Source organism: Alligator mississippiensis, chromosome 3, assembly GCF_030867095.1.
Source record: "Alligator mississippiensis isolate rAllMis1 chromosome 3, rAllMis1, whole genome shotgun sequence".
In the NCBI taxonomy this organism is placed as follows: Eukaryota; Metazoa; Chordata; order Crocodylia; family Alligatoridae; genus Alligator; species Alligator mississippiensis.
This window is the reverse complement of record NC_081826.1, coordinates 282561547-282705725: the sequence shown is the minus strand read 5'-3', so window position 1 is coordinate 282705725 and position 144179 is coordinate 282561547. Positions and strand designations below refer to the sequence as shown.

Sequence of the window (144179 nt, the reverse complement as noted above, 5' to 3'; positions counted from 1 at the left end):
CATACAATTAATCATCATGTGTACCATGTCTGTTGCTCCTTCAACTTCTCTATAGAGCAGTGGGAGACTGTAGAGTAGAAAATCTTAAACAGGACAAAGAAACATGAGGTGACCAAGCTCAAGTTAAAGAAAGACTCACAAGACAAAAAAAGAGCTCAGGTTTTTGAAGGAATATGTCTTCGTAATAAAGGGCTCTACAGAACTGCAGGACCAGCCTTAAGTGAAAGGAAGCTGACTTGGAGGCCAAGAACAGACATTACGTGTAAATTGGCGTGTAAACCGCTTGCAGGGCGCCATGCTAGCTTTGGCCATACTTGTCTGCTCTGGCTGAACAGGCTCTTGCAGAGCCAGCTGTAGGCAGGGTTGGGAGCTGTGCCAGCTGCCAGCAGTGGCTGGGTAGTGGGGAAAGGGAGCCCTGGCCAGCTTCTCCCCTGCTGCCCAGCCCAGCTGAGACCGCTTCTGTGACAGCTGAAAATTATGTCTGTGTGATAAAGGTACTTGCTGAAGACTCTATGAAGATTAGAAGTGTTTTTCTGTCATTTGTTCAGATATTAAGCTATATGTTGCTGCTAAGAGCCTAATTAAAATCTAAGATGTAATGAGGCCTTGTATGTAGTATGAAGCCTAGTAAATTTAGCAAAGTCTTATAGAAGTAGTGATGGTGAGCCCTGTGGCATAGTTAAAATTAACCTTATCAGAAGAATGTAAGGCTTGTACTGCTATTGGTCAGTCTAAGGACAGTTGAAGTAAAAAGCATCTGAATGTCTGTAAGTTATCAGCACAGCTCAGAAGTTTTATAAATTGGCCAGCACATCCAGAAATCATTCAGAAGGATACAGCTCTGTGAAAGGAACTACTAATTAGCTGTTGACCTGGATCAGGGGACCCATGGATCTCAAGGAGGCCAAGGACTGAATACCAGGGTCCTTCCCGGTACCTCTCAGACCGTGCTGATCGGGGACGCCTGACTTCGCTGAGCTTTGTGGAAAGAGAAACTTGTTATACATCAGGCATCAGAGGGGACTGCCAATAAGTTGCCGACGCAAATTATTATTGTCTGTCATTATCTGTCTTAGTATACTACGTGTAGTCGTGTTTTTGTTGTCAATAAACCTTTCTTACCTTTCTATCCCCGACCATACTCTCAATCCCGAACCCTCTGCAGGCAGCTGAGACAGCTTCCACTTCAGGTTTTTTGAATGTCTGTACTTAGCCAAAGAGAGGCCATGATTCAGAGGAGAACCAGAAGCTACACTGCAAGCATCCTGGAGAATTCAGCTGGTTGACATAAACCAAGGCAGTGTCAGAGTGGTGAAGGGAATGGTGCAGAGGAATGTGTAGATGTGTGTTGCTTTTTGTCTAGAGCTGTGTACCTCTTGTGTTTCCAAGGCAAGAGTAACCGTGTTTAACAACCCTGATAAAGCCTGTCCACCAGCTTGCTTGTCACATATTGCATGCTCCTGGACAGTAGAATTACAAGGCCAGAATAACAAAGCTGGAGCTCAGAGAAAGGGTGTGGTAATGTTACTAAGAAGATGCAAAGATCAGGACTAGTCTAGGGCGTGGGACAGTTAGGCTGTGCGGTTTCCCTGCTGTGGAGGAGTAACAAACAACATAGCCTGTCCAGCAGCCTTGTCAGCCTTGAGGGCAGCTTAAGAGTATACAGATCTAGTGTGTGATACCCAGTCATAGCAGCCAGATGAGTATCTAGCAAGGGTTTTATATGTGACACACTCACAGGGCTTGGGGGGGGAGAAAGGGCTGAGATATGATTTTAAATAAACTGGATACCTTCTGTGAGCCTCTTCAACACAGGGTCTGGTATCCAGAAGAGCTGAGCTCTCAGTACCTCCCATTGAGTTCAAAGAACTTTCTTTAAGTCCAGCCAGTTATTTTAAATGTCTAAATATGGACTTGGAAACCTAACTTTAGATACCCACCCTGTTTAAGTGGCTTGAACCATGAAAACAAAAGAATCAATGTAATGGCCCATTGCTCCAGCTTTCCAGGAATACAGGAGTGGGTAGAGAAGAACTGGGATCTGTTCTTGGCCCTGACGTTAACTTGCTGCATGTATCTCAAGTAATACGTGATCCCTGCCAGTTGGCACAGCCCCACTGAAAAGCATGTGCAACATGAAAGGCAATTTGAGTCTTTCCAAACCTTTTTTCTGAAACTTGGGATTTTAAAACTTAAAACCTTTATGGGTTCCTGGTCTGTAGAAGAAACCTTTGCATAATAAATTTGCTTGGGGTTTTACTGACATTTTAATGCAAGTCTCTAGTGTAGAATAGGTGCAGTTGTACCACTGATTTTGAAAAGTCCATTTTGTTCAAGAAAAAGACATGCTGGCAAAAGCCACTGTCTTGCAGGCATAGAAGCCAGATCTGTGCTAGCCGTGACAAATCTCTCAGTGTAGACAAGGCCTAACTCTTTGAATATTGTTTCTCATACTGTGGTATTAAAATATCTGGCACCTAGTTTCACTCTGAAGAGTTTTGTAGGTTACAGTGTAGATAATAGGCAGAGGGCAGGGCAGGGTGGCACTTTTGAGACTGGTTCAGAGAAGCATGAGCTTTCATAGGCAACAACCTATTTTTTCCGATGCCATGAATGAACTGACAGAAAGAAAGGGTTTTATATAAAAGAGAGAGGATCAGGGAAGGGATGCTTTTGAGAGCGACTAAAAGTAGGCTGAATAAATCAGCTGAGATGGACAAAGCAGCTAACAGGGACATTAAAGTTAACAACTAGTCCAGTTAATGGGATACAAATCCATAGTCTCTGTCGAGACAATGATTAACACAGTCCAGTCTGGATAATTGTGTAGATCATGTGCAGATGAATGATGTTCCTCAGAGTAAAATGTTGATGTTGTATTTCCTGATTGTTTCACTAGAGTGCAGTGTGTTCACATACTTTGTACAGTTGGGCTGAGCATGTCTTTAAACACATATCAGTACCCTAACTGTAGCTATCCTACAAGATTTGCTGCATTTCTCTATGAAGTTTAAGCAGAGGCAAATAAACTCATGGGCCTACAGGGCCTGGACCCAGGGGCCCCTGCTAATCAGGGGCCCCCTGGGGTGCCAAGGGCAGCACAGCCCAGGTGGGCATCCTGGCCATGGGCATCTGGGCAGGCAGCGGGCAGCAGACTCCTCCTCCCCTTTGGCTGGGCCAGGGGCTAGGGGCAGGCATGGGGCAGATGACAATGGCTTCCTAGGGCTGTCTGCTGCCAGGAGGCCCCATAAACAGCCCTGCTCCTGCTCCCCACTCACTGCCATTTGCAGATGGCTGCTGGCACCAGCACCACTGGGACAGGACAGGACAGCCCTGCCCCACCCCACCTGGGCTGGCAGAGGGGCAGGCAGGCAGCTGGGGGCAGAGCTCGTGCCCACCCCCAAGCCAGCCTTGGCCCCAACCCCAGACCATCTTGTGGCAGCAGGGGCCCACAACTCCAGCTGCTCGACGCCCACCGGACTGGGGCTGGGGCTGCCTTCACCTCAGCAGCGCTCACGTACCCTGGCTGCCCATCACAGATGCAGTGAGGAGGCTGGGTGATCCCAGCCCCCTGGAAGGCACAGAGGGTACCTGCCTTTGCCTAGTGGGGGGCCTCCAATTTTCTGTTTGCCCAGGGCCCCAGTAAGTCTTAATCTACCTCTGTTTAAGGTTGCAGCTAGTGTTACATGTTGTTCAGCTTTCCTTGAAACATGGGCCAGGTACAGACGTACACTTTTACCTGTATAAATGATCGGAAATCAGTCTATACCCCTAACAGAACAGAAGTTTGGCACATAAAACCACTCTATGCCCAAAATAAAACAGAAGTTCAGCACACATAGACTGGTTTAAAAATAGTAGAACCCAGTCTATGATTTGCGCCCCTTCCTCACCCCCCATGTGTGTTCTGATTACTACCAATTCAGCCTCAGGCTTTTTGAATATCTGTACATAATGAATATCTAGCCATGATGAAGATGACTATCATTAACAAATTTCTGAGGAAAGAGGTTGGTTTCTACTAACACCTCACTTCTCAACTATCATTTGAAGGTGGAGACAGCTGTAAAATTATATCAGAATCAAACAATACTGGTATGAGCTTTCATCCCCTGCTTCCTCATGTTAAAGTTTCTGCATTTTAACTTGCTTGTATCTGCAGAAGACTGTAGGTGTCACACTTGCATTGTAGCAGCTGAGGAGTGCCCAGAGTAGCAACTTCCCCTCCTGCTTTCAAAAGCCAGAGGTTTTTTCTTGGAGAATGGTGACCCCAGAGAGCCAGTTGCAGCTCCCTAGTTTTCAGGCACCTGAACTAGTGGAAGGTAGTCTTGCTGCTCTAGCTTCTGCTACTGATGAAACTATTATATCCCCCCTCCTCCTCTGACTTAGGAAAAGGCATCTTAATATGAGCATCCCCAATGCCATAGAACCTGCACCAGCTGCATCTAAATGGTTCAAAATTGTCCCATTAATAAAAACTGGCTTGTTTCTCCCCTGCAAAGTGCATCCCAAATCTGATAAAACTGAGTGTGCCAGAGAGGGGCTTGTGTCAATCCAGATCCCAGTCTTCACCCAGTCCTACTTTCCTTGATTTTGGTGCCTGCTGCCTGCTCTGTGCTTTAATCCAAAACGTGTAAGGAGTCCATGAGAATTTCATGAGGTTCAACAAAGACAAGTGCAAAGTCCTGCACTTAGGACAGAACAATCCCATGCACCACTACAGGTTGGGGGCTGACTGTCTAAGCAGCAGCTCTGCAGAAAAGGACCTGGGGGTTACAGTGGACAATAAGACTAATATAAGCCAACAGTGTGTCCTTGTTGTCAAGAAGGCTAATGACATACTGGGCTCTATTGATAGGAGTGTTGCCAGCAGGTCAACAGAAGTGATTATTCTCCTCCATTCAGTACTAGTGAAGCTACATCTGGAGTACTGTGTTCAGTTTTGCCCCCCCCCAAAGGATGTCACCAAATTGGAGAGAGTCCAGCAGAGAGCAACAAACATGGTGAGGGAGCTGGGGCATACGACTTCTGGGTGATTGAAGTCCCCCATGGGAACCAGGGCCTGGGATCAGGAAATTTCTGTGGGCTGTTTGAAGAAAGCCTCATGCATCACTTCCTCATGGTCTGGTGGTCTATAGCAGACCCCCATGAAAGTTCTCTGTATCTTTTCTTCCTTTCTACATAGCTGCCCAATTTCAGTAGGATGGGTGGCTTGCCCTCATTCCAGCATAGCCCGCACCTTGATCCTAAGTGCACTCATCCTGGAGGTAGGAAATTTGTGCGAGACCTTTTCAGGTAGCAGAGGGCTTAGAACCTGGGGCTCCCACTTCTTGGGCAAGTGATTTTACCCCTGGGATATTATACAAAAGATGGGCGCTATCACTTTCTGTGCTTCTTAAAGGAAATGGCCCTGGGTTTGGTGCTCTGTGCTGAATGTAATGCTTCTGCAAGGAATAGGCATGGCCACTTGTTGGGGTTCCCAGTGACAGAATGTATATATTAATGATCCTGTATACATTTACTGTGTCTAATTTTTCGCACTGCTTGACAGTTCTGTTGACTTTACGAGGTCCATATTTTGTCATCTAGCAACAGGCATGCACACACTCCTTTGCTTTCTGACAATGTGATAATCTCTTCAGAAGGTGATGCTTTCCCAGGGTACTTTTCAAGCCCTGGAGGCACAGTTACTGAATAATAGAGCTTCATGCAGCCACTAGAGCCACATGGATATGTGTGCACATTAGCAGCTACTGTCTGCCACCAGAAACTCCAGTCAGTAAGTGTGGACATAGCCTAAGTTACTCTACTGGCAAAACTTTAGGCAGCCATGGCCTGTCAGGCATCTAGGCAGTGACGTGAGGTATTTGAGGATAGCACACCTGGACTTTTGTGTCTAATTTCCATCTAAATGTCATGCTCAGCACCTAAGTCCTTTTTTTGGATCTGGCCTTTTCTTTCTATTCTTCATTTCTCCATTTCCAGAATAGGGATAACGGCAGTCCCCTAATACATGTAGAAGGGTTATGAAGAGAAATACATTGTAAGCTTGTCAGACATCCCAATATTATCATGATGGAAGCCATAAACCTTCAGAGGATAAATGTCTACCTCAATAGATATACACAGTATTCTTCACTTTCTTGTCACTCAGGCTTCCTCCCTGCTTTCAGGTTATAAACAACCAACACTAGTTTTCCTAATGCTCTTTCTAGCATTTCAGTAACCACTGCCTTTGATAATCCTCCTACAAAGAGTCCTCCATTGAGTTGTTATATGTGATGTACCCCATTACTTTTTCTTGCCATCATCTCTCTTCTGGAAATGGGTGCATTCTCCCACTGAGGTAGTAGTTTGTGTGGAAAGCAACAAGGCTGGTTTTGAGAGATAAAAATACCTTTCTAATCAGAATGGCAGGTGAGTGCCCTGCAGCATTGGTAAATACCATCCAGCTAAGGCACGGGAAATGTCTTTGTGTTCGTTTAACCTCCCTTCTGCCCTACCTCCAGGACAGCTCTCTCTTGCATGGACTATGGCACTCACTTGATTATTTTCCCTAGTGCTAGTGATTTATCGGCCAATGTTTGCAGGAAATAAGCAGCCATTACTTCTGTTCAGTGACAGCCCTTGTCATTTGCTGTATGTGCCATTGCTCTACAATAGCTATGCAATATGCAACTCAGAGCTAGTCTCTGGTTGCTGATTCATTTTTGATACTTTTTAATCCACCCCTATTACTTCTCATATTGTTTGTTTCTTCTCAGGAAACAAATGACAGGCAAACACTTTTCAGTGAGCTTGACCACTTGTGCAGGAACATGACCTCTAAACTGACAGATTAAACCATTAACTTTTAAACCCCACTGTTCCAATCAGAAGTATGATACTTTTCCTTAAGTCTAGAAAAACAGGAGAATACAAGAGCCTGTTATATCAGGATTTATGAATCTGTCTACAACTTTCAATAATTACAAGGCATTTTTATCAGAGCCAGAAAACATATTGACATTAGTGGACACAATCTACACTTCTTATCTTGTTTTTTCAATGAATGACTTATCTTATCTATGTTTTTAAAAGTGTTTTGTATCTATATTTCAACACATGTCTAGATAAGAGAGAGGAATATGGGAGTTGCATGCAATGACTATTTGGAGGGTGTACTCACCAAGGGTGAATCTGAACTATTCAGGACCATTCATAATAAGGTGAAATAGGAAGGCATTCACAAAAGGGGTGCTAAGTATTCAAGTTGGATTACCCTCAGTTTCTAGTTTGTGGACAGATCAGTCCCAGAAACTGAGAGTAGGGTGGAAAAGATTCAGGCCTTGATCTGACTAGGATAGGAGGAAGCTGTCTGCTTGCCTGTGGAGTTCAACCTTCACATCCATAGACTGCAGCAGTTCCCCCACAGATTTCTAAAATATAACTTAACAAAGTTCAAGGAATAGTAAATGATGCTGTCAGGTGCAGCACTGAACAGCAAATAAAACTGCAGCTCATGAAGTGAGTATCCTTCCAACGATGGAGTGATCCGACATGCATGAGAGTGCTGTGTTGAGGCCACAAACCTGCACACCCTCATTCACAAGCAAGCCACAAAACCAGTTCCACTGAAATCAGTGGTTTAGCTGCACAAGCAAGGATGGGTTAGGAATGGTTGAAGACAGACAAATCCTCGGTGTTTACCTGCATGCTGATGATGACTTGATCCTTAGAAGAATATGAGGATCAGACAGGTGTGGGTTGGAGCACAAGAACTACAGTTTCACCTGTATCCTATGCAGCCCATAGTTACAATCTTGTTCGCTATTACAGGCTGAGTCTCTAACCCAATCTCTCACCAGACAGGCATGCGTGATGGGTCTGAGTGGACACATCTACACGTGCAATTAATGCACATGAATAAACTCTGGAGCTTATTGTTCTGGAGTCTTTTCATGTGCAACAACACTTGTATAGACACTGTAAATATATTTCAACACATGTACAGATAAGGGAGAAACCCTGTGTCAGGACTGCCTGCTAGCTAAACCCACACTGAGGCACCCTGTGCCCCAGCCAGCTGAGGCAGCATCTACACATGCACTGCTGCAGAAGAAAAAACTCTGAAGCAGAGAAGTGCTTGTATTTTACGAGACTACCCTGCTGTGGAGTTAATTAGTTTTGTGTGCCCTAATAGGGGTGCACGTATAGATATCAAGAATTTTACTACAAGTGTGCAGTAAATGTCTCATGTAGATGCACTCAGTAGGGCGTGGGACCTGAGAATGTGCAACTGCACATTTTTGATGACTAAAGCTGATGTGCTTGTCAGTTCCCCCTCTGCTATTTGTATGACTTTAGCAAGAACATCGATGTCACTTAACAGCTCCAGAGCCTGGGAAGCTTCTAATTCACCAGAAATTTTGAAAGATATTGGGTTTGATCCCATTTGGACTAAAAGGAAAATAATGCAGGAACCAAAAGGCCTGGATTTCTGACTGCTCTAGTTATAATCTGCAATAGCCGCTTGTTTAGACCTGGTCCGGTTGTAGGTCTTCCCTGGTTGAGGCCCACTGCTTGAGTTGTTCCTGCTACAGCCATTTGTCTTTTGTAAAATGCTATTCTCCGGGTTATAAACATGTTCTTGTTATTCACTGCTGACATCCCAGTTCTTTGTACCAACATGCTATCTCAGACAAATGTTCATGTCAAAAGCAGCCTCTGCTAATTGAGATGTTTCTTGGACTTCTTGCTGTTGGAGACCATCCATAGGTAGTGATCAGCATGGCCTCTCTGTGCCAGCAGGAAGGCACTTTGAGATTCAAGTTCCCCGCTGGATTCTACTTTCTCCTAGGTGGCCACGTGCTTGGAGGTCCCGTGGCTGAGCATGCTTGGGTGTGATTGTTGAGTTCTTCCTGTCCTCCCCATGAGCTCCCTATGTGCTACCCTCCAGCCCTGCTCTCTTTCTAGTTTTAACTCCTCAGGGCTCCAGTATTCCCCTTCCTCCTCTCCTCAATTCAAAAGACCCATGTACCTCTCCCCACTCCCACCCGGGGCTGTGTGAAACCTCCATAGTATTCCCTCAGGCCTGGATTGTCCATTCTCTGCAGCAGGGCCTCTGGGTGTCCTTCATCCCCTGCACGACTGAAAATCTGTGCACACCTCTTTTCCTCCCACCATTCTCCATTCTTCTTTCTTTTTCTCTTTTGATTGTTAACCTTGAATCAGACATGGACAGGGCTAAACTGAGGGATATTGTCATATTGAGACATACAATTTTTGCTATTAATTGGTTCTTTAAGTCACAGAGTTACAGAGGTGACTGAAATCCTGTAGCTCTGATTAACATATACTGGGAGTTCTTGGGTCTCCCATTTCCCCCATTTTGGTTTTCCAGTCTCATTAATATAGGTAGGATGCTCCCTGTTGAGGGAAATGTTGGGATTGAGTGAAGCCCTCAAAATTTATTGTCTTCCATTCAAACTGAGAAGTGCCACTGAGTTGAGAGTAAGGGCCTTGCAAGCATGGCCACCTAAAGTAAAATTATCGCTTCCTGAGCTTTCATCCTGTCTAAAGGGACACGATCCTGGCCCCATTGAAGTCAATGGGGGGTTTGCCTTTGATTGAAAGGCTTTTCCCTTAGTTCCATCAGTCTTTCTGTTTTAGTACCCAGTATTATATTTTAAGTGGATTTCAGTGCATTTTATGTTATTACACAGGTAGAATCACCTGCAATTTTACTGCACTGGTAAGTGTTCTAAATATAAGTGGTAATTAGTGCTAAGTGGAATTAAGTGCCATTTTTCCACTTAAACATTTTTCTTGACAACAAATGACTTCTGAATAAAATAACACATTTTCAAGGAGGTCCAATTTTTAGGGAAAAAAGACAAGAAGCCAAAAGCCATATATTTTGGTGAGAGACTTCAGATTTCCATTAAAAAAATTGTTTCCAAACACTGAAAAAAATCTTTGCTAAACCCCAAATATTTTTGGTTTTCACAAAAAAAAGTTTGGTAGGAATTTTTTTTTTAACTTCAAAATGTTTAATGAAAAAAAGTATTGCTACTATTCAAACAGTTCTAATTACAATAACTTTCTTTTTTAAAACTGAGGAGCAATTTTATATTACCTTCTTGATGTCACTATACAACATAATGGTTTTATTGACGGTGACATTTATTAGTATATAAAAGATACAGAGGCATCGATTACAGTTACTCTTCACATTAGCAGGTAGTGGCTTAATAAGAGTGTATGTTTTCATACCCTATCCCTCCATTTGTTCTCAGATTGAACAAAGTGAGCTATGGAATAGCATCTGTTGATACAATATTTCTTATCAAACCCCATCTGCCTGCTACATTTGAAAATATCTAAACTCTGGTATAGCTTATATAAGAAAAAGTATAATTGGAATTTGAAGGCAACACATATGGTTGTTGGTTTTAATTACTCAAGGCAACGTACTTTTTAGGCAGCTGAATATAAATGTGGTGAGTGGAAATACAATGCAGAATAATTATGAGGATGCACAATTACTTTTGTTACATACATTACTATTTGCCTGCAAGTGAGATATGAATGGTTGTAAAAGTTCCCCTTATCTGAAAGCAAGTTATTTCTTGTATTCTGTTTCTTTGCGATGATTTTTTATTGCTTGTTTTGTAAGGAAGAGCTGATTTAATATAAGGGTCAATCCAATTTTTCTGTCAGCAAAGGTTATGTTATGGTATTTGAACCTGCTATGTAGGGATGACCGTTAAACAAGATTTGGGTTAGTTCTCTGCATTTCACCATTGTATTGTTATAGCAATTGAATATCTTCCTAATTTAGCTCTCTTTAATAGGCAACATGCCAAAAATGTATTTTAAAAAATGCATTTTTTCTAATCTTAGACTCATGCTTTATAAATTTAATTGACTTTTTGTAGATGTTGGTTAACAAATGCTGTTCCTTACCAAACAAGACATTAATACCATAACTCTGTTGTTACTTGGGACCCATTCTGCCAGCTTCTTTGAGATTTTTCTTTACGCTGCTTTATACTGATTCACGACAAACTCTTAAATGTTATATGCCAATAAATAATTACATCTTTAGCAGAAAATAGTTATTCCTCTTATGCTACATATATTTTTTGTTCAAAGAACAAGCTAGTTACTTTAACATGTTTAATATGGTATTTTTGGCTTTATTTTTAAATCAAGAAAAGGAAATCTAACATTACTAAAACCAACAGAATTTTAAAAAGCAATTAAAGGTCCTCTCCTATCATTCACTTCTAGAGCTGCTCTATATCCACAGGTTAACTGCTTGTATCTTGGCTGGCAAAAGATATACAGGAAAGTGATAGACTGCAAGAGCTCAATGTCTCTTCAAAGGGTGTTTTAATGGGATTAGAATCTGTGAGACTTGGGCTCTGTTCTTGGCTTTGCCAGTGCCCATAGATTCATAGTTTCCTAGGTTCGAAAGGGACCTCAGTGGGCCATCTAGTCTGACCCCTCACCCCTAGCAGGCAAGAAAAGAAATGCCAACCCTGGAGTCATGTGATCCTAGCCAGGTGCCTGTCCAGTTTCTTCTTGAAGACCGCCAAGGATGGGGTGAGCACCACCTGCCTTGGGAGCCCATTCCAGATTCTGGCAACCCTGACCATGAAGAACTTTCGCCTAATGTCCAGCCTGAACCTTCTCTCTAGTAGCTTATGGCCATTGTTCCTTGTCATTCCAGGGGGTGCCCTGGTGAACAGATCGTCGCCTACTTCATGTTGCTCCCCCCTTATGAATTTGTACGCCGCCACAAGGTCCCCTCTTAGCCTTCTCTTGGAGAGGCTGATGAGGTTAAGGTCCCTTAGCCTTTCTTCGTAAGGCCCTCCCTGCAGGCCTCTAATCAGGCGAGTGGTCCTTCTTTGGACCCTCTTCAGGTTGTCCGCATCCCGCTTGAACTGCAGCGTCCAGAACTGGACACAGTACTCAAGCTGCAGTCTGACCAATGCCACATAGAGGGGGAGAATCAATTCCCTGGACCTGTTTGTGAAGTGCCTATGGATGCACGACAAGGTGTGATTGGCTCTGCCAACTGCTGCATCATATTTGGCAACTCATGTTCATCCTGGAGTCAACAGTGACTCCAAGAACTTTTTCTGCCTCAGTGGAGCTGAGGTAGGTATGTAGCCTGTAGGTATGATGGCAGTTCTTCCCTAGATGCAGTACCTTGTGCTTGTCCTTATTGAATTGCATCCTGTTGCTCTCTGCCCACTTCCCCAGCCTGTCTAGGTTGGCCTGGATCTGGTTCCTCCTCTCCAGGGTGTTAGCTGCACCCTATAATTTTGTGTCATCCGCGAATGTGGACAGGGTGCTTCCCACCCCCTCATCCAGATCACTGATGAGGATGTTGAACAGCACCGGCCCCAGAACTGTGCCCTGAGGGACTCCACTGCCCACATCTTTCCAGGCTGACACTGACCCATCCCGCTGTGTAGTTTTGCAAAGTCAATTCACCTCTGTACCTTTAAGTATATTCTTCTCCTTTATCCACCTTGCTGTCTCTTACCATGTATTTGTACAATCTCTAGTACATCAAGGTCTCAGTCTTCTTCTGGGTCTGTAGGTACTATTATAACCATGGCAGGGTGAAAATTTTCAGAAAAATAGGAAAACTTCCAAAATACCCAGTTTTAAAAAGCTAAAATTAAGACCTGAGTTCAGTGAATTGTTTTAGTGGAAAAAAATGGGGAAAGGAGTCTTGGAAAAGGCAAAAGATTTCAATTTTTCATTTAGAAATAACTTTTTTGTTGTGAAATTAACCTACTTTTTGGTTGTTTTTTTTTTTAAAAAAAAAGGTGTATATAACCCCAAGTGGAAATGAAATGGTTTAGGTTGATCCAAACTGATTATGATTTTCTCCTTTTCCCCAGATGAAAACATCCATTAGTCATGTAGCTCTAATAGTACATGAGTAGTATTTATGGACCTGATCTTCTTACATTGTATTAGTCATATGCTCTTTGATGGCATTCATCAGCATGCAGAGAAATGCACATGTGTGCACATGCACGCAGTTTATTTTTAACTGTAATTATTTTGTTCAAAAATTAAAGTTCTTCATAGGTCAAATCCTGCAATGCTCATTGAAGTAGTATCCAGTAGTATTTAAAGCAGTGGTTCTCAACCTTTTTTTTAGACTCAGGTTACTGTAGAAAAATGACAACTATTAGCTTTTACTTGTTTCTTGACTACGGAAAAATAATTGAGCAATTTTTTTCTGGTGCAAAGTACTCGACAGGGCAAAATGCTTTTGACACTGTGGATTCCTATTTGAAATTTCTGGGGTTTTTTCTTGTGATTCATGTGTTTGCACACCTAATATTTTGGGGCACCCTGAAAAGGGTCTCATAGCACCCCAGGGTAACTGGTTGAGAATCACTGATTTAGAGAAATCCCAAATCATCACGTGTACAAGGTATTAGCCACTAGATGGAACTATTCTTCTCTGAAGATAGGACTGCACAGGTTGTTTAAGATTGTTTGGATTAACTGAACTCATTTTCTTTCCTTCTGCTGCTTGGGTAGAAATGCACGTTCTTGGATATTTAGACAGTAAGAGCTGTACAAGTAAGCGCTTGTGTGGATTTCAGCTCCACTCAAAAGATATTGATTCTGCATCAATCAATGGAACAAAATCCTTGGAGAAGTATTTCTGCTTCATTGTTGTGTTGGGATGTAGAGAGAGAGATGGTGGCATTTGCCTGTCTGTTCACTTGTCACTGCTGCTGGCTAATCAGACAAAAACAGGCCATCCAGGGCAATCAGAGAGACAAAGTAAGTGAACAAAGCAACCTACCACCAGGAGGTACTTAGGGAAAGAAAAGGAGCTTCTGACAGATAGGTTCTAGCAGTAGGAAGGAGCAAGGACCCCAGATACGAGTTGTGGAGAACATGAGAGTAGTTACTAATGCAGAGCAAAAGGACAAGTGACTTCAATATGCTTATAATTTCCTAAATTATACTGACCAACCTAATCAGATACAAGGTTTGTTTTCTATAACTAAAAGGGGTATTGGGGGAGGGGGGGGGGTTGTTTGTTTGTTTATTTTTTTACCAGGGAATAATTACCGTTTGGTAGCTAGCTCACTATATGGAGCCAAGGCACTGTGAATTAAAGTAGGCCCTGTCACGCTTGGGTAGGGAGATACAAAGCTGACCTCCCTGATCTACCTCACAGTGACTGTTACAAGCCCTTTGTGCCTTGTTGGATTTTATAGTGCGAGAACAATCACATCATTGTTCACAAAGCCTTTTTTTTAAGGTGGTGGGAAAGCCCCAACAGAGGTCTGCCATTGTCTGGTTTGGGAGGAAAAGAACAGGAAGAAACATGTGATGCCTCTGGCAATCTCAAACTGTTGTGGGCTGAAGTCCCCCCTAGGCCTGAGTGCACGCACCATTTTGTTAACACTCCCAGCTCATTTCTCCTCAAATTCCTAACAGAGCTGGACTCTTATTAAAATAAAGACGAGAAAAGAGAACATGAAGATGGAGTTAGCAATCAGCATGCCATGATGAGATGGGCTACCTGGTCCTTGTGCAATGGAGGGTAGATGACTGGGTCTCAATGAGCCATTTACAGCAGTCACGTGAGACATTGTGTGCCTGCTAATAGGTTAATGATGCATCAGATCAATTTGGCATCCTCCTGGTGGCCACCTGATGGCATTAACTGCCCAACTCCTCACTTTCAAAGGCATTTGGGCACCTAACCTTCAAGCACATTTAAATCCCATCCTTAAAGTGCTTTGGAGGGAACATGGGAGCTATCTTCTGGAATCAACCCTGTGGTCCATATAGTCCAGGATTTTGTCACAGTGGCTAGCACCAGGTGGCTCAGCAGAAGATGTAAGAACATGCAGATTTGCAATAATCCCAACCCATGAGAGTTAAATTCTAAACCATGAGGTACTGTAGCTCTCCAAAGCTGGGGTTTTTTTTAAGCATTAACAATTGTAACTCCAGGACTTTGAGCACAGCTGTTGGAGTGCAGCAAATGTTGTGGAAAGTTACAGCTGTCTAATATCCAAGTGCAGCAGCAGGCTTTTCTCAAACTGACAGTAATGAGAATAGGAATGCAGGACCTAAATTGTGATCTGGGAAAAAAAATGCTCAACTGTTGCCTAACCCTGGAAGTGCCTGAACTCTCCAGGTGCTGCGTATTGTGACCTTAACGTTCTTGAGGTGCCTGAGGGGTCAATTCCCACGCACACGCAAAAGTACCTCTGTCTTGACAGAGCTGAGCAGCCTGGGAATTAACTCGCACCGTGCAGCCCAAGCAAATCCAGAAACCAGGCTCTCATCCACCTATGCCCTCTGAAAGACTTGGTTTGGCAGGTGATCTCAGAACACACCAGACACATGGGCAAGGTACTGTTCCTCACTCAGTGCAGCAGTAGCCTTTGCTCTTTTTTAAAGCAGTGGTAGCAGCTGAGATTTTAATGTGATCTTTGTGGTTAGTCCTAGGAGTGGGGGCTGGCACACAGGTCTCCACCCTCCAACATGCATGCCCTAAGCTAAGAAAGTCCTGCTCCTGTTCTTTTTCTGCCCATTATGTTGCTGGTGTTCATACAATTGTGGCTTGCACCCACCTGCTAGGACATGGATGTCAGCTATGTATGCTCCTTGTCTCTTGCATCACATGCTTGAAAGGTGTGGCAACATACCACAGATTGGTGCTATAATTATGCATCTACATGGGAAAATAAAGGACCCTAACTGTTCTAAAAATTATTTGGGAAATGTGGGCTTAATTTGCATGCAAATTAGGGCTGGCCTACATAGGGTGCGTCATAGTTATCAGTTTGACACGGTCAGTCAGCAGCTTGGCAAATGGTAGCTCCATTTGGAATACCATAATTTTGTTACATATTGTAGATACTGGTGAATTATTTTCAATAGTAAAATCACTATTGCCAACAACAGGAACTGGATAGAGATCTTGGTGTACAGATTTCTACTTATAACTCTGTGCTGTTGTTTGCTTTCAGGACCAAATCAGATGTTACAGCAATAGCAGTGTTTACCTTAATTCTGTTTTAAACCAATGTTTCCTATGAATGCAAGCTTTGAAGGCAGTTCAAATGTCAGTTACAATGCCACTAAGATCAAAGGGGGAAAAAAACAACACACAAATGAAGATAGCAATGTTTAGGATTTTTAAATGACATGTAAACATTGATTATTGGAATACTAGTGCCAGCCTTTCCTAGACAGGGAGATAGACATCAAGTTTTACACCCAGTACAGCATGAGGCAGATTTAATGGAGCCCTAGGTAGTCATTACAGCACTGCTGAAGCAATTTAGATATCTCTTAACCCATTTTTTAAATTACACATGATTTTTTATGAATGTTCACTAGGAAATACTTGATATTTCTGATATCAAGGCATGTAAAGTGTTTTCTATTGACTTATATAAATGTAATTTTATATCAGTATTTCAAATATTTTAGATTAATCCTATGTTTTAAAGAAATGTATATTGAGATATATGAAACCACAAATGCATTTAGTACTAAACCTTATCAAAGTTCTTTCTACATCTTTTTGGACTCAGAGAATGGTATAGGAAAGGCCTGTTATGCCCTTTGCCTCAGAAGTTTTAAATGTTTTCATAGTGTGGACTACATGCAAAGACACCATGGTAATAGACTCCATATATAAAATACTTGGTAAAGTTTTAATAGAGTGTCTCTGGTCCATCTTATCTTAAACTCATAATCTTATTATATGGTTTTTTGTTGTAAATCTAATAATGTCTTATTTAATGACACTGCAGGAAAAGAGTTTATTTGGGGACTGAAACTGTGACTACATATGCTTTTAAAATATTGAATTTTTGACTGAAAAAATGGCACAAATCTTACAGAAATTTTGCATGAAAAATATTCCAGAATTTTTGACAAGTGCTTTATCTGTCCTCTACAAATTTAAGGGTTTAATCTTCTACATTTGAGCTAAAGAGCCTGGGATGACACCTCATTCCTGCTCTGGCCTCCTGATACTAGATAAAAAATGCTTGACTTGTATATGGGGAGTCCAAATTCTCAAGATCTTGCTGATGAAAGGTTTCCTTTCCCACAAGAGCTAAAACAGACCACCCTAATCCTCCCTTCAGAGGGAGCCAGCACAAGTCCTTGTATAAGGAGAGTCTGAGGTGATTCTGGGAATTTGTGTGGCCCAATGGGTAGCTGGGGAAAGTCTGGCATAACTTAGGCCACATAAAAACATTTAGTTTCTCCTGGGGGAGTCGCTGTCTTTCCAGGAGAAACCACAAGTGTGCAGATATTCCGATTTTTTTCTTCCAGAGCAAAAATGGCTCCTCCAAGAGAAACAACCAGAGTTAAACCACTCCTGGTAGAGTTTCTTCTGAGAGACAAAATATCTGTACACTGTCTCTTCTGAGAGAAGATACAACACAGTCCTCCAGCATCCTAGGGTATTTTTCTCCCCCTTCTCCCAGGGAAATAGTGTCTCTCACTGGACTCTACTGCTGCAGCCAAGCAGAGGGCAGACCATGTCCCCTTCATAATCCCCAATTTGTGCAGCAGGGAGATGCAGGCTAACTCTGAGCAGTCTGGGTCAGTCAATCAGGGCTGCCTTGTACACTGCTACCATCTTCCTCCAGACAGACTGGGGGAGCCTGCAGAGCATGCTGAGATGTGTACGCAGGGCCTCTCTAATTCTGCAACATCAGCACTGTAAGCGCTCTGCTCTTCAGGGGATCAGTATTTTAATGTCTGTTCAGGCATCTCTGGGTAACTTTTTCTACCAGGAAAACAAATATGGGAGAATTCTCACAAATCACTTGAACTTGTGTATGCAGCCTTAGATAGAGCCCATAAATTATGCTGGGGATCAAGAACAGCCTCAGAATCAGGATAGTGCAAAGATTACTTAAAGAGGCCTTAACCACTTTAAGTGGTTGGACTGCAAGTTCTGTGCTCTCTCTTGAAATGGGGCAGCAAGGAATCTACCCTAGATGCCTTAGCCCAGATGTAGGAGCAGACTCAGTCTCTTTGGATATATCTGCACAGTGCAACACAGCACCTGGCAGAGATACCTGAATTGCTTACTATTCCTCAACAGAGCTAATTACCCCAGCAAACTACCAGGAAAGGATTGTTGCCTGCACCGATATGTCCCACCTAGTTTAAAATATTTGAAGAAAAGAAATGTCTGCTACTTCCTTTGTGAGGCTCTTCCTCATCATAATGGATCTCACCTGAAGTGCATCCTGACATTCAAACTACTTTTCCTTTCCTCAGTACTATCCACAAACTCCTAAAGAAATAAAATGAACTAACAAGTAAACTGAAGAAAACAATTACACTCTTTCCTTAGTAGTAAAACCCTCCAGATGCTTCAACAATTAACATATTCTCCCTGCCCCTTTTTAATGACATTTAGCCAAACTCCATCTTTAGGGTTTTGTTAAAGAGAAGGATGGGCGTCAAATACTTTTGATAACAGAAAAGGAAGTCTAAGTCCAGAAGCCGTGTTATTCTACAAGCCAAGGGAAATTTCTATAACACTGACTCATCCTTTATAAACTTTGGTGGTGATGAATCAGATGGCATTCATCTAGCAACAGACATGAAGAAATGTTGATTCAAAGGAAGTTTCTGGTTATTCTGGAAGTTCTGCAGACAGCTCTGGCTGTATATCAACAAATCCTTTTGTTTCCAAATCCACTTTGAATTTAGGAAGAATGTAATATACACTTTATAAGCCCTAAATTAGCAACCACAGGCAGTCAAGACAGCTAATGGCATCATCATCAGGGAGGAAAGTGTTCCCTGAGAAATCATGAAAGAAAAATAGTACTAAGAAAAGTTCCTCTTCGCAAAAGTTGTTGAGACTTTCATAGGGAAATCTAGCCCACCTGCAGGCTTAAGTGGAATAGAGGAGCAAAGTAAAAAAATGTGATTGAAACCCCCACTCAACTATCTCCTAAACTCCTGAGTGGGTCCCAGAGGGTGAGGTACCTAACCCAGAGCTGCCCATAGCTGGCCAAGCTCTGCAGAGGGCTAGTATTAAAGAGTGCCTGTACTTGAGTGTGGAGGCTGCTCTGACATGTGGTAATTACAGTGTGTCAGAGCAGACTCAATTAATTGAGTCTGCTGGAGTGTGATAATTACCATGCTCCAGCAGCCTCCTGCGTCTCATGTATCAGCATCCCCAGGCTTAAAAATGGCCACAGGGGAACTTGAGCTAAAGCTCATTTGATGAGCTTTAGTTCAAGCGTCCCCACTGTCATTTTTAAATGTGGGGACACTGATGCATGAGATGCTGCGGCACTTTAATTAGAGCTGCTCTTGGAGCTACTCTAATTAATATCATAGTAGTTAGGGTTGGAAGGGACCTAAACAGATCATCAGGTCCAATCCCCTGCCCCGGGCAGGAATGGGTGCCGGGATCATATCACCACAGCCAAATATCTGTCCAGCCTCCTCTTGAAGACCCCCAAGGTAGGAGAGAGTAAAGTGCTGCCCCTGTCCCCCGCCTCCAGGGCATGTGTAAAAGTGCCCAAAGACTTCATTCCATACTGGCAAGGCTAGCTGGAGGCAGCTCTCCTCTCAGCGTATGGACTTCTTGATCACTATTCTGAGATGCTCAACTCTCCCAACTCGTGTATTGTATGGAGTTCAGGTGCCTAACTCTGGATTGTAGACCGCACCAGAACCTTAAAGTTAGGCCCTCCAGTAGCCCAACCCCTTCTAACCCTACCTTCATACCTGTTCATTGCATCATGTGCTGTTCTTAGCTACACAGGTTGCTTTCTTACTGACAATGCTGCATGACACCTATTCTCATGCACAGTATTTTTTCTGTCCTGTGTCTTCATCATTTCTGCGCCAGGTATTCTTTCTGTGCCAGGCTCTTAAAGACACTGGAATGGCACCTTGCAAGCAGCCTAACAAGTGGTCTGACTGTACTGCATTCTTTAAGTTTTTTGGCATTATAGGTGTTAAAGTGAAAGAAAAGAGAGACTCCTTCAGAGGAAGGTATGGCACATACAGTACATGAGAATAGGGGTCATGCCCAAGATAAGATTAATTACTGTATTTGGGTATAAGTCCCATGTCTTCTGTGATCCTGTGGTAGACAATTATCTAGTAGAGTGCTTTTTCTTCCTTCCCTCTCCTTTCACCTTGGGTTAGAAACTAATGAAGTAATGAGCCGTGCATAATCAGTGCCCACTTTGGCCATGTCTACAGGATTCTGGCATTTGCTCATTCCACACTGATCAGCAAGCTTTAAGGAACAGTGGAAAACTATGAGTTGTGAATTACTTGCATCAGAGATCACACAAAAGATAAGGCAAGTGCAGCTGGGTCAAACAGCTAGCCATTTTCCATATTACTGCACTGGATTATTTCTGGGCTGTTGAGTTTTGTGTCATAAAAACATAAAAACACTTGGAACGTACAACAGCACTCCCTTCTTTTGGCTCATGTTACCAGGAACTGAACGCCAGTCATGCACACAGAGGATTAGACTGTGTGAACCACTGTGGGATGTGTGAGGATGAGAGAAACTTCCCTCTGCGCAACTATGTAAGACTCACTTCTCATCAGGAAGACAAGAAGGGGGAAGTGCTGAAAGTAGGCTACTTATTGCTCCAACCTTCATCTTTCCCATCCCATACAGGCAGGCAAATGGAGCAGGGTCACCACAGAGGGGAAAGCAATCTCTGTTCATCCTAAAAGCCCAGTACTGTTCCATATGAAAATCTGTAGCTTAAAGTCCCCAGGCCAGCCCTTGAATTTGCTGAATCCCCAGTTCACTGCATATTTGCTTGAAAGAGCATCCTAGGGAGGAAAAATCCTTTTGATTAAGAGCAGTTCTCCACATGGCCAGAGGATTTGGGTTTGCTTGGTTTCATTTCTAGGATTAATTTTCCTTTGACATGCTGTTCAGATGTTCCATTTCCTGCTCTGCCTTGGAGAAAGGTGTTCATCACCTTTACGCACTAAGCAGTAGTACGACAGGCTGGCTTGCAGGATGCGATAGATTAATTTGATAGTTTTTTGTCCATTGCACCAGTCTGCTAAAACTTGCTTTCAGATGAGATGCCTTGGTCATATGTGGCTATTTAGGAGCAGGAGGTTTTTAACCATATTCCAATTTTTTATCTAAATTACCCCTGCAGTTTCAATTAACTACAATGCATCGCTGCCTAGCTTAGGAAACTGCCAACCTGAGGTTTTTATCTTGTCTGCTCCTTTGCCCCTGTTCATAAGGATTTCTTTGTCATACAAAAAAATAGGATGAATACTTGTATTTTTTAAATTGGGAAAATAATGTATAATGTACTCTGATGCCAGGTAATAGAATGCTTCAAGAGCTCAAGCGCTGTCATCTATGCAGCTTGTTTCATCCCCCATCCTTCTTATGGGTGTTCGTGGTTCTGCAACTACAGAAGTGAATGTCCTGAGATGATGATGAAGGTAGGGCTGAGAACTGCAAAATCCTGAATTTTTGGCTAACACAAGGCAGGTAGAAGCATTCCCTGGTCCTGATCTTAAACTGGTCAGACCACAGTTGGAGTACTGCGTGCAATTCTGGGCGCCACACTTCAAGAAGGATGCGGATAACCTGGAGAGGGTACAGCGAAGGGCAACTCGTATGGTCAAGGGCCTGCAGACCAAGCCCTACGAGGAGAGACTAGAGAAACTGGACCTTTTCAGCCTCCGCAAGAGAAGGTTGAGAGGCGACCTTGTGGCTGCCTATAAGTTCATCACGGGGGCACAGAAGGGAATTGGTGAGGATTTATTCACCAAGGTGCCCCCGGGGGTTACAAGAAACAATGGCCACAAGCTAGCAGAGAGCAGATTTAGACTGGACATTAGGAAGAACTTCTTCACAGTTCGAGTGGCCAAGGTCTGGAACGGGCTCCCAAGGGAGGTGGTGCTCTCCCCTACCCTGGGGGTCTTCAAGAGGAGGTTAGACAAGTATCTAGCTGGGGTCATTTAGACCCAGCACTCTTTCCTGCTTATGCAGGGGGTCGGACTTGATGATCTATTGAGGTCCCTTCCGACCCTAACATCTATGAATCTATGAATCTATGGTATGGAGATTTTAGCACCTGCATCTCCTTTGAAATCCATAAAAGCTAAAGGTACTACATTTACTTGAATCCAAGATTATTTTAAATTTAAGACGACCCCCAATAATTAGATTGTTTTGATTATTAGACTACTTTGTTAAAATTTTCCATGTATCGAATCTAGTTACTGGAGAATCATCTTAGATTCATCCTCACTCTCCACCACTATGGGAGGGAAAGAAGCAACAGGGGGTAAGGGGCCAGAGTCCTACCCCTTGCCCCCCCCCATGCCTGTTCCTGTCCCCCTACCACTTGTTCCCTGCATGCTTCCAGCCCCTGTTACATGTCCCCCTCACACCTGCCCCCTGCCCCCCCAGCCCCTTGCTGCCTGGCCACTTTGTACTTGCTCCCCACCACATCCCCCTGCCCCCACCCCACTCCTTTCGCCTCATAACTGTGCCTTCCTCCTGCCCCCTACTCCCACCACCACCTACATTACCCCATGCCACCTACCTTCTGGATGGCTCTCCTCTGGCTGTAGGGCAGTCAGTGGCAGTGGCCCCAGTCTGGGAGTAGCAACAGTGGCAGCTCCAGGTCATGTTTGGGGCCAGAGCTGGAGCAGAAGATAAGTGCTGGGGGTGTGGAGCAGAGCTGATGGCAGGGCAGGCAGCTTAGTCTCCCCAACGTGCTGCCACACTCGTAGTTTCCCCCCCACTCCTCCTCCCTCCACCACTGCATGAGCCACCCTGGCTCTAGGAATGCAGCAGCTCAGTTCCAGCTTCAGCCCTGAGCCTGGGGCCAAAGCTGGTACTTAAATTTAAGACAAGGATTTTTAGGGAAAAGAAACTTTGGTTTGGAATCAAGTAAAAATGTTTTTTTTTGGTACATATTACATTATTTCTCTAGTGTACAGTGCTGTTAGCGCAGTGTTCCACAAACCTGTGATACCTGCAGAACTCATTTTTTTCTGCTTTAAAAGTAGTAGCACCCTTCACTCTTACACCCAGAAAGGTGTGTGGAGGAGTGTGTAACTATAGATATGGTTATCTTTCTATAATTTTTTTTCAAATAGATCTAAATTCAGCAAAGATATGGAGGGGGCCTCGAGGTTAGAAGAGAATCATTGATCTAGCTGCTGCCACTTTGGGACTACAACTTTGGGAATAGCAACAGTGGAATCATTATTGATGCCAAAATGAACATGGGCCGACAGTGTGGGGACGCGGTCAGGAAGGCCAACCACACCTTGTCACGCATCCACAGATGCATTTCAAGCAGGTCCAAGGAGGTGATCCTCCCCCTCTATGCGGCACTGGTCAGGCCACAGTTGGAGTACTGCATCCAGTTCTGGGCGCCGCACTTCAGGAGGGATGTGGACAGCATTGAGAGGGTCCAGAGGAGGGCCACCCACATGATCAGGGGGCAGCAGGGCAGGCCCTACGAGGAGAGGCTAAGGGACCTGAGGCTAAGAGACCTGAACAAGAGAAGGCTGAGGGGGGATCTAGTGGCCTCTTACAAACTAGTTGCAGGGACCAGCAGGCAATGGGGGAGTCCCTGTTCCCCCAAGCACTACCAGGAGTGACTAGAAATAACGGTCACAAGCTGGCAGAGGGTAGATCCAGACTAGACATCAGGAGGCGCTACTTCACTGTCAGGGTGGCTAGGACCTGGAACCAACTTCCAAGCGAAGTGGTGCTGGCTCCTACCCTGGGGGTCTTGAAGAGGAGGTTAGACGAACACCTTGCTGGGATCGTTTGACCCCAGTACTCTTTCCTGCCACAGCAGGGGGTCGGACTAGATGATCTGCTCAGGTCCCTTCCGACCCCACCAACTATGAAACTTACCCTGCTGTGCTGTGCTCTTTCCACTGTCTGCCCGCTTCTGCCCCCTGGCCAGTATCTTAGGGGGCAAGGGCAGCCCCCACTGCTCAGGCTGCTCCTGTAGGGTCTCAGATGCTGGCAGCCATCCCTGCAGCCCCTCCTGCTGGTCCTAGAAGTGTGGGAGGAGTGGAGGGGACAAGCCAGGCTGCAAAGTGTGGCTCCATCTGTGCATCTGTCTGGCACAGGGGCTGCTTAGGGGTGGAGAAGGACTGGGGGAGGCAGCAGCAGAAGTGGCAGTCCCCAGAGGAGCAGCTGCAGGCACTGCTAGAATAGCTGGGATAGGCACAACATAGAGAACACTGACTTCCTTAAACAAGAGGATCTCATAGCATACTTCTATCGCTCCCATGGCACGCTAGTGTACCATGGCACATCCTTTGGGAATCACTGTCTTAAGGGTACTAACAGGTGTGTTAGGGGTGGCTGACATTTTTCAGATGTGAAGGAACTGCTATAAATGGAAGGCTAGACTGGCCTTCTGCAGGCACAGAGGGAAGAGAGTACAATGACCCCACTCTCAGGTGCCTGAACAAGTGGTCTACTTGCAGTTCTTATACTTGACAGAGAGAACAGCACTGCCAGTGGCATTAAACACCCCAGAAGTTGCAGGAAGCTTCTCTCTTTTGTCACTGGCTTCCAGAAGTCAGATTGATTGTGTTCCTTCCTGACCTGCATCCAAGAGTTTTTCCTGACTCAGGAGGTGCACGAACCAACCAGAGGTAATGCTATTGTACACTTGGTCCTGGCCAAGGGGGATGTCCTGGTGACCAACTTAAAAATAGAAGGTAACCTGGATTAGTCACCACGAAATCAACATGTTCACTGTCTGTCACACGGCAGACAAATTAGATATCAGGACTGAAGTTTTGGACTTCAAAAATGAAAATTTCAACCAACTCAGGTCACTAGTAGAAATAGGGCTGAAGGACCAGGGGCTAAAGGTGAAAATAGTTCATGAAGAGTGGTTGGTCATTAAAGACACGATCCTCAAAGCACAAAGGAAGTCCATTCCCATGCGGAGGAAAGGTAACAAAAGGGCTGGAAAGCCCTTTTGGCTAAACAGGGATGCCATGGTCCTCTTAAGAAAGAGTCATACAAACAATGGAAGCTTGGAGCATGCCCTAAGGATGGCTCACACTTGTAGGGAACAGATTTGAAGGGCTAAAGTGGCAACCAAACTAAAATTAGCAACAGGAGTCAAGGACAACGAGAAGTCCTTCTTTAGGTATGTAGGGAACAGGAGGAAAACAAATAGGAGTGTGGGGCCACTGCTTAACAACTCAGGACAGCTGGTTACTGGCACTCAGAAGAAAACTGAACTCTTGAATAATTACTTTGCTTCAGTCTTTCACCAGGCCAAGGGCAAAATCATGCCAGAGTGGGTACAGAACGAGCAGGGTAGGAATGACTGCCTTCCTACTATTACCGTAGAATTGGTATGTGATCATTTGAAAACAATTAGACATATATAAATCAGCAGGACTGGATGAACTTCATCCAAGGGTGCTGAAGGAGCTGGCCAAAGTCATTGCGGGACCTCCTGCAAAACGTTTCCAAAACTCGTGGTGCTCCAAAGAGGTCCCTGAGGATTGGAAGAGGGTCCATGTTGTGCCCATCTTCAAGAAAGGGAGGCAGGAGGACCTCGGTAACTATAGGCCAATCAGCCTAACTTCTATCTCAGGGAAATCCTGGAAAAATTCATCAAGGAGTCTATATGCGATAGGCTTGCAGAAGATAGGATTCTGAACGACAGCCAGCATGGCTTTGTTGCAGGCAGGTCTTGTCTTACCAACCTCATCTCCTTTTATGATAGGGTAACTAGCCACCTGGATAAGGGAGAGGAGGTTGACATTGTATATCTTGACTTCCAAAGGGCCTTTGATCTAGTATCCCACAATGTTCTTGGAGGACTGCGGGTTCAACCGTGAGACAGTTAGGTGGGTACGAAGCTGGCTGCGGGGTAAGACCCAGAGAGTTCTCATGAACGGATCTGTGTTGTCTTGGTGAGAAGTGGCCAGTGGTGTCCCTCAGGGGTCGGTGCTTGGTCCAGTGCTTTTTAACATCTTTATCGATGACTTGGACGCAGGGGTGAAGAGCTCACTGGCCAAGTTCGTGGATGAGACAAAGTTATGGGGAAGCATGGTCACACTTGAAGATAGGCTGCAGATACAGGCGAACCTAGGCAAGCTAGCAAGTTGAGGACATTGGAATCAAAATAAGTTCAACATCAAGAAATGTAAAGTGCTCCATCTGGGGATAAAAAACTCCCTACATCCCTACAGGCTTGGCAATGTCAAACCGGCCAGCACCATGAATGAAAGGAACCTGGGGGTAATACTAAACCACAGTATGAATATGAGCCATCAGTGTGACACTGTAGCCAACAGGGCAAATAATACCCTGGCATGCATCAATTGATGTATCTCCGGCAAAACTAGGGAAGTGATTCTTCCACTCTACTCAGCATTGGTAAGACCACAGCTGGAGTTCTGCATCCAGTACTGGGTGCCACACTTCAACAAGGACATGGTAAAGCTCAAGAGAGTCCAGAGAAGAGCCACCTGTATGATCAGAGACTTGCATGGCAAGCCATACAAGGAAAGGCTGGGGGAGCTGAGACTCTTCAGCCTGAAAAAGAGAAGGCTGAGAGGTGACTTGATAGTGGCTTACTGCTACGTCAGGGGCATATACATCAAGAGCTCAGTGAACAACTGTTCACCAGGGTGCCCTTGGGAATAACCAGGCATAATGGCCATAAACTCCTGGAAGACCATTTCAGGCTCAACATTAGAAAAAACTTCTTCCCAGTCAGGGTGTCCGGACTGTGGTACAAGCTTCCTCCAGAGGTGATGCAATCATCTTCCATGGAAATCTTCAAGAGGAGAGTGGACAGTCACCTTGTGGAGGTCACCTGACCCCAGTTGTTTTTCCTGCCTGGTGCAGGGGGCTGGACCTGATGATCTTCCAAGGTCCCTTCCTGCCTCGCAGTCTATGAATCTATGAATAAACACATCTTTGTGAGGATGGAGAAGCAGACACCATTGTCCCAAAGCAGGCCAGGTTGCTTCCTAAGCACAGTCCCAGAGGTATTTTCCCTATCTCAGCACTGCAGCAGTCAGCGGTAATGAAATGAAGGGGTCCCGCTAGCCCCAGGGGCTCATCCTAGGATTGGGAGCCCAAAAGAGCAGCAGCTGCCATGCTGGCTTTTGACTTTTCCACTGCTCTGCTGGCAGCAGTGCTGCCACTGGTGCTGCCCCACGCATAGCTGCCACCCAAAGTGTCCAAGCACCCAGTTACACCTCTGGCAGCCAGAATCCTGATAGGATGTGCCATGGGTGTGGGCCTTCTATTTTGTCCCAGTAATACCACTGTGTGTTTGAAAACTATAACAGGGATCCCTGGGATGAAAGAGTCTATACCAAATATGTAAGTAACCATAAGCATTAGCATTTTTTTTTACTTATCTTGTTGCTTAAGGTGAAGTGCTGACTGGTTTGTACAATAGCATTGAACATGTTCTATTAAACAAGGTGATTTAGTTCAGTGTACAGGTACCAGGTACTATAGCTAACAGCACACATGTGCCATGACTATATGTTTCACTTTACTAGTAAATTGTGAGGGGAAAAGTTCAGACTACAAGGAAGAGAATTCAGATAAATCTCTCTTTTCATGTTTTTGGCCAGCAGAATCCCCACATCTATAATATAATAGGGGCTTGGTCATAGGGTCAATCACCAGAAGATTACAACAGTTGACATGAAAGGAAATAGTAACCAGTTAGTTAATCCTGCATGCAACGTCCAACTCCAGCCTTCTCGTTACACTCCTGTGTAAATGCAGGTGAACACGTTGCATATTCAAATGGTGGATGATAGCACCCTCTGCAAAATACTAATGGCTCATTCATTAAGCAATGGGAGTCATAATTACATCAGATATTGTATGATCAATAATTCAGAAATAATTTGTGTACCTTTGAATAAATATTAAGAGAAGCAAAAACATACATATGGTGCATTAGCAGAACAGAAAAGGCATTTTCCAATTTCCCAGGCTGACAAGCCTGTTTATATCAGACATTAATCATGTATGTGCCTGGAGAGGTTTGAGCCAAGGTACTTGTGACCCAACATTTGCAGGTATTATTAAGCAGCAAGAACTAAAACACTCATGAGATGACCATGAGCAATAGGCTTGGAGCTCTGCAATTTTCCTGTGGTACAACAGGAGGAAGGATGATGGAGTACAGAGGTTCTCAACCTTTTAAGACTCAAGGCATCATAGGCATTGACTTTCCTTTTTCCGGGGGTTGGGGGGGACCTAAGATGATGCCCCACCCCATGGTGGCATGGCTGAAGCAGAGCCTAGTACAGCCTGTTGGGGGACGGGGGTGGATGCATGCTGCCCAATTTGGGCTTGGGGCTCCCCACCTTGCTGCCCTCCCCCTGGGAGCCCCACGCCAGCTGCACTTCCATGGTGAGGTGCCCCATAACCACCCAGCAGCAGCGAGGGGCACAATTCCATGCCACTGCCACTGCTGCTGGGCGGGCAGCTGGTGCGAGGCTCTCGGGGGAGAGGGCAACTGGGTGGGGAGCCTGCATCCACCCCACCCCCCAACACAGGCTCCACTCAGCTCTGAGCCTGCGCTTCCTGAGCCTACAGCAGGCAGCCCACCTCCACCCCGTCCCTGTGCACAAATCTGAGGGGCACATGCCTCATCATACCCCACTCCCTGGGAGTGCACACAGCAGCAGGGAGCTGACCCTCCTCCCCGCCACAATCCCAGAACAAGCTGCCCATGGCTTTGTTCCGCTCCCTGCCGTAGCCCTGGGACCCATGCATTGCCCTGGCTGGACAGCGTCCCCGGGCCCAGCCCCTGCCCCACTCCCTCCCTCGCCACAGGGGCCTTAATCTGCCCCCTGCCAAGACTACCTCTGGCAGCAAGGGGAGCTGCTGTCCACCACTGTTCCTGGCGCACACATGCACATGGAGCCCTCTGCATCCCACTCCCTGCAGCCCCTTGAAGTCTGGAACTCTGCCAGCTTGCAAGGGGAAACCCGCTGTTTCCTGCATTTTTCCACAATGAATGGAAAATCTGGACCCCTGCAAGATACTGGAAATCCAGGACAAATGTTGTCCCAGTCATGCAGCCCAGGACCAAGACTTGATGTTCCCATTTTGGGACTGTCCTGCTCAATTAGGGATGGGTGGTCATCCTATCCTCTTCCCAAGGGGAGCCAAGGCCCTCAGGCCCCCGCATGCTCGGTGCCTATGGAAGGCATCTCTTGTTAAACTCAAGGCACCCCTCAGAAAATGCCAGCTTTTAGCTTTCACTTGTTTCTTGACCATGGAAAAATAATAGAGTATTTTTTCTATTACAAAGGACTCAGAAAACCGTAACAGGTCAAAATGGTTTTCACACTACAGATTCCTATTTGAAATCCCAAGGTTTATCTTATGAATCATATGTAGGTGTTGCACACCTATCAGTGATAATATTGTGCAGTATCCTGCAGCACCCTTAAAAGCATCTTGTACACCCTGGTCGAGAATTACTGATCAAGTACATAGGGCAGTAGTGTAGGATTTGGGAGACACAGCTTTGACTCCATGCACTACTACAGCCTGCTTCTGTAACCTTGGCCAAATCACTTAGGACTTGTCTTCACTGTGGCATTATATGAAGGTACAACTTGATTGTTATGCCTACCTAGCTCACCAAACTCAAAAACCTCAAGACTGATTACAGAGTGTTTTTAACTTCAGCTAGCAGGCCCAGTGGTAGGTGGGGTAAAGCTGACACACAGAGTAATGATTTACCAGGGCCTTATCTACCCTGTTACTTATACAGGTGCTCTGTGCAACTGCAGTGCTGCTTTGCAGCGTGGCGTTCTCACTTCAGCCAGGAGAGGATTTGACAGGAATTAACTTGAGTTAATGTTGTAATGAAGACAAACTGTGACCTCTTTGCCTCAGTTCCCCATCTGTAAAGAGAGCTTAATATCACTTCCCTGTTTCACAGAGGTGCTGTGAGGATAAACAGGGTTGAGACTGTAAGGTGTTCAGAATTACAGGAGAGAAGCTAGAACACAGACTGGATGCTCCTGTCCAATGGCCGATCCATCCATCCTGCTGGTCTTTCATGCTTTTGCTAATACATAATCTGAATATCATATTCAAGGTTGGATGAAATGCCTCTTTAACTTTAGATACATCTTAAAATGTATCAATTTTCCTCACCTTCTGTCCAGAAATGCCCGGGGCCTGTGGAGTGGTGTCCTCCTGGTCAGCATATGCTGAGTTGTGGTAATATTTCCAGCAGAACAGCATGGTGTTGGTATCAGACACGCACTGCTGATCTTCATGCACTTGTTATCACCTCAACTGTCTAAATTGCATGTATGGTCAGAGGACAGAGAGTGGGATGTGAACAGTAAGGTCAGGTCTTGTAATTAAGCACCTTCAGGCCAGATTTTCCCTCAGATGCCCCCAAACAAGCAGAATAACAGGGGCATTTGTTTGAAAGCAATGTTGGTAACCTCACTGCTTCCAATAGGTGGAAGAATGGTACAAATGCCTGCTCACTATAAAAGCTGTGCCTCTGAATCCCAGCCACAGAACAGAGAGTCCTCTTCTCCAAGTGCTTGGAACACAATTGCCACAGCTTTATCACCAGCATCTCTCCAATAGTAATGTCCAATGGACTGGCAGCTTGCGGTCCCCCTCCAGAAAGCCCTGGTAGGTTTCTGAGGAGTTAAGAGGACTCAAGCACTTTTCTGGATGGTCGAGAGTTATCCCACATGGAGTATTCTGTTGGGGTGATGGTGAACCTGGTAGGATGACTTCCGCACATGACCTTCTGCTGGATCCTTTCGACTGCAGCCTCCCAGGGAGACTCAGCCAGGATACGGCTACCATAATCGCAGCAAGGATTCTTTTGCCAAGGAGTTTGCAGTGGGAGTCTCTTCAATTAGCCCAGCTGGACTATTTCCCAGTGTATTCCCCATGGTGAGCATTTCTTGGCATGCTTAGAAATGAAGGCTATATTAAGCTTAATTCAAGAAGCCTGCCTATTTCATTTTGCTTTGCCTTCACTCTGATGGGAAGATGCATCAGAGGGGCTTTATGAGTCTGTTCATGACGAAAGGCTGAAATAGGACCTTTTTTAACATTGGTGGTGGTGGCTTCTCCATGAGAGATGAAGTCATTAATCCAACCATGCCCCTTTGGTCTATGCAGTTAGCCAACATCTGAGGCCTTGCAGGTGTTTCAACGAGCAGAAATTAATCAAGAGAGTCAGGTATTTCTTCAGTGTGATCCTGGTAATTTATAAATAATGTACACACAAGCTTGTTTGTTTTCTGCTATGTTCAGGCACACAGCAGGCAGCTACTCTGCTTGGAAGTCCCCTTCCTTTCCAGTCTGGAGCGTGGCAAAGCAGCTCTTGATTCCTTTGGCATCATTCAAATACTTTTCTTGCCACCTCCTAACTTTCTCCTTTTCTCCCTCTCTCTTTCACTCGCACGTATAGCTGAGAAACAGTCCTTTACCACTTCTGTGTGTTGTCAGGATGTTCGTCAGGCCATATAGTTTAGCTTCAGGTTGTCATGCATCCCACTAACTTGCAACAAATTCACTATGTGAAGGGGTTTAAATTGTTCTTTTCAATTATCCCCAAATCTTTGCATCAACATTGCATCAACTCTAACCAGGTCTGTGTCTACAGATCAAAGACCTGCTTGATGGCAGCTATTATCATCTTCCAGCATTACGGTATGTTAATATGTCTGTACGTATGTTGTGAAAAGCAGAGTTACTGCTTATGATTCCTTCACTTATAAAGCTGTTTAGTCCTCCATTTTTTCATTGCATAATCTTTTAGTGTAATGGCTGCTTTGCTCATTTTTGTTAACAACTAGAACGGAAATGTTATTAAGCTCTATTAAATCCCCCTTGTTTGTACTATACTTGAACTTTTCTACAAATGATTTTAAAACAACCACAGAACTGGTTTGTTGCTCGAGGCTTTTCCTAGTCCTGACTTTTCCAGTACTAGAATTCCTGATCATTATTTGTGTTTCTCAACAGTTCTATTTTTGTGTCACTTTTGATATTATAAATTCTCATTTAGTTGTTAGTAACTCTTCTGCAGATGGGTAATAAGAGAGGTTTATTGATTTTTTTCTTTAACTGCAAGCCTTTAGAGAACAAAGATTTTTGGAGTCTCTTTGTAAAAGGTCTTGGACCGACAGTGTTTCAGATTTAAGTCTAATGGCCAAAGGCAGTGGCTGGTTGTGGTTATACGTGCTTTGGCTGTGGCACTCCAAGCTACTCACCAGCGGTGCAATAACGTGACTTGAGGGAGCATTGTCTAGAGAAGGGAAGGTAGTTCGTAATGATCTAGTAGCTACAGTATCTAAGCACTAGATGACAAATTATAGAAGCAATGAATGTGTCCCACTGGCAATATTCTCATACCCTCTCTTGCCCCAGGCAAGACTGGTATAATATTAATTAATTCATTCATTCTGCTTTCTTCTTTCCCTCTATTTCCTTCCTTTCCATATCCTCAATAGGCAGGAAGTAGCTATTTCAGTCACAGACCCTGTCAAAGAGCAGTTCAACACCATTAAAGAAAAATGTGTGTGTGCATGCATGTGCGTGTTTGTATGTATATACATCTGCTGCAGCAAATGGATTTCAAAAGGTTTAGCACTGTCCCCGCAATATACTGTTTCACTGCAAACAAACCTCATTTAGCTGTTCCTCTCAGAAAACATGGTTCATTTTGGTCTGTGCAGGTTTTAACCACAGTTTGTCCTGGTTTAGAGGTACACTTAAACTGTGTAACCTTTGAATTATCCCAAGCCTGTTGCTGCTCCTAACAGTCCATGTTAAAGTGGTAGTGATATGAAGCTAGGCGTTATCTGGTATGAGAAGCATAAAGCTTCAAACCAAGGACATCTGCACTCATCAGTGGCCCTATAGCTCAAAACACATACTGACAGGGAAAGGTGGTAGACTGGGACCTGACATGGGAAGCATCAAAACAAACTTGTCTTTCTCAGAAAGAAGGGAATGAGGAAATGTGGAAATGTGAGCGACTCTGCCTTCCTTTGCTAATAATCACTAATGAAACAGCAGTTCTTCAGTTGGAGGCAACTGGCAGCTTGTTAATAAAAGAGAATCGACCCATACAATCAGTGCAGTTGCCATGTTGTAAACAAGCTTCAGATCTGATTTGCTGGGCTTCAAGAGACTATTAGTGACTCCAAATGCTTGGTGGCTTGACAGCATCAATGAAGAGGCAACTTCCATAGCAGCCTGCAGCTACCCTGGAGTTGAATGTATACCTGGCCCATTTTCAAGTAAGAAACGTTTCCCCTCTCCTCACTCTGTTTCTGAATTGAGCAGCTCGTTAGATATTTCTGTGAACATATAATCTGGTTTGTCAACCTCTAATGTTATTATTGTTATACTAGCAGTCCCCAATTCTGTTCTCTTGACATGGGAGCTATAAAGTTTCAGGCAGAGATTACAGGTGCTTTCTATGATTTTCTTTGGTTGATACCAGGTAATGGCTTGCTCTTTTGACACTTCAATAACTTTAATGCTGAAAACATGGACACCTTAATTCTTCAGCCTTCTTCCTGAGAAGGCAACAGCTGAGCAAAGGATTTAAGGATCTGTATTTTTGACTGTGTTCCCTACAACACTGACTACCAGATTGCCTTCTATGATGATAACTGGCACTGTGTATGCATATAAAGCAGTGGATATGTTATACCTTGACTTTAGCAAGGCTTTTGATATGGTCCCCCACAGCAGTCTTACAAACAAGCTGAGGAAGTATGGGCTGGATGAATGGACTGTAAGGTGGATAGACAGCTGGCTTGATCATCGGGCTCAATGGGTAGTGATCAATGGCTCAGGGTCTAGTTGGCTGCCGGTATCAAGTAGTGTGTCCCTGGGGCCAGTTTTGTTCAATATCATCATTAACGATCTGGAAGATGGGATAGTTTGCACCCTCAGCAAGTTCACGAATGACACTAAGCTGTGGGGTGTAGTAGACATGCTGGAGGGTAGGGCTAAGATTCAGAGTGACCTAGACAAATCGGAGGATTGGACCAAAAGAAATCTCATGAGGTTCAGCAAGGACACGTGCCAAGTCCTGCACTTAGGATGGAAGAATCCCATGCACTGCTAAAGACTTGGGATCAACTAGCTAAGCAGCAGTTCTGCAGAAAAGACCAGGGGGGTTACAGTGGACAATAAACTGAATATGAGTCAGCAGTGTGCCCTTGTTGCCAAGAAGGCTAACAGCATACTGGGCTGCATTGGTAGGTGTGTTGCCAGCAGGTCAAGGGAAGTGATTATTCCCCTCCATTCTGCAGTGATGAGCCCACATCTGGAGTATTGTGTCCAGTTTTGGGCCCCCCACTATAGCAAGGATATCAACAAATTGGAGAGAGTCCAGCAGAGGGCAATGAAAATGGTGAGGGGTCTGGGAAACATGACTTATGAGGAAAGGCTGAGGGAACTGAGATTATTTAGTCTAGAGAAGAGAAGACTGAGGGAGCATTTGATAGCAGCCTTTAAATACCTGAAGGGGGGTTTCGAAGAGGATAGAGATAGACTGTTCTTAGTGGTGACAGATGACAGAATAAGGAGCAATGGTTTCAAGTTGAAGCAAAGGAGGTTTAGGTTGGATATAAGGAAAAACTTTCTCACTAGGAGGGTGGTGAAGCACTGGGATGGATTACCTAGAGAGGTGGTGGACTCTCCATCCATGAAGGTTTTTAAGGCCTGGCTCAACAAAATCCTAGCTAGGATGATGTAGCTGCGGATGGTCCTGATTTGAGTAGGGGATTGGACTACATGACCTCCTGAGGTCCCTTCCAACCCTAATTTTCTATGATTCTGTGAAAATGCAGTAGTGAACAATTTCTTTTAAAACATGACTGGGGAGGCATTACAGAACAGTCTTATGGTTAGACTATTACCCCATGATGGGGTAGACCAATGGGTTCAAGTCTGTCTTGTGCTTAAGGAGATTCAAATTCAGAAGCGTTGTTTCAAAAGAGTGGATTCAAATTCAGAAGAGTGGGGGTGAGGGTTCAAACCCTGCAATTACAGACAACAGTCTATTTAGTGTCTAGCCCAATGTTGTCAGTATATGTTAAGCTCCAAAAATAGCTACTGTCCCCACTTAAACAGTCAATGCTCTAACCATTAGGTTAACATGGGCTACTCTAAAAGAAAAGCATGAGCCATGTTCAGTTCTTTAAAAAAAGACACAAGCACCAGCCTTCAGGAGAGGATTCCAGGTTGTGGAGTCCACATGGATGGAGGTGTCTCTCTGCACTCCTGAAGATGACTTTGGGGAAAGAGGACTTAAGATTCAGCCCTCTCTATTGTCGACTGCTAGGCAGCACCTACTTAGCATGCTGGTGCTTTTGAATCTCATTTTCAGGTAGCTCTCTCTTTCTCCAGGCACTCTAGGAGCGTAGGTGCCTCTCTCAGACTTTTGAAATATACTCTGGGGGCCAAACCTCTAAAGTTAGGCATTGCAATGCATAACTTCTTGGCTTCTATAGAGGCATCTACATGTCACCCTACATCATTGTAGTGATGCACTACATTGCTGTAAAATGTGCTATGATGATGTAGCAATTGCATGAGTCTACACGTGACCAGCAGCTACTTTGCTGCAGTGGCATGCTCCCCCCACCCCACATTTTAGAGCACCGCTACAGCAAAGTAGTGGCTAAAACTAACCATGCACCACATACACAGCGCAGTACAGGAGGTTATTGTGCTGTTCTTTAGTACTTCCAAAAAGAAGTAGTAAAGCACGGCACAGTAACAGTTTTGCTGTAGGACGATGTGTAGATGCACCCTATGACTTCTAAGGCACTTATCCCCTGGTTGGGACAACTAGCTGCGACTGATGCTTTCACCGTAAAGATACTCCGAAGCCAGTTGGGCTACTCATGGGAGTAAAATTAGGCACTGTCATAAGACTTTGCAGAATGGTGGCCAGTGCCATCAGGGCTATATTTTGCTCACCTCTGTTATACACTAACTCGGTGATTGCTGACTGCTGAGTGATTGCTGTCTGGGCCTGACAGAAGCCCTAATGAGGGGGCGGAGCCAGTCCAGGCCCAGCAGAGTATAAAAGGAGACTCCCCAGGTGACCAGGGAGCCAGCGAACAGGGGCTGCAAGTAGGGTAAGCAGTTTGCAGGCAGTTTGCAGACCAGTTCCTAGGCCAGTTCATGCTCCCCACCTCCTCTCCCCTGTTTGAGGGGAGAGTCTTTCAGCTTGGTGTGAAGAAGCAGAAAAAAAAAAGGAAACCTTTGGGCCAATGAGCAATAAAGAGTCCAGTGTCCAGGTGAGTTCACCAGGGAAGGGCTGCTTGGACGAAGAGCTGTAAAAGAGAGGAGGCACATTAAGTCTCTCAGGGAAATGGCTGGAGGATGTTGCAACACCAGAGCCACTGCCACTTCCTCTGCTTACACCTATGAGGTTTCTGTCTAGGCAAACTGCTCACCATCGAGGCTTCCACCCAGGTCCAGGTTTGGTGCTGTGGGGACTGGGACTGTGGAGGAAGAAATGCCAGATGCAGCGCTAGAGAAGAGAGGGTGAAAGCTGGAGGCTTGTGACTTCTGGCAGCAAGCAAAGATTTTTTCCTCCACCTGCAGTAGTTTGTCTGGAGAACAGATATGCAGCAGAGAGGGAAGAGCACGTTCTATTGATGAAGGAAGACAGGCCAGACCTCACCAAGGTGGGAAGGATTGAGACGACCACCACTAGGAAGAAGCAATGAGTGGTGGTGGTTGGGGACTCCCTTCTGCGGGAGAGGGAGGGAACCATCTGCCAGCCTGACCTGTTGTCTCGGGAGGTCTGCTGCCTGCCCAAAGCCCAGATCCGAGATGTCACAGAGGGAGTATTGAGGCTCATCGGGCCCTCTGACTACTATCCCATGCTGCTTATCCATGTTGGCATTAATGATACTGCCAGGGGAGACCCTGAGCATATCAAAAATAACTACAGGGCTCTGGGTGCAAAGGTGAGGGGGTCTGGGGCTCAGGTTGTGTTCTCATTCATCCTTCTGGTCAAGGGAAAGTGCCTGGGCAGGAGCAGGTGCATCCTGCAGATCAACACCTGGCTTCACAGGTGGTCACCAGCAGGGCTTTGGCTTCTTCAGCCATGGGATGTTGTTCCAAGAAGGACTGCTGTTGTTCCAAAAATAAGGTCCCAAAAATGGGATCCACCTGACAAAGAGGGAAGAGTGTCTTCACAGACAGGCTTGCTAACCTAGTGAGGAGGGCTTTAAACTAGGTTCACTGGGGGATGGAGACCAAAGCCCTGAGGTAAGTGGGAAAGCAGGAGACCTGGAGGAAGAGCAACCAGGAAGGGGTAACAGGGAAGGTGCTGTCATACTTCCTGAGAAATCAGGGCAATCGACTAGTTACTTCGATAGTCACAGCACTATGATATGGTTCAAATAACTGACATTTGGTGGGAGCTTGCATGACTAGAGCCATGGGCAACTGGTGACACCTTAGTCAGGGGAGGCATGTGCCTCCCCGGAGCCCAGCCCAGAAGTGGCCGCAGCTTTGGTGAGATTGGCCATGGGCTGCGACCACTTCTGGAAGCACTGCTCCCCGGCTGGTGCTCACAGGGGGGGCATCAGCACTCCCGCCTGCTCCCCCTGCCCAGCGCCCAAGCACTCCTGTGCACCCACTATGCATTGCCACTGACTGGAGCACTGTCATGGATGGGTATAAACTGCACAGGAAGGACAGGCAGGGCAGAAGAAGAGGTGGAGTTGCACTTTATGTTAAAGAGTTGTATGATAACTCAGAGTTCCTGTATGAAGCTGGATATAGGCTTGTTGAGAGTCTCTGAGTTAGGGTCAGAGGGGAAAGCAACAAGGGTGATGTCATGCTGGGGGTCTGCTATAGACCACCAGACCAGGAGGAAGTGGTGGATGAGGCTTTCTTCAAACAGCTAGCAGAAGTTTCTTGATCACAGGGGGACTTCAATCATTGACACCTGATAGGAGGGCAATACAGAAGTGTGCAGGCAATCCAGGAAGTTTTTGGAGAGTGTTGGGGACAACTTCGTGGTACAAGTGCTGGAGCGGCCGACTAGGTGCCATGCTCATGGGCGACTGGTGCCTTCTGAGTTTGGGAGGGCACCTGCAGAAGCTGCCTGTAGCATCAGTGGCGGGCCCAGAGCTGGCGAGCTCCCACAGATGTCGCTGGCAGTGTTGGTGGTGGGGGCAGAGCTGGCAAGCTCCTGCAGACACTGCCAGCAGTGGCAGTGGCAGGGACAGTGCTACTGGGGGGGCACATGCCCCCCCATGTGTCATCTATGGCCATACTGTTGACCTGCTGCTCACAAACAGAGAAGAATTGGTGGGGGATGTAGTAGTAGATGGCAACTTGGGCAGCAGTGACCACAAGATGATTGAGTTCAGGATCCTGAGGAAAGAAAGGGTGGAGAGAGTAGCACAGTAAGGATTCTGGATTTCAGAAAAGCAGACTTCAACTCACTCAGGGAACTGATGGGCAGGATCCCTTGGGAAGCCAGACTTAGGGGGAAAGGAGCCCAGGAGAGCTGGCTGTATTTTAAAGAAACCTTACTGAGAGAGCAGGAGCAAACCATCCTGATGCGTATGAAGACTAGCAAGTATGGCAGAAGACCAACTTGGCTTAGCATGGAACTCTTCAGTAAACTAAATCACAAAAAGGAAGCTTATAAGAAGTGGAAGCTTGAACAAATAACTAGGGAAGAATATAAGACCATTGATTGGGCATGCAGAGATGAAATCAGGAAGGCCAACGCACAACTGGAGTTGCAGGTAGCAAGGGATGGGAAGGGGAATAAGAAGCTTTTCTACAAGTATGTCGGTAGCAGGAGGAGGATCAGAGAAAGTGTGGGTCCGTTACTGAATGGTGGGTCTGTTACTGAGTCGGGGAGGCAACCTAGTGACAGAGAATGCAGAAAAGGCTGAAGTGCTCAATCCCTTTTTTGCCTCAGTTTCACAGGCAAGGTCAGTTCCCAGACTATTGCACCAGGTAACACAGTTTGGGAAGGAGGTCAGCTGCCCTCACTTGTGAAAGAACAGACCAGGGGCTACTTAGAAAAGCTGGATGTGTACAAGTCCATGGGGTCAGATGGGATGTCAGTGGTGGACCAACGGGGGCAGGGGTGGGAAGGGGCCATGGCCCCCAGCCTGGTGAGGCACCGGCTGGGCCCTTCAGAGTTCTTATCACACAATGTGACTTTAAGTATTGCTATGAGAAGGACAGGGGTACGGAGGGGGGAGGAGGGGGGTGCACAAATGCAAGCATTGGCCCCCAGGTGCCAGACACCCTTGGTACATCACTGCGGGATGCACCCAAGGGTGTTGTGGGAGTTGGCTGTTGTGACTGTGGAGCCATTGGCCATCATCTTTGAAAACTCATGGTGATCAGGAGAGGTCCCAGATGATTGGAAAGGGCCAAACATAGTGTACATATTTACCATAGTGACCAAGAAAGGTAAAAAGGAGGATCCAGGGAACTACAGATCAGTCAGCCTCACATCAGTCCCTGGAAAACTCATGGAGTAGATTGTAAAGGAATAGATTTCTAAGCACTTGAAGGTGAAGAAGGTGATTAGGAACAGTCGGCATGGATTCACCAAGGCAAGTCATGCCTGACCAACCTGATTGCCTTCTATGATGAGGTGACTGGTTCTGTGGATGTGGGGAGACCAGTGGATGTGGTGTACCTTAATTTTTAGTAAGGCTTTTGATATGGTCTCCCACAACATTCTTGCAGGCAAACTAAGGAAATGTGGGCTTGATGAATGGACTGTAAGATGGATAGAAAACTGGCTAGAGCATTGGGCTCAGACAGTAGTAATCAATGGCTCAGCGTGTAGTTGGCAGCTGGTATCAAGTAGAGTCTGTCCTGGGGCTGGTTTTGTTCAATATCTTCATCAATGACCTGGAAGATGGCATAAAGTGCACCCTCAGCAAGTCTGCAGATGACACCAAGCTGGGGGGAGCAGTAGATATACTGGAGGGTAGGGCTAGGATTCAGAGTGACCTAGGCAAAGTGGAGGATTGGGCCAAAAGGAATCTCATGACATTCAACAAGGACAAGTGCAAAATCCTGCACTTAGGACAGAACAATCCCAGGCACCAGCACAGACTGGGGGCTGACTGGTTGGGCAGCAGCTCTGCAGAAAAGGACCTGGGTGTTACAATGGACTATAAGCTGAATATGAGCCAGCAGTGTGCCCTTGTTGCCAAGAAGGCTAACGGCATCCTGGGCTGCATTGTTACAAGTGTTGCCAGTAAGTCAAGGGAAGTGATTTTTACCCTCTGTTCAGCACTGTTGAGGCCACATCTGGAGTACTGTGTCCAGTACTACAGAAAGGATGTGGACAAATTGAAGAGACTCTAGCAGCACAAAAGATGAGGGTGTTGAGGGACATGACTTTTGAGGAAAGACTGAGGGAACTGTGTGTATTTAGTCTAGAGAACAGGAGACAGAGAAGACTTAACAACAGCCTTCAACTACTTGAAAGCGGGGTTTAAAAGAGGATGGAGCTAGACTGATCTCATTCATGGCAGATGACAGAACAAGGAACAATGGTCTCAGGTTGCAGCAAGGGAAGTTTAGGTTAGATATTAGGAAGAATTTTCTCACTAGAAGAGTAGTAAAACACTGGAACAGGCTACCCAGAGAGGTGGTGGAAGCTCCATCCTTGGAGGTTTTCAGAACTTGACTAGACAGAGCTTTGGCTGGGATGATCTAGTTGGGCATGGTCCTGCTTTGAGCAGGGGTTGGACCTAGATGACCTCCTGAGGTCCCTTCCAAACCTAACTTTCTCTGATTCTCTGATTCAGGGAGACCTGGGCATTCATAAGCTATAGCTAACATCCGACAAGGTGAGATGTAACCATGGGTGACTGGTGCCGCCTTAGTCAGGGGGTCCCCCCTGTGACCAGTCCTGAAGACTGGGGGGTGGGTCCCCCATGGCTGATCTCACTGCCCGAGGGGGCCTCCGCAGCCAATTCCCACGATGGCAGATCGTTGCGGCCAGTCGCTGCAACCACTTCTGGGAGTGGCTGCAGCCGCTTCTGGGGGCGGCTGCAGCGATTGGCTGGCACTTGCGGTGGGGGGCAGGGAGGGGCCTGCCCATCACCTAAGTGGCAAGCATGGCTGGTCAAGCGATGCACCAGCACTCTCAGGGGGTGCATGTGCACCCCCATGCATCCCCTACGCATCGCCACTAGACGTAACCTATGAAAGCTCAGGTCTCTTTGAACAAATTAGCATATAAAGTACCACCCTGTCCTGTCTTCTGCATAAAACACAGTTGATACTTCAAAAATTTAAACATCTGCAGTTTTTAATGTCAAATTGCACTGAATTCTAGTAACATTTTATTCTGAATCTGAAGAATGTAGGAAAACCTTTCCTCAAAGGTCATGGTATGATTTCCCTTAGCACATGATTGATTTCTTTGAATAAATCTAAAGCTTATTTTTAGAACCACTTTTATAATTTATGGTCACAAAATCTAGTAGAAGATATGTTTTAATGCCTAAGAAGAAAGATGGTTATTTTGGCAAGAAATATCTAGAGAACAATACTTTGGGCATTTAAATGTCAACATTTGCCAGTTTGGTTTTAAATGGCCACTGGGAAAGGGATTTTTGTTTGGTTTGTTTTGTGGTTTTTTTGCAGGGGGGGTTTACAATTGTTACTAAAGTGCCAGAAACATTATATTTGCATTTTAAATGTGAATGCTTAGAAAACCATAATAAAAGTAGAGCTGCAAGTGCTATGGGATTGGAACTGAATAATCTAATAGTGTTTTTACGAATAACATGATTCAACAAACTTTAGGATTAAGACGAAGTAGCAAATAAGGTTGATGGAGCTGATCAAATTTTTACTGTGAGTTACAGACACTACTAGTAAAGAAAAAGGTTTAGTGACTGTATTTCTCATTCCTTGATTAAAATGTGGATCTTTAATTTACAGTGGAAAAAAGTGATGTATAAAGCAGCAGAGTATAGATAATTACTTTCTGTACTTTCTCATAAGGCTTGACTATCTCTTTGATATCGTTTATGCTACAATTCCAAAATTAAATGGGGAAAGTAATTTTGATTGTGTAAACATAATTTCCTCACCCCCAAGGGAAAAAAAAGCCTGGCTTCTCTCTTTTTGGTATTTAAAAGCAATTTGTTCCTAGCTATATTTAATACAATTAAAACTCTGACTCTGATACAAAAAGAAGTAAAATTGCCCAAAGCTTTCAACTCCTGTACCATAGATAAACCTTAAAAAAAATTGGAAAGTGTCATATGGCATTAATATGGTGTTTACTGCTACATCAAAGGAAGAATTCCTTGAGCTGTGATAGCACTTTGCTGGACAATAGTTTTGATCTAATGGCAGGCTGTGACTGGTGCCATCTGAAGAATGGTGTCTTGATTACGATGGGTTTAAAAGTGGGAGCAGAAGGATTAATCAAGGGGAATTAAGTATACACTATGATCTACTTGGGAAAGGCTTACCACTCCAGATATGGTCCTGGCTATTAGGGACAGAAAGTGGTCCCCATATTGCAGCTATTCAGACAGCATAAGTGAAATACTCCGCTGATTTCATTCCAGGTTATAGCAGATGTTCACATCCAACTTTTGTTTCTTGTCTCTGCAGAAAGGCCAATGGATGAAAGAGGAAAGAAATTAAGGCACTGTTCTACCACCAGTTTTATTCACCCTAGGTACCCTCAGTGGGTGTAAGGTTTGCTCTTCTGTAATACTAAGGATCCCTACTAGGCTCAGCATTGAGCTAGTATTTCTGCCTGCTGTCAACAATAACAGGGTTTTTTTGGCAGAATTCCTTTTCTGCTCTCCCAAAAGGGTCCCCTTCCGTGTTCTATAGTGTTTTTTCCACAACAATCCCAAGGCCCTGTAGGGTCAATCTGTGGCAGGGAATGGCAGATCATTTCAGGTTGAATGCAACATAGGAGTGCAGGGTTATCCAGCTGGTGGCCATCCGGCTTCCTGCAGGCCTCAAGATGTTAATATGCAGCCCCTGGGCTCCTACTCAGTCTCTGCTGCTCCATCGCTTTGGTTGCAGCAGCAGCTGGTGTCTAAAAAGTCTCCCTCTTTCCTCCACCTTCCACATCCTGCCCTCACTCTAAAGGGTAGGGCAGCATGGAAGAGCACAACCCACCGTGCTAGAGGAGCACGTGGTCTAGGGCATAGTTTCTCAACCTGTGGTACATGGGCACCCCAACTCTCTCTCACCCTCTTTTCCTCTCAAAACTATGGCAAAAAATTTGGTGCGCCACACATTGCATGGCGCTTTAGATTCCCCAGTAATAATTTGGTGTGCCATGCTTTGCGCAGCACTGGGTTCAGCCCTCCTACCTTTGGCCAACATCACCTCTAGCCCAGGTACATATTTGAGTTGTGCACCCCTCGTGTAAAAGGTTGCAACTCTACCCACACTAGATCAGACATCTGTCGTATCACAGCCTTATATACACAGACCTTCTTCCAACATACGGCACACATTAGTCTGTAAGTATAAAATCCCCTGGAAAATTAAGTGTCGGGGTACTTATTAAAATTTTCAGAAGTTAGGGGGTACTTGCTACTTAAAAGGTTGAGAAACACTGGCCTAGGGCACCTGCGTGGTATGGTGCAATGTGGGAGTCTGCAGCCAGGGAACTGAGGGTGGGGGCCAGGACACCCACATAGTGCAGGGGGGCTATGTATTGTGCTAATGCAGCCTGCACCACATTCAGCTCCCCTGGTGTGGCTCACACAGTATGCAGTCCCCAGCCCCTGAGAAGTTGGACAGCCCTGTAGTAAGGAACAGAGAGGAGAAGATTCACCAGTAGGCAGACTTATCAGCTCTGAAAGTGTTGACTGCATAGATCATGTGTCTCTGGATGCCATCAAGTGAGTCTGGACAAATTCAAGCTACTCTAATTCTTCCCTTTGTGATAATAAATTAGTAAATGGAGTAAATTACACCCACGGCTGTGTCCCCAATAATCAACTGAAACACATTTGTGTGTGGATGGTCATGTTGGAGTGATGTAGTAGCCATGGTGGTTCAGGAAATATGCTAGAGGCAAGGATTTTATGGGTGATACCTTTGTTTGGACTGACTGCATGGTTGGAATAGACTTAGATAGGCTTTTTTGAATGCAGCGCATTCTTCAGGTCATGTGTAGAAATAAGGTGTTCTGGAATTAATTATGGGGGGGTAACTATTGATAGTTCAGAAAGTGGTAGTTAGCCTGAAAGCAATCTGACAAACAAGTTGTTGCTTAAGAAAGCATATACTTCTCTGAATTAGTTTATAATGTGCCACTTTGATCTGCCTTCTGCCTGCCAATAGTAAAGGCAAGGTCAAAATCCCTATAAAACCTGTTAGGTCCTTCCAAATCAAAACTGAAAGGAATAGGCTGTGGAGAAGTTTGCATTGCCATTGCCTATTACAATCATGCTGTGGGGACAAGCAGAAAGATTTTTGTCCTAAGGGCTGGCACCATTCGTAAAATGTTGCTGGAAATGTTCTAACTAGTATTTGGCTGAGATTATGTCTGTTTAATTCCCCAGACCTAAGGAAGGGCATTTTGTGGAGTATGCTATTTAACATCTCTCTCTTATAAAAGGTATTAATGCACTTCATAAATCCAGCTTTTAGCATATTCCTTGGACTGCTGTGGCTACAACAACTTCCCTACTACTGTGAATGTTCAATATTTATACTGTAAAATAATATTAGGGAGGGTCAATTTTCTTTCCACAGAGATGTCAAGGACACTTGAGGGAAAGGAAAACAGTAAGCAAGTCTGAAATATGGCATGCTCAAAATACCTGTATGCCATGCATAGGGTGAATATATATTTAACAAGATATTATGGAATATCTAGCATTTCTAGGACAATTTTGGGTAGGTGCCATCTTCCTTATCTTAGGATACAAGCAGCATATGGGAGCCCAGGATAAGAGAAAGGAAATTTGTTTTAATTTTGGTTTAACCTGACAACGGCAGCAAAAAAACCCACACAGCCCCCCCCCCCCCCCCAACAAACAAACGAAAAACACGGTTTACTCTTTATCCAGGGAGATACTAGGATACAGTAAACAATAGGCCCTGAATCTACAAATGTCTTAGACAAAGCAGAGACCAGTGCCTGTGCAGTACTTCAGCCTTAGCTTAGATGAGCTTAGATATTATAACTAGTGCAGAATACATATTAGTTTATTCTTGCAAAGTATTCAGCAAATCCATTGAAAATAATTACTATAAAAAGAGTCAAAACCACTGTGTGACTAACGGATCCATTATTGTGCCAATAACTAATTTATTGTGATAATTATCTACTGTTTTGGTTAATATCAGAAGATATTTAAAGTTCTCATTCCACAAACTCATATGTATGGGTGGATTCTGGGCCCAAATACACCAGCTTGAAGAAATGAGGCTTTTAGAGGTCTCTTTCCTTAAGAAGATACATTAATACCAAGTTTGTAGCTCATAGTGTATCTGTTCTGGTTTCAGCCATGCTATGTGAAATGTTACTGTAGCATTCATTATTTTAAACAGTCTGCATGACTGTTCTATATATTCTAAGGGGGAGTGGAGGGGAAGAAGTAAAAGCCATGATTTCATGCCAAAATATAGAAAGTGAAAAACAGTAACATCTCAAACTTAGCTATTTCAATGCCATTATTGTGGTGCTATAATTAGTCATTCATATGTAAAGTTTCAAACAGCAGAAGTGATACAACACACTTGTACAATATGCTGTCCCATGATAGGAGGAAAAAAGGGTCAAGCCATGAAATTAATGGCAGGTTGCTTTACAATGAACAAAAGGCTATTCCTACACAGAGCCTGTAGTATTCATGCTACAAGATATCACAGTCAAATGATACAGGTGAATTTTTAAGAGTGCAGATCATTTTTGATTAATAATCTCTTTAGATAAGAGACAGTATGAGGCCAGAAACACCCCTCTGCCCCGAGGTTTTCAAGAGCTAAGATTAATTTTAAAAACTTCTTCAAGCCTTTAAAAATATAGATATACATAATGAAAAGAGTTTGAGTATTAGAAGCTTGAAGCCACCCCTGACCACTAAAGGCAGTGGTATTGTTTGCACATGAGCCAGAAACTGAAACTGCCAAGAAACAAAAGTGAAACTGATTATTCCTTGTCTACGCCTAGTGAAATGCAGATAATCAGCACTGGGAATAAAAGATGTTTCTGATATTTTAAATTCCTGCTGATGTTAAAATCCACAATGAAGAAATAATAATAATAAAAGCCCCAGATGTGCCATTTTAGTTTAAAAAATCTGATTCCCAACTGCATTTTCCCTTATTGGAAGCCAAATAAAGCTAAAGAAAGCCAGTGCATTAGGATGTAAATTTTCTAGTACAGGAGTCAGAAAAAAACCCAACACCTTATGGCAAAGCATGCCGCTTCCTTGTTACTCCATAGCACCCTGCACCCTTGAGTGTCTTGGTGCTTCCTAAGACTGAATGACTCAAGCTTGTACAACATCCCCAGGAGGTTAGGAAATATTGTTCCCATTTTACAGGTGGTGAAAGTGTGGCACGAAGACCGATTTGTTTGTGCTCCCAGCAGACAAGTATGAAAGCGCTAGGGCCAAAACCCAGATGTGTGGCTGTTTGCTGTCACAGCTGGCTGCCCCATCCACGACCCTGACAGAAAACAGGCAGAGGTGGTACTGAATAGAAACTCGGGGTCTCAGCCTCACTTGGCAGGGGAAGGGGGTGGGTTTGTCCCTGCTTCTGAACATGACAGCTGCCCTGCTACAGGTCCCTTGTGTTAAAAAAGGGCCAACAAAAAACCAAGCAAACCAAGCCAGTGGCTTAAGGTTAAAAAAAGTAGAGGGGAGGCTGCCGCTGCTGCTGCTTTGCTGGTTCCAAAATGCCTGGCCTGAGCCCTGCTCTTGCATTCAGCACCATTTTCAGCCTCAGCTTCTAAAATGCCCGGCTCGCAGCTGCTGGTGCAGAGCCGCAAGCCCCGGCGCCAGGGCCTGCTACAGAACAAAATGAAGGGGAAGGGAAAAAAAAAAAAGCCCTGCAGGAATTGCAGCTCTCCTGGTCCGCGATTCCAACATGTAGGGCTGGCTTTTAACTCCTTCGCCCTCTCGCCGGCTGCCTCCTTCCCCCACCCCTCGCCGGGCTCCCGGGTTTCTCGGGGAAAACGCTGCGCTCGCCCCTGGAAAAGCGCCCCCCGCCTTCCCCGCACTCGAGGGAGAAGTTTGCGGCGGGCTCGCCCGGGAGAGCTCTCCCCCCCTCTTTACCAGCCCGAGAAGCACCCCCCCACCCCCACCTTTTCCTCCAGTCCCAGCAAGAGCCTCTCTCTCTCTCTCTGCCATTATGTTCAACCATCTTTTAAACCAGGCCTCTCTGCAGGCTGCTGTGGCAGCGCCAGAGACCTTGGCCATGCCTGCCTGAAGCCCCCCCCGGCCGGAGCAGCCCCCGGCTGCGGGTCCGCAGCAGGTCTGTTTGCATGGGGGTGCGGGCGTGTGCATGCCGGGGGGCGCTGGCTCCCCCGCCGGCCTGGCTCGCAGCTAGGCCCTCGCGTGCGCCCGGCCTGGCTGGATGCAGCAGCCGCTGCTGCTCGCCGGGCCCGGCCTGGCGCTGCGCTGCGCTGCCGGCCGCGGGAAGGGGGTGCCGGGTGCCCGGCGCCGGGCGGGAGCAGCCGCGGGCAGCGAGCGGGGTCAGCCGGGCGCCGCGGCTGCTGCTGCTGCAGGGGCCGGCCTGGCCGCATCGCCCCGTCCTCCTCCTCCTCCTCCCTGCGCCCCGGGGCCCCCCAGCCCCCGCCCGGGGCTAGCAGCCTGCCCCAGCGGGGGAGGGGAGCAGAGATGCCCTAGCTGCGGGCCAAGGGCACAGAGGAGCTGCGGAGATGCCCCCAGGTGGGGGGTGGTTCAGGGCAGGGGGCTTGGTGCAGGCCAGGGAGGGCTCCTGGCCAGCACCCAGAGGCCGAGGGTGAGCGGGGGCCACATGGACGAAGAGCGGACCCCATGGGCGCAGAGAGGAGCTCGGCGAGGCGAGGCGAGGCGCTCCCCCAGGGCCGAGAGGGGTGGGTGCCCATGAGGCCTTGGTAGGAGCCACACCAGCCCTCCGGGGAGTAGCTCCCTCGCCTCCCAGGCCCCTCGCACATGTGGGGACCGTGAAGCAGGAGGACCTGGATGGGGGTCAAGTGGCGCAGCCAAGAGAAGAGCAGCCTGGCCTCCCTGCCCCCCACCCTGTGCTCCCTGCAGGGCCGGGGGGCAGAGCAGGCAGGGGCTGCCCAGCAGCGCCCATCCCGAGTGCCACGAGGCGGGTTGAGAGGCGAAGAATTGCTCCTGGCGCTGGGACGGGCGACGGGGCCAAGGATGGCCGTCGAGGTGGATCTGCTTTCGGGGGGAGGCGAGAAGCTCCCTGTAGCTGCGTGCAAGGGAGGAAGGGAAGCCGTGTTGTTAGAGCCACCCCAAGTCCGGCGAGGAGCTGGGAGGGTAGGAGACGTCTGTTAGCAGCTGCCTGGCTGCTGCGGGCACGAGGGGGCAGATCTGACGTGGCTCTGCAGCCACCCTTGTGCTATGGGGAGCAGAGGCAGAGGAGCCCATGGTTAGCAGTCTCCTCAGCGCTGCGGCCGAGTCTGCCTCGTGCAGCAAGAGAGATCCTATGAGGATTTTTATTGCGGTCTCTTTGTTAGCTACAGACACACGCACACACTCACAGCTTTCAGCCAGGTTGTGGGAGGTAAGTGGGGGAGGAGAGGAAGGGGACGTGGGTGGTGTGGAATTGGGGTGTCAGAAGGCGTTGGGGTGTGGTTGGGGTCGACTGAGATCGGGGGCCACGGTTGCAATTGCCCCTACACCCAGAGAAGAAAGAGCCCCTGCGATTTTCAGGGACTTGTTGGCAACTCAGCGAGGGTTGCCATAGCTTTTTATGTAGGGTGACCAGAACCGGCTGAAACTGGTTTGAGGCAGATCAGCTCCTGAACACAATGCAGTCACTGAGCTACTACAGTGGGATAGCTTCCTCCCTTCATGGCAGCCAAAAGCAGAGGAGCTTGCAGAAAGATACCATCCCAAAACAGTATGTGAATGCACACTTTAGACACACTGCACTGGTATGTGGCTAATGTAGTCATAAAGGATTCTGTATATAAATGTACATATTTGCAGTAACTGAGATTACTTTGGCTTTTCATGCCTTTTTATGCTTAAGGAATGGGCAAGAGCTGAGATTTATGACCCTTATTAAATATTTTTGTTTTGCAATGGAGGGACACTGGTTATGCAGTCTATTTTAAACTAAACTACATAAAATTGATTGAATGATTTGTAATTGTAGCTATGCTTGTGACTGAAGAATGCTGCTTTGCATGCTGTTTTATTTACAGGGTGCTGTCTTGTGGTTTTCTTCTTTAGAAGACGTTAAGGGGGGTGCTGTGTCTTTCTGAAAGGCCAAAAGGAAACAATATTGTTGTAGAATTGCGCATAAAAGCATTGCAAAGATGCTGTAAGGCATACTCTTTTTTTTTTCTTGTAGGCCTATTGATTGGGGCTGCCTTTAACCCTTTCATATTTGCAGAGGTAATGCATCTGTGACAGTAACTGAGCATTGGCTAAAAAATCTTTCAAAGGTCAAGGTTCACAAGGTGAGATATGGTATTTTGAATATGAATATAACAATAGCATGAAGGTCTGTGTATGCGAAAACTAAATCTGACTCCTGATTGTACACTTGGCACACTGGTGAAGGAACAATGGTTTAAGTGTAGGTGAAGAAATGCAGTTAACCTCATCCAGGCTTAATGGTATTAAAGCTATTGTTTGTGAAGACTTGGATATCTAAGCTAAATGCAGTATCTTCCTTTTTATATTTAATAGATGGACATTTTCACTATTCAGTCATGAAGAATAGGCCTCTGAGTGACAATCATAAATTGTGGACCACATGGCTGTGAAGTGTTCTGCATTGCACTACTATATTACACATTGAGAATTTTCCATCTAATTACCTAAAGGTTTGATTGCCTGGCCAGATCCAGGTAGCCTTGTGCTTATTTCCCACATTGAGACTTTATTGTTTAAACAGGCATTTAATGTATTTTATGAATAAAAATATATACAATATATTGAGTTGATGGTGTTTCTTAAACTGTATTACCCTGAGAGAATTTTGCAGTCAAGTGGAAGGATATATCTTAGAGGTTTGATGGAGCTCCAGTGGATTATTAGTGGCATAAATTACAATACTGTGCAGTAATGAAATAAGAATAGGAAACCGGATGGGCAGTGCATCAGCTGCTAAGGGGTGACTACTTTTAACTCAAAGCTTCACAGCAATGGATAATGGCTAGGATTTTTTTTGCCTCATACAAAAAATAAATGTATACTTAGATTTGAGCTGGCATTTGCATCTTATACTGAAAGCTGGAGGCTTCAGGGAGAGAGAGAGGGGGAGAGAGAAGAAAGCAGTAATGAATATAGCAAAGGGAAGAACAAAGGCTGTTAGAGCTTACACATTGGAACACTAAACATTTTGCCTTGGGGATTCTTTTGCTAGAACTGTTACTTCCTAAAACAGGAAATCAGCAACTCTAGAATCTTATCCACTATGATTTTAACAATTCTAACCAGCCCTGGCTGATAGTTGGTCTTGTAAGTCTCCAATCAAGAAAAATATGAAGGAAAGCATTGAAAATGAGTTTGATTCTAGCGTGATAATGAGGTTTTTTCCTCTTACGTTCAGCAGATTAAGTAGACAGTCTTAAATGCCTTGAGAATTTTTGGATTGGGTAAGTTTTATGGTGGCTGATGATAGGCAGGGTATCTGCATCAAAGAGTGACAAATATAAAGGAACCTTGCTCTTTCTGACTGCAGTAGATTACATAAGGTATTTAGAAGTGAATTGTAGTACAGTGAAAGTAGCATGCTAATGTTTAGCCTGAAAATACTTTGTATACTTTTTAATGTATTGTTTCTCAGATTAGGGTGGAAAATAGCTTGCATGCTAGAGCAAAATGCCTAATAAGTCACTATGCTATGATTTTTTCTCATGTTTTACATAATTTGAGTGCAGAAGTTCTATATTGACTATAGACATCTGTAGCAGAATTATGCTTGCAGACATGAATTCATGTTGCATGCTAGGAACAGTATTTATTGCTGCTGCTGATGCATACTCTTTTCCAAGTGTCAGCTAAAATTCATATGGTGACATGAGAGCACCTTTAGTTTCCCTTTTTTACTACCAGAACAATAAGCTGTTTTAAAGTTGTAAGTACTTGAACTGTCACAAAACTCAGTGTATTTGTTGCACCTGGATTTTGGAACTAGATCTGTATTATGCATTTTTTTTAGCAAAGGATGTTTTACATTTGTGAGGAATTGTATACTGTAACCTGAGAAACCTGAATAGATGATGATTTATATGGTACTTATGCTGTGGGATTTTCTTTTTCTTATAGTTTAATATATTCATAAATGCTGTTCACCCAGAAATTTTGATTTTGCACGTAGGCCAGCCTTTTCAGTGGAAAATGCTACTTCATGTTGGAGGGTTGGTCCCCTCTGTCTGTAATCATGAGCTCATCTTGCATTGAAGCTTGTCTCTGGTATTTGATCTTGAGCAGAGGGATAATGCTTTAGCAGGTTTCAAGTCTCCTTTGAATGAAACAATTGGGTTTGTTTTTCTTGGAAGCTTGACTATGTGGTAGAGCATGAATATGTATAACGTATTCTGATTCCTGGGAGTAGAAAATATTGACCTTAATATTTAAAAGGCCTGTTCTTTGCTGGTATTAGAGGCAGGCCCCGCCTGACTTGGAGCACTCTCTCTGAGATTGCCTATAGCTGCTTCATGCTGCTTTGGAGCAAGAATTGCCATTCCCTATGCAGAAGGTTGTGCTAGTCTGAGTGGAGGAAATAAACTGGAAAAAAGGGTCTTGTCAGAACATTAGCCTTGTTTCCATTACATTTGTGATCTCAAGAGCCTGTTGGTTACCATTAGAAATCCTTCTGTTGATATGTTCTAGCTAATTTTATGTACAAAAAATACCAGATTTGAAGAGTAATAAACAGAAAAAGAGAAGTTTGGGGATTATAGGTAGGGGGTTGCTTGTTTTGTTTTGTTTTTTGAGATTGGCTTCAATTTAAAGAGAAGAGACCTTAAACTTGGCATACATTATTTAAACGAATCTGTTGGCAAAATATGGGGAATTTTGTATCAGCCAGCTGTAAAGGTGATTTCAGCATCAGAGGTTATAGGAAAGGAAGCTTAGTGAGTCCACTTTGGAAAATATTCCTTCTGGATGCAAAGCCAGAACTAGTAATAATAAACTTTGAAAAGCCCTGCTTGGTTCTCTCTGACCTAAAAGAATGGGACAAGAAGGTCTTTGAGTGGGAGGGACAACCTGATAGAAGGGAAATGGGTGGATTTCAGAATACTACCCTCCTCTCTTTATCTTTCTCCTTCCTGTTTCTTCTTCCCAATGAAATTAGCTCTAAATTAGCCACACACTTTGCTGTCAGTAGTTAAAAATGCAAAAAGGAAACAGATTTCTGATTCAAGTGTCAAAAGAGTCGTCATAAACTGGGTGTGATTTTATTTAAATCATGGAAAATCTCAATGCATCTTGGTGCTTTTTTGTTTTTTAAATGTGAGGGATTTCTTATCTTAATAGTAATGACTGTGAAAACAAAGACTAACTTCTCAACAAATCAAACATTAAAAGGATCCAAGATAATAGCAGCCATCAACTGAAATCAAAACAAAATGGCAAATTACCAGCTGTTATTTCCAATTGTAAGTATAGGTTAGCCTGTGGTAACCTGTTGGCAACCAGCAAACTACTGAAGTTTCTTTTATAGATAAAAATCTATTACAATAAAAGAACATGGCTGATTTGAGTGTTCCATAATTTGTAAAAGCTAAACTACAAATACAATGTGGGTGTCTTTGCCATACCTTACAGTAAAGATATTCAAGCAGAGCTCTGTACCCAGGTCCTGTATTCCCAAGACTCAAAACATGATCCCAGGAGCAGACTTTGGTTATAGGAGTTTGGGCATAGGGTTTATAGGAAGGTGGGGAAATAGGATGCTGGTTTCCAGTTGTTTGCTCAGCCTGGCTGCAAATGCTATTGATCTGTGTGTGGAAGAATGAACGTGTTTCTCAATGTCTCCTGAGGACCCCAAATTCTCTTGTTTACCAGGGAAAAGGGCATTGCTCATAGACTTACATCCTCAGCCAACCTCCATGCCAAATTATAGAACTATACTATGGACCCAGAACTATACTATGAACTGCTTCTCTTAGGCACGCAGATCTTTATCTCTGTGGGGTTTCCCTGGCTTCATCCTGCACAATCCCAAACAGAGCACTTAAGAGTCTCACTTTCCTTAAGTAATTTCTTAAAATAGCACATTACTTGAGCTCAGAACCCCATTATTTTTACAAAACAAACAATATGAAGCATTGAAAGTAATAAAAACCAGACTACAGCCATCAAAATCACGTGCTCGTGTAGTCATGTGTTGTCTTCGTTCATTACTTGTTTCCTTTGAAGCATTTGCTAATTCACAAACCTTCAGTAATTAATATTCATAGATTCATAGATGCTAGGGTCAGAAGGGACCTCAGTAGATCGAGTCCGACCCCCTGCATAGGCAGGAAAGAGTGCTGGGTCTAGATGACCCCAGCTAGATGCTTATCTAACCTCCTCTTGAAGACCCCCAGGGTAGGGGAGAGCACCACCTCCCTTGGGAGCCCGTTCCAGACCTTGGCCACTCGAACTGTGAAGAAGTTCTTCCTAATGTCCAATCTAAATCTGCTCTCTGCTAGCTTGTGGCCATTATTTCTTGTAACCCCTGGGGGCACCTTGCTGAAGAAAACCTCACCAATTCCCTTCTGTGCCCCCGTGATGAACTTATAGGCAGCCACAAGGTCGCCTCTCAACCTTCTCTTGCGCAGGCTGAAGAGGTCCAGGTGCCCCAGTCTCTCCTCATAGGGCTTGGCCTGCAAGCCCTTAACCATACGAGTGGCCCTTCTTTGGACCCTCTCCAGGTTCTCCACATCCCTCTTGAAGTGCAGCGCCCAAAACTGCACGCAGTACTCCAACTGCGGTCTGACCAGCGCCCGATAGAGGGGAAGTATCACCTCCTTGGATCTGTTCGTCATGCATCTGCTGATGCACGATAAAGTGCCATTAGCTTTTCTGATGGCTTCATCACACTGCCGGTTCATGTTCATCTTGGAGTCCACTAGGACTCCAAGATCCCTTTCCACCTCTGTGCCACCCAGCAGGTCATTCCCTAGGCTGTAGGTGTGCTGGACATTTTTCCTCCCTAGGTGCAGCACTTTGCATTTCTCCTTGTTGAACTGCAAGGAGAAATTCAATCTCTCAGTCACTGATATGGATTAGCAAGGTCCTGTTTTGTTCTAAGAATGGGCAAATACAGGAACAATCAGTTGGAATATTATTTTAGTAAAGGAATTGTTATCCCTTCAGAAATATTTGTTTTTGGCATTGGCTTCATTACAATGCCAAACAATAATATGCTGTTTTAATAGGTGATAATGTTAGAAAGTATATTTTTCCCTCTATAGTCATTCTGATTTTCTTCCAGCACCTAACATAAAAACCGGTTTTATAAACAAAAATGAACCACTGCTGTCATGGAAGTGTGCTATTCAGAGAAGCAGGATCACAGAAACTCGTTCGTTCACTTCTCTTCCCTTTCATTCCAGAATCTTCTGTTAATGAAATGACTAAATATAAACCTGAAAAGTGCTCTATATGTAGATCTTCTATTTTTAAGCAGTCTGAAATGTACTCCTTTTAAGAAACAAAATGAGGCTAACTTGGGTTGGTTTGGATGAGCCTCCTTCTTGGGATGAGCCTCCTTCTTGGGTCCTTCAGACATGAGTTTCCTGGACCTTGCTTGAGCATAGACCTCCAACTGCACTCTGCTTTTGTGGATAGGAACAAACATGCTATGGAAGATCTCCAACGTCTTTTTCATCTGAGACCTAACTCAGTTTTAAACTGTTATCTCACAAGGTGAAAAACTACCCCGATTCATTCACACAAAAATATACCTTGTGCACAAAAATATACCTGTGTTTCTATACATCATCACTTTTTAAGGTGGAAATAACGTTTACTGTAAATTTATATTGTGTCTTATGCCATAAAGCTTAGTTCTGTTGTGGGCAAAGTTAATGTACATTTGAAAATACCAAGAAAGTAGATTTATATAGTGAGGGTTGCTGCATTTTAAAAGCACTAGGAAGTTTATTTTGAATGTATTTGGGTATCTTGATGCTTGGGTGGTAGAGCATATGAACTGAGATAAGGAAAATTAACATTCAAGCCCTAATGATTTCCTTAGTCTTTAGTGATTATGATACAGGAAATAAAGCTGAAATCCTTTGAAGTCCTTAGTAGACTATGGAGTAGAGCTTTAAACTGTTTCTTAGCCAATGGTCACGGGTAGGATCATTATTGTTCATAAACATAATTCATTACTTTTTTGCCATGGGTGTTCATTTGAAAGTTTTAATATTGAAAAAAAAATTGCTAGCAGTCTTCTTATGGCGATGTTTGCCTTCCTGAGAAAAATCAGTAGAACATTCTTTGCGAATATCTGAATTAAGTTGAAAATACTAGGGTCTGTTTTGGTACAAATTTGTCAGAAGCTCTGAGATACACCAGCACTTCAGCAAAAAATGATAAGGGAAACTAAAGGCATCTGTTTAACTTGGTGGCAGAATACCCTGGTGGGGTTTGATCTGAGCTTTGCCTGTGGGAGTAGATAGACAGGCTTCTCTTCATTCAAAAATAAATCAGTGAAGATGCTCTGAAGTTGTCCCCAGTGGCTGGTCTCAAACACATTGGAGACCATTGTCTAAGCTGCCTCCTAGAATTACTCTGGAGCCACTTTACAACTGTACTGCCAAGTTTGAGGTGTGCATGTGGGAGTGAATAGCCAGTTGGTGTTTGGGGCCATCCTGGCTGGTACATGCTGTGCTTTGACTTTATAATGCCATGGGTAAAAAAGTTTTGCTCTTAAAGAGCAAAGAGTCTTGTTACATTTCTGAAGTGGAGAGCTGTGGACTCTCCCACAGTAACAAATTGTGGAATCTTTGATAAGCCAGGAGGGGCATGTATGTCACACAAGGATGACGGGCATTACAGATTGTTGTTAAAGGGGCCTCATATATAGCCTACTGGGTGTTTCAAACCGTGCTGAATCATTATTTGAATTGTGTTTCTTATTTCTTGAAGAGGTGATGGTATTAGATATCTTATGCAACTAAGACACTGTTTTCGTTGCCTTGTAGTATTCAGCTTTATAATAAAATAATCACATACTGTTAAGGATCATTACAAATGTTCGTTATTATGGTGTGCAACATTTGGGGTTTGTCTATATGGGAAAATTTCCTGGCATAGCTGTACTGGGATATTGTTGTTGTTGTTGTGAGGTTGGCATAACTCATTGTGTGAATGTTCTATTCCAAAATTAAAGTGACTTGTTTGGGAGCAGACTGATTATCGCACGTTGAGGAATTTTTGTTCTAAAATAGAATGTCCAAGTAGGGACCGATATTGGTGTAGCTATAAACAGGTCATTTCTTTGTACAGATGAAAGAGACTTCACATTAGACACAAATAAGTCCAGTCTTAGCACTTACTATTTTTACATGCTCAAATATGTACTTAGTTTCTCAATAGACAAAAGATGTATGCTAAAGAATAAACAATTTAGTTCCGTCAGTAATATGAATTGGGGTAGCAAATGGTGTAGGGGTGAGAGAGGACGGAGGAGCTGGTTAAAAAACTTGGTGTTTTGCTCATTTTGGTTTGGAGGGGTTGATTTGGGCATATTCATATAGTGGCTGACTCCCCAGCCCCTTAAAATAATTATAGATGCACTTGTGGGAGTCCTTAAAGAAGTTCAGTTTAAAGAAACATTCAAAAAAAGGAGATGGGGTAGGACAATGGAGGGGTGGGGTGGGATAAGTAGAGGCAGAGTATAGGAAAGAAGGGGACCATAAGGCAATTTTAAGGAGTTCAGATTCATGGAAGAACCCCATGTAGTTTTAGCAGCTGTGGGAAGGAGTGAGAAAGGAGATGATGCAAATATGAGGCATACTGAAGGGCAGGAAGTTGAATTAGTAGAGATGGAAGCCAGCCAGGAAATGGAAGTGATGTTAGCACTTGGCATAGAGTGGAAAGATGAATGTGGTGACAGTGCTGGGAAATGGGGTAGGTTGGTGAAGATTTTGGAGGGAAGATGAGCTAATTTTTCATCATGCTAAGCATAAAGTTGGTAGGGAAATATCTTGAAATAGAAAACTGGTAAGGCAGCCTATAATGCGGCACTAGAAACAGGATGCAGAGAGAATAAATTTGCAATACATCCTCATAGAAGTGATAGTTGAAACTGGGCGAGTAAATAATGTTGCTCAACTATACAATTTACAGAGAGAAAGGGAAGAGGCCAGGACCTGTGCTAGGTCTTGCTACTTGGAAGGAGAGGACACTGGAGAATCAGCTGGAGTGAGTCAAAGAACTAAATAAATAACATTTTGCAAATGCTAAAGGAAGGATCTGGATGTCAAAACAGCAAATTGTTCATCAGCTGTACCACAAATAAGGGTGGAGGGGAAGGAAGAATAAAGATGGAGCATGTAAGGCCCAAGATGTGGTCCAGAAGCAGTTGTGAGGAGGCTCTAGGGTTTCTGAATATTAAAAAAGAACAGAAAACTATGCAAAGGACGGAGGATTATTTAGTATAGCCATGGCTATAGATCTTAAAGTGGAGCCCACATCTGCTTGTCTGAGGCAGCAGAACCATGCCTTTGAGCTCCTATTATACAGAGAGCTAAGCCCATCCACAAGGGAGGCTGCCAGGTTGTTAGTTTGGCCCACTGCAGACAGAGAAATATATGGGGTCAGGATGTTTTATATAGATTGCTTCACTTTCTCTTTGCCAATGAAGCAACAGAAACAAAAAACAAACAAAACAAAAACACCACCTAAACAAAAAAAAAAATCTAAATTTTAGCAGTAATTCACAGCAGCTTGATCTCATTTACCAATGCCCCCTACTCCGGTCTCTTGTTGCAGGCGCTGCAGCAGGCTAGCAGCCCCAGCGCTAAGACAAATCAAATGAAAAGGCCAAGACAAAGCAGGGCTTTACTTGTTCCTTTCCCTTGATGGAGGATATGAAAGGATAGTTTCAGACCAGTGCAGCCCCAGAGCTTGAGGGGGAGGGACAAAGAATCCCTGGAGTACAACCAAAATGCCTTCGTTAACTCTTTAAATGGTGCCTGGAGTACTGGAAGCAGCTACCAATACTAAGCCACTTAATGGTGTTTAAGTCACAGTCAATAGCAAAAATGAATTATCTGTACCTTCTGTGTTTCCAAGTGCATAGCTCCTGTGAGAGAGTTGCATTTAGTGAGGGCTTCTGGACACCAGAGCTGTAATGGCAAAGTCTTCTAGTCATGGTTTTCTTGCTGCAGCAGCTTTCTTCCCAGTTTGCCACAAGTCCACCTTTTCTCACATTGGAGCACATACTTTTTTCCTTTTCACCTTCAGCAGCCAGACTGTGGGATGTAAAGAACTGGACTGTTTTCAGTAGACAGAGCCATGAACACTAATCCCTGGTTGCCAGTTCCAGCTTTCCTAGGTAGCTCGTTAGGATTTGCCATCCTGTTTTGACAGTACATTTATCCAAAACAATAGCTTGACTGGAACTTGTGTGATGAACTGAAGTAGAATGATAAACAGGAAGAAGGTAAGAAGAGAATGAAACAACAAGGCTATATTTTTCCTTCAATTCAAAACTAGAGCCTCTGGAAGTAATTATTTTAGGGCAGCAATTTCCAGAGAAACAAAGATGTAAGCAGTTGGGAACATGTACTGTGAGCACAAAAGCAAAACAGACTTCATTTTTCTTCCAGAAGTTGATGCTGAAGGTTACATTTTGGTTAAAGGTATGGCTACTCATGGAGGGGACTTGCTTTCAACGAAAAAACTTCTAAAGACAATTGAGTAGAATTTTCTTGAAGAGGATTTATGAATTGTATCCTTAGGGCTTCATCATCTCTGGGCTTCTTTGCTTGTGATCTCTGGATGGACAAGCTTCCTGGCTGAGGTCCTATCATAATATCACAAAAGTGCAGGGCTTGGTGCAGCACCATGCAGCCATTTTCTAGCTAGTCTCATTTGGGGAAAGAGCTACTATAAACTGTTTTTTTTTTCTCCAGTCTCTTGAAAATGACTCCTTTATGCTTTGAAAAGCTTATGGGGAAAAGCTAGTTCAAAAAGAGACCTGGGACATGTCTACAGGTCTGTATCATACCCTCTGAAGTGAGAATTTCCTTGGTCTCACTTCATCACTTTGGACAGTGGGTTTCTAAACAGGGTGGTCTTTCACGGCCAGGTCTCAGTGCCGGCCAGCTGCCTGTTCTGGGCTAAACCCCTGCCTCGCTTTCCTGCCATGCCTTGATGCAAATAATATGAATGTTATTTCTAAGGTAGGAGGCTGCCCATTGTTCGACTTCTTAATAACAAGGGCCTAAGTACACACTCTGACCTCTCCTTGCACATGTCCCATGCCTCACAACTATTTCTTGGCCTAGCACTCGGCCTCCAACCTGGGGCATACACCAGGCCTTCATATATATGGTTTAGCACCTGGCCTCCAGTTGGGTGGCACACACCAGGCCTTCCATCCCTTATCCAGTATTCTATGTTGGCATATCCAGTACTTCCATATTGACACATCCAGTATTCCTATAGTCCCATTTCAGTATTTTGCTCTTCACTGGGGCCACTTACATTCCAGCCACCTCACTGGGCCACTACATAGCCCCTCACTGGGCCTTCTGCTCCCTCCTAGGGCCACAGTCAGCCCCACTGTGGGCCACTTCACTCACTCAACCCCTTTGGGCCACTTGGGATTTTGCACCCTGTGGGGCTCAGGTGGCTTGCGCTGTGCCTGGCCTCCTGCACTGGGGTCTCTCACCCGGTCATGCTCAGGTGGCTTACACCATTCCTGGCCCCACCACACTGGGCTCAGGTGTCCCCCTCTGGACTTGCCTGGCCCTGTCCCTTCCCTTGTTGGTAACCCTCCTGTAGAGGGGCTGGGGTTTTCAGGTACCCCTTCTTGCCTTTCATGGGGGGGGTGGGGGGGAAGGAGATAACTGGCCTAGAATTTCCTGAGGACTCCCCTGCCACAGGGAGTCCCACTAGGCCACCCTTCCCCGGCAGGGTGCAGTTTCAAGTCATGCCCAGGACCAGGAGCCTCCAAACCAGTCCCATAGCTCCTACCCTTACCTCCAAGATGTTCCAGGAGCAGCTCAGCCTGATGTTGCTTCCCAGCCTGCTCTGCTAAGACTGCTGCTTCAATCTCTGAGGGCCTGAGTTAAAATGGGGGCTGCTCCACCCCCTCAACCAATCCGAGGGTCCTCCTAGCATCATGTGCTAGCCTTGATGAGGCTAGCACCCACCTGCCAGCTGCTCCAATGCCAACTAAAAACCTTAAAGTGGCAGGCACTGCAGGTGCCCTGACACAGGGTTCTTCAAATAATTAGGAATGGATTCTATTTAGATTTATGTCACTACCCCAAATGCAGGGATTTTTACATACACTTGTACTGCACCCAAGAATGTCCTTCTCATGGTTTTACATTGTACCTTTGGGGACAATCATCCTCCATTCAGAGAGATTTCACTTTTGTGATAGAGTAGAAACAAGTAGTTTTGAACCTTCAATTTCTCAACAGATATCTAAGAAGATTCCTGTTGTAGACTTTCAACTTCACTCTAGAAACCATTTGTTTAAAGGATGTACTTTTCTATTAAACTGAGAGATGTATCTCTATTTGCACAGGTCACTGAATATTTCTAAGGCTAGAAATACATGTCATTTAATGAAGAAGATCAGCTGTGCTACAATGTGTCATGATGACATAGCTGATTGGCTTCACTGAAATGCACACTGCCCCTTGTCCTGCCCTGGGTGGTACAAGACCAAGGGGAGATGTGATCGTCCCACTTTCCCTGCTTAGCCAGGCCCAGGGCACAAGTCTTACTGAGCAGGGAAAGCACTACAGAGGTAACTGCAAGAAGGCAGCAAAGTCTATTGCCACCTTTTGTTGCATCGCTGATTTGACTTTTATGTGGCACAAGTGTATCAACGTCTATTTGCTTGGCATTTGTGCTGCCATAAAAATTTCCCCACCTTTACCCATCTGAAACAGGCACCCTTCATGGAAAAATCCTTGGTAGAGCCTTCCTTGCAAGACAAGTTCTTAAGTGGCTGGTAATGTACAGGACAAACCTAGCGGGCCTAAACAGCATGGCATCTCTTCTCTAGCCATGTACTGTGTGTAAATTTTCCATTAAAGGACTCTCATGTTTGGTAAATGCACGTAGCAGAAATGTCCTGTCTTAAGGATCCACTACAGATACTTCCTTAAATCATACAGTTGGAGAAGACTCAATGGTTAGCTAGTCCAGCCCCCTGCACTGACGAAAAATTTTCAGTTCTTAATCCTTACAGACAGATTCCTATGCATCTTCTTGAAAACATCCAATGAAGGACATTCCATAGTTTCCTAAGCAGCTTGTTCAGTTGATCTACAGGTTTTATCGTTAGGAATGATGAAGAATGTCTTGCATCGAAAGCTTGTCTAACTCTATCCCAACTACACATTTGGTCCAATAAAAATATCACCTTAAGAAATCCTTGCTGTAAATGTGCTTTGCTATATTTTAAAGCTGTTGCCACGTTTCCTCTGTGTGACAAGGCAGAATAATGTCACCTTTTCCTTATTTCACCTTTTAAAGTATTTGAAATCTTCTATTGCATCCCCTCTCCCCCGTCTTCTTTTCTATAAACTAAATATACCTAATTTCTACAACTAGGTACATTGGGTGCAGACAGAAATGACAATTTTTGCCTGATCTAGCCATTTAAAAAAGCAGCTTATAGCTGTGAGCAAACACAAGTGCATGGCTGAAGACAGCTTTAAAAATGGCTGATCGGGTGAAAATCTGACCCCTCATTGCATGGGGTATCAGCCGGGGTCCTGGTTTTTCTGTTTAAAAATTGCAAATTCTCTGATTAAACCCCCAAAATCCATGATTAAAATGAAATGCCACTATTTATGTATGTATGTATGTATATATAGGTATCAATTGAAAACAATGTTTTATTGATACATTTACGATTTTAAAGAAGCTTGGATGCCTACCAGTGCCTCAGTCACTATAATGAAATAAATTCTATGTACCGTTACACTTTGGTATTTGATTCTGGATTCTTTATCATGACAAATCAAAGCTCCCTCTGCCCTTTTCATGTACCAGGCCCCAGGTTCAGGCCTCTCCCAAGCCACAGCCCCTGCTGGTACCCCTCACTTCCCACGCACAGCCCCTGAATCCCTCCCAGCCCTGCTGAAGGAGGCCTCAGCTGCCAGGGCTACAGGGCCAGGGACTCGCATCCACAGCCCCCTTCCCCTCTAAGCAGTGCCCAAGCCCTGGCTGCCATCTGTGAGAGGCAGCGGCTGCTGAGGGGGATCAGAGCGCATAGCCTGGCTCCCTCTCCCCCACAGGTGGCATGGCCAGAGTGGAGCCCACGGTGGGGGAGGGGACAGCAGGGTGGAGCCAGGTGGGGAAGCTCCTTGCTGCTGCAAGCCCTGGACCACCCCGACAAGGTGCCCCTCCCTGCCCAGCAGCAGTGAGGGCCACCCTTACTGCTGCCGAGCAGGCAGGAGGTGCTTTGCCAGGATGGCACAGGGCTTACAGCCACGAGGAGCTTCCTCACCCAGCCCTGCTCAGCCCTGCTGCACTGTGTTCCATCCACTGGGTTGCAGGGGCCCAAAAAGAGGTCAGCAGGGCTGGGAGCCCGAGCCTGCAGCAGGCAGTCCATACCTGCCCCCACCTCCACCATGGGCTTCACTCCGGCTGTGCCACCCGTGGGTGAGGGGGAGCTGGGCTCTGTGCTCCACTTCACCACAGCAGCTGCTGCCTCCCGTGGGTAGCAGCAGGGGCTCGGGCACTGCTGAGAGGGGCAGGAGCCTGTGGACTCGAGTCCCTGGCCCTATACCCCGGCAGCTGGGGCCCCCCTCCGGGAGGCCGGGGGGTGCAGGTGTGTACCCCTTCCCAGCTGGGCAGCATCCCCAGTCTCAGCTTTGCCCAGGTGCTCCCTGCCTGATCGCCCTTCTCCCACTCCCCCCAGCCAGCCCCTTGCAGGCTGGAACTTCGCCAGCCAGCAGAGAGCTCTTTGCAAAGTGGAAAAGCTGAGTGTTTCTTCATTAAAATGAAAAATCCATGTTTTTCTTGGTTAAGAGAGAAAAATTGCAGTGTATCCAGTGAGAGCAGTGAGGAGGATAATGTGACTGTAAAGCCACTCAGCACACACATAATATCCAACGCTTACCCTTTTCTGGGTCTTAGGAGCGTTCCCTGTGAGGGAAATCCCTCTCTACTTTCCTGTCATGACTTGATTGAGTAAAGAAAACTAAAGAGAAGGATGCTCCAATATCGGGATGGTACCCTTTCCTCAGGGAGACTCCCCCCTAGATGTGTTTCATGGGGCTCCACCTCCCCTACACCCCATCTACAAGCCAACCAGGATGTTATCAAAATAGTGCTTTATGACCCAGCTGGGCATGGGCTTAGGTTAGTTTAGATATGAATAGCTCTTAAGCACAAAACTTGAAGTGTACTTTCAAAAGAAATATGAAATGGACCGTGGTCCTAAATTGTCACCTTGAATAGGCAAAGTCCATCACAATAACTTCTCAGTGAAGGTGCTAATATCAAATCAAAGTCCACTCTTTTTCCAGTCCCAGCTCAATTCCCCTCCCCCTGGAACCAGCACTGAACTTCTGTTTGGTCTGGGGGAAGGATGTAACTCAGAACACTTTGCAGAAATCATTCTCCGCTGCATTCTGAGTTACCTGGGAGCTGCACTTCTGTCCATACACTTGTTTCCAGCTTGCTTTCCAACCCCATTATCATCTTTGTTGCTCATCTTTGGGTTCTCTCCAGTTTCTCTACATCCTTCTTACAATATGTTGGCCCAAATGGGACATAGCACTGCAGCTGAAGCCAGACCAGTGCTAAGTAGAGCAGTATTATCATATCCTATGTCTTCCATGCCACACTTCTGTTAATGCAACCCAAACTTGCATTTCCTTCCTTTACAGTATTGCTATGACTCATGCTGAGCTCGTGATCCACCATAATCCCCAGATCTTATTCAACAGTGCTGTTACCAAGCCACTTATCCTTCATTCTGTATTTGTGCATATGTTTTTTCTTTACTATATGTAGCACCTTACGTTTTGTCTTTGTCAAATCCCGTTTTGCTGTTATAGGCCAGATCTCCAATTTTTTCAGAATTCCTTTGAATTGGAATCCTATTTTCCAAAGCGTTTGCAAGCTCTTCCAGTTTTGTTTCAGTATATTCTTTATCTTTTCATTTGTAAAAATGTGTTAGGGTGTGTCTACATTACAATGTGACTTAGAAACACCTGAAATAGCTTTTAAACTAACTAGCACAGGTAGCACTCATAGTCTACTTGCAGCAACATTGATTTCAGCTCAAGTTAATACATCTTGCTGGGACTGTGGTATAGAAGCATCCTTAGTAGCTTTTCTGTCTCCTTTGTAAATGATGGGGGCAGAAAAAAGCATTCTGCTTAGCCCTAAGTAAAAGCAGCAGATAGTCGGACTGTAGTTTCTTTCCTTTTCCTTTTTGCCTGAGTCCTTCCTCAGTAATGTGAAGTAAGTGACAATTCTTACAGTACTTTTCAGCTATGGATTTTATTTATAAAGGCCTTTGTGCTTCAAGTGTTAATTTGGATCTATTAGGCTGGCATAGATATCTTAATAGATTTTAATGACAGAAGGTGCCATAATACTCAATTAATCTTGTCTCCTGTGTGACAAGGCACCAAAGAACTTGGCCCAGTGGCATTTGTATCAAGTCTGTCACTTCTCTTTGAGAAATAACATGTTTCTTTAAAAGGTAGGGTGTGTTCCTTTCCTTTCCTGCCCTTCCCTTATTTCCTTATTTCTAATTTATCTAATCTACTGTCCACTCTTTAATAGCTTCCTTTGACTCAAAGGAGGAATTGCAGCACTGCAGATCCCCAGCACCCATCTCTCTCTCATTCTTAATGGTCAATAAAAGAGAAGCCGAATAAAAAATGGAAGTATCCTTTGTGATTTGGAGGAATTCTTTAAATTATTTTTATATCTTATAGTTCACTTGAGTCACCGTACACAAGTTAAAAATACATGGCACAATATATGAAATTGGAAACCTATAATTTACACATACAGGGTGTCTGCATTTTATATCTCAACCAACTGTCTATCCAGATCCCTGAGAGAGATGGATTTTTTAGCAGTTCTGGATGATCAACAGTTTGGGGTGTTGATCCCAACATGGAATCCCAAGATGAAGCAAATTCTATTGTCTAGATGCCTTAGACATAACTGACCTATCAGAATCCCTCCCTCCATTTTTTTAAACCAAGTGGCCTTGAGCAGTTCCGTTGGTCTAAAGTGCAATTATATCCTCAGGCTAGAATTAGTCTCAGACAGTTCTCAAATTATTTAAGACTTTAAAGAAAAAAAAAACACACCACGCTCCACTCAATCTAGTGGATACCCACAGTGCAGAAGGGGTGTCAGTGTTCTTGCTGAGAAATAGATCAATAAATGCATATTGTGCACCAGCTTCAGTTTCCAGATACTCGTGATGCTCATCCATGCCATTTGCTACCATAATCTGATCCTGAGATGGTGAAGACTCATATAGGTGTAACAAGATCCTGAACAGAAAGAAGTCAGTCATATTTTCATAATGATTGGAAACTTACGGCTACAGCTGCCATTTGAATAGCCTATGATCTAGCAAAGACTTCCAAAATGAAGACATGCTTTTACTCATCACCATTTTTTTCTCATTGGATTTCTCATTATTTTAGTATGGTCAGGATTAAACTCTAGTCAACTAGCCCTTATCTAAGCTAAAGTAATTTAATAATTTATTCTATTGAGCCAGTGGAGACAGATGAACAAGAAACTGAGACTTTAAAATAAGAGCATAACAGGTAGCATAAATTGGAGAGGGGAGAAATGAGAACCTGAAGGACCCTAAGTATATGAGTCCTCAAAACACAGTAGTTTTAGGAAATTATTTCTTTAGGGGAAACCCAATAAAGTAATGAATACTTTCAAGCAACACAGCCATTTCCTTTAAAAGAAACCAATTTTGGGGCCACAGTGTTGAACATCTTTTGGTGGAGGTAAACAGAGCACTACATACGATTATTTTATTAGCTATCGTATTCAAAGAAAGGGTAGCCTTAAAAACATCTAGCCTCTATCACTTTACAAAATACACTCAGACCTATGAAAGAAGGTATTGCACTCTTGTGTCCTGCCTAGATCCTAGAAATCCAAGTGGAAGGAAATGGTAAGCGTTCAATGTTTAAAGATGTGGGTAGCCACTTATCTATTTATTTTATATTTTATGTTGACAGTTCATATATAAATAATAAATACCTTGCATTTTTACAGAATTTTACAGCTGAGGGGTTTGAAGTACCCTACCAGTATTAATGGGTAAAGCATTACAACACCCTGGTGAACCTGCAAATAAATTGGCCTCAAAATGCCATTTGAGTTTGTAAATGGAGGATTTACAAAGCTAAAAAGTATGCATCTTTTTAAATTAAAACATTTCAAAGATGTGAGCCTCAAAATCACAAAGCTGAAAAAACAGCCAAAGTTTACATCATCTATTCCTGTGTAGGAAACTTGGAACATTTATCATATCCTCAAAGAGAACTGACAGACAAAGAATAGAAGTGACACAAAGATGACCATAGAAAATATATTTATAGTTTATTGATTGCTGGCCATCTTGCATTCCTCTCACTCTGCATTCTTGCCTGCAATTGCATTATGATTTTTGCAAAGCTTTTGTGCTTTCTGTCTGTCATCATTTTTGTTGCTCTGTGAACTTCCTCAGATATGGAAATTCTTTTTTCTTGTAATGCAGGTCCAAGAAATAAACTAATACTCCAAGTGTGACTATCAGACAGAGTCTGTACCGAATTGAAGCTAGTCACCTTCCTGCTTTTTGTATGAAATTGCTACAGTGTACATCCTAAAGTTGCATTGGTTGGTCCTATTGCTGCTATATCCTATGGAAAAATCCAAGATGATTTTGCTGTTCAAAAATCTAGGTTTTCTTGATCATTGGTTGGTTTCCACAATTTTTCTCCTATTATATAATTGCACTGTATTGTTTGGATTTTTTTTAAAATCAAGCTAATATACCTAAATTTAGTGTTGCTATATTGGTTTTCCATAGAGTCATAGATTGCAAGGGGCTGGAAGGGACCTCACAAGATCATCAGGTCCAGCCCCCCTGCACTAGGCAGGAAAGACAGCTGGGATCAGGTGACCCCAGCAAGGTGACCATCCAGTCTCCTCTTAAAGATTTCCAGGGTAGGTGATTGCACCACCTCTGGAGGGAGCTTGTTCCACAGTCTGGACACCCTGACTGGGAAGAAATTTTTCCTAGTGTTAAGCCTGAAACAGTCTTCCAGGAGGTTGTGACTGTAACCCCTGGTTTTCCCCAAGGGTGCCCTGGTGAACAGTTGTTCACCAAGCCCTTGATGTATTCAGCTGATGTAGCATTAAGTTGCTACCAAGATCCCTCTCAGCCTTCTCTTTTTTTAGGTTGAAGAGACCCACATCCTTTACTCATATGTCTTGCAAGTCTGATCATATGGGTGGCTCTTCTCTGGACTCTCTCAAGCTTTTCCATGTCCTTGTTGAAGTGCGGCACCCAGAACTAGACACAGTACTCCAGCTGCAGTTGCACCAGTGCTGAGTAAAGCAGAAGAATCACTTTCTTGGTTTTGCTTCAGATGCATCGGTTGATGCATGCCAAAGTATTGTTTACCCTGCCGGCTACTGCATTGCACTAACTTCCCATGTTCATACTATAGTCTATTATTACCCCAGGTCCCTTTCAGCCGTGGTGCTAGTCAGTTTGGCACTACCGAGCATGTAAATATTTTGGGGGTTGTTAATTCTCAGATGAAGCACTTTACACTTCTTAATGTTGAACTTCAGCTTGTTTTGATCTGCCCAACTTGCCAGCCTGTCTAGGTCTGCCTGTATCTGCAGCCTATTTTCAAGTGTGATCACACTCCCCCATAACTTGGTGTCATCTGCAAACTTGGCTAGTGAGCTCTTCAAGCCCACATCCAAATCATTGATATAGATGTTGAAAAGCACCGGACCAAGCATGGACCCCTGAGAGACACCACTGGCCACTTCTCACCTGGATGACGTAGATCCATTCATTAGACTGCCTGGGTCCTACCCCGCAGCCAGATTCCTACCCACCTGACTGTTGAGCAGTTAAGCCCATAATCCTCCAGGTTATCCCATCATGGGATGCCAGATCAAAGGCCTTTTGTAATTCTAGGTATACAATGTTGACCTTCTCTCTCTTATCCAGGTGGCAAGTTACCTGGTTGTAGAAGGAGATGAGATTGGCAAGACAAGACCTGCCCATGACAAAGCTGTGCTGGCTGTCATTTAGATTCCTACCTTCTGTAAGACTCCTTGATGAATTTTTCCAGGATTTTCCCTGGGTTAGAAGTTAGGCTAATTGGCCTATAGTTGCCTGGGTCCACCCTCCTCCCCTTCTTGAAGATGGGCATAACATTGGCCCTCTTCAGTCTTCTGGGAGCTCCCCCAAGTGCCATGGGTTTTGGACAAGTTCCATCAGAGGTCCCGCAATGACTTCAGCCAGCTCCTTCAGGACTCTTGGATGAAGTTCATCCGTTCTGCTGACTTATAAATGTCTAACTTTTGTCACTGATCATGTTGGCTACAAATGTCCAACTCGGGATCCTTAAAATTCTGGTTTATTAGGCGGATTGAAACACTGTAATGAAGTCAAAGCATAAACCTTGGGGCTGGTCCCCACACAGACACGCACACATGCACGCACAGTAGCAAGCTACAAGAGTCTGGCATACCTATCCTACAAGCGCTGGAGTCTGCCGTGGATGGCCAGTTGAGGCTTCTTTCAGCATGGTGTTATCCTCCAGAAGGGGGTCGCCGGCTGGTCCTTCTGGCTGGACAGGTCTGGTCAAGTTGGAGATCAAGAGGGCACCACTGAGGGTCACTTTTTACTGCTTTTTATCTGCCCTTGGCAGACTTTAGTGACTCCCCAGTTTTCAGGGTTGCCCAATCCAGGGGTCGTTGACCCTCGTAGGATTTCCCCCCTCGGTGGCTACTGGATGGCATCTGTCAGCCTCAGAGGTCGTCCGCATGTACGTGCAGGTTTGGGAGTCTGTTGATGAATTTTGAATAGGGCTCTGGGAGCGGTCGATCTGGAGATATTCAGCCCAAAATTTGGTCCCCGGCATTGATTAACTCAGGCCAGGGCTTCTAGCCCTTGACCAGTGAAGTTTAGAGATGTCCCAGTTGTTACATTGTCTCTTACTGAGTTCTTCTGTTGGTTGATCTGCAGTTTCCTTAGGTGTTAATTGCTGCCTGCTACCGTGTTACACATTCAATCACTGATTCACTCGCTTTTTCAGGGGCCAGCCTTATACAGGGAAGGGCAGTTTGATTCCTGCCCTTGTTAGCATTGTTTCAATGTGTAACTTACTTATGAAACTAACACATTTAGTTGAAAGGTGAGGAGTATAAAATATAAGCTACAAAAGCAATGCCATGGCACACAAATAGATAAAAATACCAAAATACAAGGGGAGATACAAAATGCACACACACAAATTTCAAAACACAATTCCTTATCTTAAAGTGAAAAAAAGAGGAAGGAAGAAAAGGTAGAAGAGGAAAAACATATCCAAGGAGGGGAGAGCAACTGCAGGCAAGAGGAAAAGGGGCTTTCTGCTACAATCATGCACCAACTCAACATCAACAGTAGGAACCAATCTCTCTAGGTTTGCTGCTTCTATTTTACTTCCTTTATTCGTTCTAGTAACTCATCTGGATTATTTAATATTATCTATTGAGTTCATTAGTACGTTGTTTACTCTCTTATTTCTGAGCATGAGGTATTCTGGTAATGCAAAGAATATATACAAATAAAACACAGGTATGGAGAGTACGGCAAAGCATGGAGGTATGGAGAGCAGACCATACGATGAGAGGCTGAGAGACTTGGGTCTGTGCAGCCTGGAGAAGAGAAGACTCAGAGGGGATTTGGTGGCAGCCTCTAAGTTTATAAGGGGCTCAAAACAGGGACCAGGGAATACCTGTTCATCGGGGCTTCCCAGGGTGTGTAGCAGCTGCTGTGTTTTGTGCAGAGCCTGGTGTATTCCCTGACCTCCAAAATTCTCTGACTTTTCAACACAAATTGTGAGGGGTTTGGTGAATTATTTGTCAGGTTTCCTTAACGCCCTAAATGCACCTTAGCTGGATCACCAGATTTGAATACAGTAGAATTCACTAATTAGCTCTAGTGGCTGAAAGTCTTCATTTGAGTAAAAACATTTTGTAAATTTGTGATTAAGTGACCAAACAAAACAAATATCCTGTCTTACAAGACATTTTTACTCAACAAGTCTTGTTTTTATTTATAGTGAACTAGTATGTTTTGTAAAAGGAACGAGCTCTTAATAATGAGTACTCACTATAATACTTAGCTTTATTTTACTTTTTAAAGAAAAGATGCATTAAGAAAAAAGTGTACAAATTACAAAAATATGCATATTAGTTCAGTAAAATAAGACATGCAGTTTTTCAAATAACCATATTGCTACTTTTCATTTGTTTTTGTTTTTACAATTCCATTTTTTCCTAATTGTCCAAAATTCTTTTCATCTTGCTAAAGGAAGCTGTTAAAACTGAGTTCAGAGTCTTTATTTAGACATCCGAGCTTTAAGCAGGTCTTATTTCATACTAGAAGTGCTTTTCCTACTTTCATGTATTCTTGGAATCTCTCTTTACTGTTACTCCCTGGTGCTGTCAGTTGCACATTCAACTTTCTCTGTTTTCCCTTCCCTCATCACATACCTTCATCTCCTTCTTCCAGCCTATAGCTTTTTATCGTGACATTTGTCACTAACACTACTTTTTTGAGGACACAGTTCATTCTGATAGTTTCAGCCACCATGCTACTCCAAGAAATCTTTTCTTGTCCCCATATTCCCATAATGTTTTGCAAGTTAATGTTTCTCAGAAAAAGTACAGGACATAATAATCATCTCTTTTCAATGATTTCAGTTTCCATAGCATCTGTGATCCATTTTAATGTTTCTGGATTCTTCCATTGCACTGAAACTTTGTTCCATTGGTGGTTGGTGAACGCCTCCACTCTTCCTAATTTGTTTTTCTAAACTATTTTCTTCTTGGATTGCAGTGCAGTATTTTTCCATATGCTTTGAATATGATGGGCATGTCCACACATCTAAGCACGTGCGCTTGCAGCAGCTCAAATAGAAGCGGTGCAAATTTGAGCCGGGGCTTTTTGCCTAAGCGCACGTGCTCGGACATGCACTTTGGTGTGGAGCAAATTGTGCCACGTGGGGCAAAATAACCCTGCCTGGCTTCTCCTGGATCTGCAGCCAGGGGGAGCTAGAGCCCGGGGCCAGCACCTGTGCTGTCCCCAGCAGTATAAAAAGCTGCCCTGTCCTGGCCCCATCCATACAAAAACCTGCCCTGGCAAGCAGCTCAGGGCTGCTTGCTCTCTGGAGCTTCTGGGGCCCAGTCAATTGATACCTGGGGACACTACCCCTTGTGCCAGCTGGACTGCTGCAGCAGCATCCCATATTCATTTTTTAAAATACCCCCAAATCCATGCTCTTCCACATTTTAAAACAAAAAACCACTCTACACACACACACACACACACACACACACACACACACACATATCTCTAGAGAGAGAGACAGTGATAACTTGGGTAATGCTTTATTGGTATATTTACAATGTTAAAGCAATTTGGAAGCCTACAAGTGTCTCTATCGTCATGAAAAAATAAATTCTAAATACCTATATGTGTTGATCCGTGCTTCTAGTTTTCTTCATACATGATGGGTGCGTGATGGGATGTGGTGTTTGTAGAAAGGGGGTGATAAGGGGTGTGGGGGAAGGCAGGTGGGTGGATGTGGAGGGATGTGGGTTGGTCTGTGGGTAGGAGTGGGGCAATTGCTGGGGGCACTGTGGGTGTGGGGGACCTTGTGTGGGGGCTGTTCAGGAGGGATGGGTCCCCTGGCCCCCACAGGGTACAGCCCCCGCCACATGGCACATGGAATGCCCCCCCTCCCAGGGTCCAAGCTCCCCCCTGGAGGGCCACAGCCTCCTCTCCAGGGCCCATAACTAACCTTTAACAGCAGCAGTGGGGGGACCATGTGCCGAGCCCAGCCTGGTTCTGCCGGCCCTGGGACTGCTCTTGTTGCCCAGCCGGGCTGGTCTTGTGGCAGCAGGACCCAGTGTGGCATGCAGGGTCTGCGTGCCAGAGCCAGCTGGGTCCTGGGCCCCTCAGCAGCCCAGCTGGGCTGGGTCCAGATCCCTGAGGCTCACTAGTGAGCCACATGGGGCTGGGCCAAGTCCTCGCCCCCCCCACAGGCACAGGGAGCAGAGGCAGGAGCTGACCCTGGGTCCCAGCCCATGCTGACAGAAGCCGGCGCGGCATGCTGCACCAGGTCTTGCCGCAGCCGGGCCCTTCCTATAGCTGCAGGACCTGGCCTGGTGCGTGGTGACCACACGGAGCCAAGCTGGGTCCTGCTGGCCCTGGGGCTACTTGTGCCGCCTGGCAGCTGGGCGGCATGAGCAGCCCCAAGGCCAACAGGACCCAGCTCGGCTGTGTGCAGTTTCTGCACGCTCGGCTGGGCCGGGGAACACGAGCCACCTGGGGCCAGCAGGACGCAGCTCGGATCCGCACAGTCCCTGCGTGCTGGGCTGGGCCTGGGAGCGTGAGCTGCGCGGTCTCCAGGAATGGAACTGAGCTGCGTCCTGCCAGCCCCAGGTGGCTCGTGTTCCCTGGCCTGGCCCAGCGTGCGGAGACTGCACGGAGCCGGGTCCTGCCAGCCTTGGGGCTGCTCGTGCTACCTGGCTGTCAGGTGGCACAAGCAGCCCCAGGGCCAGCAGGACCCGGCTCGGCTCCACTTGTTTGCCTTGTGCTGGGCCAGGTCCTGCAGCTATAGGAAGGACCTGGGCACAGCAGGACCCTGCGCGGTACGTGGGAACTGCATGCCGTGCTGGCTTCTGTCAGCATGGGCCAGGGCCGGCTCCCGCCTCTGCCCACTATGTGGGGTGGGGGAGGGGGGTGAGGACCTGGCCCAGCCCCATGTGGCTTGCTAGTCCGGCCTTGCACCAGAGTGGGTCACAGGGCTCCGGGACATGCGGCTCCTGTGCCTGGAGCCATGCGACCCACTCCAGTGCAAAGCCAGACTAGTGAGCCTCAGGGATCTGGGCCACATCCTCCCCACCCCCCCACAGCCCCAGGAACATCTCCTCCCTCCCCCCCCATTTTCCAAAGCCCCCTCCCACATCGCTGTGCCACCCCTCACCCCCCCAACACCCATGAACCCCCTCCCCCCCAACTTACCTTGGACAGCACCAGGGGCAGCAGGAATACAGAAGAGATGCTCTGGCCAAAACCAGAGTGTCTCTTTTGGAGGACTGGCTCTGGGCATGGTCTTGAATGGTCTATTGCGGAGAGGTTTTTTTAGACCCCTGGATATCCAGGGGTCTAATTTCCTCCCCTAAGATTTCTCCCGCCTACATTTTTTTCATTCCCGCACATGCCTGTTGCCCCGCCTCAGAGGGGCTTGAGGTGGGGCAACAGGCACGTGTGTGCTCATCTGGACGTGCCCGGTGATGGCATTTGATACTGTTCTGCCTGTCTAACTTAAAGCCCTGTTATGACTACTGCAACATGGATTATGGGACTTGTGATTAAGGCACGCCCTGAAAGTTGTAGGTACCTTCACTTCTCTAACTTCTGGTTCTAGTATATCTAGAGCCTTTTCTGTTAGAACACAAAGGGTTTTTCAGTTCATATGATGGAAGTTAAAAAAATGTTATTTTACTTTTTAATAGTATTTCAAAAACCCTAGCAGGAAACCTGATCTAAGATGGTAGACTACTGAATATTAGTAGCCTCAGCTAGATAACAGCTGGGAAGAATTTCATTGTTGTTTTGCTGAAAAAAAAACCAACTTTTGCTCAGAGTATAGCTAAGAGTATTGCTAAGATTCAGCAATTGCAACATTTAGCATGCATATGTTAATGGATATTTAAACTGACTTCTAAACCCTCCTGCAAGTTTCCAGCCTCTCTGATCTTTCTGCTGAGCAACAATTCCATCCTTACAAACTATAGTCAGATGTTGCAATACAATGACTAATGGTTGGGCATGGGGGGGATGCAGGAAGATGTGAAGTAGAAGTCCTCATGCTAACCCCCCTTCCCTCCTAAAATTGTCAGACAAACAAGGAAGAAATATGCTCCCACTTTGGATTTTTGTATTATGCATCTGCCTCAGCATTTTGAGAGTATCCATCATAAAACCATCTAGGAAAAAAGTACATAAAGTGACCATATTTTCTTAGCCTCAAAATGGGACATTCCACTTCTTCCCCCCTCATGCTCAGCTGTTTCTAAGCCCTGATCTCAGCTGAGTATGCCAGAAGTCGTGTGCATGTATGTGGAGGAGGAGGAGGAGAGGGGAAAGGTGTTGAAACAATCCTGGTTTCTCACATTGGTCCCATTTTAAACACTTATACTAGACATGACACTGAAAATAGGACAGAAGCATTAATTTGTCCAAAAATATCGGACAAATGCTTTAAAATGGAACTGTTGCCAAAAATGAGATGTATGACCACCCCCACAAATACAGTTATAAAACGTTATTTGTCACTGGATGCGTGTTTATATTTTCTGCGATAAGCCTGTAGCCCATGTCATAGTGGGATGGTCAATTCAGCTTTGAAAAAAAAATCCAGTCTTGACACACCTTATCTGGGAAACTTCCAGCAGTACAATTCTTTCTGGGAGAGGAACATAAGGTGTTTCCACCCAGAGTTGCCTCCTGTCTCCTCTTCCCCAGACTGGGATCATCTGGGTAGCTGTGGGAAATGGTGGCTGCTCCACTCCTCCCAGTTCCCAGAGGGAAGTGGAGAGGCAGGGACAGTCTCTTTATGTGCCCCCCAGACTGGAGTATCCTGGTCTGGGGATGTGTGAGCAGCAGCAGCTGCTCCTCCCCTCCCTTCCTGGTCTCTTGGAGGGAAGGGAGCAGGACAGCAATTTTCCCCTGGTCTCATGAAGGATCAGCGGAAGAGAGGAGGGGCAGTGGCAGCTTGACTCTGATTAGGAGGAGTTGAGCTGCGAAGAAATAAGCAGACTGGCTAAGTTTGCAAATCAAACCAAACTGTGGGGAAGCGCAGTTACACTGGAGGATAGGCTGAGGATTCAAGCCGACTTAGGCTCGCAAAATGGGTGGATGAAAACATAACGACCTTCAACATAGAGAAATGCAAGGTGCTCCACCTCAGGAGAAAGAGCCCACACCATGCCTAAAGGTTTGGCAGTGCTTCACTCATTAGCACTACATCCAAAAAAGATGTGGGGGTCATGACTGACCACAAGATGAATATGAACTACCAATGCGATGCCGCAGCCGGCAATGCAGATAAAACCCTGGCTTGCATCTACCAGTGCATCTCAAACATGACCCAAGATGTCATTCTCCCGCTTTACTCAGCCTGGGTGAGGCCACAGGTGGAGTACCGCATCCAGTTCCGGGGTCCACACTTCAAAAAGGACATGGAGAAGTTCGAGAGTCCAGAGGAGAGTCACATGCATGCTCAGAAGTCAAAAGAGCAGGCCTTATGAGGAGAGGTTGAGAGACATGGGACTCTTCAGCTTGGAAAAGCATAGGTTCAAAAGGGACTTGGTGGCAGTCTATAAGTACATCAGGAGTGTACATCAAGATCTGGGAGAACGTCTGTTCACGAGGGCTCCCCTAGGGAAGACTAGGTCCAACAGTCACAAACTGCTGGATGACCATTTTAGACTGGACATAAGGAAAAACTTCCTTACTGTCCAAGTCTCCAGAGTCTGGAACAGACCCCCCAAGAATTAGTGCAAGCACCTGCTCTGGACACGTTTGAGTGGTGTTTTGTTGCTTATCTTGCTGGGGTTATCTGACCCCAGCTGACATCCTGCCCCTTGGGTGGGGGGCTGGACCCGATGATCTCACAAGGTTCCTTCCAGCCCTAATGTCTATGAAAGAAATGTCCCCCCATCTTCCCCAGAACAGAGTCCTGCCTGGTCTGTGGAGTGCACAGAGGAAGCTGCTGCTTGGCTTCTGATCTTGGAAGAGTCAAGTATATAGATGTTCATTCCAGTGAGAGAAGCACTTGCAAGGGAAATCTTCCACGTGTCTAACTAGAAGGTCTTTCTCCTGTACGGAGCACATTTTCTCTAGGAGAAACTGATTGAATGCCTGTATCCTGGCAATTGTTACTAGGAGAGTATGGTTTCTCTGGGTGGAAATTTAGCACTTTTACATAGCCTTTGAAAACTTTACATACAGTTATTTATGTCCTACATTCCCTTTCCTACCTATGCTATGGCTTCTGTCCTGAGTCGCACAGGCAGAAGAAAGTCACCGTTACAAACAGATGCCCTGTGCACCCAGGTGTTCTGCCTCACTCGGCTCTCCAGCCACAAGCTACTCTGCTGCACTGTATCTCTCAGGTGTCCTGGGCCTCAGGCTCTCCCAACACTTCAGACTGTGCCGCACTTCACTACCCTATCTCCTTGTGTGGTAAAGGAGAAGCCAGGGAGAGGGGCTTTTTCAGCTGGAGTGATGGGAGGCAATGGCGGCTGGGTGGGAGCCTGAGGGCCACCATTTATCCCCTATGGGCTACCAGCTGGACAGCCCTAGTGTAAGTGATGCATGTGCATTGTTATTAAACCAATTCAGTGCCCTGTGCCTTTTCTTTAAATAAGTTATGTGGAACACATTTAGATGATTCCTTGTAGATACTGGTGAAACAGCTGAAGTTTTTCAGGTAGCTGTTATTCCTTCCAGATATAGCTCCCCCTCATGAATCATGGATTGTTCTACACCAATGAAAGGTTCTAATTCTCATATTGGTTTTAAAATGATTGAAGCTTAAACAGATTTTTAAACTTAATTGGGAGCCTAGTGTAGGTTGGGTCAGGATCCAAGTGTTCTGACTTTTTTTTTTTAAATCTGTTTCCAGAGCAGATTTTGAGCTAAGCATCAGTGGGTGCATCTACACAAGACGCTTAATACGCAGAAGACTAATTCTATGGTGCATTAGCGCGGCTGGCAAAAACTGTGCCAATGCACTAATTCACAGTAGATTTAGTCTGCTGTGCATTAGCATCTCATAAAAATTAGGGGTGCACTGATAAAGATTTTCTTAGCCGATACTGATGGCAATTATTAACCAGTCATATTGGCCAATACCAGTCTGTTAGCTGATTTACAGGAATGCAGCATGGCAGCTTGGAGAGTAAGCCTGTGGTGGGGGGAAGGGGCAAAGGGAAGGGGAGGGAAAGTGTGTGGGGAGGAGCAGATCAAGGCCCCCACAGTGAGGGAGGGATTGGGACAGGGGTAGGCACTGCCCAGCCAGGGTGGTGAATGCCACTACATGGGTAGCTCATCCGGGAGGTGCAGGGGGGTTAGGAGGGCATGGATCCCACTGCTGCATGCACCCCCAGAGGAGGCATGGTGGGCATGTGCCCCCCAGATTTGTGTGCGGGGTGAGGGCAGACTGCATGCCGCAGGCTCAGTGCCAGGGGCTGTGCCAGCCTCTTCCCAGCAGGGGGGCTAGGCTAGGTTGGGGCAGGTGCTGGTGGCACTGGGAGGGGTGGCTACAGGGAACTTTGGGGTAGTGCAGCCCGCCACATAGCCCACCCTCCCAGTGCTGCTGCCACCTGCCCCACCTCCACCTGCCTCATGCACAGCCCCGGCTCAGCCCCCTGCTGGGAACAGGATGGTGCAGCCCCTGGCCCTGAGCCTACAGTGGCAGCCTGCCCTCGCACCATGCACAAAGCCAGGGGGCACATGTCCCCATGCCTCTCCCAGGGGTATGCGCATGCTCCCTCCCTACCCCCTCCCACGCCTCCCGGATGAAGTACCCATCCTGCTCCCAGCAGGTTTGCATTCACCGCCCTGGCTGGGCAGTGCCTGCCTCTGCCCCTTTCCTTCCTTCACCATGGGGGGCCTCGATTTACCCCTCCACACCTCTTCTTTCCTGCCTCTTCCCGCCAACAGATATACTGGCCAGATAGTGCTCTCCAAGCTGCCGGGATGCATTCCCGCCATGTATGCGACTGCGCGCGTGCATGCAGCATTTACTGGTGACAGTATCGCCTACACTGGCCAAAAAAAGCCAATTGCCAATAATGTTAATTTTCCTTTTATCAGTGCCAATCTGATATGTGACTAATATATCGGTGTACCTCTAAAAAAAAGTGTTCATCTGCACTAATGCTCAGTAGCACCATTTACTGCGCATTAAGTTAGTACCTGTCATTACAGGTACTAAACTTAATGCACTGTAATTATGACCCATTAATGAACATGTAGATGCACCCAGTCTAGCTCAGTTTGGTTAAGACCAAAAGTCCTAACTTTTGAAGCTAACAGTCACAAGAAATCTGAGTGTCATGGTGGCATTTCAGTATACTGGAATTCAGAGAGAAAGTCTGAGGCCTCTCTCTTAAACTCTCTTTTAAATACCTGTCTAGGTTGCTTTACTTTTTTTAGAAACAAGAGGGAAGGAAAGGGATCTCTTGAGCTATTCTTGATTCTTGCTATCACAGGCAACCATGTTGTAAATAGTACCTTCCGTATTTCACTGGTGAAGCTCCATTTTAAAACCAGTTAGGGTTCTTAACCCATTATACCTATTGGAGGGTTATTACAGCACCTCATACCTCTAATTTTTAAAACCCTTGTAATTCCAACCTAACCTTCATGTGAGCAATCCTATCCCTCACTTTGTTTCATTAGGCTAAATAAGCCAAGCTCTTTTACCTTCCTTTGATCATAGGCTCTCCATTTCTCTGGCCATCCACATGGCCCTTCTTTGTAGCTGTTCCTGGTTGATCATCTATTTTCAAGAAAAATTAAATCAGAGTTGTACACAGTATCACTGATGAGGACTCACCATTCCCTCATATAATGGTACTACTGTTTTTCCAGTTTTAATATTTATTGTTGCTACTATATATGTAAATCAGCTTGCTGACATGATGAGTTTGAGCAACATAATGTAGGGTAGACTTTAATGAAGTGATACTTGTTTGCTCCAGTTGAAATTCTGATACTTTGAAATGTTCTTGTATGAATGTAAGTCATGGCTAATTCAGGAGTTTGCTGGCTTCAAAAGTTTGGAAACTTATTTGGAGACTGATGCATTGAGTATGAAGAAGTGAAACAATAGCTTCGACATTTCAGTACAGATAGCTAGAAGCAAGGAGTCCCATCTGGTTCAGTGGTAGAATCCTTCTGTACCACACAGGAGACCTGGGTTTGATTCCCAGGCACTTATACAACTGCAGCTATGGAGGCACCAAATATCTGGACTCAGTCTGGTCTTTGGATTCTGTCTCAGCGGCCCAAACAGGGGTCTGGGCAGCCTCCACTCCTCCAAAAATTCACAGGCACGTGCATTGAAGGTCTGGGTGGTGCTCATGCATGCACCGTGATCCGGGAGGATCAACAGTTGCTGCAGATAGAAGCATCATTGAGCAGGAGGTTTACTGTCTCTCATGAGAGAGTCCAGAGAAGAGCCACGCGCATGATCAGAGGTCAGGGAAGCAGACCCTACGATGACAGGCTGAGAGCCCTGGGGCTCTTTAGCCTGGAAAAGCGCAGGCTCAGGGGTGATCTGATAGCCACCTACAAGTTTATCAGGGGTGACCACCAGTATCTGGGGGAACGTTTGTTCACCAGAGCGCCCCAAGGGATGACGAGGTCGAATGGTCACAAACTACTACAAGATCGTTTCAGGCTGGACATAAGGAAGAATTTCTTTACTGTCCGAACCCCCAGGGTCTGGAACAGCCTGCCACCGGAGGTCGTTCAAGCACCTTCATTGAACACCTTCAAGATGAAACTTGATGCTTATCTTGCTGGGATCCTATGACCCCAGCTGACGTCCTGCCCTTTGGGCGGGGGGCTGGACTCGATGATCTTCCGAGGTCTCTTCCGGCCCTAATGTCTATGAAATCTATGAAATCATTTGTCTCACTAGTAGGAAGCCATAATTCTGGTATGCAAAGTATTTGTTAAAATATGCGTACATTATGTCCTATCCTATCCCCTCCATCACTTTCTCTGCTTCACTGGCCCCAAGAACACTGAATAGTAAATACTTTTGCAATGTTAAAAAGTATTTCCGTTTTACTGAATAATTTATCTTACTGATGTTTTGTTGAGTCATGTTTCTGTAAACCTAATCTGAAGATGTGACTAGTAGCCCATCTTCAGGAGGGGACCAGGACCATTTGGGGCTCTCCTGGAAATAGGTTTTATTGTGGTGTTGAGAAGACCCTATTAACTTTTAGGTGCCCAACAGTCTGTTTCACTCTGGTCAAGCTGTATGTGACAGGGGGTCCCCATGAGGCCAGTCGTAGCGTTGGCCTGCCCATCTGTTTAGGTCAGTCTGCCCAATTTTCCTGCAATGCCTTGATGTATTAATGACTGATGAAATAATGTGGGAGGCTGCCCATTAAGTGCCCCAATGCCTGAAGTGTGACTTCCCCTATACCATGTCCCATGCCTCGCAGATGGCATCCAAAGTTCCTAACCTCTAACCCACACTCGGCCTCTAAACATCTGAGGGTCCTACTCCTCTGCCTTCACAGTGAGACTACTCCTCCACCCTCTCACTCAGGCCCAAACTCACACCCCCTCACTCGGGCTTACTCCCTGAACTACTTTTGGGGCTCGCCTGTATGCAGACCTTCAGGTCGCCCTTGCAACCCTACTCTGCACTAAACTACACAGCTCTTCGCCTTGTCCCTGTGACCCTACTCTGCGTGGCCTAGCTTGTGTTACTCTACACCCCCTCACTGGGGCCTCCACCCCTTTAATGAGGCCACTCTTCAGACTTCCATTCACTGGGGCCCTGGGGCCTTGCACCCCATGGGGCTCAGGTTTCTGTAGACAGGCTTGGCCCCCTGCCTGCCCCTGCAACTCGGTTACCCGACAGGTTGTGGTGGCGGGGGCTATAAGGTGCCCCATACTCGCCTTTCACTAGGGAGGCACTGGTGTGGCATTTCCTGGGGACTACCCCACCACAAGCAGCCTCACCACACCATGACTGGGGCTTGGGGGAATGACTGGGGAGCTGGGGAATTGAATCGGGAGCTGGGGGAAGCCCCTGTTTGTTCCCCCAACCCCAAACATTCCCCCCAGTTCCTGGCAGGGGGGCAGCTGGGGGAGAAACTAGATGGGCCATGGCTTGAGCTGGTAGCCCTTGGAGAAGCCATGAGGGCTGGGGGGAATGATTGGGGAGCTGGGGGATCAAACCGGGAGTTGGGGAATCGAACTGGGAGCTGGGGGGAAGCCCCTGTTCATTCGCCCAACCCCTCAGCTCCTGGTTTGATTCCCCAGCTCCTCGATCATCCCTCCCAGCTCTCAATCATTCCCCCAGCCCCCACAGCTTCTCCCGGGGCTGCCAGCACTGCCTGCCTTGTCCCAGCGGGGGGGCAGCCAGACAAGCTGCGGCTTCTTCCGGGGCTGCCAGCTCAAGCTGGGGCTCATCTGGCTGCTCCCCCAGCTGCTCCTGCTGGCACTGCCTAGTGCCTGGCTGTGCAGTCTATGGCCGAATCTCTGAATCTGTCTGAATTGATTTGGAGGCTTCTGATTCAGTTCAGAGAGATTAATGGGTCTCCTGATTCAATTTGGATTTGGAGGTTCAGCTGCCGAATCAGGCTGAATCTCCTCTGAATTAATTGAATTGGCTACTGAAGCTTTGCACAGCCCTACTGTGTATGCCTCTGTTCATGTTACATACTGTACTCTGTAAGAATAGTGTATCAAAAACAAAAAGCCCACATGACATGAAAACGTTAAAATGAAACATGAAACATGAAAATGACATGAAAACGTTAAAACCCCAACATTATTTCGATGTAGTGGTCTTACAGCGTAGTCATGATAAACTATTCCATGATTCTCGATCTGTTATAACATTTCTGTAAGTTCATCGGTGAATTAGAATTTCACAAACCTATTTGCAAGCACTGTAAATGATCAGTAATTATATTGATATGTACAAGTTGTGTATAATATGGTGTTGAAAGTACTGATATAGATTTTCTGCTTGTTTTATAGATTTGCTCCCAAACAAATACATGACCATGGGGGATATGAAGACCCCAGACTTTGACGACCTCCTTGCAGCCTTCGACATCCCAGACATGGTCGATCCGAAAGCAGCTCTTGAGTCTGCACATGATGATCACGAAAGCCACATTAAACAAAATGCTCATACAGATGAAGATTCGCATGCGCCATCATCATCTGATGTTGGTGTGAGCGTCATTGTGAAAAATGTACGTAACATAGATTCTTCTGAAGGACTAGATAAGGACAGCCACCATTCCACAGGCAACGGCTTACATAATGGGTTTCTAACAGCGTCAGCCCTCGACAGTTACAACAAAGATGATGGGAAGTCTCTTAAAGATGATGGCTCAGCCTCCGAAGTCACTCTGAAGGACTCGGCTTTCAACCAATTTAGCCCTATCTCAAGTGCTGAAGAATTTGATGATGATGAAAAAATTGAGGTGGATGATCCTCCAGATAAAGACGAGATGCGTGCAAATTTCAGAGCAAACGTGCTAACTGGATCGGTTTCTCAGCAGGAATATGACAAGCTCAAGTCACTTGGAGGAGAAAACTTGATTAAAGCTGGAATTTCTTCAAGTAGTATGGATAAAAACAAAGTTGTCAAAAGAGATATGGAAACAAACTCTTTGAACTTAAGTGTCTATGAGCCTTTTAAAGCTCGAAAGGTAGAGGATAAGATGCTGAAAGACAGTTCTGAAAAGCTTCTTGAGAACAGGGTACATGATGGAAAACTTATTACTGAAAAAGGGGAAACAAATCTTGCCAGCATTTCACAGTCCAAAGCAAAGTCCTCAGCAAAGCTTTCTTCATGTATTGCTGCAATTGCAGCACTGAGTGCAAAAAAGGCAGCTACAGACACCAGTAAGGAATTACAGTCTAATTCAGGAGAATCTTCTCCATTGCCAAAAGATATGAATGAAAGTCCCCGGTCTATTGAGAAATCACCTGAATCTCAGAGTCTCATTGATGGTGCTAAAAAACCATCTATAAAACAACCTGATAGTCCCAGGAGTGTATCAAGTGAAAACAGTAGCAAAGGGTCTCCATCCTCTCCTGCAGGGTCAACACCAGCAATTCCTAAAGTTCGCATAAAAACCATCAAGACTTCCTCTGGGGAGATCAAGAGAACAGTTACCAGGGTGTTGCCAGAAATTGATCTGGACTCTGGTAAAAAGCCAGAGCAAACTGCTGCGATGGTAACTTCCATGACATCTCTCCTCTCTTCACCAACTTCTGCTGCTGTTCTTTCTTCTCCTCCTAGAGCACCTCTCCAGTCAGCTGTTGTCACCAATGCAGTTGCCTCTGCTGAACTTGCACCAAAACAGGTCACTATTAAACCTGTGGCTACTGCCTTCCTTCCAGTGTCAGCAGTTAAAACAGCAGGGTCGCAAGTTATTAACTTGAAGCTCGCTAACAACACAACAGTGAAAGCCACAGTAATATCTGCTGCTTCTGTGCAGAGTGCTAGTAGTGCCATTATAAAAGCTGCCAATGCCATACAGCAGCAAACTGTTGTGGTGCCAGCATCGAGCCTTGCTAGTGCTAAACTTGTGCCAAAGACTGTCCATCTTGCCAACCTTAATCTTCTGCCTCAAGGTGCTCAAACCACCTCTGAACTACGCCAAGTGCTAACAAAACCTCAGCAACAAATAAAGCAGGCAATAATTTCTGCAGCAGCTTCCCAGCCTTCTAAAAAAGTGTCTCGAGTCCAGGTGGTGTCATCTCTACAGAGTTCTGTAGTGGAAGCGTTCAATAAAGTGCTGAGTAGTGTCAATCCTGTCCCAGTTTACATCCCAAACCTCAGCCCTCCTGCTAATGCAGGGATAACATTACCAACGCGTGGCTATAAGTGTCTGGAATGTGGGGACTCGTTTGCTCTTGAAAAGAGCCTAACGCAGCATTATGACAGAAGGAGTGTGCGGATTGAAGTCACGTGTAACCACTGTACAAAAAATTTAGTTTTCTACAATAAATGCAGCCTTCTTTCCCATGCTCGTGGACATAAGGAGAAAGGAGTTGTAATGCAGTGCTCCCATTTGATTTTAAAACCAGTCCCTGCAGATCAAATGATAGCATCTCCTTCAAGCAATACTGTGGCATCTTCTCTTCAAAGCCCAGTTGGCACACACACTGTAACTAAAATACAGTCTGGCATAACTGGGACAGTAATCTCAGCCCCAGCAAGTACACCTATCATTCCAGCTATGCCTCTAGACGAAGACCCATCAAAACTCTGTAGACATAGCCTAAAGTGTTTGGAGTGTAATGAAGTTTTCCAGGATGAGACCTCCCTTGCTACCCATTTCCAGCAGGCTGCAGATACAAGTGGACAAGTAGAGTATCTTCTGTTTAAATTCCAGTGTTCCATCAATAAGACTAGGAGACTTGGATGTGGTTATTCTTTCACCTTAGACAATTCTTGTCTGAACCTCATTTGAGTAAAAAGTATACAAGCTTGAAAACAAAATTTAAGAAATAGAAGGAAGCTCCCCACCACAAAAAACAAAACACTGAAGTAGTGGATGTCAGTGTTTTCAAAAAGAAATATTTAGGAAGGTTTTATACCATTCAGACCCAAAAATCTAAAGTCTATAGTGATATGTTTTGAAAATAATATTGAAGTTCCTTAAAACGTCAGGTTATGATAGTGAATTTGGTAATACCCTTCACTGAAACCTTTTAGTGATTCTTTCTATGCTTTGGAATTTAAATATACAATGGAATCTACTTAATTGGCACCCTCATTAATAGCACATTCATCTTATGGGGATTATTGTTTTAAGATTGATTCATTCTTGAGTTGGTTTCAATTTTTTTTTCTTTGATGTAACACCATAAGTGATCTAGTCACTTATCTTGGTGCTTTGGTGACCTTAGGCAATGACGAAATGGCACACTAATTCCATTTAAAGGACATGCATGCTGTACTTTGCAGGTCTTTTTAAAATAGAAGTGAAAAGTGGTGTTTGCTGGCATGTATATCCTGCTGTGTGACCATTTGTTTTCTTGTTATGGCTTCCTTTCTCTCTTGTGATTGCTAAAATGAGTTAAATTACCTTAATGAGAGTTTAGAAGTGTTTTGTATGTTGCATAATTTAAGAGAAACATATTAAATAAAAGTAAATATAAACCAGTGCACAATGTATTCTATTAACCTGTGATAATTGAGACAATTACTTAATTGGTATAGCTGGATTTCTACTGGGGTGTGCCAATTAAAAAGGATTCTACTGTATTTCAAAGCATTTGTCTGGACTTGGTGTTGCAGCTTCCTATAGTGTGGGAGGCTGAGAGCCAATAAGCAAGTTCAGAGTCAGGAATGCCCTGGGACAATAATTTTCATATTAAAGTTCATGGCTAAGGGTAGAGATGCTTCAGTTCTGCATTTAGTATGAAATTCACAGGTAGTACAGTCGCAGATAGCTTGTGTCAGATCTCTGCATTATACGTAAAAACTCCTTGTGGGGCTGTGCTGCAGGGATGAGGGTGAAATAGCCCCTTAGTTCATACCACCTCCAATAAGAGTGCATGTAAAGGGTGTAGAAACTGTGAAAGGGTAAATACCAAAAAGACCGTCCTTGCTTCCTGGAGCTTATAGTGCACCTTTCAGAGAGGAGCACAGCCGATGGACAAAATAAACCAATCAAGTGGGGATGGGGTGGGAGGACAAGATAAGAATGAAATGGAGCGGTGAGCAGAAAAGCATGCTGAGGTTTGGGGGGTTTTAAATTTTATTTGTAGCATGGGCCAAATAGGCTAACCATGTCTGTACAATCAGTTTGTCTTGTGCTTTTCCCTCCCCGCTCTCTCTGCAGTAAGCTAATCCCTAATACCTTTTCTCATGTGCTCTGTGTACATTTTCCTCTCCAGGGGAGACACTATGGGACAGTGCCCCTGATTTTCCCAGAATGCACTAATGCAAACATGATTAGGCAGAGTGACAAGTACTGGCATACAATGCAGGTATGAAGGCAGAAAATCTTAAGGAGGGTACCATACTGCTTATAACCTGAGAACAAATTTAAAGGGTGGACAAGGGGCATATTATCTCGTTACATAACATTATGTTTTCATAAAAAATAAGGGTCTTCTCTGCATCACCTTTCCTTATTGCTGTCAGTGAAAGGACAGAAGCAGGTATCAATTTGTTTCATTTTACAGGGACACTGTTAATAAACATAGGTATTATATCTGTTTTGTTTGCAAGACCCTCTTTAAAAATTTGAAAGTGTTTACCCAATTGATGCCCTTTTCCATATCCAGTTTTTTATGTTGGTTACATTATGTACTGTAGTGTTACAGCTGTGATTGAATACCCAACATGGTAACAACTTTAAATGAACATGACTGCTTTAGTAACAGCAATACATCATATATTCCTGCCAGGATCTCTTTCTGTCCCATCATCAATCTGTATAAGCCCCGCTATAGGAATAATGTTGATTGAAGTAGGACACTATCTAGGTACTTATTAATAGTTTAACATTTTTTTCCTTTGGAAACCTGAAAGAGAAATAGTATTTCTTTACTGAATTTGCTCTCCTTCCTTGTGCCTGGCATAAGTTCACTATTGTGAGGCTGCTCAATAATATGAGTTGTCAGCACTGTTTTCTGGGGGAGAAAGGATGCTGGGAAAAAATCACTGAGGCTTAAAATGAGGGGTTGGGGGAAGGGAACAATTGTGGACACAATGACTTGGATTTTAGAAACAAATAATAAAGCCACCATAAGTTTTAATGGGAGCCCAGTGATCTTCACAGTGTCTGTTTTGTTTGCAACATAAAATAGTATGTTTTAGTTGGATAACTAAGTAGCTGTTCTACTTTTTACAAATCTCATGTTAGTGGTAAGTTTCCCATTATAGTGAACCAAGACAAAGAACAGACTAACAACTTGAACCTGAAAGATGTTCTACATAAGGTTACAATAACTCTATTGTTCCTTTATGAGAAGTCAACACATAAACAGCCTTGATACCTGGCTAATTCAGCATGCAGTGCTGCAAATAGACACACAAATAACTGTTCTCATGTAAACAGTGCCATTACACTCACTAGAACCCCTCAGATGTATAACTGTCTGTGGGGTCAAACTAAACTGACTGCATAGATAAAACAGTAGATCAGGCTATCAAATATTTATGTCAAGCTGGTTTAGAGATAGAACTGGGTAGCTCTCATGGCAGATATGTAGTTCATGCCCCTTAGGACTCTCAGATCCTATGGATTGTTATTGTCCTCAACACTATTCTCCCTCCAATTCTCTTCCACCTTGCTCCCAGACTCTGCATACAAACATGCAAAATGTTTATTGCAATGAAAAATTAATCGTGCTTTATTTTTGTGTGGGTTGGAATGAATGAACTGAAAGTAAAAGCCCACTTTAAGCCCAGCATAAAGTAATAAGGAAAAGTGCTGGCTTGCTGAATCCAAAGCTGTTTCCTTTTCCTGTTATCCTGTAAGCAGCTGCAATTACACATCTTTTCTATGCTTGTTAAAGGAGCAAACCAGCTGCTTTGACAAACAGCAGCACTGGTGTTTTGTGACACCCTGGTTTGCTAAAGGATGGTAGACTAATTATGCAGATTGCTTGCTCTCACCCAAAACAGATATACTTAGTGGGGTGGGTTTGGTGTATGGCTTTTCTGTGGCATAACATCCAGGTTTTCTTTTGTAGTGCTGCAAGCAAAGATGCTTTGGAAGGAATATGAAAAATCCATATGTTTCTCTTATTGGAATAAGAAGTTTTGTTTTGCCATTTTCTTAAGTTATCAAAGAAAACTCCAGATTCTCCACTATTGTATTACTGCTTATTAATACATAGATGGCAAAAGATAAATTGTGGCAATGGTACTGAAGCTCAAAAAATGTGGTAAGAACATTTTAAGTAGAGTTATGGTTAGTCAGGCTTTTGCCCTTAAGCCTGAGTTGAACACAAGTTAAAACCCCAAAGTAATTCTTTTAATGATGAAAGTCACGGACAAATATTTGGCTTTTTAAACTGAACTTTCTGGTGTGTCTGAACACAGATTCACTCTGGGAATATGTAGAAAATGTCCTTACCAAGGCAGCACTTCAAGATCCCCACAGGCTGTTTTTCTTAAGTCTTCCTTGTGACAATGGATAGCCTGACTGTCTGCTTATCTTTTAGGCTGGGCATTGTGCTGATATCAGACACAAATTGGAACAATTTCAGATTTTCTATGCTTTACATTTGTTTTGATCAATTTTGAATTTTACTATCTTGCCATAATGAGGACTTTTGAGTCACGCGCTTTAGCAAGAGGCTGTGATCAAACACACAGGGCCATGATGATCACAAAATAAACCTTCAAAATGAGCTACATAAAAATGAATTCCCTTATTCATTGTGGGATAGTTCAAGATATTTCCTATTAACGTTCTTCCCTGAAATAGCTCTACTTGAAATAAATTTTCCTGGGCTTGCAAGTGGCCCCATCAAAAGCATTTAGACTGAGATACTATATTTGAAAAGGAATAAAATAGTGTGCAGGAATCTGATATAAAATATACTGCTTGCTAGAATAACTGTAATTCTCAAACTGCTTCACTTGTTGTTTTAGTACATACCTTTTACTAATATTTCATTTAAAGGCAAACCATCCCCTTTATGCTATCTTTATAGTGTTGGAGTGATGCTGTAACTGTGATAGTCCAAGAAATATGCAAGAGGCAAACATTTTTGTGGGTGATATCTTTTAGTGGACCTTCTTTATTGATGAAAGGGAGAGAGACAAGCTTTCAGGTACCAAGTACCCTTCGTTAAGCAACTTGAGGAGACTTGAGGAAGGGTACTTGGTACCCAAAAGCTTCTCTGTAACCCTCCCAAATATACAGTTGGTCCAATAAAATATATTACTCAAAAATCCTTGCCTTTTATAGTAACCATTAATGACCTGTTCCTTCTACCATTGAAGTATCAAACTCTTTAAGTTGAAGTAGATTCAGGCCCTAATTTTGCATGAATGCACAGACACAATTTCCAGGAGACCTGAATCTACTGTATGACAGCTGTTTGTAGCATTTTACTGTTGTGCTTCTAGTTGGAGTTTTGATTCTATTGTTATGACTATGCAATGGATGCTAGGGTAGCGCTTTGGATATCTTTCTTCAAAATCCATTTATTCAAAGGTCAAAGATGCAGACTGAAGAAGGGGTCATTATCATATGATGCCCAAGTTCTTGGGGGGTATATTCTTTTAGCAAGAAATAAGACACAATAATTTCTTAATTGCAATAGGTTGTTTTTAACTGGTAGACCACCAAGATTGTGTTACAAATTGATGCAGAATTATTTTTATTTCATATTCACTAAATCATACTTAACATTGTTAAAACCCATTACGGTGAACGTTTCCAAAAGCATGCAAGTCTCATTTTTTAAAATGTTATTAAATAATCTTAGTTTTATTTTCAAATATGAATACATCCCACTGAAACTCAAGGAACATTTATGCAAATTTACATTTCAGACCAAAGAACATTTTGATTTGGCCAGTCCTAAATAAGTACTAAAAGGGCATGCGCTTTACTGAGCAGTAACTGTACTGAACACTGTGCACAGTAAAGCCTTGCTGTCTACATGTGCATGGCAATTGGGCCAGTGTAGACTAATTTACAGTGCCATTGGATAGTCCTGCCAAACACAGGTACTGTCTGATGGTGGAGTAAATTACTGTGCTTAAATTCATGTGTAGACAGTGATGTTGGGATTATTTTTCTCCAGCTCAAATTGTGCTTGAGTGAATGTTCAGTTGCATTAATTGAACATGTAGGCATGCCTTCATTTTATTATTTGTAAATGTTTTGAAAAACAAAAATAATTTGTTAAGATAGGAAAAACAATGCCTGCTTTATAAATATTATGTATAATTATAGTTATTTACATATGCAAGGTTTATTTACATATATTCTCATAAATATTTTAAAGCTGTCTATAATCTTTTTACTTTTTAAAGATCTTTATTTTAACAAATATACAGAATTAGGTAGCATAATGGATGTTATAATTTAAATCAAGCAAAAACAAAGAGATATTAAAGTAAAGATTCCTTGGTTAAATTGTATTTTGGTGAGAGAGATTTTTTTAGGGTACTCTGAATTAACAGTAATTTGATTCTCAGTTATACAATGGCTCCTTTAAGGTGGGTGTAAATGCAGTTTACATGGACCACACTGGTCGTGAGACAGGCCGGGAAGATTTAAAAGCTTGGAGGTCATAAGGTCTGTGAAAGGCAGCAAAGTGCATCAGAACAGCTGGGATCTGTTCAAGAACATCCTGAGATGGATGGACTCAGTACAAACTACAATAGTAGATGAAAGCACATAGAATGAGATGATCAAAGCTGAGACAACACATGCGTAGAGGATACTGTAGTTGAATAAGTTTCTTAATCAGTAAATTGTAAAAGATGTACGACACCAAATGTAATCATGAAGAAAGTATGTAGTAATATACAATGCTGCATGCTTGATGTAAGCACTTTAATGTATAAAAAGAGTAGAATAGAAATACATTTTTGAGTTTGTGTTTAACCCTGCACTATCCCTGCTTTCAGCCAGTCTGATCACCTGGCTGATAGGATGAATAAAGTCTACACTAAGTTTATACCCACTGAATAGCTACTGTCTGCTCATTTGAGCCATGTTGTAGTAGGACCTGACAGGTTTTTGAAGGCAACACCAGATCATATGGCAGCTCGCCACTGTCAGAGTGATGTATAAAAGGGTTTCACTGTATCTGAGAATCAGGCCCAGAATGTACAGTTTAAGACTTTTGTCTTACAAAAGATTTGGGTTTAGAACTTAAGCTCGAATTTTCCTTCCCTTGTCAGTATATCTCGCAGCCATAGTATCGAAACTTTCATTTCATATATTTATGGTACTTGACAGAAGAAATCATATAGAATTGAACCAAACCATTTGTTTTATCTATTTTGGCTTATCATTTAGAAGACATGCAATATCTGCCAGATGCTGCTTCCTAACCAGTGCAGTTTTGCATCACACCAGAGAATTCATCAGCATAAATCTCCATACACGTGCCCTGAATGTGGAGCAATCTGCAGATCTGTCCACTTCCAGACACATGTCACTAAGAACTGCCTGCATTACACACGGAGGGTTGGCTTTCGGTTAGTATAATGTTTACATACGTGTAAATAAAATACGATGCAAATTTATATGTAAATAGTTTTCTTCTATGTTTTTTAAAACCTTGACTGGAGAGGGTGTTTTGTGGAAGTTTCTTATAGTATATTCCTTCATTGTTTTAAAGTCATCATGAGTATGATAACATTAGTACAACAGAAGTCCTTGTTGGAATTCAGCTTTGCCCTGGGGTATGTGTTCATGTATACTACTAAATCAGAATGTTTTTAATTTCACCTTTCACTGCTTCAACCATAAGAGTCACACTTGGGGCACGCACGGTCTCCAAGCTACAGAATTCATCCATACTTTACTAATTTAGATTCTTTAAAATTCTTATAAGCTGCCTCTTGGACAGACTCAGTGTCTGGTAAAATAATTGTAATTATTTCCTTTATTAACTGAGAGCCGATAACTTTTATATACAAATGGGTATACTCCACCTGCCTGTGAGCACACTGCAGACCAGTCTATGGAAGTTTGTTTTTCTCTCCTTCCCCACTGTGGAAAGTTCAAATGTACCTATATTGCTGAATTTACCATTGCACTATAAACAAGTTCATTGTTACTGTCTGATGGAAATGCTCTTTCTCTTAACTCTTTTAATTTCAGCCTTACTCCAAAATTTTCTAGCTGGGAAGTTGCCCTCTTTGTAAGATAACAGGAATTAGAGAATTATCTGGGATTTAACAGAGAAGTACCTAGCAGCCTTGCAATCCTGCCCTGGTTTAGATTTTCATCAGAACTGGGTCCAACACCAAGACAAGAGTCTTCCATTTCCCAGATCCTACCACTGACTTGAAGGCAATGATTTTCAACCAGGGGTCTGCAGACTATGTCTAAGGGGTCCATGAAAGATGACTGATCAATCAAAAGTATGTGAATACCCACACTTCCAATTCAAGGGGGTCTGCACTACCATTCAGCATTTTTTAGGGGTCTGCAAACAAATAAAGCTTAAAAACTACTGCTTTAAGGGCTTTTCAGCCTTCCAGGATATTTTATTTGGCTTCATGCAGAAGGGACAGAGTGACTGAGAATCCTATTAACTGTCCATGCTCCTTTTGCCTTGGAGGAAATGAAGCTCATTTGCAAGGACGCCCAGAATTTGTCCAAGCTTGCTCTGAGTGGGGGTGGAGGGGAAGTATCTGTACAACAGAAATTTTAGCTTAAGCCAAGGTTTCAACTCTCATGGAAGAAAAAAATGTTCTCTGTCCTTCCTCTTCTCCCAAGCAACCTTGAACTTTTAATCTCGTTGTCATCATTACCTTTTAGGTTTCTGATGTGTCTGGCCTCCCTGCTCCGCTGTCTCTGAAAGCTGAATTATGTACCTGTTTGACTCTTACCTCTTTGACTTAGAGACTCTTGAGTCTACCCTGAAAGCTGCAGCAACCAAATGAGTCCTCAGAATTTCTACACCATGCCTCAAGGGTGTTGCTAAATTTTCTAGGGTTCCTCTTCAGGACCCTTGCCAAACTCAATGAATTCCTCACCACAGCCTTCATCAAAGCTCCTTTTCTTGTCTTTATGCTGTAAGCCTACCCAAGAATATCAAGAAGCTACCTTCTTCTCATCAGAAATGTCAGAATTTCCTCATCAACATCAAGCATTCTCTTGAGAAAGGACATTTCCTTTGCCTTTCCAAAAAATCTGTTGCCAGTGATTTAGATTAGTTGATTGAACTAATTGAGTTGAAGCTTTTCATCTTCACTTTACTTGGGTCCTCTCAGACTGAGAGGAAAAAGCTGCTGTTTTTCAAGAGTTGGGATGTCTCTGTATCCTGATAGACTCAGTCCTAGCTTTATTGGATGCCCATATTTGAGGATTCTTTATTTTGTATGAGGAAAAAAAATCTAGTTTAGAAGGGAGAAAAACTTTCTTGAATATGATACGAATAGCACATCAGTAGTAGAACTAATGTGAAACAGGGTTGTAAAAAGAGGCATATTCAGAAAGTATTGTTATGAAGGGAAAATAGTTTTTCTGTAAGTATGAAAGAAGATGACTTTCTTCACACATTTCATTGCAACCCACTTCAAATCACTTGAAATGTCATGTGCATATTATTATGCTACAGAAGACGTTTTCTGGAAAAGTTGAGGAACTTCAGACAGTGTTTCTGAGATATAAGTGCTAAAAATGAGATACTTTCACTTTTCAAACAGTTTCTTAATTCTTTTGACTTGATATTAAAAAGGCATACTTTTCTAATGATATTGTGCTATCTGTCTACCATAAGATTACCATATCTCTAAATGGCTATAAAGACAGAATAAGTTCAGAAATGGGTGACAAAAATAATTAGAAGCATAGAAAATTTTGTAAAAGAAGAGGTGAAAAGGGTAGGGACTGTGTAAAGAGAGGAGAGAAGGTATGTATAGGTAGAAACATGACAGGCATACAAAATAATAAATGGTATCAAAAAGGAAGTGTCATTCAGAGAAATATAAAGGCAGTACATTTACAATCAGTAGTGGGATTTTTAAATTTTTAAATGCAATGTAATAATTGGCTTGTGATGAGGACAGTGAGTTTGATATAGCAGGTGTCAAAAATAATTGGACCTTTATATGCATAATGAAAACCTCTACATTTATATTAAATCAGATTACAATTTTGAGAGGAAGTAAGCCTTCATGCTTATAAATAAGAACTTTCCTATAGAAGGAGGTTATTCAATAATTGTCTGCACAAAAAGTGCATTTTTGGAGCTTCTAAAAGGATCTATAGCAGACCGGGAAAAGTGGCCGCTAGCACGATCCAGTATGGAAGTTCCTGTGTTCTTATATTAACTCAATTTTTGTTCATTTGTTTTAATTTCAAATGGATTGTGAAAAGATATTAACACTAGAAGAGTCTATTTTAGAAAAATGCACCCAGGATTGCAGCCTAATGAATAGAAATTATTGTAAATCAATAGTTTAGTCAACCTGAATTTAAGTTAATTCTTTTCTGTCCATACATTGATTTGACTACTAATTCAGTTAATGGAGTGCTTTTGTTATAATTAAACCTGAAAATACAGCAAAGCCGGTTTTTAAGTTGTCTTTAATTGTTATTAGTGTTTACACTGCAATATAGTTCTTCATGCAGTTTCTCATTCTAAGCCAATTGGGGCTCTCAAGAGGTTTTATTTATAATTTGATAGAGGAAATATTCTTCTTTATTGGCATGATGCCATTAGACAATTGTATCCTCTTTAGGTAACTTGGATTTCTATATGCTAACTGCATATCATCTTTCCCCCCTGCCCCTCTTTTATCAGTCTATTAACATGTTCTTATTCTGTTATCTCTTAAGTTGTGAACTTTATGTTATCTCTTAAGTTTGAACTTTATGAATTTAAATGGATAAAAATAATAAGATTTTTTTCAGGATATTCCTCCTTTCATATCTCCTCAAAACCAGTATTGATTACATATATTATTAGGATATTTTTGTATTATGTCAGGTTGATTCTCTTTCTCTTCTCTTACAGCTGTGTACACTGCAATGTTGTGTATTCTGATGTGGCTGCCCTCAAGTCCCACATTCAAGGTTCTCACTGTGAAGTCTTCTACAAGTGTCCTATCTGTCCCATGGCGTTTAAATCAGCTCCCAGCACACATTCCCATGCCTATACACAACACCCGGGTATCAAGATAGGTGAACCAAAGTAAGCAATATTTTTTTGTTGTTACTGTACTTCACTGCATTTTAATAACCAGTGAAACTGCATTCTCTGCTGTATTTATAATGTTAAAAGTTACATATTTCATAACCAGCAATTTGTCATCTTCATGGTAACGTGTAGAATACGTTTAATATTTTTCATTAATTTCTTTGGTAAAGATGAGATTTCCAGTAACATTTATTTGAATGTTGTAGGACAAAATAATTGATATAACTGTATCCAACACAAGCTAATTGTAGCCAGTCTTACTCACTGATTTTTTTTCTTTCTTGAGCTATTTGACTTCTAATTCAGATGCATATTTTACTTTGAGCTGAAGTATCAGCAGGAAAAGTTTAAAGTGTTAATATATTTGCTGGTTTTGAAGCAAAATATATTAATATATTTGCGTGGATATTTATTTACCTAATAAAATATTCTTTCAATTGAATATTCAGTTTATAGATAAATGTACAACCTGATAAAAATCTGATAATCACTGAGATTTTTTTCCCCCATATATCATTATTCATTAGTTTGTAAAATAGGTGTAGTACTGTGGTATAATTGAAGGTATTTTCATAATATTTACAGGGTTGTAATACTGGCAAACTGACATGAGGTCTTCAGTGGTTGACTTGATCCTGATTTAAAACTTAGTGTGGAAGTTACAGTTGAAATCAGGAAATACTTTGCATACAATGACAAACTGTCTGCAGTCTACTGGTTTTGCTGGATAGCCATGTAATGTTCTTTGATTTATACACTGCATATATTCAACATTTTTGCATTGTGCAATGATCGGACTTCTCAGGATAAAAGGATATATAAATACCAGAAGTCTTCTGAGAAAGTGTGAACTTAGTACAATGTATCTCTCATTCTGTCAAGTCGCGTCCACATTTATTCCATTGCCACCCACTTCCACCGATATTCAGAGGTGCTAGTGAAGTTACAGTCATTTTTGTCATGCTTCCAGTCCCTGAGTTCATTTCTCCCAAGTTTTCATGTATTACAGTGCCTTGAAATTACGAACCAGGAGGTCTTGTAATTTTCCCAAATATAATCTAATTTATCTAGTTCTTCCATTTAATAATGTTGCTTATTATTATTGCTATTATCATTAAGAATAATGATAATGATGATAATAATTAATGCTCCTCAACAGTTACTTTGTGCATTTCTTTTTTCTAATGCTTGACTGAGAAACCTGAAATGGTAATGATAAAATATCTACTAAGTGCTTTAACTTGCATTAGGTTAGAGGACTCCAGAGGCATTGCTTTTATGGTCTGTCTAGGTCATAGGGCTTTTGAAAGTCTTTTGTGGCAGTTGTAGTCTCACAAATTCTATCTGTCCCCAATTCATTCATCTTGTGCTATTCTGTCAGGGAAGAATTGGCTGTGACCCAAAAGCTGTCCAAACTAGGTAGGCACAAACTTGATAGGATGTGTTTTGTTTTTTTCCATGGACACGATGTCTTCCCTCTCTCTTTTCTATCTGGTTTATTGTCGCTGGTAACCAGAATCTCTGGGAAAGCTGAGCCAGGTTTGCACCCTCACAGGATATTCATGCCAGAAGAAAATTCCAGCTGCAGTTGCATGAGTTAAATCTTTTCTAACCCTGCCACTTAAGGTCAAGGCAGAAGCACCACCTTGTACAGACATTCAGTTTCTCCTAGGGGAGTTGCTGGTCTACCAGGAGAAATTATGAGTGTACAGATGTTCAGGTATTTTCTCCCAGAGTAAAAATGATCACTCCAAGAGAAAAATAACCTGGGTACAACCAGGGTTAAATCACTTCTAAGAGAGTTTCTCCTGGGGGAGCGAATGTCTGTACATGATGATAACGTTGGCTGACCATGGGCCATCTGGTTTAGCCAGTCAGGGCTGCCCTATGTACTGCTGTCATCTGTTGCCAAGCAGACTAAGGGAGCCTGCAGAGCACACTGAGATGTGTGCACAGTACCCTCTACCCCCCACAGCTGCACAGTATAAGCACTGCAAGCTCTCTACTCTTCAGGGCTTAGTACCCAAAGATCTATACATTTGGCTCTCTGTAAGTTTTTCTACCATGAGAACAAACCTGGTAGAATTCTCCCAGATTGTCTGAAACTGTGTATGCAGCCCTAATTTATATTTGCATGTGCCATTTTCTGATGCATAACAGCTCCTTTGTGAAATAGCAGAACACTGTTTCTATTTTACAGCAGAAGTTAGGCATCTTTACTAAGGGTATTTACAAAAGTGTGACAGAGATAGAAACTGAGTTCTAAGGTCCTGTTTTATTGAGAAATATTAAATGCAATTCTGAATGGAAGTCATTGGAAGCTGCAGGCTCTCACTACATGAAGACTTGGGCAACAAATTTTGTCAATCCCAGAAAAATGCTTTTTACCACAAAGAAGGGCAGTTTGTGCCTGAAAGCTTGTCTAATATCTCTTCTCACCTTCAAAATTAAGCTACTTATTTAGGTGGTTAATAATGCCTGGTGAGTTTTTCAAAGGCTGTAAGAAGTTTGACACCAAGATGCTTTTGAAAGATATCACCAAAAAAAATGTGCCTCTCATATACTTTCTGGATTATTATGGGTACAACATCACTCCAGCCTTACTTCTACCACAGAACCCTTCTTCCTATTCCAGCATCTACACATGGGCACAGGACAGCAGTAATTTGAGCCAGGGCAGAGCAGACCTCTAGCTAATTTACAACCCCAGTCAGCATCTACACGTGTATTTCAGGGCGTATCTACATGTGCTTTTACACACGCCTAAACTTAATGTGCATTGGCCGAAAGTGTATTAAGGTGATTTAAGCATGTGTCTACACATGCATGCACGAATACACGTTAACGTGGGTACACGGTCCAACTAAAGTTAGTCCCAAGTCAATGGACAAATACAGCATTAATGCACATTAGCACATCTACATGTTTGCTAAAACGATTTAGCTGTTCCCACAGCTAAAACGATTTAGCTGTTTAGGCTCGAATAGCCTTAAATTGCCATTTTTAAGGCACATTAAGGGCACACGTGTAGACACACATCCTTAATGCACCTTAAATTAGGCTAACTGGATTAAATGCGCACATGTAGACATGCCCTCAGTGTAGTTAATTTATCCAATTTAAGACGGTACTATCCCCAGCAGTACTATCTTACAACAGAGTTAATTAATTTATTACACCCTAATACCAGTGCATGCATAGGTGGTGATACTTTACTGTGGAGCTAATTAGTCTACGCTGCAGTAAAGCGCACATGTTGATACAGCCACTTTACAGGCTCAAAACCCCCCAAGAAGGCATAATAGAGGAAGAGTGCATTACACACTTTCATGTATATTTTAAAGCTTTGATCCTGTCCCATTTAGTATTTTAAAGCATACTGTTATTCTTTGGGTTAATTTAAGTTGATACCAAAGTAGAGGAGAAACAAATTTGTCATCCCTGACACTAAATTACTTATTTAGGTGGTTAATGATGACTGGTGAGTTTTTCAAAGGCTGTAAGAAGTTTGGCCCCAAGATGCTTTTAAAAATCGCACTGGATACCTGTCTGCCTCTCTGTAAGTATCTAAACACTTTTAAAATAAAAACCAGGCCCTTGGTGCCTGAGTCAGTTTAAAAATTGCACTGAGATTGCTGAATCCCTTAGACCCTCTGAAAAATGTTATCCCATAATCCATATTTCAAGCATCCAAATAAACATTCCCATCATCTCCACTGGAACAGGGGAGGCCTTTTTCCTTTGCTTAACAAGTTCTATCTGTAGCAGATCAAGTCTGAAATCCTGCAGTGTAATCAGCCTTCCTGGATCATTACTCTCTTTCATAGAGCTGCTGACTTCAGTGTGACTCAGCACAGATACAGAAATTTCCCAGGCAGATTTGTTCCCATTACAGTGTAAGTCTGATAAGCTGACTGACCATTCAGATGGCTTTGGATGATCGTACATCATTTATGTCAATGGGTTTCCCTCTTCACTTGAATGGCAGTTTAATTGAACACTCAGTGAGTAAAATTTATTTGCTGTGTAGTCACTTGGGCCCAAATTCTGCTTCTCTTTAGGCAGGCACATGGTACATACATGGATAAAGTTAGTAGCATAAGTGATATTTATAGCCATTTATATGCATTTATATGTATTTTAGGTCCTAATACCCCTGTGCCTCGTCTCACCTTTCTGAGTCGGATCTGTTCTGGCAACATCTGTTCTGTTGTGATGCTAATCTAACCAGTAAAGCATATACTGTATTTACCCAAATCCAACATGGCTTTGAATTTAAAACAAACCCCAGTAGATAGATTCTACACATGGAATATTTATAAATTTGTTATAATTGTCCAAGTATAGAATGTAATTATTGGAAGTTCACCTTAAATTCATCCGCCCATGCCTGTGATGGGAAAACCAGGGGGAGGGAGGAGGGAGAGTCAAGCAGCCTGACCCCTGCCCCTCCTGCACCTTGCCACCTGCTGCCTAGCCCTCCTCCCCCCTTGCCGTACCTGTTGCTTGCTTCCCATCACAGTACCTGCACCCTCTGGCACTTGTTCCCACTGCCGCCTGCCTCCTTTGGAGGTCCCAGGTCAGCCACATGCTGCCATCCCTTCCCGCCCTCCACTCAAATCCAAGCTGAGGGGCTTTTTTTCCCCATGTTAAATAGGGGAAAAAACTGTATCTTGGATTCAAGTAAAAATGTCATGTCCCTGAAGTGTTATTTGCAAGAAGAGCCATGATTAGCACCCTGCACTGAGTGGAGTGAGAGCTCTCTCACTAAGTGCACATTTTATCTAGTAAGTACATTTATAAAATGGAGAGACACCTGAAGGGACAAAATCAGGAGCTAGAACCAAAGGCACCTTCTCATCCAGAGCAGGGCCTGTCTCCTTAAGATATAATCCATCTGGTTTACTTTATATTCTTCTTGGCCTCACAGATCTTCCCTTTTTGGCTTCCCATTGGGCTAGCAGGGAGGGGTAGGGTAGGAAGGTGTTTTTCCCCTACCCACCCCATGGCACTTTGCTGTAGGTTAGGAGATGTAGGTTCTAACTCCTTCCAGGTGTTGGGTCTAGAGCCTGGGTCTTCCCACTCAGAGCCCTAAGCACTGGGATATTGGGTTAAAAGATGAAAAACCTCCTCCACTGCCACTGCCATCATTAATACGGCTTTTGTGATTTACACAGGGTTATTGCCTTCCTTGGGAGGAAGCCAGAAGGTCTCTAGAAACTGGATAAATTGTTTGAAAATACATGTTTTAGAGAGTTCAAAGATTAAAGCATTTGGGTTGTTGTTTTGTTGGCTGTTTAGAGACGTGGCATTCTTGCAGCTCCTCTGGAATTCATGAAATGCCCAGCAGGACCTCAGAAAAGAAAGCTGTGCGTAGACTACCCTGAAATAGGCTGCAGCTTATCTTGAACAAAGGTGCTGAAGCCACATACCCCCAGGAATTGTTTGAGGACTCTTGTCTTGCTGAAGAAAATGGGAAAAGGAGGTTAAACAGGCTTCAGGTTAGGGCTGTCCTTATAGGGTTTTGATCTCATAGGGATGTGAAATAGCAATCTTGATGAGAAGGTTGGATGAGCTAAGGCAGCAACCATAGGAATAGCCGGCATGGGCACAAGTTTTGAAAAGGATTTTCAGGTGCATTGGGGTTTTGTTTTTGTTTCTTACCAAATCAAACTTCAATATGGAGAGAAGTTTTGACCCTGCCTAGGATATATGAATTGTTCTTTAGAACATGTGGAAAAGTAGCTGTTCACACAGGCTATCTGATTTCTAAGAGCAAGTGTAGCTCAGTCAGTGGGTAAAGCCTTGCCATTAACCAGAACTGCATGATCTATATTTGTATTCCTAATGTCTGTTTCTCAAAATAGATATTGTAAATAAGAGATTATTTTTATATTTCTTTTAAACCTGTTTTATAAAAACTAAATTAAGTCTAATGTCTACTGATGGGTACACAGGAGATTATTTTAATGAAGAGAGGAGGGCTTTCTCACTTTAAGTGTTTTTCACTTCTCTCGTCAGGGATAGCTCAGTTTGTTTTATGTGGTAAAGAAACTCCTGTGTGATTTCTTTCTAGTAAGCAGTGAGAGATCTGAGAAACAACAGTTTGGTTTCTAATTGCTAATCTTCTTTTAGAACTTGGAGAAATTCATGTTTTTATACTCAAGTTATTAATAACTTTATACTATTAGTACGCAAAATAATGGATTATCTCACATGTATCATTTACTTCAAAAGTTTAAATTCTAGGAAGGGGAAAAACACATCTTAGTAGTAGTGCCTCTAAGATACTGATTTTCTGTTAATATAATGTGTTGGTATCTCCCGTTGTTTTAATTTGTTCTAAGAAAAATCTTAGCATTTCTATTGACCAGATTGTTAAAGATAGAAAGAAGTGTGGATCAATAGCTATTGGATTATGTGTGTGCACATGTGTGTACACACGTGTGCATGTGTGTATCCATTAACACATAATATATGTGGTAAAATATTCCCGTGTATGAAGATCCTGATTCACTGTCTTTAGCTGAACTATTCCTGTGTTTTAAGGAAGGCACGAATGTAAGTATCTTGCTGAATTGCAGCTACAGACATGTTGCTCCTGACCGAACATACCACAAGCATATATGTGGTTTGCCTGGTCAGAATATACAGTAGCTTGAGACCTCCAAGATTAACACACATCAGTTGAATGATTCCTATGCAAACTTGTTCAGTGATACATGCCTATTATTGTCAATCTAGGCCTGAAGAAAATACTTCATAATGTATTGGATACAGTTGGATGTATAGTATACAGTAAAGAATGCCTGTATTGATTTAAATGAATATACCCTAGTCTGAAAATAGACAGCTTAAGAATTTGGATTTATATTAGGAAGTTTATGCACACTTCTATGAACACAGAATAACCAATAATTTCAAAGTTTATTTAGATGATACAAATATTTAGCAATTGACATTTTAAATAGATTTTAATCAGTAACATGGTAATCTGACATGGTCTGCAAATTTTCTCTAGCAGATTAATTTTCTCTTATCAATACCAGCTCTTATCACTAATGAGAATTGAGCTGCTCCATCGAAGATGGTTAGTTAAGGATTAATTTTCTTTAAATTCAATACAAAAGAATAGAAGCCAAAGCAAATTTTAGACTATTGCTACTAACACTGTTCATTTGATAATTTATACAGTCCTGCCATGGGCAGGTTACAGACTGGGAGCATTAAATACCTCTTACCAACATCATTGACTGTCAAGTCACAAACTTAGATGTTGCTGGGCTGTTGTCATAGCTGTGATGATCCAGTAAATGCCTGAGAGGGAAGGATTTTTGTGGTACTTTCATTGGATCAGTTGTACAGATGGAAAAGCTATTGAACAAGCTTTTGGGCATACACCTGAAGAAAGGCACCTGATGCCCGAAAGCTTGTCAAACAGTTCTCCCTACTATGCAGCCAGGCCAATAAAATATATCACACAAAAGCCTTGCTACCCTAGGCAACAAAGCTGTTTTTCTATGTTCTGTTATGTATGATTTTTATAAGCAAAATTATGGCTATGATCTGAAAAAGTACATCGATACAATCAAATTAGCTTTGAGTGTTTACCACTTCTGCTACTTTCTGACTCAAAATGTACTGAGTTAGAATTATGTCACTTTATACTTTTCTCCTTTGTTGCTAGCTGTATAATTTGTTGACTAGAGATGGGTATTAGGAGTCGAGAACCATCTGTGTTGTTACAAATTCCGTCATGAGTTAAGTTTGCTTTACTGGGTCAGGATCTTGATGGGCATGTCTACAGGTGCAATTAATGCACCTGAATTGTCTGTACAGAAAATTCAGGCACACTAAACTGATCCATGCTGATCTCCAGCTACCCGGCAGCTGGGACAGCTCTCCCAGCCATGTGGAGATCAGGACAGGTCCCGATCTCCACGTGGCTGGCAGGCAGCATCCCGTGGAGCTAAGACAGCTCTCCCCACCCCTTGTGATCCCGTGCTGCCTAGGTTGACAAGGAGCAACTTGCTTCTGGTCAACATCTCCACATGTGCTTCTGCACCAATTTTTAGTACTTGTATCTACAGGTACTTGAAAATGGCGCATTAGATTGTACTGCAAAGTAATTGCTGCTCACGGGTAAAGAGTGGTGCTTTACTGCGCATCGGAGTAATCTAATTAGAGTAAAGCATTTTGTGGATGCAGCCGATGTGTATCTTTTTCCTATGCCTCTTTTCCCAGTTACAGTTATCATATTAGCTTTGATCTATCAGCGAGCCATGGTAGAAATCATCCCCAAATTGAGGGATTGCCAATGATGATTAGCTTTGTAAAACATTTTCAGGTCTTTGTATATTTAAAAAAACCTGTACTGGTAGAAAACAGTATAGTCAGAGATGGAATCAAGGCAGAAGATACAGCTGTCTAATACAACGGAGTTTGGGCCATCTCTGTTCTTGTTATTTATACAGATATAAAGCTATAAAAAAAATTGAACTTTTTATGTGCACAAATAAATTTGAGTGAGTAACACAGCACTTTCTCACACTAAGATGCAGAATGCTGTAAGTAAAATAATACCCTTTTAAATTACTTTTAGCTATTCCAATTCTGTTGAGCTGGGATTGTGGCCAGCACAGAGTTACCTGGCAGCTCCTATGTGTCAGAGGGCAGGAGTGAACTGTGCACCCTTAATGTGAATTCCTTGATTCCCCCTTCCCTTCTGGATGCATTACAGTGATAGAAGTTGTTGCATCCTCAGGACCTAGATAATACTCATGGGTCATGTCCAAAGTAGTACTTTGGCCAGGGGAAGATGCCTCTTCCTTGGATCTCTCTCCCGTACTCAGTTCAGCTGCTCTGATTGGAATTTGCCTTTTAAGCTCATTCTTCCAATAGCTGAGAAACAAAATACAATCATAAGTGCCAGTAAGATTTAACTGAATATTTATAAACATTGGATAGTTGTGATTAAAATTAAAAAAGAAATGTTAAAAGGGTTTGAGTTTGAATAATGCCAGGTAACTCCAGCTACTTTCTGGCAAATACTCACTACATCATGGCAGGACTCAGTGAAAAGTTTCGATTACAAGAGCACAGAACAACGATGACATCGGGAGAGAGGCTGTTGCTTTGTTTTGAATGTCTTTATGAAGTTTTTACTGAGCAAAGCTCTTGGGAGTTTTGATCCGAAATCCTGACACTCAGTGTTACATGAGGTTAGTTTGTTTCCTGTAGGGTCATCGTGGAAATTACAAAAGGAGTTATTCCTGGTGATAGATCAGTGCCCCTCAGTGTATAACTGGAAACAGAAAAAGGAGGATACTGATCATGGCCATATTTGGGGAAACTCTGAGATACCAAAAAATAATGCACCAGTTCCCCTTAAATGTCAACATTTCTCATTATTTTAAAATATTTTTGCACGCTTGTTATAATCCCATGGAAGTTAAAATAATTCCCTACTTCCCTTTGTCATCTACTGTCTTAACATGCAGATGGCCTGTGGAACTCTTTGCCATAATATTTTTATAGGAGATGGTTGCTTAGTGGGATATCAGAAAGGGTTGTGTAAAACACTAATAAAAAACTGCAAAGGATTGATACAAAAGAGTGGGATACAAAAAAGATGGGTAATGAGAATATTCAGCATTTATTATGCTGAATATTTATTATAAACAGGATTTTTCAAAAAGCAAGGGGTGCTTGAGGGCATAATGATAGAATCCTTGAAAAGTAGGGTTGGGATGAACCTCGAGAGGTCATTTAGTCCAATCCATTGGTCTAGGCAGGATCATCCCCATCTCAGCCATCCTATAGAAGTGTTTTTCTAATCCAGAACTATCCAACTGGTAGCCCACAGGTCACATGCAGCCCACGAGGGATTCAGTTGTGGCCATGGGAGTGGAAGGAACTTCTGGGTGTTTGAAGTCCTAGCAGAAGGATCAGCACACCCCTTTCAAAATACGCAGCCTATGCCCAATGCTTCTGTGGAAAATATTGTTCCTAAAGCAATATCTAATTCAGGGTGGCCAGCTTTCAACATGAGTGCAACAAGTGGCACAAGCAGCCTTTGGAGGGGACAGGCAGCAGGGCAGCAGGTCCAGCAGGAATCGGAAGACAGAGCAGGAGATCAGGCAGGGAGCACAGAGTAGGGAGCTGAATGCAGAACAACAAATGGGGCAGAAGAACAGGAGCAGAGCTTCTTCTGACATGACCACACTGCCCCATAACTTGGTGTCGTCCGTGAACTTGACCAGCAAGCTTTTCACCCCCCCATCCAAATCATGGATAAAGATGTTGAAAGCACCGGTCCAAGCACGGACCCCTGAGGGACACCACTGGCCGCTTTGCGCCAGTTATTGGTCAGGGGCCTGATAAAGACCAAACTGTGCTAAAACTATACATATGTTCAAGTTAAACAATAACTCTTTCTTAATCTTGAGATCTGTTTTGTCCTCATTTTGTCTCACATTTAGTAACCATGCTATGACAGTCTTTTGCTACTCTTAGCCATTTTGCCTTTTGTTAGTTACCATCTTCACTTCATCACCATTTTTATATCTGGATTAATATATATAGGTATATGTTTGTGTGTGTGTGTGTGTAAATACAAATATAGGTGTTTATTTTCTCTCTCTCTCTCTCATATCTATATATATCTATATATATATCCATAGATATGTATAGATATATATATAGATATCTCTCTCTCTCTATATATATATATGGGCTTAGTCCGTCTGTCTGTGTGTCTGTCCAGTCACAATGCTTACTGAAACAACCAATCAGAGTGTTTCACACAGACAGATGGCCAGACGCAGGGGTGGAGGGGGGTGTTGTGGGGCCAGAAGTGGAGCGGTGGGAAGGGGGCAGTTGGCGCACAGCCGGACACGGAGCAGTGGCAGCATAGCCCAGTGGCTGGCAGTGGCAGCCACCACGTGCAAGCTTCCTCCCCCCACTCCCCAGCTCCTGGGAGGCAGTGGTGGTGCGAGGTGGTGGCGCACGGCGTTCTGTCCCCACCTGCCCCGACCCCCCCACCCACCGTCATTCTTGACAGGCAGTTCGCTAGTAATATATATATATTTCTTAATCATCAGCTGATTCTTCTTACCATGCTTTTGTTGGTAGCTAGTCTTCATTCTTTTCCAACATGGAAGTTGATCTAGCTGCCATTAAGAAGATATATTTTTTAGTGTTTCCAGCAATAGAATTATTTTGTGCCTCTGTTTGTTTCTCAGTCTGTTACGGAGAACCTGGTAGAGTTCTTACACATTTTAAGTAGCAAAATACAACATCTTTCTCTGAAATTCTAAATTTTGAGAGGTGGGGAAGTCGGACTAATAGATCAAGAAACTATATTGGTGCCAAAAGTAAACCCTGTTTAAAGTGTGTGCAATTCTGGTCAATTCAGCAGCCCCTATCAGAATGCTGTAGCTTTTAGCTCCTAAGGGCAGGTAGCCCTTTAATTATAACATGAATTAACTAAATATATTATTCATTTGGAAAAACTTGTAAAAGCATTTGTTTTTATAAGTAAGTTGCTGGAGGCTGCAAGTATGAGAAGAACAATGGAAAAAACCCTGTCATACCCAGTTCACTCTCCCTTTCAGCATCCACTCTCTGCCACTGTGACACAGGATACTGGGCAAGATGGACTTATTGTCTAACCCAGTGAATGTCAGTTTTTGTGTTATTCTGTGATTATATGATTTTTTTTTGTAAGTGTGGCTTTACTTTTCATTGTTCTTGAATTAATTGTAGTTTAATTTTTAATGTTGTGGGGTTTTTTACACAGGGTGGATGTTGATGAGAATAAAGTTATTTTAGTGACTCCTGCTAATAAATGATCAATAACTGACCTTATTTACTGACCTTACTTACTGAACTTCTTCTATTTTTAGAATAATATATAAATGTTCTATGTGTGACACTGTGTTTACCCTGCAACCATTGCTGTATCGCCACTTTGATCAACACATTGAAAACCAGAAGGTGTCTGTTTTCAAGTGTCCAGACTGTTCTCTTCTATATGCACAGAAGCAGCTTATGATGGATCATATCAAGGTTTGTAGACATTTCCTCTCATTTGAATTCTTACATAACACTTATCATGTTTACTGACTTTACAGGAAATCATTACAGAAGGTACAAATTAACAAGAAAGAAAAAAATTGATCTTAATACCTCCTAAAGAGAAAGTTGCAATTACTATTTCTAAGTAGTTGGTATATTGTACAGTTATCAATGCATCTTACAGGTAATTGCCAATGAGATTTCTCTATGTCAGCATTAGGTTTTGATGTAGTGGCAATGCATATTTGCCTTGCAATCAATATGATAACTTCTAAAAATAATATTGGGAGCAGTGAGATACCTAAATTTAGCAATGCTCCTGAATGCTGAGTCTCTCCTACATTGTGTGAGGTATCATCACTCCCATTGAAGTCAGTTAGTAATTGATGATGATTAAAGAATCAAATTTTATATGCTCCCACTCTTTACTGGGGATCGAGCATCATAATTATGTAGATGTAGAAAATACCTTTAGATAGCTTTAGAAAGATAAAGCTAGGAGGATCATATAATAGTATTGACACAATAAACTGATTTAATAGAGAACTTATTTCATAGTTTCATAGTAGCTAGGGTCAGGAGGGACCTGAACAGATCATCTAGCCTGACCCCCTGCCACAGGCAGGAATGAATGCTGGGTTCACAAGACCCCAGACAGGAGATCAACCAACCTCCTCTTGAATTTGACCAAGGTAGGGGCGAGGACCACCTCCCTGGGAAGTTGGTTCCAGATTTTGGCCACCCTAATTGTAAAATATTGCCTTCTGATCTCTAACCTAAACCTATTCTCCATCAGCTTATTACCATTGTTCCTTGTCACCCCAGGTGGTGCTGCGGAGAAAAGGGCTCTGCCTATTTGCTGTTGATCTCCCCTGATGAGCCACTAGGTCTCCTTTCAGCCTCCTTTTGCTGAGGCTGAACAGGTTCAGGTCCCTCAGTCTGTCCTTGTAGGGCCTGTCCTGCTGCCCTCTCACCAAGCAGGTGGCCTTCCTCTGAACCCTCTCCAGGCTGGCCACATCCCTTTTGAAGTGCGGCACCTGGTACTGGACGCAGTACTCCAACTGTGGCCTGACCAAAGTCGCATAGAGGGGGAGGATCACCACTCTGGACTGGCTTGAGATGCGACTTTGGATGCATGACAAGGTATGGCTGGCCTTGCTGGCTGCGGTCTGGCATTGGCGGCTCATGTTCATCTTGGAGTCAATAATGACTCTGAGATCCCTTTCCGCCTCTGTGCTTTCAAGAGGGGAACTCCCCAGCCTGTATGTATGCTGTGGATTCCTTCTCCCAAGGTGCAGCACCCTGCATTTATCTACGTTGAACCCCATCCTATTCTCATCTGCCCACTTTTGTAGTCTGTCTAAATCTAGTTACAGCCTCTCTCTCCCTTCAAGTGTGTCCACCTCACCCCACATCTTAGTGTCATCAGCAAACTTGGACAGCGTGCTTTCCACCCCCTCATCCATGTCGCTGATGAAGGTGTTAAACAGTGCGGGCCCGAGGACTGAGCCCTGGGGTACCCCACTGCTCACATCTCACCAGTTTGAGTACACCCCATCCACCACTACTCTCTGGGTGCACCTCATCAGCCAACTTGTGTTCTCATCCTTCCAGATCACATAACTGAGGGCTCCTCTAGATGTGCAGGTAAAGGCATAAGGGGATCTGATGCATGATCTAGTCATGTCTCCTGCCATGCCACATGTATGTGACAGGAGACATGTTTGTGGAATCATAAACCAGATCCCATCACACCTTATTGCTGGTGCAGAGCCGCTGTGGCTGTCAACTCGCCTCAGCTCCCAGTCATAAGGGTACCCCAGGGGTCCCCATGGCAGAGAGATCACAGCTGACATGGCCTCCCAGGCATGGGTGTGCCTGCGTGCCCCTGCAGCTGGGACACCATGTCAGTTGTGGTCTTCCCATTGCAGGGGTGCCTGGAGTGCCCCCATGGCTGAGACACTGCATCAGCTGTGGTCTCCCAGTCACAAGGACACTTGCACGGGGTACCCCCAGGGCTGGGAACCCTGTCAGTTGATGGGACTCCCAGCTGTGGGGACATGTGCTCCCACAGCTCAGAGCCAGCATCAGCTGGGAGCTCCCAGGCTCAGGTAGTATGCATGCTTCAATCAGCTGATGAGGTTCCCAGTGACAGGGGCCTCTGGCCACACGTTCAATTAATGGCATAATAGGAAGCAGCTATAGAGTTATTACACATATTTTGTGGAATAACTTTGTAGCTTATTCTTCTTTTTATCACACCATTCATTGATTGAACATGTGTCCAGGTGACCACTTAAGATGTCATTAACTGGTTAATCATGCCTTAAGTGTAACATGTAGATGGAACCTAACAGGTACTAGCCACATAGGTTTCAACTTTTTAGCTATGTATTTTAAACATTGTTTTAGCTTTTTTTTAAAACACTGGAAATCTTAGCCATCTTTAGATTTCTTAAACCTTGGTGACATGATTTACTGTTGTTTTGCACCTTGTGTAACTAGTTACCCATTGCAAAGTAGAAACCAGAATAGTGACATTTTGCATTCTTTTTTCACTAGCATAAATGATTGGAAAAAACACAAGGGAATGGAGAAACAGATCCCTAGTTTTTGCTGAAACTAGCACTTTGATTTTCATCTTGACCAGTGGCTTTTCTTATTGGAAAGCAACTGAAGTGTAGCCTGAAGGCAAAACCAGAAGTTCTGAGAAAGCAGGTGTTTTTAAAAACATACCCAGAAAACTCTAAAACTTCTTGGAGTCTCCATTCATATGTGAGAGAAAACAAAAGAAAATCATTTCTCTTGCAAATATGACTATAAACTAGGGGTTGGGAACTTTTCATAAACAGTGAGCCAGAGGCAGTGCAGCTCAGTTGTAAGTTGGGCCAGAGACAGCAGTTGGTAGGTATGCCACCACTAGATATGCATTCTCATGCAAAACATGCAAGCCATGCTTGGTAGGTTACATAAAATCTTTGTGAGACAAATCCAGCCTGCCAGGCCACAGGTTGCTGACGATTGCTATAGACCACTTGATTGTAATATGGCAGCTTTTACTCTGGGAAAACTCCCAGTTGCTTCAGGTATTGTCTGCTAGATGGGTCCTCCGAGGTCTTGGTTACCCCTTAATAACTGTTCATGGCCTGTCTTTTTTGATGATATGCAGCTGCTTGTGGTGGAGGGTGACTATCAAACACTGAAAACAAAGATACACAGTCTAGATCTATATATTTAATTCAGTATAATCAATAATTCCATATAATCAAGAATGACTATGTAATTATTAAAACTTGTTGTCATCATCCTATGTGTTGTTAACGCCTTTTTGTGCTGCACTCGGCTAACTTATACCTCTTTGTTAGCTCAGGGAAGAAGAAATGTTAGATGACAAAAGATGCTCTGAGATACGAGGCAGGATATTTTCCATTTTTCTGAATTAGTGCTATTCCTGTTGCAAGTCTTATGGCACATTTACTTGGAAATTTATTTCCTGCTCTTCTTATATTTATACAAAATACTTTTTAACATAGTCTACAGTTCAGTGGGGTGTACATAACTTGATGCAAGAGGGCCCATTTTCTGTTAATCTTCTATAAATGGCTCCTGTTAGTTTACTCAGTACTAGGGCCAGATGAGGCACTTGCATAGCAATTACACCTGTGCGAATAGGGAAGTATTTGATTCAGATTTGACCGATTCGGAGGACAGTGATTCAATTCAGAGATTCGGATCACTGCCCCAAATTGATTCAGCTGAATCAGCTTCAGAAGATCTGATGCTGATTCAGAGAGATTCAGCGATTCGACCATAGACTATAATGTGGAATCCCTGAAATACCTATAACTTTGTCATCTTTTGTCAAATGTGGATGAAAACAGCAGAGATTGTAGCCCCTTCTGAGGGCATGAAGCCTGCTGAGTTTCAAGGAGATAGGTGCAGGGGTTTCTGGGAAACTGCACCTCAAACTGTTCAAAGCAAACCTCGTGACATATGTGATTGTGTGTGCGTGTTAAGGCACAGCGGGGTGAAAACAACAGGGATGGTAGCCTGTTACAGGGGGCCTTCCCGGTGCTCAGGCCAAAACAGCTCACAAAAGGGACAGAAAGGCTGCAGACAGAAGCTTATGTGCTGTTGCTATGTCCCTCCCCCAGAGCACTGGGATTGGAAGGGGACTCAGGAAAAGATCACAGTCACTGGCCAGCTATAGGTGTCAGTTTTTCCCCCCTTGCTCCTCCTCCCTCTTCTTAGTTTCTGTTTCCCTGCAAGACTGCCTTCTGAATCTTTTTCCGAATCTTTTCTGAATCGATTCAGAGGGGGTCTTTTGTCTCCTGATTCGATTCAGATTCGATGATTCGGCCTCTGAATCAGGCCGAATCTTCTCCGAATCGACTCAGCGACCAATGCTTTGCACAACCCTAGTAGCAGTATCTCCTTATTTTCTTAATGGTGTTTTCATGGCTCATCTCATTTTTCTCATTGATTTGTGAAGTTTGCTATTTTCTTTTTGTCTTGGCTAGATTTTGCTTCACCTTCTTGACCAGGCACCAAGCAAGGAGCCCTGTCAGAGGTGTAACTGATAGAGTTTGCACCCAGGGGAAGCAGCTTCTGTGGGAGTTAATGCAGCCAAAGTGTATAACAGAGGATTAAGCCTCTGTTTCTTGCCCACCCCAGTACCTCCACCTGAAGCAACAGCTTTCCCTGGAAGCAAGGCTCTTGCAAGTACCAACCACGCAGCTGCTTCTCTGCCTAGATTGCTAGATCCCAGGCAGGGAAGTTACACAGTGCAGGGCAGGAGGGAAGGAAGTGGGGGGCACCTTTATTCTAGCTCCCTGCTTTACTCATCCACCTATATTTATTGAAAACATCTCCATCTGTGATATGCACAGCCTCTTCAGTAAGCTCAATGGGAATTAAAAATGTTGTATATACATCTTCTTTCATTGCTTTTGTAGTGTTGCTATATAGCCATAAATGATGGATGAGTTTGATAGTGCCACCACTAGTATTGCCTGCTGCTGTGTACTTTCCCATTTATTGCACAGACAATAATTTTATTGCAAAATTGCTGTTCCTTTCTGAAGCACCCTCAAACTTTTTTTTACAAGATTTAAAGATAATTGGTTTTCTGAATGAGCCATTAGTTTTTTTAAATTTTCCTCTCCACCCAAGACAGTATCCACCTCTCTCTTTCTCTCTTAGTTTTCATAGATTTTATAGATCAAATTTGTGGGAATGGGTTTCATTGTTCTCCCTCATTTGCTAGGGACAGTGGAAGAATCTTTTATTTTTTTAGTACCAGGTTTTTTAATTAAATATTTTGATTTTGGAGATAAATGTTGTTAGACTTGACAAGCACGACTTAAACAGGAGGGTGGCCCTGTCCCAGTGGGCAGCTGAGTGTGATATTGGGAAAGCACCTAGCAAATTACTCTTGGGAACCATTGGTTATGTGATAAAGCAGGGCCTGATACCAAGGGAGTTTGAGTGTCAGACCCTGTGTTGGTTTTCTGTGAATCAGTTGTGTATGAAACAGCATTGACCACTGGAGGCCACATGCTTAGCCCAGCTATAAGACATGGTAAGTATAGTTGGAGTGTCCAGACACATTGTCAGGAGTCAAGGCAGCAAGCAAGCTGAATAGCTCTGGTTATCAAGTGCGGTTGTTTGCCTGTGGCCTTCTAGGCCAGCTGGCCCCAACTGCTTTCCTGTGTGGCTTCCTGCTTGTAAGCAGCATCTCCTTCAATGCAAAGTAGGCTATTTATCAAGAGGATAGATGCTTCCCTGTTGAGCCTTGTTCTTCTGTCTCCTTGTTTCTAGTTCCTACGTTTGATACCTTGTTTCACAGTTTCTGTGTTATGCCTGTTTGTTCCGAGTGTTCGAGGTATTGCTTATTTGTGTCTAGTTTCCTGGGTTCTGCTTGCTGGTTTCTTGGCTTCAGCCATATTCCTGCTTGCTGACTCCTTGTTCCAAGCTCCAGCCCAGCCCACTGTGCTTCTAGACTGCCTTGATGGGTCCTTGAACCCTTGTGCATCCAGACTCCAGTCCAGACCTATGTCCTCTGACATCTGGTTCCTGGCTTGGGACTTAGCTTAGCAATCACCCATGCCCAAGTCCTGTAGCTATAGATGCCTGCTGTGGAGTCCCTGGGTAGTGACTCTGGAGTGGTCCCTGCCTCTTCTTCCTGACTGACTCCCCAGTTAGTGGTTCTGCCACGCATAACTGCTTATGTACCAGTCCCCTGTAGACCTCAGCCTCCTGACCTGCGTGCTCCTGGTCCCAGACTCTAACTGGGACTTTTGCTGCCCTGGTATTGTCTGCTCCTGCTCCTCTTAGGTTGTGACTTTCTGGGGTCAAGCCCAGACCACCTACATTTGATCATACTCCTGACACACGCAGGTCAGGAGGACAAAGGTAATAGACAGTGGAAGAGACTATCAATTAAAGGGCAAGACTTTCTTTTGTGAGTGTAGTCTCCTTACTGACAAATTCCTTGTAGGACAGATTGTTAACTGAATCAGCTGAGTAACCTGATCTTTTGAGTTGTCTTTACTTGTTTCATTGCTTAGTGCTACTGCCTAAACTGAGGCAAGGCAAACGTGCCTCTGTCTGTCACGTGGTCCACATCAGGACAGTGATCCACTCCATTGTGCACACAGGGGGAGATATTAGACTAAGCAAAATAAAGAAGGCCTTTTTTTGATATCTTTCTTCCTATTCTTTCTACCACTACCACTGCCCTATAGAGAAGCAGTGTGGACAACCACATTTCAGGTATGCATTTTTACTGGTGTTTGGGTATATTTCAACTTTGCTTCTATGTAAACCTTGTTTGACTTTATTTGAGCAAGTTATCTCTGTGATTTATATTATATGGGTGGAACTAACTAAATACTTTGGTCATGTTTTTTTTACATCCTAGCTAATAGCATGCTTCTTTTATGACATTTTCTTTTTTATATTTTTAGTCTATGCATGGAACCTTGAAAAGTGTGGAAGGGCCCCCAAACCTGGGTATAAATTTGCCTTTGAGCACTAAACCCATGACTCAGAATTCAGCCAGTCACAACAAAGATGACACAAAATCCATGAATGGAACAGAAAAGCTAGAGAAGAAATCTCCCTCTCCTGTAAAGAAAGCAGAGCCCAAAAAAATAAGCAACCCTGGGTGGACCTGCTGGGAATGCGATCGACTCTTCACGCAGAGAGATGTTTATATATCCCACATGAGGAAAGAGCATGGAAAGGTAAATTACTGTTGCTAACAGATAAATGCTTTTTAAACATAAATTAATTTTTATCTTCTTCCAAACTCATTAACACCTTCTTCATTTGTTCCTGATTATTCATTTTATGGGTCATTTCAGTTTTCTTTATTCTCATGCCCATTTTATCTTTTCCTTTTATACTACTTAGTATTTGTACATTCACAACATTTTCTGCCACTGACTCTTTCTCCTAGCCCTCTGTTAATTGTAGATTTTTTCAGACAGTTCTGAAGTTTCTTTGAGGCAGATGGCATGACTGAAAAATGTAGCAACATTTTTAATCACCTAATCTGATCTGATTTCTTTTCCACTTCCCTTTCCCCTCTTCCTCCTCTTGAAAATCTTTAAACAGTTTGGCTCTAGAGAACAGAAACTTGTTTTAGCGGCCTGATGAGTGCCCCTTAGAATTTAATAATGAGACAATGAGGCACATTGCAACACCTTGCAAGCTTTGATCCGTCATACCAGTTAAAGCTAGAGGCCCTATGAACCAGTAAGTTGAACACCTGAAACACCTAATCAAGTCACTTAGTTGTAAATATAACTTTTCAAGCATGAACTGAGCGTAAACAATGCAATGCTATTTTCTTAAGTCTGCAGACCACCGGGTCCAATGTTCTGGCTGTTGCTCAAAGCCTTTCTAAAGACGTGAAATTAAGAAGACTGGTAAGTGGGTAACAGTACAACTGTTAAGGACACCGAATTTCCTCTGTGGCCGAGTTACCCCTATAGGAAAAGAAGCCAAAAACCAATCTTCAAAAGGAGTAGCAATATGGAGAAAAATCTAATATAAGGCAGATGCTTGGAGCATGGTACCCATGTTTCACTCATTGCAGAATGATACTGCTAGATAGCACAAGAGGGAGAAAGAGAAAGAAGCCTCTCCTTCAAGTTGCTTGGACATTTTTGGTGAAATGTTTCTCAGGAGACATGTCAAATTATTGAAACTGAAAAAAGAGACAGCACAAGCCAGCTAAAGATAGTCATGCAATTAGGATAATCACCTGGGACTCAGGAGACCTGGGTTCAAAACCCTCCTCTGTTTGCTTTTCCCTTAATTAGGGCTGCGGAGTCAATCTCTCACTCTGATTCTGGCCCAATTAATATTTAGTTATTTTTGCAGACAGGTTCCAAACAATCAAAAATTTCAATAAGAGAAATCGAGTGAGTGGGTAGAGACTTCATAGCCCAGTGGTTAGACATTCACCTGAAGTACCAGCAAATCAAGCACCAAATTGACTTGAATATGTCTTCTGCATCCCAGATAGGCCCCCTAACCCACTAGTTGTTAGATATTCTGGGGCAGGGCTTTCTCTTCTTTTTTCTTGAAAATCTTCAAAAGGCCCCAGTTTTGTTTGGCGTCAGAATGAAAGCAACTGTTGAAATCTCAGCATTTTCTCACAAAACAGAATTATAGCTGTTCTTCAAGTGCACGTCAGTGCGGATCCAACTGTAGGTGCGTGTACACAGACACATGAGCACACACCTCATCCACACAAGCTTGGTCTCTTTGGAGGAGCAGGGTCTGTCAGGGCCATTTGTGTATCCTGCATTACTGTGAGAGCATAAAAGGCAGTGTCCAGGACTGTCCTTGAGTTCCCCTCTTATCAATTGTTATCATGGCAAGTGCTAAATCTACAGGTTTATACCACATCCTTTATGTGATCAATCTTTCTATCTGTAATAGTAAGCACATATATCTTTCCTTTTGAGGGAAGGACACATCCTCAAGAGGTGCTGGATCTGCTGTTCTTTCCTGTCCCCTATCTGAATATCTAAAGAGACAAAGTTCACACTACATTTCCTTGAGCAATCCATGAAAGTTGCACTAAACCATGGGGAAGAGAGAGATCCAGGAAGCCTGAACCTAGGAGGCTATTTGTGCCAAGTGTAACAGAACATGGTATTGGACCAAATTACTATTCCAGTGAAAAGAAGCAGTCAAAAAAGAACACCAAAACCATGACCACCAGTGATGGCCCAACATTGGTTGTTCCAGCACAAATTCCAACAGCCTTGATGGCCTCTCTGTTGAGCGCCGACTCCAGACCTGTCATCCAGATCACCAGCTTTTTTGAGATGCAGGGCAGCAGACCCAGACCAAGCACAAGAGCAGTTCAAAGGGTGCAACAAGTTTATTATTCCAGGAAAAGGAATCTCCCTTCAAAGACAAATCACCAAAATACCTCATCTACATTGAGATGAAAAGAGGGCATGAGAAAATGTAGTGCTAGAGCCCACTTCAGCTGTAAGAGCCACTCTGCTCTCAACAGCAACTGGAGGGCCTCCCCAGTAGACGGAAATACTGTTTCTTTCAAGGAATCGCAGTCACTTCTTGCCTTGGCATTAGGACAGGTCCTCCAACATTCTTGAAGAGGTATTTCTTCTTGCCATCTTTTGGGCATATCCTACATAAATTGGGCATGCTGCCTATATTAAGGTTGCTGAAACCTTGGCTGGTTGTTGAGATGAGCACCCCCCAAAAAACACCCACAAGCTGCTCAACATTGTCAGATCATCCATGTCATCAAACGTTGCCCTCCAGATTTATGAGGGCTTGTTTCACCCAGCACAGAGATTGTGACACAGCCTAGCAGCACACGGACAGGTTGAGCAACCCACCTGGCCCATCTACTGGAACAATGTATGCAGAAGGCATAGTATTGCTAATTAACCTCTTAGCACTCAAAGCCATCACACTGCTGAGTGTGGCTTGCCTTCCTCCCTACAACATATGATATTGCAGGTAACCCCCATCCATTTGCTTTATATTACATAAACAAGCAGAAAAGATTATGGCATATACCCAACATCTTTGTACCACAAGATTCAGCAGCAGTTTAGCATACTTCCTAAGCAGGCAGTCACCAGCCATGAATAACTGCTGCCAAAATCCCTCACCAAGGTGTTATTCCATCAGTGGGAGACTCCACTGCTAGCCCTGTTTGCCACCAATTACAGTGCCAAGTGTCTGAACTTCTGTTCAAGGAATCTCAAGGCCAGGATGACTCCTGCAGTGGAACTGAAGCCACTCCATGCTTCCTAATGATTTGGTTAATTCCAAGAATTATTGCCAAGCCAAATGAGAGCAGATCCTCATAGTTTTCTTATGCCTGAGACAACTTTGACTGACAGACAATCTACAGCTGTTGGAAGCATCTACAGATTGTCCAGACCAGTGTCAAAAGATCATCCAAAGCTGCTGCACCTTATATTGTGGATGTTGGCTGATTGAGCTCTGTGCTTCTACCGTGTTCAAAAAATCCTTGCACAGAACAGAAAGTTATCCACTAACGGTGCTGACAGACATGGGGGGAAAAAAACAGCACCTTAGTTCGACTCGGCTCCTCAGCATCTGTATAGATCGGGCAATTCAGTGGGGCTTTTTGGCACTTTCATCTAGTAGCTGATTGAATTAGCTATTAGATAAAAGTCCCAAAAAGCCCTGCTTCAGCACCTGATGTATACCGGTGTTGGGCAAGCCAGGCCCAACTAGCGCGCACTGACTCTTCTAGGCACGTGTTGCACTCAGCCCAGGGGTGCACTGAGCTTAAAGTGCCATTTTTTCTTTAACACATCTGTAAGCAGCCTAAAAGGCTTTCAGATCTATACAGTATTTAATTTGGTCAATGCAATACAGTCCAGACCCAGTGTAGGCTTCACTATCACAGATTCTGGACATTTTTACTGTAATTAAAATATCCTGTGTTTTGTCAGAGCTCCGTAAAGGTCCATCTGGCATAGTTGCTTTTTATCATGTCTCGCTCAGCAGTATTTACATTTTGCAAGGGCCTAATATGTAGTTACCTACCAGTCAGAAAATGTAGTCTACTGTGGGACCTTAACATCAGCCTTCTGAACTTAGAAACTATCCTGTGAGCCCCTTTTAGAATGCTCCATCCACAGTCTTACTCTCAGGATGGTCATTTTGATGGCCATCACCACAGCCAAAAAAATGAGCAAGCCCTAGGACTCCTCCATACCTTGGACCATAAAGACAAGGTGGTCCTCATTCCAAATTAACTCCATTCCACTTAAACCAATTAACTTCTCAGACCCTTGTTCCAAACATGGTGGGAGGAAGCTGCATGCTCTGCATTTCTCCTGAGCTCTTCAGTATTATATCAGTAAGACCAAATCCTTTACAATGCTGGCCTGTGCCATCATTTTGTAGACATCATTGGCTGTTCTACAAGTCAAACAGACTATTTCATCATGGTCAAAGAGGATACTGCATTTTATTTCACTGTATGACAAAGTTGACCAGTGCACCTCTGCCAGTGACTCTGCGCTCACTCATCATGGCCCAGAGAGACATCCTGGATCTGCTAATGAAATGGGCCAATCAGAATGGATCATACGACCCATCCTCCATGGCTATTTTTGACAACATTAGTAGCCACAGGTTTCAGATCATAAGGAAAATGAGGGAGGCTTATGGTCACTTCAACTTTATTCCTTTCTAAAAGAGCACAAGAGGCACAGATATGTTCATTGAAAAGATTCTGAGCTTGCACTGATGAGGCACATAAAGCGTTACAGTGTAATTCACGTTATCTACAGCATGTTGGAAAAAACACTTATCTTTGGTATTAACTATTCTTTGCCATCTCTTTTTCATGAGAAGGGTGAATTCTAATTTATCAGGCACCTGCTTCCAGCAGTTTGTATGAAAACTGGACCACCACACATGCCAGGCAAGGAACAGAGACACGACCCTGTTAACAGTCCATTACTTTCTCTCTCTCTCCACCAGCTGGAGGAAGGTTGAGGGAGACGGCTTAACTTGAGACAGGCCTTGATCCTTGCTAATGTTCCTACCCCCACTTCTTTTCCTTAAATTCCTGAAACAGGGATATTAATTATCCTTATAATGATGGAGGTAGTGATATGTGTGATAAAACTTCTGATTGTCATCTGTTGAATTTCTACAAAAAAACTGCTCTAGCAGGAACTGGTCACCTAACCTGCTATTTTAATATGACTCACTTTATTGTATCTGGGGTTAAAAGAGAAGAGTAGGAAAACTTCTGCCAAAAAACTGTGAGAAACCCTACTGACTGTATAAAATTCCTGAAGTCCTGCTGATTCTAGAGAGGGATTTTCAGCAGATTTTTGTCAAAATGCTTTACCAAGTTTATACCATCTTAATGAATATAAAGGTGTTTCTGAAGTTAATAAATAGAGAACAGTGAACAAGTAAAGAGGGAATTAAACAGGGAATTAAACAATCTACCACACTGCACTTTGTAAGAAACAGAAATGAGTGGGAAGAGGAAGTCATTTTGGCCAAGTAGCAAAGATCATTTTCAAGATCCTAATACAATGTTATAAATGGCAGTAAATGCCAAAAAGTTATTGCCAGTGTCCTATCTGTTTACACTGCTTTTGTCCACAACCCATGATTGTCATGCAAATGATACCATTTCACTCCATTTCTGATGGTTCATAAAAAGACTGCATGCATCAGAATACTGGTGTCCCTATTTTTTTCTCGCAACTGCACCAAAAGGGTCCAGTATGGTATGAAAGAGAACTGAGTTCCCTCTCTATTTTTGGTAGAGTCCCCTTTCTTTCTTTAACTGCATTTCTGAAGCATGGTTCTACTTCAGTAAAGAACTCTCTGATTTAGACTACTGTATGCTCCAACCACTCATACATTTCAGTCTGGAACTGAATACACAAACACAGCAGCTGATTGTGACCCATGGGGCTGATTTTTTTAAGCTAGTGGTTTGAGGGCAGGATGATCAGACAAGCAAGAAAGCTCATGTGATCTCCATCTCTAAAGGCCACTTTTGATATCTCATTGAAGTCCATAGCGAAACACCCAAGGATTCTACCTGGCTCAGAATCAAGTTTTGTAAATTGATTCCTGACACGATTGATGGATATTGCATATAGATAAACTCAATCAAACGTGGTATAGAACCCATTCAGTGTGGTAATCCTGTCAAGCGGATGCAGTATTTCGATTCCTGTAACACCCAGGAGTTTTTATGACATAAATGTGCCCCAGTACAACTATAGCTTTATTTTTGTCAAATCCCATCCCAGAAAGTAAAATATACTGATCTCCACTGTTTTGTCCTTTCCTGTTTGCTAGTTTGTAAATGCTTTTATTATTGCCTCTGAGAAATAGGTTTAAAATCAGATGCACTTTCATTTTACCCTTCTACAGTTCTTAAAAGCAGGATGATTTTGTCACTTCACAATCAAATGTAGAATCAAATCCAGTCTAATCAAATCCGGTTCCAAGGGGTAAAAGACACACAAATTAAGGTTAGTACATCGATGCTTTGCATCAGATACACGCAGATAATGCTTTTCTAAGATTAATTTTAAAGCTATTTTTTTACTGCTGGTATTTAATGAAAAACAGTGCATTCCGATCTCATTAGTGACCCTGTTTTATTATGAAATTCTATTTTTGTGCTTTAAAATGATGATCTGAAAGCTTTAGTTCATTGCTTATATGTCTTGACTTACATTTTTTAGTTTTGTGAAGCATGCCCTTCCAAAAAAGCACAGGGCTTGTGTGCAGCAATTAATAAGCATTAAATATTCCCTGTCTTTCAGAGATGGAAAATAAAGAGCATCTGCTTTGGTTGCTCTTGGATCTCTCCATAATTGGTTTTAAATGTCAATATTCATTAGTTTAACAAAGTTTTAAAATTAAATGCATACTTTTGTTGTAGAGCCATAGGCTTAGAAGGGGACTTCAAGAATCATTGGGTCCACCCATTGGTACAAATGTAGGAATGCTACTCTGAAACCATCCCCTTTCCAATACATCCAGCCTGGTCTTGAAAGCCTCCAATGAAAGAGATGCCATACCTTCCTGGGGCAGTCTATTCCACTGCCTTACTCTTCTATCAGTAAAGGCATTTTCCTGATCTCTAATTTAAATCCACTTTGCTATAATTTAAAGCCATTGCTTCATGTCTTTCCCTCTGCAGCAAGCGAGGACAGATATTCTCCCTTTTCTTTAAGGCAGTCATTTGGATATTTGGTATTCGTAGAGCAATTAGAATTGAGCATCAGCTATAGATTATGAAGTGGGCCATATAATTCCAATAAAGTATGGGATAAATTGAAAAATTATATTATACTACATATTTTCAATATGGTAAAATGGCCTGTACAAAATGGTGCTAGTTGAAAACTTAATAGGAACATGGGAGTTATCATAATATTTTAAACCAGTAGCCAGTACAGGATACTACAGAGGAAGGTGGAACAAACCCTGTTGTAGACTGTTACAGAGTAATTTGCCCCAAAGAAAAAGTACATCCCAAAGTCTGTCATAAAGAAGTTTGCTTGTGGCGAAGGAGCTTAAAAGAACTAGATGCTGACATCCCGTTGAATTCCAGTAGGAAGTTAAACACCTAACTCCTTCAGAAACGTGGCAAAACCAGCCCAAAGCCTGAGAGTTCAGAACCCTTCCAAATATATTTAGCTTTTTCTTTTTTTAAGTGACACTTATTCCCTCACTAGCCACATAATGTCCTATCCTGTTTGGAATTTCTTGTGAGCTCTTGACTTGGGTGGTTTATTGTGCCAGTGAGGTCTATACACTAGCTTAATTATGCCATGTATGGAAAGGTATTTCTTTGATTTCCATTTTAAGTTTACAATTTCTTTGAATGTCACCTTTTCATATTATGAGACAGGGAGAAGGTCCCAACTTGGCTATGCTGTATGAGTCATTATTTGGTAAATCTTCTCTTTTCATCTGTCTGCAGTAAGCTGTCCCACTATTTTCAATCCCTCTTCATGTCCATTTTTTCATGCCTCTAATCATTCGTATAACCCATCACTGAAACCATTTTATTCCTGCTATATCCATTTTTACATAGCATGATTACAAATTAACACGGTGTTTCAAGAGAGGATGTACCTTTGCTCTTTATAATTATGTTATATATTATTTTCATTTAATTTCTTATACATCCTAACATTTTGTTTGCTTTTTTGACTGCTATTCAACAATAAACAGAACCTGAGCTGTCCGGAGTGATGTGTAGTTCTTTATCCAGAATTGGTATATAGTTAATTTAGAACCTAGTGTTTGATGGTGCAATTTCCAGACACCTCCTGGAGCTTGCAGAAATTTTGCCCATTGAGGCACAGTCCTTCCAGCACTCTTGTAGGCTGATGATTAATTCCCCCTTCTAGCCTACTGACACAAAAGGAAAGCCCATTTTTAACAGTGATTTCCTGAATAACCTGAAACATTTCCTTAAGTTCATTCATCTTCAGATGTTTTGAATCTTTCTCTACTTTCCATTTCCTTTTGAAAATCATGAAATGTTTACACGGTATCTCTCTTAATCTTCCACAGATGCTCAATGAAGCCCAGTGAGGTTGTGGGTTTCATATTGACTGCTGTGTTGCAAAATGCATTGATGGGAAGCTTTAGCTGTTTATAGAACACAATCAGCTTTCCACATTTAGGCACATAAATGAGAGAAATGTGTTGATTTCTTTCCTCCACGTGATGTTTAGTTTCTCTCCTTGTTTTGCTATAAACTGTTTCAACTGGTCTAGGAAGTTATTAATTTGGTGATTAAATACATGGTGGTAGTTGGGGTTGGACAGGATTCTGCCTCTAAAAACTTCACATTACGTTTGGTGTATTTTAACTCAGCATCTGTCTGAAATAAATACAGTGCTTGGACCCACTAATTTCTTATATAAAGAAGTTTACCGTATTTCCTAAAAGACAGCATAATTTACATGCCATGAAAGGATTTTGAGAACCATTTCTTCTCCCTCTCAAAAATGTAATCTTCTCAGGTTGGTAATGAGAGTCCCCTGATCTACCTGTAACAGTTCTTACTCAGATGTACTGTTTAATTAATTCAGGGCATCCTTGGTCTTGTATGCACTGTTCACCAGTCACCTCAGACTTTGCAGTCAGTAATAGTTCACAGTAGTGAAATTACATCTGCAAATCTCTACTTAAAGAAACATGTCCTGGCTTTTACAAGCCCTAGAACTGTTTCCAAGCAGTGTAACCAGTAGGAAGGATGCACACACAGACTAAAGATCTGGCATTCAAAACCACAGACAAATATAAGATCATTGTTCTTCCAATCCTGCTTCAGTTCCTTATATGTATCAGAAAAATCAATCTGGAAACATTCCCATTTGTGTGTTACACTTAGGATTTAGAGTTAGTTTTGTATTATTTCAGGTTAGAATAGGCAGCTCTAAAAGAACTGTTCTGCATTCAGAAGATGTAATTCTTGTGATATTAGAAAGCCCCTCGGCTCAGTATAGATATTTATTGTATAATGGAGTTGGAATTTATGTAGGAGATATTTTGGCTTATGCTCTAGGGGCTAAGAAAGGATAAAGCAAAAAACTGCATGTCATCCTTCTGGAAAAGGCTTTTTCTGCTCAATCCACTGTGTGTGGTGGATAGGAATATATAGCCCCATCCCTGGAGTCCAGATCTCAAGCACTGACTGAAGTGCTTTCATCAGGGGTCTCCACTGGAATACTGAAAGATTACAATACACTGGCCACAGGAAAAAGGGGATGAAGTCTGTGAACTGCTCTGAAGAAGTGGTGTCAGCATTGGAAAAGCAGTAGATGTGAGATAAGAAATAAGTCATGACTTCTTTTAGGTACCACCCAGACTCTGGATCAGAATATCCTTTTCCTTGAACCTTCATGACAACCTTCTGGGTAACCCCACAGATCACAGCACTTTAGAACAACGTGTGGGTAACCTGGATTTCCTTCCATGGGCTTAAAACATGGGTATGAGGTCCAAGCTAATTCTGTCAGATCTATTGCATCTGCAGGTAGACAACAAACAGCCTCCTAGTTAGGAGAGGAAAGTTTCAGGGAACCAAACTAGGAGTCTGGGTCTGACCAGGTCAGCTGACGGATTTTCAGAATCACGGTGATCTAGATCAGTGTGTTGTATCTCCATGTTGACTTTTATTTTACCTTTGTTCCAAGTTGGTTGTTATCTCAACAGTTAGCAGAAAGGTATAGACAAGGACTTGAAAATTTCACTAGACTATGATGAGCAGAAAGTTTTCCTGGGTAACCCTGAGGATCTTAACCTGTCAGTTTCTTCAGTATTTAAATTGTTATTTCAGTTAAACATAGCTGAGAAAATAATCTGCCAAGGATAAGTCTTCTTGCCTTCTGAGTGCGGGGCCAAAATCCTACAGTACCCCTACTATGACTCAAGCTGATAGACCTGCCATTTCACAGTCCTGCGTTCTTGGACTGATGACATGCTATGTGATTTTAAATTAAAGGACTCTATCACATCAGCTGCTTATTGGAGCTTTTCCATTCCACGCATAGTATATTTATAAAGTCCTTACAACCAAGTTTATGGGTAGCATCACTAAGGACTGTTCTATTCATCTTTCTCTTTTAGGCGTCACCGGTACACACAGGGTATCTGTGCTGGCTTCTTTAGTGCTACAGCTGCCATTACCTCCAGCAAGCATTAGTTCAGAAAGAAAAAAAATCCTAAATGCTCAAAATGAGCTGACATGAATTGAGTTCTGATTCTTTACTTTTCTCAGCAGAATTGTTTTTCCCACTTCCTTCCACAGGGTCTGCTGCACATATGGTAGTTTATCATATAAAACCATCAGATCCTCCAAATTATGAAGGGTTATACTCTACAGTTGAATTTCATACCTTGCTCTATCTTTCCTCTTGCCTTTTCCTGTGTCCCACCAATAAGTCATTATTGTGGGACCAAGTCACCACCCATCAGATTTGGGAGAACAGTGCTTTGGTCGACTCTCAGTTAGGTGCTTCTCATATCTCCTTCTTCCAGTTCTCTACTGCTTGACCTCAGCTGCAGAAACAATTTGGTTAACAGACCTCTGCATATATTGTCTTTGCACATCCAAACTGATCTTCCTTTCTTCCTTGCTGCTTTGGTGCCAGAGAAGAATCAAAGAAGAGTTTTCTTTTTTAACCACAGTTCATGTTGCTAGTTCTGTGGTAGGTGTACATATGCCTCCTTATGGTCACACTGGTTTTGTAAGTGTTTTGGGGCCTGTGACCTGCTCAGCTGCTGACAGATGTTAAAGCAGTCATGCCAGTGTGGTCTGACATGGCAGGTTGTGCAGTTCTGGGAACACGGCATAAAATTCCTCAAACCCCAATCGCGGGGCTGCCAGTTAGGGGAATCAGACATCCTGCAGCTTGGCAGCAGAAAGCTCCAGCTGCACGTGCCATGCACATAGAAGCAGTAGCTAGGGATCCAGGAGCTCCCTACTCCACATGTGCCATTTCCACAGGCACCCAGGAGTGTACCTGAGTGGGCATGCAGCTGGGACTCCCAACATGTGGGAGGGCAGTGGGGGATGGCCTCATCCCCAGCCCACTGCGGGGGCACCCTTTCCCTGCTGCCTGGAACCTTTCAAAAGCTGCCGTGACGTTAGGAGCTTGAACTAAATGTCCACCTGCTTTTTAAGTTCCCTGGGTGCTGTAAGCCTGTCTTCAGAGAGAGGCTCACAGTGCCCTCCACAGTAAGCTGGCGATGGAGCCATCCCCCACTGCACACACCAGTTTAAAGAGGTACCTGGAGCAACCAGGGGATGTGGAAGCTCCCTCATCCTCAGCTGCTTGCTCCAGGCTGTTTTTTAAAAGGGCACATGCAGGAATGAAGGAACTCCCCCATCCCTCTGCTTTTGCTGGGTACCTCTTTAAATCAACGCATGCAGTGAGGATGCAGCTGAGGAAAGCAGGTGCAGAGTTCCCCTATTCCTAGCTCTGCACCAGCTTTTAAAGAGGCACCTGGCATCCTGAACCCAAAATGTGGGGCTGCCTCCAGGACTGAGAGCAGGGGGCAGCTGGGTTAGGGACCTAAACCTGCCTTCTGCTCACTCCTGCCAGTTGAGCAGGGGTCAACTTTGTCTTGGACCCCAGGGTTGCCCAGTGCTGGATCTTGATGCTCAATTAGGTGTTGGGATTCAGCACTGAGCAGTCCCAGTTTGGATTCAGAGCTGTCCCCTCTCTGATCCTCTGCTGTGTCCCAGGCCCCAGAGCTACCCAATGCCCTGAGACTCACCAGGACCCAGCACCTTAAAGAGTTTTAAGAATGGGGCTGCAGGGCCCACATCCCGATTCCATCAATCACCTATTATCAGCACTGGGACCAGGGCAACCCCCAGCTAGATTCCACACCACAGGCTGCCCAGGTCCCAGTGCTGATAGTCAGCTGATGATTAGCACTGGGAGGATGGGACATGCCACAGATTCAATTTACGGTATCATACAAACTAGCAATAAAGATGTTATCCATTTTTTGTGAAATATTTTTGTGGCTGGTTTGCCATTTTGTGGTACCATAAATGTAATGAATGTAAGGCATGTTGCTATTTATGGTGCAGTTAATGCCTTCATTGTGCTAGAAATGTTGTGTGTACCAAGAGCCCTAGTGTTCTATTGAGGCAGTGTACATGGAGGATACCAGATCTCGGTAAGTAACTCCCTTTCCTATTATTAGAAGTTTGACAATGCATATAGCTTTTGCTTACTGTTTTAATTGATAATTTCTTCTTTTTCTCTCTCTAAAGCAAATGAAAAAACATCCATGTCGACAGTGTGACAAATCGTTCAGTTCATCCCATAGTCTGTGTCGCCACAATCGTATCAAACACAAAGGCATTAGGAAAGTTTATAGCTGCTCGTAAGTTTTGCTTCTAATATTCTTTAACATAATGGAAACAAAGGTAGAGAGACCTATTGTCAGTTGAATTCCACTTCTTGATCATACTGAGCCAAGTATCAAATTAATTTAGATCAGTTGATTTTATGAGACAGAAGCACAGTTCATCTTTGAATTTGAATGGCAGTCATATATTCTGCTCCTGTATGCAATGCAACTAATTGTCCATGTATGCAGTGCAGCTAATTGATCACAGGGTGGAGCTTACCACATTTTTGGCTGTTAGACAAGCAAAATATATATTTAATCAAGCTGGGATGTTACGGTTGTGGATTTAGTTAGTAGGTATCTCTCAAGAAAGTACATGCTTACATGATCTAAGAAAAGCCACTGACTTAGTCTGCAAATGAACCTGGAAAGCTATTTTTCTAAATCATAAAGAGGGATATGAAATGCCTAAAAATAGATTGGTTGAAATAAGTCTCTAGTTGCGGCTGAGGGATGTTTTGATATGGGATTTGGTAGAAATAATAATGTCAATAAAAGGTACGTGATAAAAGCATCCAGACTTTCTGTGACTTCTGCTCGTTCTTTATTCCACCTTTCTTTGAATACTATCAAACCAAGTCCCAAGGGGTGAGTGAATAGCATAAAAAGTGGAGCTGGGAGGTTTCCATTCCTTTTGGTAGATCCTAATCGGGCCTCGGGCTTCAGCACCATCTGCTTCACCATAAAAATCACAAGACCCAGTAGCTAGTAATTTTGTAACACCGCCATGGGCCAGCCACTCTGTGATATTCGAGCATGGTGTAGTATTACTTCACTCCTCCCAGGCAAGCTTCACCTGTATTGCATTCAGAGTTCATTTCAGCATGATGTTAACTGATCTCTTAGGTGCTGTTGAGTTGCACTAATCCCCATGTAATCAGGCAGTCTGCTGTTCCACTTATTCCATTCATCATGTGATGTACCTCCTATTTGTTATATTCACACATCTTCCTTTAAAGGAAAACTAACTGCGTATATTTTATTTTAATTTCGCAATCATCTCAGTTTACTGTGGAAACCCATGGCATTGTCTTTCTTAAATTAACAATACATACAAAAAATGAATGTGTGAAGAATGATATATTCTGAAAGAAAATATTGGGGTAGATCTTGTCATCTAGCCAGCCCCTTCCAGAAACCATTCTAAGACAGCCATGTCCCCAGCTCAAACATCACTTGGGCTCATATTATATCCAAAGTCACCTTAGGAGTCTGGCAAGCCCCCGAATCCTTGCCAGAAAACAAACCAAACAAGAAGAATAAGGCATGAACATATGAACAATTTACTGAGCAGTAAGAAAAAGTCAGGGCTTTGCTATGTGTCAGCTGCTCCATAATAACTGTTCGTGTGCATGAGCTTACCCTACAGTAAGTGGAAATTAAACCATCCTAGCTCGTGTAGCTCTCCCTCAGATCAGCTCCCATTTATCACAGGGTAGGAGCATGCACACAGGCAGTTAGCCCAGAGAAACTCATGCGTGGTAAAGTTCACTGTGACAGGTTCATGCCCCAGCGGTGGCCATGACTCACCCCTGGTGGCTGAGTAACTCCTGTCTGACTCGGTCTCTATTACAGCCCTTCCTTAATTGCTCACCCGCCATGCCTTGTTCTTACTAGAGGTTGAATAAGGGAGGCTGCCCACTGGCTTTAGTGAGCCTTAGTCTATTTTGCAATACTACTGGGTCTCTCCTGGCCCCACAGCAACCTTGACTTGAACCTTAAGCTCATGGGCCCTCTCAGCAAACCTGTGCCCTTGCAGGGCCCTTGTAGCTTTGAGGGCTACATGCATATCTGTGCCCTCCAGGACACCCGTAGCTTTAAGGGCTCAGTGCGTGGCTCCATTTCCTTCCCTACACCACGTCCCAAGCCTTGCAGATGTTCTCACTCTTCGATGTTAACTATTTATATGGTTGGCACCCTTGGGCCCTCAGACCCCCTGGTCCCTTATGCAGTCTCCCTCTGATTTCTGGGACCCTTGGTCCTGCACGCAGCCCCTCCTCCAGGCTCTTGGACCCTCTAATCTGGCTAAGCCCGCTTTGGGCTCATGGACCCTCTAGCCTGGGTCAGCTCTTTCCTGCACATGTGGACCCTCTGGTCCAGGTCTCAGCCTTTTCCTAGGCTCCTGGACCTGTACTGGGCCCCAGTCTCAGTCTGAGGGCTCCTGGGTTACTGCTTTTCTAAATAGGCCTTGAGCCTGTCACTGCAGGGCTCAAGGCAAACTACCCGTACAGCTTAAATGAACAAGAAGCATTGCAGGCCTCTGGCAGACACATCAAACCCTCTAGGGGTTTAGCATAAAACAAAGGCCACTTGCCTGTAAAATCCAGTCTTTCTCTGCCCAGGAACTTGCCTCTGTTCCCAGGCTTGCATAGCTGTCGAGGTAAATCCAGGACCCTTCAGAAGCCCTGCTGCTCTCCTGCCAGGAGCTCCTCACTTTGTGGCTGCCAGGGGGGGACTTACTGCTCAAGGTGCAGGCTCTGGGCTTATATCGCTCAAGCCTGAGCCCTATTGCAGTCAGGCGAGTCTCTCATTAGCCCCGCTTTGCCACCTGCAAGCAGCCTCCCAGTCTTTTGCTCTCTTAAAAGAGCGAGCACATCCCAGTGCCCTGCCACACCCACCTTGTTTTCTCCTAAGTTAATTGTTCGTATGTCCGTACCCTCATTCTGCTCTGTTTAATTAACCCTGAATGCTGGCCAAGAACATCGGGAACCAGGGAGGACAAAAGGGAGCTATGAAGGGATTTTTAGGCTTGATGATCCGTGTCCAGACGCTTATCAGAATCCAGTGCTGAGGGCAGACTGAGGTGATATTTGGAATCCAAGTCCAGGCACCAAGGAGGGAAGTTTTCAACCAAGAAGGGCTTGACCTGGGGAGAGAAACTGTGTAGCACATACACACCAGTCATGTGGACAGAAGAGCAGAGAGAAAGATTGCTTATAATCTTCAGTTTTCACTGCATCTCATAATAAGATGGCTTCTGGTGTATCACTTCACAGATACCACTGCAAGAGAGAGGTTATTTTTAACTCATAATATATTTGGTCATTTTCCTTCAGCTTTTTAAAATACTGGAGTCTAACAAATTGCATTGTACCCTGGATATACTCTACTATTGACACCTATATTGTTTTTTAAAAGAGGACAAATATTTACCATATGTCTGCTTTGCATTTATATACAGTCATTGCCCTGATTCAAGACGTACGTTTACTAAACGGTTGATGTTAGAAAAACATATTCAGCTAATGCATGGCATTAAGGACCCTGATGTGAAAGAAATGACAGAATCAACCAATGTAGAAGAAAGTGAAGTGAAAGAAGACGCAAAGGTAAATGCTTAGCGAACAGCATCTTTCCTCTCCCCTTCCCCTCCCCCCCCTCTTTTTTTGGGATAAATTTTGACCTTTTTAATAAGTAGCACTAATTTTAAGGTCAGAGGAAACCATAATGATTATCCTATCTAACCTGTGTCACACAGGAAAAAAGAATTTCATTCTTTTAATTTATGTATCAAGTCTCTATTTTTTGGTTGAATTAGCAAGACATTCAAGGCATCCGGTCCCCTATGTACTGAATAGCCTTGTTTCTGTGCTGGAAGGAGAATGTCTATATGTTCACTCTGCTTGGACCCATTTAATACTTCCTGATATGACTGTTAACAGTGGTGCCAGCTCATTACCAATTACTTAATTTTATTCCATGCATGGTGTATGAGAATGATGATTGGGGAGTCTTATCATGTGGGCATATAGGCTCAATTTAAAGTGGTTCTGTAACCCACCGTGCAGTGGTTGATGTTGGAGTGCTGTTGACTAGTACTGAACAGACCTCGTTAGGCAGAAGAATGCTGCCCCAAATGTCACGTCTTTATGGTTTATACAGTATATCCAAGTGACCTTGGTTACTCAGTTTTACTAGGACAGTTCTGGCTTTTCATATGCTGCCAGGACTTTTTTTTCAAGACACTCAGAATACTCTGTTTTTCATTAAAAAGTTGTAAAGTTTTGTGTGTGTGTATGTGTGTGTGTGTTTTCATATTTCCATACTTGATAAGATTTGCTTTGTGTTTACCAAAAACAAATGGTATGGTGGAATTAGCGTTCAGTGGTCTCACATTCACATGCATATTAGTGCGCAGCAATAAACTCCAGCATGTGTCATGCTGGAGCTTATTGCTCTCAGTCACCGTGTTTATATGTGCATGCAGGGCTGCAGCACGTGAGCTGCGTCAGAGCAGCCCCAGCTGGCAGGAGGCCCAGGGGGGTCAGCATGCCAGCCCACTCAATGTGCTGTGGAGGGGTTGTCTGGGGCATGAGGGTACTGCAGTGTGGGGCTAGCCAGCAGGCAGCCCCCGCACTGAAGCACTCTCATGCCCCAGCCAGCCAAGTTAGTGTCTCTACGTGCATTGCTGCATACAAAAAAACTCCAGAGCAGAATAGTACTTGTAAATACTAACCTGCTTCTGAGTGTATTAATTTCCTGTGGCTTAATAGGGCTGCACGTGTAGGTGCTGAGAAGTTTACTACAGAGCTGCTTAGTCTACTCCACAGAACATCTCATGTATTTGTGCCCAGTGTGATGAAAAGGGCTAAGAGTGAAACAAAAAGTAAAATGACCTTAGATTTTGGACCATTTAATTTTTACATAACTAGGTGCAATTTTTGCATTTAAATCTAGCTGTGCAAGTACCATTTTTAACATTTGCATATAGTTTAGATCCTGTTTTCATCTGTGTAGTTATGCTCACCCTGTTTTTCCCTTCTGAGCATGCTTGCTATGTCTTCATATAATTCATGGTGGAATAAGATCAGGTAGGTAGGCACTTTACTGAATAAAAGTTCCTGATTCTGTGGTTAGAGAAAAACTGCAACTAGTGATTGTGAGGAAGAAGAGGACAGCCTTTCTACCTTTTAGCCTAGTAGCTGAGTGATCAGGGATCACATAGTGAGTGCAAAATGCAGGTACTAAGCACCCCTCACCCAGAGCAGGTTTGAACCTTTATCTTCCACTTCCCAGCAAAGTGCTCTAACCAGCAGGTGGTGGTGAGATGGACATTGTCCAAAGCACTCAATGCATTTCCAGATGAAGCTGGCCCACTGAGCCACCTGGAGGAAAGCAAGCTAGAGAGAGAGTGTGGTTCAGTATGAAGGATACTGCCCTGGAAAGTAGAAGTTCCCCATATCCTGCTCCCTGCCTTAACTTCTGCCCCCAGTGGCACAGATTTTCCACAGCTGTTTTATCCATTTTATGAATGGATATTTGATAGTCTAATGAATATGAAATTGGAGGTGCAGAAGAGCCATTGGAGGCTTGCCTTCCCCCAGTTTTTCAGACTCCTAATAATCAGCTGGACGGATGCTCTTAGTCTTAAAAATGGCAGGGTTTGGTAGCTCTGGAGTTACTATTCCCACAGCACTGACAGCTCTGCGTATGTACTGAGACTTGCTTACATTCTCTTTGAAATACTCTGAGTGAGGCCCTGGTCCTTCTTTACTCCCAAGGCTGTGCAGTTTTGAGGAAGTGCACTGCAGTATTGTAACACGTTGTGGCTGCTTGCAGATGTTAAAAAAAAAGAAAAAAGAAACAAACAGCATTTTACTTTAAGCTTGGCATGCCCCAGCACCAAGCCCAGCACATGCCCAGAAAAGGCATCATGTTAGTTGGACTCAGCTCATCCAACATGTGTATATATCAGGTATTTTAGGGAGGCTTTTTAGGTGTTTTTATCTAATAGTGGATTGAATCATCTTTAGATAAGAGTGCCAAAAAGTACCACTGAAGCACCTGATCTATGCAAATGCCACAGAGCTGGGTCAAAGTAACACACCACTTCACCCGGTAAAGCACAGTTTTTTAACATCTGCAGGCAGCCTACGTGACATTTTTGGGCCAAAAAAAAAGAGTTGTAAGGTTCTTGGAAAACGTGTCTCCTTGAGAAATAACCTGAAAGCATAGACTGGTGGTCTAATCCACGATCAACAGATGCAGTCAGTAATTCATCTTTTTCTAGCATCTCAGTCCATCCACAAATAACCAGATCCATAAATCTACAATCATCCTCTTCATCCACCATGCATGGAATCGAATTAAATATAATTAAAGCTGAATTGCTAAAAGTAAGGGCTGAAGTACTCACAGGCTGATATTCAACAATACACACACCATTTTTCTATCGTGGTCTTTTCAAATATAATATAGATGAACTGGAAAAGTATTTACTAATGTTTCTAGAGTGCACCCATTGGCAGTCCTGGCAGAGTCAATCTCTTCTATTATGTAATAGGGAACTTGTTTCTAATAATATGGTTCCTTGGATTATTTCAGGCATGGGATTTAGCAGGTTTTTATTGAAATATACCTTGCTAGGATTCTGCAGTCTCCAAGAAGTGAGCATTCATTAGAAGAGCTTTATGTATAACTGCATAAAATGCACTTTCCTTGTTTTTAGGTCCCCAGTCCGAAGAGGAAATTAGAAGAGCCTGTACTGGAGTTCAGGCCTCCGAGAGGAGCAATCACCCAACCCCTGAAGAAACTGAAGATAAATGTTTTTAAAGTTCACAAATGTGCTGTGTGTGGCTTTACAACAGAAAATCTCCTTCAGTTTCATGAACATATTCCTCAGCATAAATCTGATGGTTCTTCCTACCAGTGCAGGGAATGTGGCCTCTGCTACACGTCTCATGTCTCTCTCTCCAGACATCTCTTCATTGTACATAAGCTGAAGGAGCCTCAGCCAGTATCAAAACAAAATGGGTCTGGGGAGGATAATCAACAAGAAAACAAACCCAATCATGAGGATGAATCATCTGACAACATGGTGTCAGACAGAAAATGCAAAGTGTGTGCAAAGACGTTTGAAACAGAAGCTGCCTTAAACACTCATATGAGAACACATGGCATGGCCTTCATTAAATCTAAAAGAATGAGCTCTACTGAGAAGTGATTAGGTCTTTGAGAAGCAAAAACTCTTCTCCACATTGGAATATAAATGACATTTTTGTTACAGAAAGTTCACAGTATAATAGTGTTAACAGTACTGTTCAGGCTGTTGCAATATATTCTGCATAAATATGTCCTTTTCACCTCATTGTCTATACCCTCCATAAGTATCAAAGCAGTATTTGAGTTGAACAGAGTTTGTATATATTTAAACTAATAACTTTTATACTCTTTGTTACGTGTTTGTATTGGTATTTAGTGGAAAATCTGTTTGGGTTATTTTTTTTTGTTTTGGTTTCTGTTTTTTGTAGTAAGTTTCTTTAAAGCAGAGTTCTTACTACTGGGGCAGTTCCTTCGGTTCTGTTCAACTGTTCCATAAATGAAATGCTTCTGAAAGAAAGGTTAGCTAATGAAATGGCACTCAAAGGCAGTGCTTAAAAAAATAAAGGGAAACTTTAAAGTCAGTGGAAGGTTATAAAAATCTTCCCCTAAAAATAATCACTACACATATCTAGTGAATGTCGAGCTGGTCTTTGACAGCAACACCAGAAATTTCATGTGTTCACTATTCCAGGTGCCTATGCCTTTGAAAGCCATCGCACCTTTGAAAAATGTCATTGCACAACTGTGTATCACTACATAATTTTTTAGGCGCTGCCTCAAGGTGTTGGAGGTCAAACCAAGCTAAAACTGTTACAAAAGCGCTGGGCTGCTCTGGATTAAACAAATATGATGTAATTAGACAGATAACTAGGTTTATAATTATGGTGTTTTTGTCATGTAATTTATTAAACATTATATAGAAGCAAGTACACAGCATTATGTATTTTCATTTTCTTCTGAGTCTTGAAAGAAAATAGTTAACCCCTGGCTGCGGGAGTTGGTACCTATCTTCCAGCTCTGTACGCTAATGCCAAACATTCTGGTGCTCAGTGTTACGTACACCCTACAAGCGTCAAGAAGCTAATACACCAGCCTATTTAAGTATAATTGGGCCTTTCAACTTTAGCACAGACCACATGACATTAGTTCAATCATTTCAAAAAGTGTATCTAATATCACTCGTATCGCTTTCATGAAATACAGAAAAGGTACCATACTGTCCCTTTCATATATAGTTCTCTGTGAGAGTTATATTTTTTTGGTTTGTTTTGCATTTTATACCTTGTATGTATCCCTAAACAAATTTTGTACTTTTTTAAATTTTTTTTTTGTGTATATATAGATATCTGCATGATAAGCTGTAGTAATTGTTCGGTTCTTTAAAAGTCTTGCTGCTGTCAGATGTTATTATACACTATGTCCATTATAACTGTATTAAACACATTTCATATGTAAATAAATGTGGAGCATTTTAGCCCCTAAAGATTCGTGAGATTCTGTTATTTATCATTAAATTTAAATGACTGTAGAAACCTAAGGATTTGGGGAAAACTGATCCTCCTCCTCCTCTGTAAAAATTTTTCTAACTGCTCTAGATATTGTATATCAGATACGTTCTCTCTCTCCACCCACAGTCTTAATTTGGTTTATAAGCAGATGCTTGTTACCCTGTTTCTGTTACTCAGTACTGTTTCTGTTACTGTAGTACTTGTCATTGCTAAAACCTCTAGCTGAATTTGCAAGTTCACAGTATGGTTTTGTCAGTTATGCACACTGACTACCATTGCCCTTTCATTAAGTGTATACCTCTGGACACTTGTTTGTTGCTGTGCACTGTTGACTGTACAACAAATAAGTTATCACTATGCAGAATGGTGTTTTGTATACAGTGAACAGATAATAAAAGTTAAATTTTCACAGGCATCATCGATATTTTTTTCTTGTATGTTCCCTTTCCATTATCCTGCACCCTCAAAGGAAATAGGGAGTGATCTAAAGCTATACAGGCAACCCCTGCTTAACGCTGTTTCACTTAGCGCTATTTCGCTATAACACTCATTTAAAATTGATACCAGATTTCACTTGGCGCTCAGCGAGTTTCATTATAATACTCATAGTCGCCATCTTGGGACATTAAAAACAATTGCGGTCACTGTCTTGAGTTGTCAAATACTTTCGGTTTCGCTTAATGCTCGTTTTGCTTAACGCTGTTTTACAGGAACTAATTAAGAGCGCTAAGTGAGGCTTGCCTGTAGTGTCAGAAGACAGGAAAGCTAAAACTGCTGCTTTGGTGCTAATTGTCCACTTGAAATTTCACATTGCCCACCTAATTGAGTGGATGGAGCTCAGATACTTGGTGATGTCAAAACAGTAGAATTGGTACTCCACGTCAGTGATCTCATGTAAGGTTTCCTGTGCGTAAGGCTTGAACCTCCTGGAGGTGTTTGCTTCAGCAGGTCAAGGCTTATTTGCATTGATGGGACAGCATAAGCAAATATGACTGCCACTGTATATTATATACCTGTTGTTTGAATCCAGCATAAGCTTCAAGCATGCACATGCACTCACACCCACATACACACCTTAAGTGCTATTCCCTAAATGCCACTCAGCCGTTTCATGGGGCAGTAGGGGAATTTTCCTCTCCATGTAGCCTTGAGTCCAGCCATTTTTAAGCCTGATAATATAGCATTGTCTAGTTTAATCTAGCAGATATTTTTTCCTTTCTTATAATGACCAGTACAGAACTGTCAAAGGTATTGTTTTCTATTTTGAAGGACAATCTGCACTGTTGTGGATGATTCTGACCTGGGATATAGAGCTCATTGATAAGGCCAGCATCTTCAGGGTGAACATTTTGCATTACATACCTATTGGACCTCAGGGGTATTCAAGCTGCAGTTCTGGGGGGTAAAGCCTCTCTTTATGGGCATGTCTTGGCCCATTCAGACAACCAGGCAGCAGTGACTTTTACTAGTTGTCATGAAGCCTGCTGGCTTTGGAGGCAATGCAGTGGGTCAGAACCATGACTAATTTCTTCAATGCTGCATATCTTTTGAGCGAGCACAGCTCCAAGGCAGATTAGTTTATCTACAGAGATATCAAGAAAGCAAGGCCTGAACTATCTCACTTTGCATAGTGTTTACAATCTTTGGGTGTCCTTGGATGTGAACTGATTTGCATCTAGGCAAATAGCTTGGTGGTTTGTCCTTTTGTTTCTAGTATCAGACACACATCTATTCATCTGGGCATGGACAAAGTATTTCACGTGTCTCTGCTTCCTTTGTCCAATGACCAGAATTGTTAGAAAGAACACTAACCCACTTGTAGCCCTGGTATCTATAATTTTGGGGTCTTCCTTCTGAATTTTGGCAAGCATCTTAAGCATTAAAAATAGAAAAGGACATATTGTCTGTCCTTCCAGGGGAAACTGGGTATTTTGCTTTATCCTATCCTGTTTCCAATGAGTCGAGCAGTGGCGCTTCTGTTGCCTCAAGCTCCTTACTCTTCAGCTGTCTGGTGCATCTCCCTATTAGTAAAGATTTCCAAACATTAGCCAACCTATTTCTTTACCTGCCTCTTGTCTGACCTTGATGTATTGAAACAGCAGAAGTGACTGATGTTAAACCACGTTCACATTTTATTTGTTATGCCCTATGGAGAATCAGCCCCAAGTTTCTGAAAATGTTACAGGGGTAGAACAAATTAGAAAAAACTACAGATATACAGCATCATAGACAAGCAGGGCTGGAAGGGGCCTCATTAGATCATTTAGGACACATCTACACATCGCCCTACAGTGACGTAGCAATGCACTATGGCATGCTGTGGCAATGTAGTGATCACATGGGTCTACATGCGATCGGCAGCTATGTTACCATAGTGGCGTCCCGTCCCCCTCCCCGCGATATAGCGCGCCACTATGGCAACGTAGCAGCAAAATCTGTGCAGCGTGCATGGCACAGTACAGGCAGTTACTGCACAGTGCTTTAGTAGTTCAAAAGGAAGTGCTAAAGGACAGCGCCATAGCAACATCGCCATATGGCAACATGTAGACATGCCCTTAGTCCAGCCCCCTGCAGGATCATCCCAGACTAAACCATCCCAGCCAAGTGTCTGTCCCACCTGCTCTTGTACGTGTTCCAAGAACGGGGATTCCCCAATTTCTCTGGGTAGCCTGTTGCAATGCCTGACCACCCTCATAGCCAGCAAGTTCCTCCTAATCTCCAGCGTCATTTTTTCTTGCTGAAGCTTGAGACCATTGCTCCTCGTCCTGTCCCCTACTTCCACAGAGAAAAGCCAATCTCCATCCTCTCTATAATCATCCCTCAGGTACTTGAAGACTGTTATCAAATCCTCCTTCAGTCTTCTCTTTTCTATGCTAATAACCCTAGTTCTTTTAGCCTTTCCTCACAAATCTGGTTTCCCAGGTCCCTGATCATTTTTGTTGCCCTGCACTGGACCCTTGTCCTCCTTTAAGTACGGTGCCCAAAACAACACAGTACTCCAGGTAAGGCCTCACCGGTGCTGAATAGAGCAGAAGAATGACTTCTCCTGATTGTCAAGACACTCCTGTTAATACAACCCAGGATGCTTTGGCTTTTTAGTTATTTATTTATTTATTTATTTTGGCAACACAAGCACACTGTTGGCTCACATCCAACTTACTGTATTCAACTCACTACACATTCAGTACTGTAGCCCCCAAGTCCTCCTCTGCAGTGCTGCAGCCTAGCCAGCATACTGCGCAGCAAACCATTTAGGATGAAGCTGGATCAGTCCCATTGAAGATGGCCCAAAGAAGAAGACGTAAGAATCCCTTAGCCTACTTGGTGAACTAATACAGAGTGTCTAGAAAGAGTCACAGTATTTATGCTTCTGTGAGCATACGAACAGTTACTATGGAGCCATCCTCAGAGGGTCCCAAGCCTTTTTTCCTCCAATTATGTCTTGTAGAGCCAGCCAGGCTGAAAAAAGAGCAGTTCATTTGTCATCTAAACGTGCAGCTCGCTAGGTGAAGTCCCTATGACTTAATGATTCCAAGAACCCCTGTGGGGGACACTGTACCTCCATGTATCTCCACTGTGGGCTCTGGACATTGCCTTTGGGGAAGAATAAATGTATGCCACAGCTTCATTTTTTTGGTTTCTTAACTGAGAAACATGGAAGTGAATTAGGTTATTTATTTTGACATATTTTCCCCTCTTGCAGGCTCCATGGTAGACATGTAAATCTATCAGTTACCTTTGCATGGCATGTGAAGGAAGAGATCTCTGACACAGCTGCCAGGTCAGTAATATTTCCCATTTATATGGCATGATTTTAATAGCTTACGTGAGCAATGGCCAACTTGTAATGTTTCCATTTCCTGATCAAAAAGCTGTGACTAATTAACTGAAATCACCATGTCCAAACTGTTGTAGAGGGTCAGGTTCACATCAACAGTTTCAGAATAGACGAACAACGCTAAAGGCAATGGCCAGATCAGTTTTGGCAGTGCTAACACAGTTCTGAGTACGGTTTTGCTGCTAATGAACACACCTGCCTATCTACACAGGGCCTTATGCAAAAAGGCAAATACCTAAAGCCCTGTTACATGCATGTGAAGTGTTATTGTTGCCAGATGGCTGAATTAACTTGTTATTGTTACCCATTTACGATTACTCATTCCTGCTAGGGGTTATCATTCAGGGACTGCCAACTTGCAATTTTGTAAATGATCCAGAGGGCCTGAGGGCTGTCTTAGACCCAAGGGCATTTGGTATGTATTCTGATGATATTTAACACTTTCAAATATTAGTTAATTATTACAGCATGCCTGTTGTGATAGGTAAGTAATAGCAGCCCCTTTTCACCGATGGGGAACTTATGTTAACACAGTGAGGAAGTGATTTGAATGAGGCTAGAAAGCGGGGCAGAAACTGAATTAAGGAGTCCTTGGCTCTCTGTGGTTTTCCCAGTCTTAGGTGACCTACATGTGGCCCCTGAGGAAAGATGAAAGGATTATCCAGGTAGGATATTGGCCCTGGACAAAGGTTGCTCAAGAATAGTTCTGATATCTACACATTGTTTTATTACAGGTATTACAAGTATCCACTGTGTATAAATAAGTGTAACAGCTAATAGACATCCTCCTTTCAAAACATATTGTTCCCGAAGGTGTTAAAGCCTCTATCTAATGACCACAATAAAAAAAATGCAACTGTGACAGCCATAATGAATTCCAATGTGCTTCTTCATGAAACATAAAATCCATAATGGCTCCTTGAGGAACTCTTTCCCTTCCCTTTAATTTAATTTTTTTCTATTTTATTTTGCCTTTTCTGTTTATTTTTATTGTTGTCACTTGAGCACACTCTAAATGTGCAAGTGGCAAGGGAAGCTGCTGTGTGCACCACACAAGCCCTCGGTGCCTTCGTTACTGCAACTCAAGCACAAACTCTCAGGTGTACCTCAGGGGGGTGAGGAGCATGCTGGCACTTGTGGTGGGTCAGGGCTTCACCTTGTGGCACACCAGCCAAAAAATTTGACTGCTACTGATATAACTATTACAAAACCCATGACCACTCAGTAGGCACAATCTATAAAGATAAAAGTGAATGAGATCTTGTTATGGACGTGACTGATCATGGGACAGGGAGCTTTTCACTAGCTTAAACTGGTCTCAAGTCAAAGATGTTGCACTGACGCATTTGGTAAAATGTGTTTTCTGGTTGTAGCCCAACTGTCAATGTGTCAAGTTCCCCAAACCACAAAGAGAAACTAGCATTGTACTAGCAAGTCCTTGCTTCAGCCACAGAGAGGCCAAATTATGAAAGGCCAGGAAGACAGAACTGACCCTTCACTCTTAACAATAGTCCAAGCAAGTCAGAGTACATTGTGCAGGTGGTTTTGGTAGCTTATACTGTCACCACACACCCAGTATCTCATCTGTAGAAAAATCACAGTTGTATTCAGAGAGGAAGGCTGGTCCTGTGGAAGGAGCAGTGCCTGATAATGTGGGATACATGGGTTCACTACCTGGTTCTGCCAGATACTTTCCTTTGAACCTTGAGCAAGTCACTCAGCCTCTCTGGGCCTTAGTTCCCCTATTTGTCAATCTGGGGACGCTTCCCCACCTCAGAGGAATGCTATAAGCAAAGTACAGTAGAGATTCAGACAATGTGGTGATGGGGGCCACGCAGGGCTTGAAAGGGAGTCTTCAGGTCAATTCAGCACTTCGCATAAGCAATAAGTGTGCATCGTTAAAAATACATCAATGTAGAAAGTTGAAGAGCAAAAGCTGTCTCCAAGCTGAATGTCAGGTTTGATCTGCATTACTAATATGTGGCAGGTGGAGTAAAGGGCACAGGAAATGGGAGAGCTGCCTGGTCACCAGAAGCTAGGTGTATAAATAATTTGTCACACTTTGTATATTTTTGTCGCTTTGCAGCTGCTTTGGACAGCACCTCTATTCTACGTGTATTAGAGCCCCTGATCGAAGTACCCCTTACATATACCGTAGGACTTGAAGGAAGAGCTCTGAAGAAGAGAGAGGTGGGGAAATGTTGCTATCCTTGCTACTTCTCACATTGATGCCTGAACTACTCCAGGCTGCTTTGCCTGTGAGAAACGCTTCTCTGAGATGCTTGGAAGACACCAGTCAGTTCCTTTCTGATCTGAATGCCGTGGAGCCAAAAGCATATGCAGTCATGAGTAAGTGTATTGTCTTGCCTCAGGTATGTCTTCAAGGTTTAAATTAGGAGTCACTTAGGAGTCTTTTGGAAGGACTCCTGGGAAATAAAAGGGAAAAGAACCAGCAGAGATAGATGTGTGTGCATTTCTAAAAGGTCACAGATGTCGTTTTTTCCCCCCAAAGTGTATGGGTGAGGGATATGTAGCCCAGGAGTTAGGAATTATATGGGAGAACAAAAAAATATTTTAGTAATTTTTGCTGTAGGAGACAGGAAATGGAACAATGGTCTTAAGTTGCAGCGAAGGAAATTTAGGTTGGATGTTAGGAAAAGCTTTCTTATTGTGAGGATAGCTAAGCATTGGAACAAGCTACCCAGGAAGATGGTAGAATCTCCATCCTTGGAAGGTTTTAATAGCAAGTTAGATAAACACTTGTCTGGTTTGGTCAGGGATTATTCTTCCTTGAGCAGGGGCTGAATTCGGTGACCTCCTGAGGTCTATTCCAGCCCTGCCTTTCTATGATGCTATGGTTTAACTCTGATCAATTTAATCTCTTTTTGTTCCCACTATACATATTCCCTTAATACGCCTGTTTCATCTATTCATCCTACAACACACCAGGTGGGTAGGAAAATAGTTTTTGTTTTCTCAAAGATTTTTCTCATTTTATAAATGTGAAGAGAGATGTACTATAAATGTGAAATAGAGGTGTACTAACTGACTAACTAACTAACTAATCTTAAATTTACTGCATGGTAAATTAGTGTGCAGTAAGTGGGAATAGGCTGGCCTACACATGCAGACAGTTTGGGACTAAACTTAGTCCCAGGTCAAACTAAAGTTAGTCCCAGGTCAGAGCAGCCTGCCATGTGCCCCTGTGGCCACCAGGGAGAGCTCCAGCCTCTGGCCACATGGCTGCCAGCCCTTGGGTCTAACTTTAGGCCCAAGTTGAAGCCAGGAGAGGTGGCCAGCCAGGAGCCCTAGGGCTGGGCTCAGGCCAGCCCCCTAGTGGCTGGGCAGACCCAGGAGGGAGGGTTACTGCTCAGTAACATGTCTACATATGTGTTACTGCGCAGTAACTAATTGGACATAAATTTGATACCTGCATGATACAGAAATCAAATTTACGCTCAAGTCAGTGTAAGTCACCATATTTACTGTGCTGTACAGGCATGCACATGTAGCGACACACCCGTACTGCACAGTAATTTTGGTTACTGCACAGTAAATGTGCACATGTAGATGCACCTAGTGAGTCCATGGCTAGTGCCTGGTCCTGATATTATCAAGGAACAACCCAACCTTTTTAGAAAATTGAACTAAGTAGGCCAGGGCAATTCTGCTTTGGAAAGGAAACTGATTGAAATCTACTATTTTTCCTTGATAACATTTAAAAAAACACAGTTCTGGTTGACAAAAAAATTATTTTCTAATATAACTGAGTCCAGACCACATTGTGGTTCAATTCCAAGACAGTGGCCTCATTGGTGCATTATTTTGTGTTACCAAAGAATTTACTGACAGAACAGCTGGACATTTATATAAGAGAAATATTAATTTCCCCTGGGGTAAATGACAATTGATGTACCTCTTAAACTGATCTGAGCTTCCCAATTTCATAAAGGAACCTCTATTTACTTGGTATATTTGTTTTGAAATTACAGTGTATGATTCCCTAGGAAAACTCAGTAGCAACATCCTTAGTGGAAATACAGACAGGCTGGGATCCTATACTGAATGTCTGTCGGCCAGGGAGCCTCTAGGTAAATTTCAAGGACAGTACTGCAAACTTCAAGTGCAGCAGGTATGCCATTTTCAGCATCTATGCTCATTTGTTTCATTTTATATTGATATACTACACTTGACTCAAAGCTACGCAACTCTTCAGGTCCAGTTCTGCAGTCAGCTATGAACCGAAAATACCAACTCCCAGGGTATGTAAAAATGTAGGACCTGGCCTTCCAGTGGACAAAAATACAGAGTGGTATTGACTTTCAGGAAATGATTGTTTTATTAGCAAGTGGGAGCTCCAGGCATGGACTGGGGCCTCATTGTGCTAAGTTCCATGCACATACAGCATAAAAAGACAGCTATTTGCCAAATAACTTACTATGAAAACCTTAAATCTCTATGTTGGTAATCAGATTTCTGAGAATACAGATGATTCCAACAATTTCTTATGCCACTACTTTCCAAACCTTTGACTTTGGATGTACTAAAATGAAATAATCAATTGAATTTCAGGAAATAATTAATCTCCACTGCTGTGCTGCTAATTATTGCTAGTTTTCTA

The 144179-nt window shown here is 43.4% G+C and overlaps 1 protein-coding gene across 7 annotated transcripts; it reads left to right on the top strand.

Moving 5' to 3' along the window:
• The first annotated feature begins 47259 nt into the window (after window positions 1-47259).
• On the top strand, window positions 47260-136135 carry ZNF532 (zinc finger protein 532). Of its 7 annotated transcripts, XM_019495968.2 has the most exons (11): window positions 48840-49169; window positions 49592-49700; window positions 82487-84837; window positions 86375-86467; window positions 91477-91658; window positions 95153-95329; window positions 107242-107404; window positions 114382-114660; window positions 127251-127363; window positions 130572-130719; window positions 133839-136135. In XM_019495968.2, the coding sequence occupies exons 3-11, from the start codon at window positions 82507-82509 to the stop codon at window positions 134331-134333; spliced, it is 3981 nt and encodes a 1326-aa protein (XP_019351513.2). In that variant the 5' UTR covers window positions 48840-49169; window positions 49592-49700; window positions 82487-82506; the 3' UTR covers window positions 134334-136135. The 7 variants fall into 7 exon arrangements, with proteins under 7 accessions (XP_059581245.1, XP_019351515.2, XP_059581243.1 ...); XM_019495970.2 differs by lacking the exons at window positions 48840-49169; window positions 49592-49700 and adding an exon at window positions 47266-47551; XM_019495966.2 differs by lacking the exon at window positions 49592-49700 and having other exon boundaries at window positions 48840-49135.
• The last annotated feature ends 8044 nt before the right edge of the window (window positions 136136-144179 follow it).

Bases quoted from the DNA above. Each gene is read 5' to 3' on its own strand.
- ZNF532 (XM_019495966.2), top strand. From the start codon at position 49,087: ATGGCAGCCAAAAGCAGAGGAGCTTGCAGAAAGATACCATCCCAAAAC. The intron at 86,468-91,476 runs GTATGAAGGCAG...CTTATCATTTAG, and splicing joins AGTACTGGCATACAATGCAG to AAGACATGCAATATCTGCCA. The intron at 91,659-95,152 runs GTTAGTATAATG...CTTCTCTTACAG, and splicing joins ACACGGAGGGTTGGCTTTCG to CTGTGTACACTGCAATGTTG.